Source organism: Canis lupus, chromosome 3 (genome assembly GCF_048164855.1).
Source record: "Canis lupus baileyi chromosome 3, mCanLup2.hap1, whole genome shotgun sequence".
NCBI classification, from domain to species: Eukaryota; Metazoa; Chordata; class Mammalia; order Carnivora; family Canidae; genus Canis; species Canis lupus.
Window position 1 is genome coordinate 54062676 of NC_132840.1, and position 141812 is coordinate 54204487.

General features: G+C 46.3%; 4 protein-coding genes and 2 long non-coding RNA genes across 20 annotated transcripts; 3 read left to right on the forward strand and 3 right to left on the reverse strand.

The window, feature by feature from the left end:
* Positions 1-5952: 5952 nt before the first annotated feature.
* Positions 5953-14045, reverse strand: LOC140630619 (uncharacterized). Its single transcript, XR_012028376.1, has 4 exons — positions 13974-14045; positions 12317-12438; positions 11812-11945; positions 5953-9513 (listed from the first exon to the last, which is right to left on the reverse strand). It is a non-coding gene; the product is annotated as an uncharacterized lncRNA (long non-coding RNA).
* TMEM220 (transmembrane protein 220) lies at positions 13459-24974 on the forward strand. Of its 4 annotated transcripts, none has more exons than XM_072821119.1 (6): positions 13459-13612; positions 14174-14203; positions 18114-18174; positions 20102-20225; positions 21578-21637; positions 23514-24974. In XM_072821119.1, exons 1-6 carry the CDS (start codon positions 13520-13522, stop codon positions 23647-23649), a joined length of 504 nt encoding a protein of 167 aa, XP_072677220.1. In that variant the 5' UTR covers positions 13459-13519; the 3' UTR covers positions 23650-24974. The 4 variants fall into 4 exon arrangements, with proteins under 4 accessions (XP_072677220.1, XP_072677218.1, XP_072677219.1 ...); XM_072821117.1 differs by having other exon boundaries at positions 13461-13612; positions 14174-14290; XM_072821118.1 differs by lacking the exon at positions 21578-21637 and having other exon boundaries at positions 13461-13612; positions 14174-14290.
* A 2112-nt stretch (positions 24975-27086) lies between these two features.
* On the reverse strand, positions 27087-37970 carry ADPRM (ADP-ribose/CDP-alcohol diphosphatase, manganese dependent). Of its 2 annotated transcripts, none has more exons than XM_072821115.1 (4): positions 37829-37970; positions 32283-32894; positions 31269-31381; positions 27087-27843 (listed from the first exon to the last, which is right to left on the reverse strand). In XM_072821115.1, exons 2-4 carry the CDS (start codon positions 32875-32877, stop codon positions 27673-27675), a joined length of 879 nt encoding a protein of 292 aa, XP_072677216.1. In that variant the 5' UTR covers positions 32878-32894; positions 37829-37970; the 3' UTR covers positions 27087-27672. The 2 variants fall into 2 exon arrangements, with proteins under 2 accessions (XP_072677216.1, XP_072677215.1); XM_072821114.1 differs by having other exon boundaries at positions 31265-31381.
* Positions 37971-37974: 4 nt separating this feature from the next.
* Positions 37975-52354, forward strand: SCO1 (synthesis of cytochrome C oxidase 1). The gene is made up of 6 exons (XM_072821116.1): positions 37975-38271; positions 39264-39354; positions 42273-42470; positions 43236-43328; positions 47177-47292; positions 51456-52354. The coding sequence occupies exons 1-6, from the start codon at positions 37990-37992 to the stop codon at positions 51588-51590; spliced, it is 915 nt and encodes a 304-aa protein (XP_072677217.1). The 5' UTR covers positions 37975-37989; the 3' UTR covers positions 51591-52354.
* A 19767-nt stretch (positions 52355-72121) lies between these two features.
* LOC140630622 (myosin-3) lies at positions 72122-94888 on the forward strand. Of its 2 annotated transcripts, XM_072821125.1 has the most exons (40): positions 72122-72243; positions 73073-73283; positions 74316-74459; positions 74795-74951; positions 75787-75814; positions 76594-76702; positions 77435-77527; positions 78442-78505; positions 78585-78683; positions 79458-79561; positions 79647-79785; positions 80470-80588; positions 80671-80820; positions 81554-81724; positions 81823-82129; positions 82246-82316; positions 82897-82984; positions 83069-83186; positions 83570-83693; positions 83784-83920; positions 84004-84259; positions 84444-84686; positions 84773-84949; positions 85061-85206; positions 85287-85377; positions 85784-86173; positions 86284-86410; positions 87919-88037; positions 88222-88418; positions 88790-88973; positions 89631-89796; positions 90081-90205; positions 90998-91306; positions 91438-91641; positions 91716-91841; positions 93159-93329; positions 93422-93526; positions 93866-93961; positions 94071-94208; positions 94741-94888. In XM_072821125.1, the coding sequence occupies exons 2-40, from the start codon at positions 73080-73082 to the stop codon at positions 94765-94767; spliced, it is 5823 nt and encodes a 1940-aa protein (XP_072677226.1). In that variant the 5' UTR covers positions 72122-72243; positions 73073-73079; the 3' UTR covers positions 94768-94888. The 2 variants fall into 2 exon arrangements, with proteins under 2 accessions (XP_072677226.1, XP_072677225.1); XM_072821124.1 differs by having other exon boundaries at positions 94071-94888.
* On the reverse strand, positions 90701-95977 carry LOC140630625 (uncharacterized). Of its 10 annotated transcripts, none has more exons than XR_012028382.1 (6): positions 95634-95977; positions 94092-94914; positions 93524-93959; positions 92834-93209; positions 91522-92726; positions 90701-91216 (listed from the first exon to the last, which is right to left on the reverse strand). It is a non-coding gene; the product is annotated as an uncharacterized lncRNA (long non-coding RNA). The 10 variants fall into 10 exon arrangements; XR_012028384.1 differs by having other exon boundaries at positions 90701-92726; positions 94092-94632; positions 94730-94914; positions 95634-95972; XR_012028385.1 differs by having other exon boundaries at positions 90701-92726; positions 94092-94635; positions 94730-94914; positions 95634-95972.
* Between the last annotated feature and the right edge of the window lie 45835 nt (positions 95978-141812).

The following is a 141812-nucleotide window of genomic DNA, read 5'->3' on the forward strand; positions in this document are numbered from 1 at the left end:
ATAAAAAAAGAAAATGCATTCAAATTTAAGCTATCAACTTAAAATAGCACATAAATAAATAATACATAATATCAACTTATTATATATATATATATATATGCTGCTCTGTGGTAAAAAATAACATCATGGTAAAAGTATTTAAAAAAAGCAAAAACCATAAAGCAAAAATCTATTGCAGGCACACAAAAGATAATAAGAAAGGAATATACACATAACACTAAAGAAGGTCATCAAACCACAAAGGAAGAGAATAAGAAAGGAAGAGAGAGGAACTACAAAAACTGTCAGAAAATAATTACTTTTAAAAATTACTTTAAATGTAAATAGAATAAAACCTCCAATCAAATGACAGAGAGTGGCTGAACTAAGTAAAAACAAAACAAAACAAAAAAGACTCATCTACATATGAGATCTAAGGACACACATAGTCCAAAAGTGAAAGGATGGAAAAAGATATTCCTTGCAATGGAAATATAAAGAAAGCTGGTGTAGCTGTGCTTGTGTCAGATAAAATAGACTTTAAAACAAAGATTGTGATGAAAGACAAAGAAGGGCATTACATAACGATAAAGGTGTCAATCCAATGGGAGGATTCAGTTGTAAATATTTATGCACCTAACACAGAAGGCCCTAAATATATAAAGCAAATATTAACAGACCTAAAGGGAGAAATTCACAACAATACAATAATAGTAGGAGACTTTAATAATCCAATTACATTGATGCATAGATCATCCGAAGAGAAAATCAATAAGGAAACACTTGCCTTAATTGACACCTTATACTAGATGGGATTCATAGTTATATACGGAACATCCCATCCAAAAGCAGGAAAATATACATTCTTCTCAAGTGCACATGGAACTTTCCCCAGGATAGATTACATGTTAGGCCATGAAACAAGTCCCCATAAATTGAAGAAAACTGAAATCATATCAAGTGTCTTTTCCAATCACAACAAACTAGAAATCAATTATAAGAAAACTGAAGAAATCACAGATATGTAGGGTTTAAACAACATGCTACTGAAAACCCGATGAATCAATGAAGAATTCAAAGGGGAAATTAAAAGAAAATAACTTGAGACAGATGAAAATGGAAATAAACAATGCAAAATTGAGGGGATGCAGCAAAAGCAATTCTAACAAGGAAATTCAAGAAACAAGAAAAACTCAAACAATCTAGCTTTGCAGTTAAAGTATGTAGTAAAAGAAGAACAAACTAAGCCCAAAGGTAGCAGAAGGAAGGAAATCATAAAGATCAGAGCAAAAATAAATGAAATAGAAACTTAAAAACAAAAGAAAGGATAATGAAACTAAGAGCTGGTTCTTTGAGAGGATAAACAAAATTGACAAGCCTTTAGCTAGATTCACCAAGAAAAAAAGAGGGAAGGTTAAAATAAATAAAATGAAATGAAAGAGGAGAAATTATAACTGATACCATAGAAATATGAAGGAAGGATAATAAAAGACTAGTATGAACAATTATACGCCAACAAACTGGAAAACATAGAACAAATGGATAAACTCCTAGAAACATACAATCTTCCAAGACTGAATCATGAAGAAATAGAAGATCTGAATAGACCAACTACTAGTAAGGAGATTCAATCAGTAATCAAAAGCTCCCAACATACAGAAGTCCAGGATCAGATCTCTTTACTGGAGTGAATTCTACTAAACATTCAAAGAATCCTTCTTAAACCATTCCATAAAATTGAAAGATAAAAAAACACTTCTAAACTCATTTTATGAGGGGCACCTGGATGGCTCAGTGGTTGAGCAGCTGCCTTTGGCTCAGGGCATGATCCTGGGGTTCTGGGATCAAGTGCCACATTGGGGTCACCACAGGGAGCCTGCTTCTCCTTCTGCCTCTGTCTCTGCCTCTCTCTCTATGTCTCTCATGAATAAATAAAAAAATATTTTAAAAAAAATAATAAACTCATTTTGAGGCCAGCCTTAACCCAATACTAAAACCAAATAAAGAGAGCATAAACAAAGAAAATTACAGGCCACTATCCCTGATGAGCATGGATGCAAACATCCTCAGCAAAATATTAACAGAATTCAACAATACATGGAAAGGATCAAACACCATGATCAAGTGGGATTTATTCCAGGGGTGCAAAATGGTTCGACATCTGCAAATCAATGGGATATAATAATAAGGGACCATTCGACCAAGTTGGTAAAACGGAATGTACCTCAACAAAATAAAAGCCATATATGACAAACCCAAGCTAACATCATATTCAATGATGAAAACCTGAAAGCTTTTCCTGAGACCAAGAACAAAGAAGGATGCCCACTCTCACCATTTTTATTCAACATTATTAGAAGTCTGAGCCATGGCAATTAGGCAAGAAAAATAAATAAAAGGCATCCAAATAGGGATGAGGGGTGGGGAGGAAGACCCACTATTTGCAGACGATGCACATGATAATTTATACAGAGAACCCTAAAAACTCCACACAGACAAACATAAAAACCCTGTTTTAACTAATATATGAATTTAGTGGTGTCACAGGATATAAAATTCAATATACAGAAATCTGTTGCATTTCTATAAACTAGTAATAAGCTACTGAAAAGAAAAATTAAGGAAATAATCCCACTTATAATTGCATCAAAAAGAATGAAATACCTAGGAACAAATTTAGCCAAGAAGATGAAAGACCTCTACATTGAAATTACAAACCACTGATGAAAGAAATTGACAAAGACACAAAGAAATGAAAAGATATTCCCTGTTTACAGATTAGAAGAATTAATATTGTTTAAATGTCCATACTTCCCAAAGCAATCTACAGATTCAATGCAATCCCTATCAAAAAAAGAAAGAAAGAAATCACTATCTTATCATACACAAAAGTTTACTCAAAACGGATTAAAGACTTGAACGTAAGGCCTGAAACCATTAAAACTCCAAGAAAAAAAACATGGGCAGTAAACTCCTTGACATAAGTCTTGGCATTGAAGTTTTAGATTTGACTCCAAAGGAAAAGGTAACATAAAGCAGGAATAAACAAGTGACATTATATCAAACCAAAAAGCTTCTTTGCAACCAAAGGAACTATCAACAAAACAAAAACACAACCTACTGAATGGGAGAAACTCCTTGCCAATCGTACCACCAGTAAGAGGTTAACATCCAAAAAAACGTATAAAGACCTCACATAAACTCAATAGCACAAACCCCCACAAACAATCTGATTAAAAAATAAATGGGCAGAGGATCTAAACAGACATTTTCCCAAAGAAGACACAGATGGCCAATAGGCACACGGAAAGATGCTCAACATCACTCATCAGGGAAATGCAAGTGAAAACCCCAATGAGGTTATCACCTCACACCTGTTGGAATTGTTTCATCAAAAAAAGACAAAAAACAGCAAGCGTTAGTAAGGATGCGGAGGAAAAGGGAGCCCTTGTGCACTGTTGGTGGGAATGTTAGATGGTGCCACCGTCATGGAAGACAGGACGGAGGTCCCTGAAAGATTAAAGAATAAAGCTACCATATGACTTTTGGGTGTTCATCTGAAGAAAGTAAGGACACTAATTCAAAAAGATACCTGCGCCTCTAGGTTCACTGCAGCATTATTCACTGTAACTGAGTTATGGAAAATAACACATGGTAATGAGATTTAGTGTGGTGATCACCCAGCAGCGTACACCAATAGCGAACGATCACTGTGGAGCCCCCAGAACTGATATCATGCTATATGTCAACTTTATCTCACTTTTTTTTGTAAAAAAAAAAGAAAAGAAAGGGCAGCCCTGGTGGCACAGCGGTTTAGCGCCGCCTGCAGCCCGGGGTGTGATCCTGGAGACCTGGGATCGAGTCCCGTGTCAGGCTCCCTGCATGAAGCCTGCTTCTCCCTCTGCCTCTCTCTATCTAAATAAATAAATAAATCTTTTTTAAAAATTGGGTTTGGACAGGTTAAAATGAAATCACACCCAAGGGTTGGGTGCAGGGAGAGCAAAGGAGAGGCTTCGGGAGAGGGGCCAGGGAGGCTGGGCTCTGTGGCAGAGGGAAGTGCGGATGTCAAGGGCAGAGGAAAGTGCGGATGTCAAGGCATCATCAGCTGCTGACAAACGGGGGCATGGGACACTGAGACTCCACCTGGGAACTGACGAGATGGACACAAGTGGAGGTGGCAGCTGACCTCGACAAGGTCATGATCTGTAACCCAACACGCAGGCCGCCAGCTAACTGTGACTGTCTCCATTTTGCAGCTAAGGAAGCTGGGGCCGGGAGGGGCCCGGAGAGGCGCCCAGGGCCACGTAACCAGTGAGCAGTGGGGACAGGGCAGAGGAGCCAAGGCATCCGACGTCACCCCACTCACTGTCAGAGTTGTCTCGTCCTGCCCAGTCTAGGCTCCTCACCCCTGCAGCCCCTGGGAGGGTGGCCTTGAATTTAGGGCCACGTGGGTCATGTCGGCACCGGGTCCTTGCAGCCGGTAGCTTGATGCCGCTCAAAACTGCCTGGTGTTTTAGTTGCACTGTTTGCATTCCCACAACTGACCAGGCTTTCTCTCTGCTTAGCTCTTAGGTGAAATGTCATCGATTCCCACTGGGCCCACGGGTGTGCAAGTTCTGAGGACCAACTCCATTACCAACTCCATTACCCCTGCTGCCTGGGGGAGGAGGTGGGTGCCGTCTACCGCTCATTCCCAAAATCTACAACCTCTCTGGCCCTGAGACGCTTAACCGACTGAGCCACCCAGGCACCCCGAACTGTCTTATTTTTTGACGAGTTTTCAAGTGAGATGCAGACGTGAGTAGTATCCTTCACCTGTAAACGCCTCGGTGCGTGCATCACTTAAGTGATTAAGTCAAGTTTAATATTTGCTTTCCTTTTTTCAGATAGAGTTTGCAAACAGACTTTGAACAAATACAGACACACCTGGGGAACCGAAACGTCTGTCGAGACACAGAACGTTGTCATCACCCCCAGAAAGTTCCCTCTTGCCCCTGCTGCCCCCGCCAACCCCACCCCGGAGGCAACCGCTGATCTGATGTTTTCCCACCATAGATGATTTTGCCAATTCTAGAGTTTCCCGTAAATGGAATCCTCCAGCACATGCTCTTCTGTGCCTGGCTTCCTTGGCTCAGCACAATGCTTTTGCAACTCACTAATGCAACAGCATGTTATTAGCAGTTTGTTTCTTGTGTTTTTGCTAGCAGCATTCCGTTACGTGAATCTATCACAGACTGTTTATCCATCTCCTGTTCCCTGCAATTAAGTATGTTGATAAAGGAAATCATTCTTTAATTAATTTCCAGTTGGGATGCTTCCGTTTTTCTGTTAAGAATTCTCTCCTCATTGAAAGCAATCTGGGTCTGGCTCATGGCTGTTAGGAGCCGTGTCTCTGAAATCTGAAAGCTCTGGATTCCTATTTCCGTGCCCCGGTGTCACTAACTGGGTGCCCTCGTGCCGGTCACCTCGCCACGCTGCGCCTTACCTTTTCCCATCTGACGGCTGGGAATGAAAACACCTAAAGGGTGTGAGTTGCTTATCAGATTTGGAGCAGCTTAGCTCATTCCTTTGCTCGTTCATGTAACCGTAACAAGTGCCTGCTGTGTCCTGACTTTGCCAAGTCTGGGAAACAAAAGGGGTTTTCAGGCTCGTGGGTTACACACACCACACAACTAGACAACTAGCTGCGAGGTTGATGATTTAACCTTCATTGTTATTAGTGCTGCAAGGAGAGAAAGGGAATTGCCTGGATAGTGTGGGGCAGGGAGAGAGGAACAGTGGGAGGCTTGATTTTAAGCTGAGGTCTGGGACGTGTGTCTGACCCAGGCCGCTGGCTGCAGGGAGTGCAGGGACCAGGAGGGATGTGCATTCATTTGCTGGAGTCGCCATAACAAAATAGCATAGGCTGGGTGGCTGCAGCCACAGGAATTTATTTTCTCACAGTTTTGTAGACAGGAGGTCTGAGACCAAGGTGACACCGGTGGTGGTGGAGGGGGGGGGGGGGCGGGCAGTGATTGCTCTCTGGAGAGCTCTCTCTTCCTGGCTTGTAGATGGCCAGCTTTTCACTGTGTCCTTAATGTGGCTTTCCACCATTCTTGCATGGAGAGCTAGATCTAGTAGCTCTTTCTTCTTCTTCTTCTTCTTCTTCTTCAAGATTTTATTTTTTCATGACACAGAAAGAGAGAGCAGAGGGAGAAGCAGGCTCCTTGCAGGGAGCCTGATGTGGGGCCAGGACTCAATCCCAAACTCAGGATGATGCCCTGAGCTGAAGGCAGATGCCCAATAGCTGAGCCACCCAGATGTCCCTCTGGTAGCTCTTCTTATAAGGACGTCAGTCCTATCAGATCAGGGCCCCACCTGTGTGACCTCGTGAACTTTATCTTGTGAATGTCCCCATTTCCCAAAGCAATCACCACTGGGGGTGGGGGTCAGAGCTTCAATATGTGAGTCATGGCAATGGGGCCACAGTTTGATCCACAACAGGTGGACACAGGGAAACCAGTGAGGAAGTTAGGGAAGAAATGCTGATGGCCTGGAGCAGATGTTGGCACTGAGCAGACAAGTCAGCCACAATGGGTGGCAGTGGACTTCACAGGGGAGGGAGGGGCTGGAGATGTCCAGGATAACAGTAGGTTTCTGCAGTGAGTGTCAGTGAATTGAATGGTGGCCCCTGAAAAGGTCTGTTTCCCTCCTGTGAAAGTGATCTTATTAGAAACAGCGTCTTTGGGATGCCTGGGTGGCTCAGCAGTTGAGGGTCTGCCTTCGGCTCAAGTCATGATCCTGGGGTTAAGGATCTGCAGGTGAGATCATCCTGGACCACCCACGTGGGCCCTAAATCCAACAATCCCAGTCCATCTGAGACTACAGTCATGTGACCACAAGGACCCCACCCCCACCCCACAAAAGCTGAAAGAGGCCAGAAAAGAGTCTCCCCAGAGCCTTGGGCAGGGAGTTGGGTCCCTGCGGACACCTTGATTTTGGACTTGAGGTCTCCAGAATGGTGAAAGAATACAGTTCTTTAGGTCCCCAGTTCTGTGACACCCAGCTAAGGCAAGCCTAGGCAACCAATCCAAGGAGTAACTGAAGGGGGTGAAGGTGCCTCCAGGGAGGGCAGGCCAGCAGTGGGGCGGGGGCAGGTGTTAGAGGATGAGAGATGGGAGAGGGGGTGCCAGGTTTAGATGTGGAGATGCAGACGTTGCGGTGAGGTTAGGCTGTGAGGGATGTCCTAGGGCCCTCAGTAAACACTCAGTGCCTGGTCGCCGCCGTCATCGTCATTATTTACCTTCGCCCTAGTACTAGAAGTGACTGCTCCCCTTAGACGCATCGGACTTGCCCGGAATCTCGGGGTGGCAACCAATTTGCCGCTCAGCCAGCACACAGCCGAGCTCAGCTACTCCCCGGCCACACGCCCGTCCAGACACCAGTACTTCCTGGTACAAAGTTCTGTTTGTCCTCGGCTCAGGCCACTCCGGGCTCCGCAGCCCCCCAGAAAGTCGGCCTCCAAGCAGCCCGCCCGGGGCTCCATCGCTGCAGAAGCCCGCCACCTAGAGCCCACCCGCCGTCCTAACAGCCTGGTCGGGGTGCAGACGGAAGAGGCCTCCGAAGTTGCTGGGCTTTTCCCACTTCGAAGCACAGCTTCCAAAGGTCAAGGGTATGGGCGGAAAGATCTTTCTGGTCTTTTAAAAGGGCTCAGAGGCAAGACAGCAGCATCAAAGCAGGCCTGCCCCGGCCGCCTCTGCTGGGCCTGCAGGTCACCCTTTAAGCGCCCCCACCCAGTCTCCAGATAACAGGGTGGGAGGGAGTGCGTGGGGCCTACCTCCCTCTCCGCTTTCCTAAACATACAGGCGGCCTGTCTATGCACCTGGAGAAGTCCAATTCTGAGTCACGGGTCAGACGAGCTGGGGTCTTTCTCGAGGACTGGATTTAAGGACAAGCGCGCGCACCTCTGTGCCTTCATCTGTTCAGTGGGGATCATGACAGTACCTGCCCGACTGATCTGTTGGCAGCATGAGTTCACGTATACACAGTGCTCAGAATACTGCCGCAACCCCGAGGGCTCGGCACGTGTTAACCTTCACAATCCGCACCCACCTGCGCCTGCAACAAACCCAATCTTGCAGCAGCTTTCTTACAGCAGCATTGCAGTGTATCCCCAAGCACTCCCTGCGCCTTGCCACCCCCTAGCTCAGGGTTCTGGGGGCTCCTCATCGCACTTGATGGAAAACTGACCTCCTCAGCCCACACCCTTCTAGATTCATCTCTCTGCACTCACACACGGCCCTGCTGGGCCTCTGGATTCGGGGCCTTCCGACCTGCTCCTCTGTCTGTGTGAGGCACTCGCCCCCCACCCCATGCCTCCTTCACCTGCACTCCCCTTTCATCTTTCAGGGTGCCCCTCCCAAAGTTCCCTCTCCAGGAAGTTTCTTGAAGCCCTTGGAAAAATTCTGACTCCCCTTTGTTTCACACAACCCCAAGAGCATCTGTGCTTTCCCACAATCCCCTGCTGGGATCACCTGCCACTGTGTGTGTGATTATTGTTCAGTGTGTCCACACCACAGGGTAAGGCCATGAATGTTCTGTTCACAGTCACATCGTCAGTCATTAGCATGGTGCCTGATACATAGGGAGGTTGGAATAAATGTTTAGTGAGTGTGTCTTTCTTACTTAGAAATTGACCGGATGGGGGACACCTGAGTGGCTCAGTGGTTGAGTGTCTGCCTTTGGCTCAGGTTATGTTCCTGGGTCCCAGGATCGAGTCCCCACAGGGAGCCTCCTTCTCCCTCTGCTTATGTCTCTGCCTCTCTCTGTGTGTCTCTCACGAAAAAAGAAAAGTAAGAAAAGAATTTGACCAGATGGGTGGTGCCGGCAGGTCAGCTCATTCTCCACCCTAGGCCAGGTGGCTGTGAGGCCACACTCTCTCTAAAATCACAGCAAAGAGAGGAACTGCGCTTGTGAATTGCCTCTTGGTCCACATCAGGCTCCATGAGGATGGCTTGACGAGGAAATGTGAGTGTCCGTGGCCAGGGGGGCAAAGCACCTCTCTAGCCTGTGCTGGGCTGAGCTGAGCCTGCCCTTGCCCTCTGGATGGACACGACTCTGTGGGTTTCCACAGCCACCAATCCCCCTCTGCTGACACTCCTTTTAGAGATGCTCAACATTCACCAGCTCTCCCTCAATCTCAAGTGAGGCCCTGGGAGGCCGGCTGTGTCTTTGTAGGAGTTTGCCAGTCCCTGCTCCATCTCTTGGCATTGAATTCAAAATCCCACTTGCAGAGAAAAAACTAGCACCTCTATTTCCAAGTCTTCTGAGGACAGATCTCCACATGCTGCCCATGCACTGTCAGGTTCTGGCAGAGAAGCCGGTCCCCCTCACTTGACACCAGTGGCTCTCGCTGCTTTCATGAAGCGGTCACTGACCTGGCAGCTGGGGGACAGCCCGGCAGGAGGAAGGCCTTTGGAGTTGCCTCTCTGCAGAAGCCAGCACAACAGGCCCCTGCTTCCATCCACATCGCACCGTCTCTGCAGCAGTGTGACACTGCAATTAAAATGGAAGATGAAATGACTCTTTGTGAAGAGCTCTCTGGGATACTGGCTTCATTTAAACTTATTTCTCATTACTTTTCAGACGAGGCTTCTCTTCCCTGTCTTTGCAAAATCTGAACAAACAGGCTTTTTAAGCATCCACTTAACTACTGAATCAGGATTTTACAAGTCACCATTTGGAGTCACAGGTGACAAAAACCCAACTCACAGGCTTATATATAAAGATGGGACTTCGTTGGCTAACAACACTGAAATATGGAGAGGCAGCTCTCAGTGAGAGACATGGATGGTTCTAGAACCTCAAGGGATGTCATCAGGCGGGCGGATGTCACCCACCCTCTTTATCTCTGAGCTTGGATTCCTCTACATGAATCCAACTTCAGGAAAGCTTTCTCCTGGCAGCCTTGGCATACGTGCCATCAGACAAACACACTCAGCAAAAAGAAAGCTCCCCTCTCATGGTCCAGCTACAGTTCTCAGTATTTGCAAATATTGGGGATATGTTTATACTAAAAAATTATTCCTTGTTGATCTGAGATGCAAATGTAACTAACATCCTGTATTTTATCTGGCAACCTTAGTCCAACACAGGTCCTAGCAATATGGTCGGCCAGTTTGAGGCACACACCAACCCAGATCCAATTGCTGTGGTCAGGAGGATGGGTCATGCCAATGAGCAGGCCAAGGTCACCTCCCTATCTCTGGAGAGGGGACTGCATGGCCAGCCCTCAGAGTATCCATGCCCCAATAGCGGGAGAAGGGGCCCTTCCCAAATAACAGGGACGCTAATCCTAGAAGAAGGGGAATGAACCCTGCACAAATGAAAACATATATCCATACAGCGGTCTGGAAGGTTCCAGACAATAGTGGAAACTATAAAACTACACTGTGGCTTTATGGCACGCCACTTTTCACACCATTCTTTCCTTGCCACCCACGCTTCTATTTGGTTGGCAGAGCAGATACTATCACCCCCTATACAAGTTTGCTAGAACTGCCATGACAACACATCACAGCCTGGGGAGCATGAACAACAGACAGCTATTTTCTGACTATAAGTCTGGAGGCTGAAGTCCAAAGTCAAGGTGTCAACAGGGCTGGTTTCTGAGGCCTCTCTCTTGGCCTTGCAGATGGCCATCTTCTTGCTGTGTCTTCACGGGGCCTTCCCTCTGTGTGTGTCATATGCTGTGTCCTAATCTCTTCTTGTTATAAGGACACCAGTCATATTGGACTAGGGTCCACCCCAATGACCTCATTTTAACTTATCTCTTTTAAGACCGTAGCTCCGGTGAAAGGTGAAGTAAAATGGAGTCACTTATGTCAAGGGGCTTTACAAAGGGAGCCAGGAGCCCATTAAGGAGGTGGGCTTTCAGCACATCCTCACTGGGTAGAATTTATAAACTAGGCCAAGTCAGAAATATTCCAAGGACTCTGCATGAACACCTGCCGCGTGCTACAGGAACGGACTTTGGCTTAGTGACAGCCTTGGCAACCGGTTATGTCTAGCCAACACCAATCAAAACTCTTTGTAAATGACATATGCATATATTCCCTTTTGCCTTTAGAAACCCAACTCATGTTCTCTTGTGGGCTGCTACCCAAACCTGTGCTCTCCCCCTCAATTGCCATTAGGGTCAGGACTTCAACATATATATGAATTGGCACGGGGACTGATTCAGCCTAGAACACTACCCTCGCCTTCATTTATTTATATTTTTCCTCCGATAAGGAATAGGACAGTGAGGGCAGTCACTGGTCCCTAATCCCAAGGCTGATTTGGCAGTGGAACTCACTAAGGAGCCTGTCCTCTGCCTGGTCCTTATCCCCACTGGGTAGCCAGCCCATGGCCCACTTACATGCTCCCTTCAGGAAGTGCACAGGGCAAATCCACCCTCCTCATCCAGCGCTCAGCACAGGGCCAGGAGCCCAGCAGGTGATGTTCTTGAAATAAGCATTCCTTAATAGGAACAACAGGAGGGAAAAACTCCCTAAAGCATTTTAGGAGATTTAGCTAAAAGGAGAGGAGGACAGGAGCTCATGCTCTTGATTTGAAGTGATAAAGACTCCTTAGGACAGCAAAAATGTTGAGGCCTATGGATGTGTAAATGAGCTTGGGAAAGCCTCATCAGAGGGTAAATTACAAAACAAAAAAAGACTGTAAAACAAGTGAGAGGGGAGAACAGTGAATATCTCAGTGTCTCCGGTTCATAAGAAATTCATGAGCAACGTGTGTGGAAATTTTGTTGGTTTTGGTGGTGGGGAAGAATTGTAAATATGTATATGTAAATACCTTTTATAATAAAAGCCCATGAAGATAAATGAGCCTGTCTGCAGAAAAGCTGTGAGCTGTGTAAGATGCTAATATAACTGTCGTCACTACGAAATTACCATAATGCTTACGGGGCACTCAAAGTTCCTCCAGCTCTGGAAAGAAATGCATAAATACTAATCAGAAAAGGCACACAGACCCGACCCTCCCCCCACCCTCCCCGGCTCCCGATCTTTTTCTTTGCTGTGAGGAAGGCTGCCTTGGTGACCAGGCAGCAGAGCTGGACCTACAGGGTTAAACATGACCTCCTTCCACCACCCACGACCTACGCTGGAAGTGGACTCCAACCACCCCCAAGCTGACCTCAAGCTTCCTAACTCCTCTCCAGCTGATCTCTTCACTGCGGCAAAAGACCCTGGGGGCAAAGCTGACCCTGCCGGAACCGAACCACCCCTTCAAGCAGTAAGGCCTGCCCTGAGCCAGCAAGACCCGCCCATGACTGCCCCCAGGCCACGATGCACCTGACCTGCACTGCCACCCGCACGCACACCCCATCCCTGTCCCTCGTTCTCCTATGTAAGCCTGGAAGTATTTTCAGCTGTGTGGAGACAGTCTTTGAGCCCTGCGGTCTTCCCGGGGTCGGCCTCCCTGAAGAAAAAAAACAAAAACAAAAAAAACCTTTCAGTTTCCCCACCCCCCTCCCGGCCTTTGGGGTCTGTCAGCAGAGCAGTGACCGAATCTGGCTGTCCGGGGCCCCGGAGCCAGGTGCTTTGCGCCCCCGCTACACGGCGACCGTGGACAAGTCATCCATCCAGTCGCTCCGGGACCCGCTTTCCTCATCTGTGAAATAGGGACACCGTGCCTGCCTGCCTGCCTTCCTCCCCACCGCCACGTTTTGGGGAGAAGCCAATGGAAGAAGTATTTAGACTCAAGTAGTGCCACGTCCCCTACTGAGAGGGCGGCGGCCAGCGGCCACACAACACCTGAGGGACCTGAGGTCGGGCGCCGGGAAGCAGGGCACTCAGATGCTGGGTCCGCCCAGTCCAGGCGCCCGACCCCGCGACAAGCCCGCCCCAAGCCCCGCCTCCAGCCCCACCATGCCCCGCCCCCGGAGCGAAGCCCTGCCGGGTGCCGAGCCCGCCCCGCCCCCCCGACGTCCCCCCACCCCCCGAGCCCGCCGCCCCGCCGCCCTACCCGGTGCAGAGCCCGCCCCGCCCCGCCCCGCCGCCCCGACTCCCCGCCCGGTGCAGAGCCCGCCCCGCCCCGCCCCGCCGCCCCGACGCCCCGCCTGGTGCAGAGCCCGCCCCGCCCCGCAGCCCCGACGCCCCGCCTGGTGCAGAGCCCGCCCCGCCCCGCAGCCCCGACGCCCCGCCTGGTGCAGAGCCCGCCCCGCCCCGCCCCCCGACGCCCCGCCTGGTGCAGAGCCCGCCCCGCCCCCAGCCCCGACGCCCTACCCGGTGCAGAGCCCGCCCCGCCCCGCCGCCCCGCCGCCCCGCCGCCCCGCCTGGTGCAGAGCCCGCCCCGCCCCGCAGCCCCAACGCCCTACCCGGTGCAGAGCCCGCCCCGCCCCGCCCCGCCGCCCCGCCTGGTGCAGAGCCCAACCCGCCCCGCCCCCCGACGCCCCGCCCGGTGCCGAGCCCGCCCCGCCCCGCCCCGCCCCGCAGCCCGGACGTCCTGCCCGGTGCCGAGCCCAGCCCTGCGGTCGCCGGGTCCCGAGCCGCCGGCAGCCATGGCTCCTGCGGCGGGGCGCTGGGCCCCCGGCCTGTGGCGGGCCTGCAACTGGCTCATGGCCGCCTTCTTCGCGCTGGCGGCCTTGGTGCAGGTCAGCGCCTCGGCCCCAGGCGGCGGGCGGCGGGCGAGGGGCCTGCGGGTGGTGCAGGGCGCCGGGCTTCGAGCTCCGCCCCGGCCCGGCGCGCGGTGTAGACTAACCGGGCCCTGCCGGAAGGGGACGAAGATTGGGGTCACGCCCCGGCGCCCCGCCCCCCCAACCCCCCGGCCGCGAGGTGGCGAGTCCACGTGACCGCCGGCACACACCCCCCCGACCCCCACGAGCCACGTGCTGGGAGGAGCGGGACGAGAGGACGCAGCCCGGGATGGGGCCCGGCACGGCTCGGCCCCGCGAGTCCGCCTCGCCCCCCCGCCCCAGCCGTCCTTACTCCCGAAGCCTGGAGCCCCCACAGTACCTCCGTCCGACCTCCGTGCGGTTCCGTGCTCCGGCGTGTGGCTGCGCTCGGCCCGCGGCCCGGCCCCCCCCCTCCGACCCCGCCCCCGCCCCCGCGGATCCTCTAGCCCTCGTGTGGCCCCGCCGCCCAGCAGCGTCTGCCCGGAGCTGGGCTGCAGCACCACGCGACGCCCGCTAACGCCCGGTGTTCTGGCTTTGCAGGTGAATGACCCAGATGCACAACTGTGGATGGTGAGTAGGCGCCGCTTCCGCCGGCAGGAACCGCGGGCCCGCACCAAACACACAGCCTTATCGATTAGTCCCGCCTCCCTCCCTTGTGTACGTAAAACTTAGACATCGGATCACTCGTAAGCCCTCTTCCCTAAAATACCAGGGGAGAGGGACCAGAGGGGTGATGTAATGTGTGTATGAGAGAGAATTCAGGATTTTCCCGAGACCTGAGGGGCCTTTCCGCAGTATTCCCTCCCAAGACACACAGTAGACCTCCCAAGGTCAACTGAACCGTTCCTCCTGAGTTTCCACCCGGAAACTCCAACAAACATTTGACCAGAAAATGGCAGGCTTAGGGATTGAGGTTCTTCTTATTCAGTTTGTTGTGTTTATAAAAAGTAATTAAAGCCCGAAAAATCTACAGAATACATTTAACCGGTGCTCTGATGGAACTATTTGGAGGAGGATCGTTCCATACACTTTCAAAACTATCTGGATTTTGCCCAGTTTCTTTCAAAACAGATACGTAGGACTGTGGAGTATCAGCAATGAGATGTTTTTCGACTTTGGAACACTATTGGCAACGAATGAAAGTGTTTGGATCCGTAATGCGAAATTCTGTTTTGTTTTTTGTTTTTTTTTTGTTTTTTTTTAGTGCAGTAGAACTTATTCTGACATCGCTTATTGTCCAGATCACATGCCCTTGCATCAAATCAAATTGCCTCTTCCTGAGCACTCTGGTCCATATCCTGAGTTCCAAATATTATTTCCCTGCAGGCAAGCCTCCCAACACCCAGCTTAATGCTGAATTTCCAAAAGACTGCTAGATCTGTCCACCTGTATGTCACACTGACCCCTCCAACACCCCAAGGTCTCTATGGCCTCTTTTCCTCCTAAACCCCCTCCTCCTCCGGACTCGCCCATTTCTGTCAGCAGAAATCATCCTCGGGGACATCCTTGGTCCCAACCAGGCATCTCTAACATCCCTCACTCAGTTCCTTGCCACCACCTTTGAGATCCTTCCAAAAAATAAAATGAAGAACAAAGCAATCCAGCCAAACCCAATCTAGGTCTAACTGTTTATCTGTATGGTATGTGTATACTTTCCCTCCCACCTTATGCTTAGGTGACACCATGTCCCCAAAGACATCCTCCCTTCTTGCCAGTTTCACCCTCCATCACCTCCCAGGTGGACTCCTGTAATAGCTTCTTAATTCTCAGAGCTGCCTCTAACCTCTTGCACTCCTTGAACAATCTCCACATTTTCACTTCCTGTTTCAAAAACTTCCCTAATCTCCCAAGATCCCTGAGTTACAACTCCCCAGGGCGCTCAAGGCCTACCAGTGTGGCTCCAACCCACGTTCCCACCTTGGTCTTGGAAGCCTGATCCACCTATAATACTTACTGCACTTTGCCCCTAGGATTCCTGTATGTCATACTCTAGCTTCAAAGTCCATCTCAAAAAATCCCTCTGTCTCTTTTCCATAGGTTCCAACTGTCCTTCCTTTGAACCTTTAACGCTAACACATTCTGCTTTACATTCAAGCTGGTTCTGTACATGCCAGCTTCTGGGAAAACAGGGACCAGTTCTTCCTCCTTGGTGGTCCTCAGGCAACCTAACACACAGCCCTCCTATGGCAGCCGTTCTGTGTTGACTCCTGCATGAAAGCATGCACAGATGAGCCAATACTGGGTAACTGGGCCTTGGGGGCTTGTACCACGCCTGACTCATTTTCATGTCCCCTACTTCATCTTGCTCACGGGAGGATGCCTGTATTAGGATGCATGCATACAGGAGCAAATAATGGAAAATCTGACTAGCAAGAGGTTATAAAAAGAGAGCATCTCACTTAACAAGAAGTCCAGAGGCTGCTGCCTAATGACCCACAATGTCATCAAAGACCTGGGCGTTCTGGGTTTCTTCTCTGTCACTTCCAATGTGTGGGTGATGTATCCTCTCATGTTCACAAAATGGCTGCTGCAGCTCCAAGCATCCTGCCCAGATGAGAGCATCCCAAGCAGGAAGAAACAAGACAGGAGCAAAACAATTTTTCCTCCTATGCTTTCTTCCCTTTTATCAGGGAGGAAATGTTACCCAAGAAGCCCTTCAGACAGGCTGCTATGCAGTATGTGCATACCCATAAGGTTTATGGTCTGGGATCCATCCTGCTTGGTCAATGTCTGTGCATACTGGTTGTTAAAATGCTCTGAGTATCAGCCTTGCCCCTACAAGACTTCTTACAATTTATGGCTGGAGCATGATCACCCCTAGCTGAAGAGGCTGGGAAAACAAATTGGCTTTTATAATGGCTGGTGGACAAGGGAGAGAGACATTAAGAATGAATGCCATGGGGGGGGTGCTTGGCTGGCTCATAAAAAATAAAAGACCTTATAAGTGGGTTCTACTGAATTCATTATTGAGTATTTATACTGTGTATTATATTACCTTGTACTAGAAACCATTATTTTCGGTCTCCTTGTCCTCAAAAAGAATTATTTATCTTATTTGAGATAGAGAAAAGCGTTTAAGGATTAACATGGCACAACTGCCATGAAAACCCACTATGTAAAGGGTTACTTTATTCATATGTTTACAATATAAAGAAATAAGATCTTAGATCCCTTAATCTGTTAATAACAGATATCTGATACACGTGAGTGCACATTTTAAGAAAATTTCTGCCAAACATTTCTTACAGAGAGCACAGTTAAATGTTGTATGATATGTGTGTAACTTCTCTCTCTCTCATTCTCTCTCCTTTCTTCTCTTTCTCAGTGGTTAAGTCATGTAGGTTTTCATTAGGGGAAAATCACTCCTTACTGCTCCAAGTGTGGACCTTAGAACAACAGCAGCGGCATCCCCTGGGAGCTTGTTAGAAAAGCAGAACTTGGCCATACCCCAGACTTCTAGAATCAGATCTGCATTTTAACAAGCTTTCCAGGTGATTCGTATACACACTGAACTTTGGGAAGGTCTGGTCTTAACCCTCAATAGCATGAATGCCTATGTGTGAGAGGTGACCAGACTTGCAGATGTCAGGACTGGCCATCATTAGGGATGGAGTAGGAAAGATAAACACCAAGTGTGTAATCCAGATGCCCTCTCTCCCTGGGATCAAGACAGACCTGTTTCTCTGGTGAAAGCAAAGCACTTAAAATGCACAGCTGTGACAACTCCCAGATAAGGAAAGATTTTTGACATGAGCATCATGGTTGATACGGCGGGTAAGCAGCTAAGTTTCCTGGAAACTCATCATGCCTCCTGTATACCTACCATTCATATTCTACTCACCCTCTGCCCACAACACACAGGCCAGAGCAGGTCTGGCTAGAGTTGGCTTGCTGTGCATGAGGCTTGAAAACAGGCCTCCTCAGGCCAGGCTTCCACACTCCCAAACAGCTGGTCAGCAGTTTCCAAAATGATGAGCCTGATCTTACCTGATGCGGACACTGTAAGTCAATTTTCTGTGGTCTCACCTGCAGAACTGGAGTATTGAGCAGGGTGGGCCACAGGGTCAGACCCAGCAGGGCCTTCCAGCTGACCGTGGCTGCTCCTGCCAGACTTTTCAGATCAGTTGCTTTTGTGTGAGTGGGGAAAGACCACGTGGGCACAGACGTTGCTTGAGAGAAACTCTGGAGGTCAATGTGTCTTGAGACCCAAGCTCTGCTCAATGCCAGCGCGCAGAGCCGAACCAGTTTTTCCTGAAGTAGCCTACAGTCTAGGAGGAAGGCAGGTAAAATTACACCCTGGCATGGCAAGTGCCGTAACAGCAGAAGTTACAACTTCCTCAACTGTTACTGCAAGGACTGGCAAATCCTGCAGCAGGACGGCCCCCGGGGCCACCTCTGTGTACTCCCTAGATTCTTCTGAACATCTCCTAAGTCAGGCATACTTCTTACCCCATGTAATCTCCTCCCTCTTCGCTCACAGGTGGTGTACATGATACCTGCAGCGCTGAGCCTGCTTGTTGGACTTAACCCTCTTGTCACGGGTATGGATGCTGGATTCTGCACGGACACGTAGCAGATCAGATATCTGACAATAACGACAGACTCTTGGGGGAAAACACGGGGCTCTCCAGGTCTCCTCATTCCTGATAACACAAGGAGCTAATTTTAATCTAGATCACCCTTGCCCATCTTCAGGCAGAGTTCACACGGACCTGCCACACCAAGATAGCCTCTTATCAGCTTGGAACCCAAGGTCGCTTACGCTGGTGTGGAACACAATTGTGCAGTGTAGCCCACGAGAGAGAAGGGCTTTGGTCAGCACGCTGATCAGCAACAGAGTACAAACCTTGTGTCTCTAGAGTCAGTGGCAACCAGGGTCTATTACGTGTTTCCTCTTTATCAGTTCTTCTTAACTCTAATACCACTCCCAGTAACCACTTTTTCAATCAACATGTGTGTATATGGGCTACTTATTTAGGGAAATGGTTTATATAATGTCCATACGGTGTCTAGGTTTTTCATAATACATCTTGTTCTCCCTAACTTCCTTCTGTGCCATCATAGTACCTACAGCAATTTACTGCATGCTTTTATATGTTTTCCTCTGCTAGGCTGTAAGTCCCTTAAAAGTGGGACTGGGTCTAGCCTATCTTTGCCCAAGCCTAGCTGAAATATGGCCAGGAATATGGTAGGTATTTAATGCTTGTTGAATGTGAACAGATGGCTGTAAAACAGAGGCTTTATCATAGACTTTGTAACCTGCTCCTTGGAAGATCTATATCCATCTCCGGTGGGTATACAGGTAACAAAATTTACTTAAAATAGTTGGTTTCTATTGCCCACAGGCTGCCTCCCTCCATGCTAGGCAAAACATAGTTGCTTTACCTTTTATGGCCCAAAGACTCTCAGTAAACCTTGAGTTGGACAGTTTTATACCATAAAACAGTGCCTAATAAACAAACAAACAAAAAATACATTTTACATTGTTTACTAACGTTTTCTTATTAATAGGGGCTGTAAGTCCTGATGGGTCATTCTTCAGGGTCATGAAAACCAGTGGGTGGGCCTTCAAAGTCCTCAGGGGCCTTGGAATAAAGACCAGTGGTTCCCAAGTGGGTGGGGAACACTCTTGTCCTCTGGATGCACAGGCTCCTGGTACGTGCCTGGAACTCTTGTCTGCATCTGTAAGGTGTATTAGGGCTCCATTAGTTGCAGGCAAGGAACAAACTCAAATGGGCTATGAGTTCAAAAGGAGACGGACTGGGATACTGGACTGAGAAAATCAGAGGTGGTGCTAGCTTCAGATGCTGGTGGTGGCTCAGAACTTAAACTTGTCTGCACCTCACAGTCCCACCATATGCCGCTCTGGCTTCAATCCTGGGCCCCTCATGATAGTCTGACAGCTCAAAGTTCACTTCTCTGTGATGCTCTGTCCAACAGAAGATCAAACCTGCTTCTCAGATAGCTCCGCAGCAGTCTCAGAATTGAGCTGTGGGCCCCAATTTGTCGTCTCTTCATCCAGAGCCAAATCATGGTTGCTAACAGGATGAAATGTGTTGACTAATCAAGCTAAGGTCCAATAGTCTGGGACACATGGCCTGGTATGTGGGAAGGATAGATCCCCAATGAAAACAAGGGGTAGTTATCTTAGAAACAAGACATGTTGGAAACTGCAAAATAAATGTCCACCTGAGTTTATTATTACTGCTTTAACCTTTCTGATGTCCCCCAAAACAAAACTTAAACCCCAGGTTTTTTTTAAGTAGGCTCTATTGCCCAGTGTGGGGCTTGAACTCATGACCCCAAGATCAAGAGTCCCATGCTGTATAGACTGAGCCAGCCGGGCACCACCCCAGCTTTTTCTGAAGGCTTTACCTAATAGGAGACTATGGCAGAGCAGACACAAAGAGATCATTTTTCGCTGGGATGTGGTTCCATGATTAACAGCACCAGAATATCTATTTTTAGGCAACTTTATCTGGAAGAGTGTCTCCACAATACACATACTCGTTTGTATCGTGTGGGCTGTCAGCTTGGCGTGCCACCTCTGGCTTCACTCCCAACAGAACATCTTACATGAGGAAGAAGGCAGGTGAGCTGTGACCTTTGCTCCTTGGAAGGGGTGGGTTGGAGCTGAGAAATCAGTTCCTCTGTAACCCCGTATCTGTGAAATCAGTTCCTCTGTAACCCCGTATCTGCACCGTGATGACTCAGCTACCCTAACTACACCCAGAGGAGCAGGGAAGGTATTATCTCCTTGATAAGCTGAAGAAACAGAAAATGAGCCAGGATTCACACCCAGCATCGTGTACCACATTCCACAACCACTACCAGAGGCAGTCAGCGTACTGGTTATGTTACCGTTGGGCATTTGACCTTGGCTCCCTTACAGTGAATGAGCAACAATACCATACAGTAATAGTCCAGTCTTACAAGGTGAAAACTCCATCAGCATTCTGATTTAGTTGTGGTTCTGGCCAAAAATCTTATCTACAAATGTGATCAGCTCCCTCAGAGGTCAGTATGTTAAGTCAACCTCCCATCAGCCTTGCCCAGCAATGTCCCATGTCATCCCTATTTTCTCATCTCTTCCTTTGCTTCACGCCACCCTTGACTCCCTGGCCTCACGCACGGCCCCTTTTTCCTTTCTGTCCATCCTACTGCTAACATCTACTAATACTAAGATTTAGAGATGGATAAGGTAATCATTCCTGGAGAGGTGCTACTTTGTTGTAGGCCCTAGTCCTTGGAAAACTGGATAGCAAATGAGGTTGGGTCTGCCCATGGGATTATAAGCCAAATGGGTCGATTCAATTCCACCAGCATGAGGCCCATGAGTTATGGTGAGCTTCCAGTGGTACCATGGCCAAACATGACCTTTCTACTTTATGTAAAAGATGTGTGCTTTTAACATATATTTCTAGAAGCATATACCCACCCCAGAATCATTAGTCTGACTCATAAGAATCATTTGTCTCCACTAAGATGTGACCCAATTGCAGCATGCACTCAATTATTTATGGATCTGAGTTCATCCTGCCCAACAGTGAACACTCTAAAACAATGTAAAACTGATGCCTGATATATCTGGGGTTGCACATGCACCAGTTTCCTTGGTTGTACTATATTCTTCCCAATGACCTGAAATAAGTGATTTATTTGTGGTTTTGTTTTGTTGGGTTTCTTTGTCCACTTAGAAGTTGGGGAATGGGGATGGAATTCACATCTACCTCAGAAGATGAAATTTATTTTCATATAAGGCTTTAAGCTGAAAAAAAGTAATTTTTGACTCATGACCAGATTTGAAAGTATTCTGTAGATCCTGTATATCTTGGGGTAAGGTCATCCGATAATCAGTAGACGCTAGCGGTCATGGGGAGAATGGGATGATATGCATCTCACTTGCAGTTACTTCAAAAATCTGAAATGTATGCTGTTTTATAGGGAGCTGTTTGGTCTGGTGATTATCACAGTATGGATGAGTCTATGTCACAGTTCATCAAAGTAAGTTTTCAGCTCTCATTAGCTAAAAACAGATATCTTCAGGTTGGTGAGGTCAGATAGGCAAGTGAAAGTATATGCAAACAAGAATCTTTGAAAGAAATCTTTCCTTTTCCTATGGAAACCTTTAACAAACACTTCCAGAAAACAGGAAAAAAGGAACACTTTACAATTCATGTTACAAGGACAGAATAATCTTGATACCAAAACTTGACAAGAACATTTAAAAAAAGGGAGAGGGAAGAAAAGCAAAGAAATTACACAGCAGTCTCATGACTGCAGACTGAAAAATCCTAAACAAAGCATTAGGGAATCAAATCCCGCAATATATAACCCAACCACCAGGTTGGGTTTATTCTAGGAACACAGTTTAACATTCGAAAACCAACCACTGTTTTCTATCACATTAACAGAATAAAAGAAAAAATAAACTGTCTTTTCAATCTCTTCAGAAAGAACATTTGGTAAGATTCCTCATCTGTTCACAAGAGCTGTTGGAAAACAGGTGTAGAAAGGAACTGAACCTGATAAGTGGCATCAGCACCAAAGTTTGATACTCAGTGGTGAGCAGCTGAAAACTGTGTCTGAGATCGGGAGTGAGCAGGGGTTAGCCTCCATTGCAACTTGTGCTCAACACTGCTCTAGCTTGTATTGTGGCCAGTCCAAAAAGGCAAGAAAAAGAAATAAGAGGCACAACAATTGGAAAAGAAAAATGTTCATTATCTACGGCTGACATGATTGCATATGCAAAAAAAATCAAACAGAATCTAAAACATGACTAGAGTGAGTTTAGCATGACTGCTAGATGAATGATGAATGTACTGAAACCAACTGCATTTTTATCAACAAGTAACAGACAATGATAAAAACAAAGTTAATCATAAATAATAATATCAAGAAATCAACTCTCTAGGTGTAAATCTAGAAAGACATAGGCAAAATCTACAAATAAAACTATAAAACACTGTAGGAGAAATTAAAGACCACCTAAGAAAGTGGAGGGATAAACCTGTGCTGGTAAAAGGATAAACTAATCAAAGAGTGGAATCTAGAAACAGGTCCACACACGAGCAGACCCTTGACTTATGACAGAGGTGGCAGTGCAGGTGCTGCAATGAAAGGCAGACTTCTCAACAAATAGTGTGGGATCAAGGGAAAGCCCATATGGACAATCTTTCCCTAGCTAACTTTCATAAGCATCAATTCCAGGTGGATTGCTCTAATGTGAGAAGCAGAACAGTAAGACTCCTAGAGAAGATAAGCCCAAATCTCCAAGACCTTGGGGAGGCAAAGTTTTCTTAAAAAGGATGCAGAAATCATAAGGAATAGATCAATTTTAACACTGCCTAATTAACCAGTGACTTCAGTTCCTCAAAAGACATCCATATGTGAGTGGGAAAAGCCATTTGCAACACATACAACAACAAAGATTTGCATTAAGAATGAAGAACTCGGGATCCCTGGGTGGCGCAGCGGTTTAGCGCCTGCCTTTGGCCCAGGGCGTGATCCTGGAGACCCGGGATCGAATCCCACGTCGGGCTCCCAGTGCATGGAGCCTGCTTTTCCCTCTGCCTGTGTCTCTGCCTCTCTCTATCTCTGTGTGACTATCATAAATAAATAAAAAAAAAAAAAAAAAAAAAAAGAATGAAGAACTCCTGGGGGTACCTGGGTGACTCAGTCGGTTGTGTCCAAGACTTGATTGCAGGTCTCTATCTCAGGGTGGTGGGTTTGAGTCCCACGTTGGGCTCCAGGCTGGGCATGGAGCCTACTTTGTAAAAAAAAAATGTGCTCACCTAATTCCACCTTTGTATTTGTTTCCAAAGCAACCCATAATTTTTATTGGATTTTTATTGCTAATAATTCCTGTGGGTCTTTATAGGAATCCAGCTGGTGGAAGAATTCAGTTGGCTACTGCTGTTGTAATCACTCTCCTCCCATTTATCTCTTGGATCTACATATACATCAACAAGGAGATGCGGTCCTCCTGGCCAACTCACTGCAAAACAGTAATTTAAATGAAGTCAAGAATCCTGTTCTTAAAATGAGTATTGTTGATCAATTGTTTATAAACATATGTAACCAGCCAATATATGTAAGAAGCCAATTTCCTAGGAGTTTATTTCAGGTAATTTGAGCTAATATTAGAGATGATTTTTTAAAAAATTCTAAGAACTTTCTGAGGATGCCTACAATACAGCATAGGATTGCAGGGGACTGGTAAGAGATAGGGGTCTGACATTATGTTGTGTCACCATGTAGTAGAAAGGGCAGCAGAACAAAAGTTCAGGAATATGAATTCTAACTCAGCTTACCACTATCTATATGACTTGGGCAAACATATGAACCTCCTGGTGGATATCTTCATCTGCAAAATAGGATTAATGCCAGATCTTCTACTCACTTGTGCAGTAGTTGCAAGGATTAAACTGGAGAATAGGAGAGCACTCCAAAAGTACCAAGTGCTACTAAGGGATTACACGTGATTAAAACAGGAAAGCAGGGTTTGAGTGCTGTGATGGAAACAGAGGTTCAAGAAAGGGCTGTGCCCCTGGACTGAACTCACCGTATGCAGGACCAGCGCAGTGCCATGAACGAAACGAAGATGCCAAATGAACGAGCATGTAGCATAAAGGAATTTGGGACCAAAAGGAAAGAGGGAATATTAACCACATTGTAAATGAAAAAGAAGACCAAGATCTATACACTTTTAAAAAAATAATGTCAAAGGTAGCCCTGGGGAGAAGACCATTTTAGCACATTGTCTGTGCTCTCCAATGTGACAACCTGCATTACCATAACCGTGATGCATACACACACACACACACACACATACACAACATGGTAACGTCACCACGGTGCATATGTACATGCACAGACATGAGAACATCACTGTGGTGCATACTCCGTGACATGGTAGCATAACATGGTAACAGAACCATAACGTGTTGCACTGAGTGCTTGAAATGTGGCCAGAATGGGGCAGTAAAATTCTACTTTGTTCATTTTAATTTTAAAACATAATTCAATTATGAGAAAACTTGTAAAAGTGTTTTGGAACAACTTGTGTATGTGACTCTACTTCTTTAACCTCAAGTTTTATATCTAAATATAGATCAAGTATTTCCAGTGAAAATATTTGTCATGTCCAATGGATGGGTTATAAAGTATAAAATACACACTGGATTTTAAAGACAGTACAAAAAATGCAAAATGTTCTTATATTGATTACATGTTGAAATGATGTTTTAGATATATTTGAGTTAATATAAACTATACCAATTAAAATTGTTATGGTTATCTGTTTGCATTTACTTTGTAAAATGTGACTGCTTTTAAATTACTTCTGTGGCTCACATTGTATTTTTGTTGGATGGCAAATTTTTTTATACATGCTAGCTTATGGAGTCCAAATCTCATTTTATGAGATTGAGGAAATATTTCACTCAAAAAATATTTATACTCTCTATCAAAAGAGTGGAAATAAGTCTGGCCAAGTGTCTATTTTTACACCTTTTAATACAACATTAACTATTCAATAGATATTTGTTAAAGAAGGTATGTATGGTTTTTTGTTTTACACAATGGACACTGGACAGGCAAAATTCTCTATTAAGATTTAGATGAGAGAAAAGGAAGAAAAAAATCTAGTCAATATTAAAGCAAATAATGTGAAATTTATTTTAAGGGCCAATAAGATACATATGAAGGCTTTCAGTGTTCCAGTAAACATTTAGCTTATGTGATACTTATGGTTTTTACATCTCTTTTAATGTTAACTACTAAAATCACACGTGAAAAATGGATTCCTTTGCAAATTCTATGTAGGATCTATGTAACCTCCAGGTAATGCCTGACTCTACTTAAAAAGATGGTAATATTCCAATTTTTTAAAAAAGTAGTGTTCCAAATATACTTTCATCCTATCTGCACCTCCGGTATCACTACGAATTCCAAGATTATAGGCAGTTCCTTTTGTATCTTGATAAGCCTGGAAAAACTTGGAAGAGCACTGCCTCCTGAGGAGTCCTTCTTACTGAGATTGTTGTAAACTCTATTTCTCAAGTGAATTTCAGTGAACGCCAGGTCTCTAGTACCCAAGCCTCTTGCCTTCCCACTCGCCTTTTTCCTTCCCTCTGGCACTGGTCTCCATCAGCCTCTCAGGGACATGGATCCAATCACAGTCTCCCCAGTGGAAACGGGGGGCTCCCTGTGGTCTGACAAGCCCAGTTCCAACTGTGGGCTCACCATTCAAGGCTCTTCACGACATGGCCCTGTTAGCTTCCCGTGCTATGTCTTGCCATGACCCTAGGCACCTTTTGGTGAATCTTCACAGTGTCCCTCATCACTCCTACAGTCTGCATGCCCTCTGACTTCTGCTGAGTCTACTCTGCCTACCTGTCAAAACCATGTTCCTCCTCTTTCATGTCATTTCTGATCCCATTAAACAAAATTGAACTCCCCCTGGCCCCCACACACCCAGGCCCTTCTGCACATGTCTGCATCTGTGGGTGGTAAGGTCAGTGAATGCAGGAAGCACACTAGTTACCTCTCTGGTGGGGGGACTCACAGCTCTCAAGGATATGCAGGTCCTGGTCCCCAGAACCTGGGACCATTACCTTGCATCACAAACCAGGCTTTGCAGAGACGATCAAGGTGCAGATCTTGAGATGGGGAGAGAATCCTGGATCCTCCAGGGGATGCCTGGAGATAATCACAATTGTCCTGACAAAAGGCAGGCAGGCAGAGGGAGGTCTGAAGAGGCTATGATGTGGGCTTTGAGGATGGAGGGACGGGCCAGGAGCCAGGAATAGATTGCAGGAAGTGGGCTCTAGAAGCTGGGAAAGGCAAGGAAGCGGATTCTGTTGCAGGGAGTCTCTGGTGGCAGGAAGGCAGGCCTGTCAATACCTTGAACTCAGCCCAAGGCAAATGGCTCAGGCTCCTGGCCTCTAGAACTGTAAGAGCACAGATGTGCTGCTGGAAGCCACCAATGTGGCAGTAATCTGCCACAGCAGCCCCAGAACGGGGGCACACGGATGCTGACTAGAACTGCTTTTTACTCTCTCGATGTTTTTTAGGTCCTGAGTCAAACTTCCTCTACACTTAATGGTCCCTTTGCTCTCTAGTAAATGTTGCCACAAATAAGCCTTAGCATGTAGGACAACTGAGTTAACATGCTCCATTTGTCTAGAGGGAGTGAGGAGTAAATTCATAGAGCCCCTGTGGTCTCTGGCTGCTAGAGATGAGCTGCTGTCCAAAGACACCTGGCCGGCAGGCACACAGCTGCACTGGCCTCTGGTCCTGCTTTGCTTAGAATCACAAGGCGACCACATGACTCCTCAGGAGGCCCTGCTCATAGCCTCATATGGGAGAGACCACACATCTGTCTGAAACAGCTTATTTGTTGTTTATAAAACACAGATATAAGCCTATAAATGTCCAAACACGATGGGTATTCTGAGCAAAAAAGGTCCAAAGTTTATTCACACAGCAGGATAAACAGAGAAAGTTTACCTGAGCGTATTTTATTTTTTTATTACGAATTTTAAATTACATAGGTAATACATGAATACATCCTCCTTGTAAAAAGTAAAAAATTTCCGATAAGGCTAAATGAAGTCAGTTTTGAGAATGATACCACCCTCCGCCCCCTCGGTCTCCTCCCTGGCTGATTCATGCTGCTTTCATTCATTCTGTTTCCAATCCTCAGCACTGGATATGTTATCCCAAAAAATGACATTTCAGAGTGTCTCATGAGCTAACGCACACTGAGGCCATAAATACATTTCGTTGTGCAAAGAGAATGCTAAACAATGAGCCTGAGGATTTCTGGGGGGTGGGGGGAGATAAACAAAAACAACACTCAACCACCACTCTGTAAAGGTAAACAGGTAAATCAGACTAAAATTGGGAAGCGTTCTCCTTCTTGTAATTCATAATTCTGTCTGGAACTCTGCCTCTCCCTTTCAACATCATTTTGTCAGGATAGACATAAACCGTGCCAAAGGCCTGGCTGTCCGGAGCCGTCTCAATAACCCCTTCTAGGTTGATGTGGTGCACACCAAAAGGATCCTCAGAGTAGCCACCATCGTGAGTGTGACCGGCGAAGAAACACACCACACACTTGTGAGACCAAATGACTGCCAGGGCATCTCTGTAATTCCAGGCCAGGCACACACTGTCAGAGGCCTCTGGGTAAATGGGAAGATGGCCTGTTAGTTAAAGAGAAGAAAAGTTATGAGCCAACTAAGAAATATCTCTTTCATCAAAACAAATGGCTAAAAACTAGTACTTGGAAAAAAAAAAAAAAGGAGGGAGGCATTGCTACTTATTTCCAATAGACTAAGACCACAGAGAATCCATGTACGTGAGGAACTAGATCATCTACAGCCTCATCTCTGCAGCGTAGAGGGGGAGACAGTCTACGCACATGGGGAGAGGCCTCCATCTGGGCAGAACCCCTGAGATCCCTACAGCCTACAGCGTCCGAAGAGGCACGAGTGTCGGGAAAAACCAAGGCAGGCCCATGCAGAACGGTCCGCAAGGGTGGCCAGAAGCCAGGCAGATGCGATGCTGGAGTCCAGTCTCTTACACAGAAAGAAAGACCCCTAATTTAAGAACAGTGTAGGGATGAGTCATGGGTTATATGTCATTCATACAGACAGTGCTTTAAAACTGATTCATGCTGCTTTAAACACCTCCATGAGATCACATAGCCAGAGCCATTTTACAGATGAGAAAAGTGAGGTAAAGCAGGGACTATTTATCCTAGGTCCTGCAGGAGATACATGGAAGGAGAGGCGGGAGAATTTCGAATTCCTGACGCCAAGACACACAGGCGGTCATGTCATGTATCACTCTGGAGCACAGGCACAAAAGCTCACTCAGCTTTGCTTCTTCCCCTTAAATCACTTTCCTGTTTTATTACTATAAACGGTTATTTTTATTCTAAATTTTTATTATGAATATTTTTATTCTGTTTAATACCTATCAGTTTGTAATACAATTTAAAAAGGGGGGTGTTAACAGATTCCTAAAGAGTCAAAAGAGTCAGAAGAACTTAGCGTGGTCACAGGCGCGCACACACACACCCCACGGGTGTGTGCACACACGACCACTCCTGAAGCCATGATGAGGTCTCAGAGTCCACAGAGGCTGGTGACTCTCCAGATTGAGGCATGACTCTGGACTCCTCTGACACAGTGACCTGCTCCCCGTCCTTGAAATGCTGGACTGCCAGGACACCACCAGTCCCCCTTGTTTCCCTCCAACCTTGATGACCATGAATTATCACTCCCCTTGGTGGGCTGCTCATCTCCCCACTCCCTACTAGGAGGGCCTCAATGCTTGGTCCCTGGGCTGTGCTTCTCTGTTTACACCTAATGTGACCTAGTAATTACACCATCTCCAATGTCTCTGGCATTCTTTCCACTCCCACGTGTTTATACCCAGCCCAGACTTTCACTCTGCATTTCAGCCTCAAACATCCAAAGTGCTTACTTGATGTCTCCAATGATGCCTAACAGGCATCTGAAACTTAACCTTTTCACAGCCGAACTTTTGGACTCCCCACCCCACATCCCCTCTTGCTGCAACAAATAGCAAGGCCAGCCTTCTAACTGCATGGCCCAAACCCCAGAGGCAGAGGCAAAATGACCTCTCAATACCCAAAATGGAAGTCAAAGAGCAAAGGAGAACAACAACAACAACAAAAATTGCTATTAGCCATTTAAAACTCTGCTATAAAAAAAACTGTGATCAAGGGTTTCTTCATCAGGTGTCTGAGCTCACAGTGAAGGGAGTATGAATATAGGACATGGCTAACATCCACAGGGGGCATAAAAGGAAATGAAAGAAATCCAGGACAGGGTGGGAAAGGAGATGGGGTGGACTCCAGTCTCAGCCAAAAGCAGGAACTACCGACAGAACTGTGTCATTTATCTCAGTCTCCTGAGCTTCAGGATGAAAGGGTTGACGGTATGACCCGTAGGTCCCTCTCAGCTCCAGTATTCTCTGAAGCGACCAAACAGCAGAGACAAGTGAAGTGTCCCGATTTTTAAGACCACCTACTGAAGAGCCAATGTCACATCACGCCAATAACCCCAGGGCACCCTGTTTTCTCTGAGTGTCGGATGACACTTGGTACTCCCATGGCAGCATAGACACTCTCACTCCACCTACACGTTTTCTCCACTTCGGTGAAAGAGTCACGACTATTTATGGAGGTGTACTTTTAGATCATCAGCTATCAAAATAGCTTGTCATCTTCAAGGGGTTTTCATGTTCCTAATTCCATTTGGTGCAATCCAGAGAAAAACAGTAGCTTGTAAGTTCAAACACTTACCCAGACTCACACAGCGCACAGAAACAAATGCATACGGAACAGTCCCCTGCCCTGGGGACCCCGGGCACAGGCAGCTCAGCCATTATGCCACATCAATTCTACACCTAGGATCTAAACTCCATGCGCAAACCAAGTACACCAGCCACACTGCAAATCCAGAATTCAGTTCTCCATGTGCGTGCATGTGGGCACACACGTGTGCACACATCTGTAGCTGAGCGTGTATTAAGTACCTCCTGATTGCCACAACCTGTGATGACAGCCCGTCTGCAAGAAGATTCTAGGTGGAAATAACATCAATCTCATTTCCTCACAGGCATGTGGCAGACAGTCCAGAACTGAAGTACCCACTGCCAGCAGCGTCTCTAATGCTCATGCCATTACCAGCTCTGGTTCCACCAGACAGCTGAGGCCTCTGGCTGATGGCCACTGTGCTGAGCAGCAGGTCTCCTGAGGCTGAGGTCTGGAATGGGGCCTGGCCTGAATTTCCCACTCACATATTATAGTCGACCCATGAACAAAGGTTCGAACTGCGCGGGTCCACTTATCCACATGATTTTACAATAAATACAGTGAATGCATTTTCTCTTCCTTACGATTTTCTTAGTAACATTTTCTTTTCTCTGCCTCACTTATTTAAGAAGATAGTATACGATACACATAACATACAAAACATGTGCCAATCCACCATCATCAGTAAGGCTTCCAACCAAGAGTAGGCCATCTGTAGTCAAGTTCCTAGGGAGTCACAAGTTATCCATGGATTTTCGACTGTGGGGGGGGCAGTGCCCCTGACCCGCATGCTGTCCAAGGGTCAAGTGTACTACAAAAATGACCCCAGGTGCTGAAATTCTCCTTGGAAACCTAAAAGGCCATCTCACAGGCCCTAACATACAGCAAGATGTTTTCCCTACTTTATAGTCCTTTCCTGACTGGATTGTACACGTCGATCTTATACTCAGGTTCTCCATAAAGAAAGGAAGGTATTCATCTGACAGCAAGAAAAATATTATTAGGGGATCCCTGGGTGGCTCAGCGGTTTGGCGCCTGCCTTTGGCCCAGGGCACGATCCTGGAGTCCCAGGATCGAGTCCCACGTCAGGCTCCCAGCATGGAGCCTGCTTCTCCCTCCTCTCTCTCTCTGTCTCTTTCTATGTCTATCATAAGTAAATAAATAAATCTTTAAAAAAAAAGTAATTTAAAAAAAGGAAAAATATTATTAGGTATACCTTCAAACCTCACTTTCCCATTCTCTAAATGCTGGCATAATCAAGTAATATAAATACTTACTCACAATCACCACCTTTTCCTGGTTTGTGTCAGAGAACGTAAGAACTTCATTCAACCAGTTAAGCTGCTCTTGGCTGAATCCTCCATTAAACTGGACAAACTGGGGCTCAGAGAGTCCTGAAATGAACGCAGTACATCAGACACATCAGCTCTTACCTCCTCTGGGCATGCACACTTGGCTAACATGGGGACACTTGTACTTTTCTGTAGGAAAATGTGGCAGCACTTGACTTAAATAGGAAATGACAAGAATTGAGAGCAACATACAGATAAATTGCCCATATCCCACTTGTCTGCTAACCTTGCTAGCTCCGCGTTACATTGAACACCAAACACAGGCTCCTGACTGTGTCCACGGAGACAATCACCTTGCACCCCATTGGCCATTTCCTGTGTCCTTTAATGATGCCAGGGTGTCACTGTACTCAGTACCTTTCCATCTGTCCCCCTCTCTGTCCTGAACACTCCACCCATCCCACACTTCCCAAGGACAACCTCAATGTCCTTCCAAGCATTTAAGTTTCTGCTTCAATGTTTTTCCTCCCTGGAGAGGCCACCTCTGACCAGCTAAGCTAAAACACTATCCTGAGTCCTTGTCTTTAACATTACACATAATTTTCCTGGCAGCATTTATTGCTGTGGACATAATTCTGTTTGTTTTTGGTTTGTCCTGCCCACCTACTTCTCTTGCTTCCTCCACTCCACCCATCCCATTAAAAAAAAAAAAAAAAAAAAAACCCATCCACAAAGGTGACACTGTCAGCATTACTTCTGGCTCTGAAGAGCTAGCCCTGGAAAAAGGGACTGGCCCAGAGCAGGCTTTCAGATACCCGTTAAATGAATGAATCTTGAACCAGCTGCAACCAATCCATGCGCCGTGAGGCCTGTGAGAAATCCTGCCCCTGAACGACAGCGACAATATACTTTTACCTTAATCATCCATCTTCCTGCTGAATAAAAGGTAGCTGAAGAATGTAAAGACAATGTATTAGATTCTCAGCTCAAAGGAATAATTCACCTTGCGGACTATTCAACTCCGAATTAGGATTGTGCTCCCTCAGTATCTTCAGACACTGCTGGTATTTTGGAGAGGACTGATCCACGCCTAAGACACTCAAGTCGTAAGCATCCAGTAAAATGAACCGGAAGTGAGGGAACGGGACAAAGTGATAGGCATAGTAATCCTCCGAAGGCACAGTCTCAGGGTGATGCACAATCTGGTCTTCTAAAAACTTTGTGTTAAGTTTAGAATTCATCAGGTAGTTTCTGCTGAAGTTATAGAACTCATGGTTCCCCCACGTGTGGTGAACTGGGACTTTAAGCATCTGGAAAGTGTTCATAACAAGTTCTAGCGACTTCTCGGAGGCTTTATACTGTGCGTTGTATCCATCAATGATATCTCCAAGCTGAAGCACACAGCGGGGTAGGCGGCCCTCTGTATTCCAGTGTTCGATGGCACCCCGCAAGTGAAGAAGACTATGTCTGTAGTACCTCCGCCTGTTTCCTTGGAAATTATAGCCATCTTCTAAATCAGCATATTGAATGTCTGCTATTACCCCAAAGGAGAAGAGAAGCTCTGAATTCTCACTCAGGGTTCCAGGCTTATCGTCCATAACCTCCAAACAGCTTTCTAGATAAATGAGATGAAGGAAAAAAACGTTATAATGCTATAAACATTTTACTTTTCCAAATGGGCCGAAGAGGATGGTAAAGTATTAATAATAAAGAGAGAAACACATGAGCCTTCAAGTCCAATTGTCCTGGAGACAAAGTACCAAGTCCTTGAAACAGTTTAGCCCTCTCCTCTGTAAAATAACCTCTATTCTTCAGAAGAGAAACAATTTACAAAAAAAGGTATTATCCTATTATTGAACAGGCATTCTAAATCCAGGAAAGTCAAATTCACATCTGGTAGAACTTGTGATTTTTAAGAAATCTACACTAGTTTTTTTACACATACACACAGTACTTTCTTCCACAAACACAAAAAATAATTCTATCACAACCTCAGGATTTTTATAGAAAGTTACATATTACACTTGTTCATTGTACTTTGGCTAGGTTCCTGTTACAGGTTATTTTGTGTCAGGCCGGATCTTTTCTCTTCTTTGGCGTGTAGGTTGCTTGAAAGAACTTGCTCATATTTTCTATCTGGAATAACAGGGGGAAGAGATGAAGAAAGGAGAGGAATCATTTTAAATAAAGAAACTAAATCCAGCACAAAAACTAGCTATAATATTGATGTGATGATCTTCATTTCTGAGAAATGGTTCTTGGTTATTCAACAGCTGGATTCGAATTTGAACCAGCTTTTTTTTAAACATGAATATTAACTACCCTCACAACCAAAATGGAAAATACATCATCTTTTCTTCTCACATGTGATCTGTGCCCTGCCACACTAGCCGAGAACAAAGGAGTTAGACCTGAAAATCTATTATTTTATTAGATTATTTACAATCTAAATTTATAACCATTTGTAATGCCTCAAAAGAGCCAAAACCACTAAGAATTAAATTAAAAACCAAAGGCCATGACCCTAAAGAATCAACTACTCTTACTATAAAGTCTATGGCAATAGACTGCACCATGGCATCTAAGTTTATTAAAGCTCCTTGTTTCTAAAACAACTTCATGTGGAATTTCTAAAATTACTTTCAGACTCCTGGTCTCCAGCGGCCCCTACCGCTACTGAGTTCTCTTTAATCATCTGCAGACGTGTGAAATCCTAGCTGACAGAGGGCTGCTGTCCGAGGTGGGGGTGACAACTCCACAGCCCATAAGGGAGCCAGACTTTAATTTGAGAATCAGAGGTCTCTTTTCATTCTGAAATCACTGTCACTAAAGGACACACATTCTATGTGATCCACCCAATTACTTTCCTTTCTTCCTTAATTGGATTGGGTAGAACTAGCCCTAACACAGGTATAAAGCAGCACTAGAAAAAGGCTAGAAATCCTGAAGAGCAGCTTGGTGTTCTAACACTTTTTTTTTTTTTTTCATTTGCTCGTTTCCTTCTGCAGTCCCCATCCGAAAACCCCAGTAGATACCAGGGCAGCTATTATGTGTGCAGGGTGGGGGAGATCATCTGATTTGAAGGGTGGAGAACTCAGATACATAAAATATCAAATTCATCTAAGTTAATGAAAATCTGTAGTCTTACTTGGTTTCAAATATTTGTGATTCAAAATACAGATTAGTAGGAGAATCCAAACAGAAGATAACTGGGTACATGTTATCACTGGAACATGATTACCAGAGCTTAAGAGAAAGCAGATTCTGGGGAGGCTTTTATCCCTTGCCAAATGTGCTTGTTTGTTTTTGTCTTTAAACTTAGAGGCTGTAGGGACGCCTGGGTGGCTCAGTGGCTGAGCACCTGCCTTCATTCAGCTCAGGTCATGATCTCGGAGTCCAGGCATCGAGTCCAACGTAGGGCTCCCCATGGGGAGCCTGATTCTCCCTCTGCCTATGTCTCTGCCTGTGTCTCTCATGAATAAATAAATCTTTAAAAATAAATAAATAAACTCAGAGGCTATAAGGTGATGATCTGTATGGCGGATCTCCCAGAGGGAGCTTTTAGTGATCTTCTAGGAGAAGCCATTATTTTTGCCTGCCTAGTTAGTATTCATTTCCTATTCTTCTGGTAATAGCAGCCCTAGTCTCTCTAGGCATCCACACAAATCCCTGCATTGCTGCATGTGCTATGACCTTTACCCCCTGGCTATGCACGTGTCTGAAAAGCACACACATGACCCCGGCCTGGCCTGTAAGTGCCCAGTTTCCCTCTGATCAGTTGGAAGTAAGCATATCACCCTGAGCATTAGCGCAGGGGCTTTTGCTGCAACCACATTTGTGAAGCTGACAACGAAGGCCAGAACTGCTGGGGAAGGTTACCTGAGAAGAAGCCCAACCTGGAAGGAAGCACATTTGAATGATGCAAAGAAGTCAAGTCCTGGAAACATCAGTTGAATACTGGGATCCACCTGTTCCTGCTAGAACTACTCTTGGTCATTCAATTCCATCAGCCATTACATTCTCCTCTGAGGGCTCAGTTGGTTAAGTGTCCGATTCTTGGTTCGACTCAGGTCATGATCTCAGGAGCCCCCTCGGCGTTCGGCACAGAGCTCGCTTAGGATTCTCTCTCCCTCTCTCTCTCTGTCCCTCCCACCCTCATGCTCACACACTCCCTCTCCCTCTCTCAAATAAATAAATAAATAAATAAATAAATAAATAAATAAATTTTCCTCTGAATCTAGTCAAATTGAACTGGCTCTAAGATTCCTGTCATGTTATATGAAAAGTCCCATCAGATACACCTTTCACTGGAATACAGTTCAATTTAGAGAAGAAACTCAAGGGTAAACTAAGATTTGCCAACTTTTTCAAGAAAATTAAGCAATGTGCAGGGAAGCAGTGAGGGCCACACACTTCAAAACAGTAATGTGTTCTGGGGGAAGAAAAGAGATCAGAAATGTCCAAGACATACAGCAGGGAACATACAGTTTTACAAAATAAAGACATACTTTTAAACACAGAAATGCAAACTGATACTGCCATCTGTTAAAGATGTGAAGCAAGCAGGAGAGACAAGGCTACGTGTAAGGAAAGACTATTAGGATCAGAAGTAAGTCAGGCGGGTCCAAAAAACCCCAGTGGGCAGGGAACTGACTCTATCCACTAGTTCATGCCTTTTGTCTCTTATTGTATGGTTCTGGGAGGTGCCAGGGAGCTCAAAAAGACTGTCCTGGTGGACAGAGAGGAAAAAGAAAACCCAGACACCTCCAATGAGGAAATGCAGAATTAATAAACGTGCCAATGCCATGGGACTTTGTCAAAATACCCTGCATCCTCCACCAGATACACACACAGAGTGGGTGAGTGGAGGATGACTGCTGAAGCCGATAATGGGCACGTGAGGTTTGCGCTCTCTTGCTTTTCTGCATGTTTCTAAATGTCTATGAAGTTTTTAAAAAGTTTAGAGAAGAAAAAAGTCTGGACAAATCAAAAGATCCAAGGAAATAATGTGCTCTTGAAAAGAAAGGAAAATCCCGAGTTTTAAGTGAGGTTTATTCTAAAAGTTTGGAGTGCACCGTTATTTGTGAAGTTACCTAGGTTTTACTTAAGAGGCAGGAGGATGGCTGCTGAAAGCTTTGAAATTGGAAGACCTGAAAGTGACCTGCAGTCCCAGGTTTTCCTAAAGGGAAATAACTCTCATGGGCACTTGTGAGATTCAACTAATGTATTTTTAATTACCTGAAAATATATCTGCCTAGTGAATCTCAAGATAACCAAAACAACAAACCAAAACATTTTATAGAACAAAATAGAGTAGAAAATTTGTATGACTGACATAATTAACACACAGTGGAGCAATGAGAAAGATGAACAAAATTTTTAGATGTTCACTGCCTGAAGGAGGAAGGTATTTTTGTGTCTTTTTGGCAATTGGGGGAAAAACTTCTCCCAGGGCGGGGAAATAGCCACCGAAACAGGCAAGTAGGAGAACCCTCACCCACGGGAAACCTCAGGGCAGAAAAATTAGTTTGAGAAGGATCTGAAGTGCGGAACCTGGGACACCTGGGGGGGCTCAGTGGCTGAGCGTCTGCCTTCGGCTCGGGGCGTGACCCTGGGGTCCTGGGATCGAGTCCAGCATCCAGCTCCCTGCAGGGAGCCTGCTTCTCCCTCTGCCTGTGTCTCTGCCTCTCTCTGTGTCTTTCCTGAATAAATTTAAAAAAAAAAGTGCAGAACTTCCAGAAAATCCCAGTTCAACTCGGGAATGAAGAAATGCGGGTATCAGCAGAGTCCAGCCTGACTGTGGAGGGAGGAGCACACTCACTCGGCGAGTTATGCCGGCTGCACACCCACACGCAGTGGGGCACGCGGGGGCTTCTGCTCGGGGCAAGCTCCCTGAGACAAGGCAGGCAGGAGCAGAATCTGAAGTCAAGGAGGAGAAGTAGAAGGGTTTTTCTTTGCCCCCGCCCCACGTGTTTTTCTGTTTTGGCAATCCAGCGCGGAGGTGGGCAGGGCACGGGAGGCCTTAGGGGTGCAGACACCGGGATGGAAACACAGGCAAAGAGGCCGCGTGTGCACAAGCTGCAGCTGCAGCAGCCCGCGAGGATGCTCGGGGCCCGCGAGGACGGCTGGGCTGTCCCCGGCCTGGCGCCAGGCGCGGTCCCAGGGAGGACGTCATCCGCACACCTGAAGCCCGGCCAGCCCGGCGCCAGAGGTGCCCCGAGGTCGCCGGGGGGTGCGAGGTTCGCTCCGAGCCGACGCACCGAGAGCGCACACTCGGCGCCGCGCTCACCGCCCCAGCCCGCCCAGGGCCAGCCCCGGGAGTAAGCCCCGGACGCCGAGTGCAACGGGCCGGCCCGCACCCCAGGACCGATGCAGCGGGGGCCGCGCGGCTGGGGGTGCTGCCCGGGCGGTCCGCGCCCGCGCCCGCGCCCGCGCCCGCGCCCGAGCCCGCCGCAGCCGCCCGCGCCCGCCCACGCCCGCGCCCGCCCGCGCCGCCAAGCCCCCGCCCAGCCGCGGCCGGACCCGCCTCCGCCGCGAGGAACCACCTACCGCGCGCCGGCTCCGCGGCCGCGGGCTCCCTGGCTACCGGCTGGGCGACCTCGCCACCAGCGAGCCGAGCGGAAAGAGCGGCCCCCTGCGACTTCCGGAGGAAGTGGCCGCGGCGCCGGAAGTCGGGGGGCGGGCCCGAGGAGGCGCGGACCGCCGCGGTCATGGCGGGGCTGTGGCTGCTCCCCGGCCCGGGCGTGCGGCTTCCGGGGGCCCGACTGTGGCGGCTGCTGCCTCGCGGGCTCGGGGTCTGGGCCCCGGCCCACGGCAGCGCCGGCACCGACGGCGGCGTCTGGCGGAGGCAAGTCTGCGCGTGGCGGGCCTCGGAGCTCGCTGGCCGCGGCCGGGGAGGGCGGCGCGTGAGCACGGCGATGCCGCCCCCGCCGGGGTCGTCCGGCTCCGAGCCCAAGGGCCGCAGAGACCCCACGCGCCCCTCCAAGCCCGGGGTGAGTGCGGCCCTGCAGCCCTCCCTGCACCGCGGCCTGCGGCGCCGGGCCCCCCCCCCCCGCCCCGCCGCGCCCCGCCCCGCCCCCTTGCTGGCCACCTCGGAGACCGTCCGCGGCCCGGCCGGGCGGGCCCCGCGCCCTCCTGCCCCGAGCGGAGGACGTGACAGCCGACGGCTTCCCCACGCCGCTGCAGTCTCGGGCTTGGGTTGCAGCGCGCTGCGGCGCCCGCTCCGCCCCAGATGCCCCCAAGATAGGGTTCGCGTTCTCCTCGGAGGTCTCGGCCTCGCGTCGGCCGGGATTGAGGGCTCGGAGCATCTTTAGTTCTGTCGCTTGAACCCCCTTGAGAGGGTCGCCGTGTGGGTTGGAATGGAGCAAGGCGAGATGCGCGTCGTGGTTGCGTGCGGGATAGGCCGTCTTACTACACCTTTCTCAGGTTCTCGTTCCGACCGCAGGAGAACTTGACAGCTGAGAGGGGTGGGCTTTAGAAGCTGGGGCGGGGGGAGGCCGAGGAGGCGGACATCTGCCTCGGGACTGGAAAAAGAGTGCAGACAAGTAATTTGCGAGGAGCTCCGTTTCTGCTTTGGCTCTGGTATTTCTGGAAGCCAGAGTTGGGTCAAACCGAATTTTCTTTGTTTTGTGTTCCTAGTTATCAGTCAGCACAGTCACCTAAGTAACGGGTTTTGAAATCAGCAGGTGGCAGTCGGGGTCGCACGGAGGGAACAGTTGTGAGACTTGAGCTTTGGGTCTCATTCACCTGGAATGGACTTACGGAGTTTCCCTTTGGAAATGAATGCCTCCGTGATTGTGATCACCGCGGTGTAAAGTGCCTCCAGACTCTGGGTACTTCCTCCCCCCAGAGGAACAGGAGGCCTTCTGTATATTTAACAGGATCGGGACTTGTATTCATGTCTATGAAAGACCACCGGAGTGAATTCAGTGTGGTTGAATGTTTGCATCTTACTAATATATATCTGAAATCTCTGCCCCAGTAGCCTGTTTCCTGGAAGTCTTTGGCATTCACGTTTGCAATTGGTGGAGCTTTACTGGCTGGAATGAAGTACTTCAAGAAAGAAAAGACACGGAGTAAGTAGACATTCTCTGGTTAGCTCTGAATAAAATTCTTCTTCTCTAGCATCTTTTATTTTGTTTTTAGACTTCTTATCTTTAGATAATTTCATAGGAGCAGAATAGTTCTAAAGGTGGTCTACAGAGTTCCTGTGTATCTTTCGCCTAGCTTCCCGGTTAACAAATTATATAACCATGCATGGCTCATTTGTCTAAAGTAAGAAATTTTAATAGGTGCAATACTATTCACTTGATTTCGAAGTCATCTTTTTTTTTTTTTTTTCATTTTTTCATTTTTTCATTTTTTCATTTCATTTGATCAGGTCCAGGATCTAGTCAGAATGAAAAGACTTGTGGACAGGCTTGGATGTGGGTGATTAGAAGCCCAGAGGGTACAAAGATGATTGAGGCATAGTCCAGCCATCGAGGTGCATATTACAGGGAAGCAGACACAGGAGTAAAAGATTTCACGAGGGCCAAAGAAGGGCCAACCTGCACTGCAGACCACAGAGTATCGGCAGAGGCCAGAGGCTGACCGTGGAGGATGGACAGATAGGGAGAACCTGGTCAGGGGGTGCCAGGAACTGCTCCAGATTAGCATGGGAAGTGTTTAGAAATTGTTTGCATGCACTTTATATTTTAGTGAATATTCCAGGCTTTTAAGATTTGGTTTAGAAGTTTCCAGGAAACCTTTAAAATATCACTTCAATCTGTCATGGTTCTTTAGAGTCAATTTTGATGCCATGATACAAAGGATGTTTTTAAATCCATGAAAATTTTTAAAAAAAATTTTTTAATAAATTATATACGTGAGAATTCATAGGTTTTAGAATCTTAGCATTATAAGATCCATATCAACATATGATGTTGATTTTGCGTAACAATCACTTTTATTATGCGATTTTCATATTCTAATAAGAAATTAAGATCCTACAGTTTCACAAAGAAACAAATCTGAGAAACTAGGACTGTAGTGGCAGAGACAGTTCTAGGATATGCAAGCTTTTGAGTTCAGTTTGGAATTTCGTCTGCAGTAATACTTGTTTTATTTATTTATTTATTTATTTATTTATTTATTTATTTATTTATTTATTTATTTTTAGTAATACTTGTTTTATAAAAAATTGTTGTAAGTGCACCTGGTGGGTGGCTCAGTGGTTGAGCATCTGCCTTCAGCTCAGGGCGTGATCCCGGGGTCCTGGGATCGAGTCCATCATTCCCCACAGGGAGTCTGCTTCTCCCTTTGGCTATGTCTCTGCCTCTCTCTGTGTCGCTCATGAATAAATAAAGTTTAAAAAATTATTATAAAACTACTAAAAGTATTTCTAAATCATTTTAGAGTCTTTGCTGACATGCTGTCTCATCATCTCTAAAAACTTCACTGTGTACTTTTTATGAACAAGTATGTTCGTCAACATAATCATAATGTAGCCATCAAAATCAGAAAACTAACATTGACATGTTAACTACCATTCAGTATTCAGACCTCATTCAAGTTTTGCAACTTGATGTTTTTTATCCCAGAAGGATCCAGTTCAGAAACATACCTGTACCTTCTTTTCTCTGTAGTCCCCTTCAATCTGTAGCGGTTTCTCAGTCTTCATGTGACTTTCATGACCTTGAAAACTTTGAGGATTACAGGCCAGTTATTTTGTGAAATGTCCTTTAGTTTGAGTTTGATTCCTCATAACCAAGAATGAGGATTCTTCATGATTATTAGGGAGTCAGACAAACCCACATGTGTCCTTTCAGCAGGAATCTCATAAAAGTGATGCTGTATTCTCACTGCTTCTAGTCTGGTATCATGTGATCTCATTTTGTCCCATTACTGATAATGTTCAGGTTGATCATGCATCTGTCGGGCTTCTCTATGGAAAACATGGTTAATTTGTATTTTATGGTGTGTATTTTCATACATAATATATTCAGTCCCCCACAAGACTCCCCATTTATGTATGTCCTTATGGACTCGTGCTTTCCTATGCCTTCATAATCTCTTTATTTTGATGCTCAAATTGTTCCGCATTGGTCCCTGGGATCCGAGCAAGCTCCTGTTCTTTTTGACGTGTCTTCAAAGTTCTTAGTTCTTCCTTAAATCTGGCTCGTCTTGGACCTCTCTACCATAGTTCCAATACCAGCCATTTCTCCAAAAAGCCCTGTTTCCTTTTAGTGGAGGATGATCTTTAGAAATCAGAACATGGGCTCATCACTGCTGGGTTGTGTCTGCTCCAGGGTCCTCTCCTCTCTGGGGACCCAGCTAGAAGATAAACGTATGTACTTATAGATGCATTTACTTCTATATCTGTATATATTGCAGCCACAAGTTCTTATTGGCACCTTCAGTTGCTGCACAGTACTACAGCATGCATCCTGTCCATCTGTCCACCCTTCTACCTCTCTTGCCATGTGTGATTCTTATCTTTAACATGCTTATTTACTATTGATCCCTTGTGTGAGGTCCCATGGCCACTGTCCCCACCCCGGTCAGGTGCCCTCCTTGGGACCCTCGGGCTAAGACTCCTGACACTGGGTACACACCTTGGGCCCAGACAGTCTGGTCTGGGCTGCTGCAGCCTATCCCCCAGCCTATCATGGCCACGTCTGACGGCAGGACTACGTCATTCCAGAAGAGGAAGAAATCTCTTCACCGCTTTGTTTTCTTAGTGTCCTTGCTATGTATCATAGCAAAATCAAATTCATTTGATTTTGTTCATTGTTGTATACTTGTTTTCCTTGAGAGATTTTTTTTTTTTTTTTTTTTTTTTTTTTCCTTGAGAGATTTTTTAAGCTTCTTGAAAACAGACTGTTTTCCACATTCCAGACTCATTTCCACCATTTGCCGCAACAGGCATGACTGTAGAACTGACTGTACATCAGGCAGTTCGGTGCCTGTGGTTACACTGACTTTTGACCGTGCGTGTTTGTATCTCTTCAAGAGCTGGAGAAGGAGCGGCAGCGAAGCCTGGGAAAGCCTTTGCTCGGGGGCCCATTTTCCCTCACCACGCACACTGGAGAGCCCAAAACGGACAGAGACTATGTGGGTCAGTGGGTGTTGATTTATTTCGGTTTCACTCATTGTCCTGATGTCTGTCCAGAAGAACTAGAAAAAATGATTCAAGTCGTGGATGAAATAGGTAAGCCATCACCAACTGTAAAAAGTACATTTACTTAATGTCACCATGCTTCTCACATTCTTGAATTACTGTCATGTCGGGTGTTGGAATCACTTGGGCTCATTGTGAGAACAAAATCTAAGCATTGCACTTGTTTGCTGCTTTGATTCCTGTGACCTTATTCTCTAGCAGAGGGAGTTGTTCTGATGCTAAATGTTAAGTTGCTTAAACATGTCGGGGAGGTTGGGTTTCCCATAGCTCTGCATTGTGTCCCTTCCTTGGTTGTACATGCCCATCCCTGACACTGCCTTCATCCCCGTGACAGACAGACTGGAAAATTGGGCGTGCAGTCTGTGATATGCACTCAGTGGCATTTATTAGCACCAATGAGAAGGCAGGGTACGTCCTTTTTAAAATAGACTGTTTCAGGGGGTTCAGCCCTTATTGATAGTCTCTCTTGTCCTTGAGATACGGTGTGGGGGGCAAACTACAAACATCAGATTGGATCAGGACACAAGATAGTCACATGTCGTGATCCAGGTAAAAGGCACACACTGGTGCAGGTGTTTGGTAAGATAATTACCTGGTTCCACCACAGACACCGTGTACATCTGCTCCTCCTGCAGGCCATCCGATCCCCTGCCCCATCCTCTCCACTAGAATGTTAGGTGCTCCCCTGTTTCCTCAACTCCTCGCTGTATAACATTAACTACTCTCCTCTGTAATTGTTGATGTTCCTCTTTTCCCTTAGAGTGTGAATACTGACCAATGAGAACTTTCTTTCAGATAGTATTCCAACTCTGCCAAATTTAACTCCGCTTTTCATCACTATTGACCCAGAAAGGGACACAAAGGAAGCCATCGCAAATTATGTGAAAGGTATGTCGTATTAACAATACATCTTGGGGCTCCTGGGTGGCTCGGTTGCTAATTAAGCATCTGACTCTTGATTTTGCCTCAGGTCATGATCTCAGGGTTATGAGATCGAGCCCCATGTTGGGCTTCATGCTCAGCAGAGTCTGCTTGAAGATTCCATCTCCTTCCCTCTCCCCCCCACTCCCACTCACATGCATGTGTGCGCATGCTCTCTCTTAACAAATAAAAATCTTAATAATAATAATACTTTACATCTCTTTAAGCTCCTAGAGTTTTTGAAAGATCAACTCATTTGACCTCCATGCCTCATGAAATAGGGAGAACAAATATTATCATCAGGTTTACAGGCGAATAAAAAGGTGAGGCTGAGTTGTGACTGTGGCTGATAAGCAAATAAATAAACAAGTTTCTCAATTCCTAGCGCACAGCTCTGTTTCTTTTGTCACAGGAAGGACTAGACTTGGCCTTCATATATCCACAAAGCTGACAGAACCTTGAGTACAGAGTGAGGACACATTGCTTCTAATTCCAGGTCTACCCCATTCTGTAAAATTAGGACAAACGTACATCCTGGGAGTATGTAGATTGGGAGATTAGAGACTTTATATACAGATTGAGGTCCCAATACATATTTTATAAATCCAGAACACTTACTATGACAGACACATGTATAACTTTTCATGGAAGAATTTCTTCACCTGCAGGTTAAAACCTATGAGAAGGCACTTTAAAAAAAAAGATTAAGTTATGGTAGAATTAAGGATGAATGTTCGGGTTCTCATGAACTTGGCTAAATTGTGTAATTTCTCAGGATTCAAGTTTTTTCAGCTGAAAAATGATGAGCACAAAAATCTGTTTTGTTATAGGAGTGACAGGAACGTGGGTGCTGAAAAATCAGGAATTGGAATTCTAAATTTTAATTATGGTGAAATTGATTTAGGCTATGGTCAAAAGGGTAATGAATAGTTTTATGTTTAATTTTATCATATGACACATTGTAACACGTATCTAAAGCTTTGAGGTTATTTCAGAGTATGTTTGGAGAAGGAGCTGCTGTCTCTTGTTATTTAACATATTTATTGAGCTGTAATTGATGTACAGCAGCACATATTTAAAGTGTACAGTTTATTACCTTTTGTCATATGTCTCCACTTGTGAAACCATCACCACAGCCAAAAAAAATGGATGTACCTGTCACCCCCAAGAGTTTCCCTTGCACCCCTCCTGTCCCTGGGCAACCACTGATCTGCTTTCTGTCAACATGGAATAGTTTGCATTTTCTAGTAGTTTATGCAAACAGTTATACACTGTATACTCTTTTTAATGGCTTCTTGCAGCAGAATTCTTTTGAGACTCATGCATTCTTTAGCCTGATCAGAAGCTCGCTTTCTTATTGCTGAGCAGTATTCTGTTGATGGACATTGGAGTTACTTCCAGTTTGAGGCTGCTATAAGTAGAGCTGCTGAGAGCATTCATGTACAAGTCTTTATACGGACACATACTTTTCATTTCTCTTGAGTAAATTCATACGAGTGGATTGTTGGATCATGTAGTAGGTGCACCTTCCTGCTTTTTAAGAAAACTGACAGTTTTCCAAAGTGGTTGCACACTTTTACATTCCTGCCAGCCACGTGTGAGAGCTCCAGCTCCTGCCCATCCTCACCACACTTGATGTGGTCGGCCTTTAATTTTAGCCACTTCAGTAGGTGTTCGATGGTAGATCATCGTGGATTTGATATGCTTTGTTCTAACGACCATTGGTAGTACACATCCGGGGCTCCTGGGTGGCACAGTTGGTTAAATTATCCGACCCTTGGTTTCAGCTCAGGCCTGATCTTGGGGTCATGAGATCGAGCCCCATGTTGGGCTCCATGCTCAGGGAGGAGTCTGCTTGGGTTTCTCATTCTGTCATCTGTCCCTCCCCCACTTGCTCATTTTCTCAATAAATCTTCAGGAAAAAAATATGAAGCATCTTTCCATGTACTTACTTACCATCTGTATGTCTTTGATGAGTGTCTTTTCACAACTTTTGCTCATTTCTGGGGCTATTCGTTTTACTTGTATTCCTTTATCATGCATATTCCCAATTTGAGTCTTACAGGTGTATGATTAGCAGATATTTTCTCACAGTCTGTGGCTTGTCATCTCAGTCTCTTAATGTGGTTTGAAGAGCAGCTTTCAATTTGATGAAATCCAGTTTATTAGTGTGTTCTTTTATAGATAATTCTTTTGGTTTCATTTGGAAGAAATCTTTCCCCAACTGAAGGTTACAGAAGTTTATGTTTTCTTGAAGTTGTACAGTTTTTATTAGATATTTAAGGTGAATTTATGCTCATGGCATACAAGTTTAGCTAGAATTTGAACAATATCATGTTTATTTTCTAAAGCAGTAAGCAGCAGGTGTAATTCATTGGGTGACAGATGATCTCCAATGTAAGTGTGTGATGTTGGCACTTGTTTGTTACCACATGTTAACCAAGTCCTAAATGTCCCCAGAGGAGGAGAGAGCTAAGTTCTCATAATTCAAATGCAAAAACCCTACACTAATATTCTTCACCAGGACATACATACAGTAAATGATGATATAATCTTTACTAATTGCATTGGAATAGGGGGCGGCATTAAAAATAATTCAAGTTCATATGTAGAAAATTATTACAGTTTCAACAATATTTTTAAAAAGGTGTTGATATGCAGTGAATTTAGACTTCGTTTACTTTTCTCTCAGAGCAGAAAAGAAAAGCCATCCTACTTTTTCAGTATGTGAACAGTTTATCAATTTAGGATGAATTAGAAATGACAGTAGGCTTTTTTTCTCTACCTTTGGGAGAAGGTAATGCAATTAATAAGTGTTGGACTGTCATCTCTCCAGTCTGATGCATCCAGGTGTTTTAAATGACTTTAGCTCACTTACACGAATCCCAAAAACCATACAGCCATACATCAGGTGCATGCTGTGAGATTACTTGCTAGAAAATGAGAACTATCGTGAAGCAAACATTTTTCTCAGGATACAGTGAAAAACTGCTTAATTCATGACAATATCTGTAAACTTCAGCATATGTCAGAAGTATGTCTAAGTATTTAAAAACAACTAAATTTTTTTAAATGTGGTTTAAATAACATAGAATATGTTTCCTCCAGATCTTTACAAGATCATTTTGAAAGGATCTGACTTACAAAGAACCAGCTTTGGGTTTCATTGCTTTTTCTTTACTGATTCCCTGTTCTCAGTTTCATTGATTTCTGTTCTAATTCTTTTCTGTTCACTTTGGATTTAATTTGCTTTTCTTTCTCTAGCTTCCTAAGGAGGATAATTAGATTCCTGATTTTAGGTCTGTCTTCTCCAATATACAAATTTCAGTGCCACATGACCCCAGAAGCACTGCTTGGGCTGCGTCCCACAAAGTTCGATAAGTTTTCATTGTCACTTAGTTCAAAATACTTGTAAATTTCTCTTGATATTTCTTATTTGACCCACATATTGTTCAGAAGTTTGTTTCATCTCCATGTGTTTTGGGATTTTCCACTTACCTTTCTGTTACTTCTATTTTAACTCTGCTATGATCTGAAAGTGCACATCATATGGTTTCTGTCCTTTTAAATCTGTTAGGGTCCATTTAATGGCCCAGAATGTGGCCTGTCTTGGTGACTGTGACTTCTTTATTACAAAGGAGTATTTGCATTTGTTCTGTGTACATTTCTTTTTCCTGTGAATCACGAGGGAGTGTTCAGATACCCATTGGAAGAAAGTGGCAGCAGGAGCTGCTTTATAACAGGTTTTTTAAATGGGGGGTGGGGTAGTTTTGCTTGCTTCTCATTTTTCACTGTGTTTCTGATTTTTTATTTAGAATTTTCTCCTAAACTGATTGGGCTGACAGGCACCAAAGAGGAGATTGATCAAGTGGCCCGAGCATACAGGGTATACTACAGCCCTGGCCCCAAGGACGAGGATGAGGACTACATAGTAAGTAAATGTTCAGGCATCTCCCACGGGCCAGCTCTCAGGCCCCACACAGTCGTACAGCTCAAACGACTGGCTTTTCAGAAATGAAAGAAAAGCTGAGATCACAGATTCCTCAGGAATTTGGGATATTTGAAAGGGCAACAAAAGTATAGTTTTTTTAAGGATGCTGGTTTAATGTATATTCACTATTCTCATAACCTCATTGCCTGTTTTTGTTTTTAGGTGGCCCATAAAATTATGGGAAAATACATGGCAAATGGTATTTTAGATTTAATAGAAATGATGCTTAGATACCATGTTGGAAATAAAGAGAAGCCATTGTTTGGGGACAAAGCTTATTTGGGTTCAAAACATCGTGTAGGTTCTCCACATGTCCCAGGGAGGAGGCAGAAGAAGCAGTGTGAGGCCATGGGGAATGTGGGGAACTGCATTTTTGGAATGGATAAGAATTCTGAAAAGCAAGAGAAAAGATTGAAAGCTATTAGAAGGTAGACTTTCCATAAGGTTTATTTTTCTAGAAACTCGATGCTTTGCACAATTCTGTGTTTATGTTTGCTTTCGGATGATGAAGGACAGCGAGGAGGTTGTGTTTACATGGAAGAGTTGCTGTGGCATTCACCAGCACTCCCCCTCCAGCCTCTCCCCTGGGAGGATGTCCCCATTGCCTTGTTCCTTCTCTTACCTGTGCTGTCACTGTGAAACACCAGCAGAGGGCATCAGGACCACCCCGCCCACCCAGTTTTCTTCTCAATCTGGACATTTCTTCCTGTCCATTAATAGTTGGCCTTGCAGTAGTACTTTCATATCTTCCCTGTCAGGCTCTGGTTTCTCTGTAACATTGGTTGGGCAAAGCGATTAATCATAAGAGTCTATCAGATGCTCAACGATACTGTCAGCTGGCCTTCATGTGCTGGTAAAATACTTGGAAACACTGGGTTGTGTGGTCTACCTTGACTGGTTGGTCTTGACTCAGCCAGAGCACATCATTTTCATGGTTTCTGCCTGTAACCAACAGTGACAGCTAGGTGCCCTGAGATCATAACCATGAACATGCATTTGGGTGCTGAGATTTGTATTCAGTCATAAGATAGTCCTGCACAGAATCCAGAATACAAAGATTAACTTTTTCATTTTAAAAATTAGAATGCAGATATTTAAGACTTCTTGTACCCTCTAGAATGCATCCTGGACCCCACTTTGAGGCCTACTGGTCTACTGCCCTAAGAATTTGACCTTTGATAAGAACCAGTGAATCGTACACCTGAAGCTAATATAACACTGTATGTTATTAACTGCACTGGAATTAAAATAACAAGGAAGAACCCGTGAGATCGTTGCTATACGTTTGCTAAATCAACCAGTAGGGGGAGGTGCTCTCCAGCTTAGGTTTCTCATTGGTACTGGTGCCTTCTGTGCCCTGAGGCCACAGATCTTCTTCCACAAATGGTATGAGAAGCTTCTGTCAAGATCTAAGGGCCTATAGGGAGTGAGGGAGTACCATAGGGTTGAGATCTCCATAACAGCAGAAGGGAGGCTTCTGGCTTTCGAGTGCCCGTGGAGTCTTCAGACTGATAGTACGTGCAAAGGGGGCGTGCCGGACACTTAGGATTCCGTTGGAAGCTGAGCATGCATGTCACTGCCATATTTATATATATATATGGCATATATATGTGTGTGTATATATACATGTATGTATTATATATATACTGTATACACGCACACACTATTACTTTAGTCTGTGTTATACACAATTTGGGACGCTTGGGTGGCTCAGTCAGTTAAATGTCCAAATGTCTTGATTGCAGCTCAGATCATGATCTCAGGATCCACTGAGTGTGGAGCTGCTTAAGATTCTTTCCCTCTGTGTCCCCCATGCTCTCTCATGAAAGAAAAAGAAAAGCACTACAACTGGCTTTCAAACCCAAGAAAAGATGTTCAGTTCCACTCAAAATGAAAGAATGGAAATTATACAATGTGATGCCACTTTCAGAAATCTGTTCTGACCAGCAGAGGTCAGAAGTTTGAAATACACTGTCAAAATCAAATTTGGGAAAAGAGGGAATCCACTGTTGGAGTGAATTTGGAACAGGAGGCATTCCTGTGCATATGGATATTAGGAATTAACTGATCCACACTCTTCGGGGAGTGGTTTGTCACATTTCAAGTGCAATACCTTTTACATTAGAGATTCTGCTTTGGGGAATTTTTTTCTACACCCATGTCCTGCAGCATCATTCTTAGAGAAGACTGAACACCAGGCAACCGTTTTTTTTAAAGCTGCTGTGTACATACTGCTGAGGAATGGAGTCCAGTATCCTGTAAAACTAGAAAGCAGCTACAGTATATCATTACTTCCATGCTTGCAGTGAGAGAAGCAGGCGGCGCGCGCACACACACACACACACACACACTAATAAATGCAGGCGGTTACTCTGGAAGAATCCAGAAGGAGCTGGTGACAGTGGCCTTCTCCAAGGAGAGCAGGGGGACTCTGGGTTTCTAGAAGGAGTGCCAGATTTCCACTGCATAAGTTTACTGTATATTCTTGTGCTCACTTTTATGTATACATGTTACCTTTTCAAAAACATAAGAAGCATGTACATGTGTCTAGAAAACTCACACATTAGAAGAGCCACACTGCTGGTCCACAGTAGAAGCAGCGGATTGTGACAGACCCAGGTTCTAGGCTGAGGTCCGGCACTTACTAATGATAAACTCACTCTCAAGCCCTTTTGATTGTTTGCATAGGACTAGGATACCTGGCTCCAGGACTAAGGTGGTGTGTGAAAGAGCTTGTGCGTCATGCTAGCTTCCTTTTTCCATCCGAGAGACACTAGAGCTTCAAAGCACACTGTGTTAGAAATACACAATCGTTCGCTCTGCCCACAAGCCAGCCAAACGTCGAGATGTGACCACTGACCAGTTTGGCAGATATGGATAGAACAATATTTTGATTATGTTTAGAACGTAATTTATATTAAAAACACTCGTAAAAAAAAAAAATCCACTGGAATTCTAGTCTTTCAAGGGAGAGAGAGAGAATAGAGTAGGAAAAAGGAAAAAGTAGTGAGAGAGGTGCCAGCTACAGAGTAAGGCTTGAAGAGCAAGCCGGAGACTCCGCTGAGACTCCATCAGATGTGTGGAGAATCGTGGGTCCCCTGTCCCGCTCCTGCTGTACGTTATTCTAAGACACATGAAATCACCAGCTGTTTGAGCTCTTGGCCTACATTCCTTCCCTATGTGCGCAGGCAAGTGGTTCTTTCCATTTGCTACCTCTTTATGAATGTGTGTATATAAAGAAGTAATAACCTCACAGACCTATAATGTGTGGCGGGCATCTTTGGGGGGTGTCGCCAGCTTGGTATGTGTGATCACATTTCTGTCTTCCTTTTTGTCTTGCCAAATAGCAATCAAGCCCGAAATAAATTCCAAGGACTCTAGGCGCCAAGTCTTCTCATTTAAAATTGGATTTGGTAGAAGCACATAAATTAAAAAATTGATGACTAATCTAAGCCTCAGAGTTAGGAATGTTTTCAGAACTCTGCCTGGAAAATAGATAATAAATTGAAGATGACTCCTCGGAGGGGTAGCATTTACAGCCTGAGGAGTTAGTTTCCAGATGATCTGCTTCTGATAGGATCATTCAGCATAGTGTATACGAATTTCTTAGGGGAGAAAAACCCTTGTTTCCACATTTCCCTTTGAATCACTGATATCAAGACTAAACACTGTGCTAGAATTTATATTATATACTTAACAGCAGTAGTTAGTTTTCTGTATTCTTCTCAATAAAAAGTGGTCAGCAGCATTTAGGAGTAAGGAGCTGCAGGTTCTTCCTAAAGTAGCAGCCATGTCTTAGGAGCAGACTCAGAGATTGTGTGGATGCGCATGTTACAGGTGGAACCAAGAGAATTCCAGACTCTTCCTTGTGTTTAGAGCAGTAGTCATTGCGGAGTTCTGGAACACAGAAGACTTTGGATAGTTGTCACCATGAATTTATTATAACAGGCTTAGACCCATTCTGTAAACGACAGGTGTAACAAAGGTTGTTGAAGCATTCATGTGAAATTCTCTTCTCCTGTAGCGTTTACTCAGTCACATAAGCAGCATGTTTGGTAATCTTTTTGTCCTTTCTCTCCCTCCCCCCACCTCTTACTCTGCAGGTGGATCACACAATAATAATGTACTTGATTGGACCAGATGGCCAGTTCCTAGATTATTTTGGCCAGAACAAGAAGAATGCCGAAATCGCTGGTTGCATTGCCGCGCACATGAGAGAGCACAGAAGGAAGAGCTAGCCAGCGTGGAGGCGGCAGCGGCAGGATTCTCTTGCGGAAGAGGAAAAAGGCTTTACCTCTCATAGGAGCCAAAATATATAGAGACACACACATGTATATGCAACCTACAGAATGGCCTTCATACCACAAGAGCATCTTTATTTTGGGCAGGGCAGGTTACCCTTGGGTTCAGCCAAGAGAGTTCTTGGAACTGTAAAGATTCCAATGACATAGTCACCTGGGACCAGAGGACCAAGTTAACGTGAAGCCAGCAGAATGGACCTCAGGAAAGCAGGGGGCCGGCAGGTGCGTTTCCCCACGTCAGCAGGGCCCTCGGGTCAGCGTTGCTGGTGTCCTGGACCCTCGTTGTCCAGCTTGTGGGGCTGATTTTCCAGGAAGAGTGTAATTTCCATAGTGCCTTTGCTTCCCTGCTTCGAGTTCTTGGGGGCTGCTAACAGTCAAATCAGGCTCTTGGACATTCAGTTAATCTTTAGACTTGAAAACGCATGTGTATAAGGTCTTCAGTGTTTACAGATGTCACGGTCAGGTTTTCATTGTGTTCATCAGCACCTGCTGAGTTTACTAATGAAGAGGAAATTTGGGGAAAAACCAATAGATCAGCTTCTGTAGGGATCTTTTATATGATTTTTCTTTAAATGTGCCGGGTTTTCAGTGACCTACCAAATGGATGGAAGGGAATGTGGATCATGACTGTGACACAGGGCACTTCTCTGCCTAAACCGGGTGGCAGTGGGTGTGAAATAAAGGCGTGTTCAGTTTTGCAAGCATGACCTTTACCGTAGCTGAATCGTGGGTGCACATGGCAGCACACAGCCCTCGAAGAGAGCCCCACGGCCTCAGGGGGCCCCTTGGGTGCTTATGAAAGCCCACGTTCCGGGCCAGAGCCAGATTCGTGGAGTCCGGGGTGGGATGCAGGCCCCTGCACTCGTAAGCAACCTGTAGGTGCCTCAGAGCAGGCCTAGGAAGCTTTGTGGGGAAGCAAGTTCTCGATCTGGGCAAGAGAAACCGTGGCCCACCTTGTGGTGTGACCTTCACAGTGCTGTGCACACAGCCTTTCAGGAAAGTGACTGTCGAGTGTTGGGATGAATCCTTTGTGAGTAACCTTCCCTGGGTGTCTGTGTTTGACGGTCACCTTTTTCCACCCAAAGCTGCCACCCAGGGCGAAGTTCTTTGGAAGTTTTCAGTAAATCCTAATGCAACAGGTCTCATCTCTAGTCAGACAACAGGCTCTTGCCAACACTTGGGTTTGACAGGCACAGGATACAGGCTTATCTTGGCTTTTAAACTCTCAGTACTCCCAGTAAACCTACCAAAAATACATCAGTGTATGTGAAAAGAAAAACCATCAATTCTGCAGTGGCCATGGGCTGGTCTGTGTCCCCCCAGGAGTTGTACAGTGAAATGCTGAGCCCCAGTGCCTCAGAGTGTGAACTATATTGGGGGAGAGAGTGTTTTCAGAGGTAAGGGAGTTAAAATGAGGCCCTCGCCCAGTCTTGCTGGTGTCCCTGAGGATGAGGACACAGACCACCTCCACCAGAACCCAGCCCCACTGACACCTCGCCCTGGGACTTCAAGGCTCCAGCGCTGTAGGAGGAGGGGCATATGTTAAGCCCCCAGTGTGCGGGGTTTTGTTCCAGAACCCTGGAGAAACACCACAGTGGCTCTTCTCTCTCCTCAGGCAGGCTCCCTGAGAAACAACCACAACATCACCTTTGCTAGGGATCGTGTCAAGGCGAGGGATTCACCAAAGGACACAAAAGATACTAAGTGGAGGTGCCTGGGGGCCCTGTTGGTTGAACATCCAATCCTTGATCTCCGCTCAGGTGTCCGTCTCAGCGGTGTGAGTTCAAGCCCCGTGCTGGGCTCCATTCTGGGTATGGAGTCTACTTTAAAAAGACCAAAAAGAAAAAAGAAAAAAAAATGTCTAAAATGCCAGACATGAGAAAAGAGGGTCTGTTTTAAGCCACAGGACGTTTGTGTGGATCCCTTTGCTACAGGCTTGCTCCCAGAAAAACGCAGTCCTCATTCTCAGCTGTTCCAAGTTAGAGCTTGTGTCATGATCCAGAAAGGGAACAGCAGCTTTTGAAGAAATGTACTTGCTCCTCATTCCAGTGTCAAGTTGAAAGGCTTGGATTAGCAGCAGGGAAAGGGGCCTCAGCGATGACGTCCTGGTCTCTTTATTCATGAGGGGACAGTCCCAGCCTTTCTGAACCTAGTTGAGAACTTGGGTCCCCGTGTCCAGTCACGCTCCTGCTTGTGCCCCTGCCCTGGGGGGCTCACAGTGACCATGGGGATCCAACCATCCTGGGGTGCCGTGTGCTGGGTGGGCAGCCTCTCAGTCCTGGATTTGGGGAGATGAAAATCAAGGCTGCCTTTTGACAAAGTATCACTTGCAGATCCTTGCCTGGGTGAGTTAGGAGTGCTCGCGCTCGAGGCTTCCATAGAATCAATACTTTTACAGATGCTGTTGTTCATTTGAAAATTTTAAGTGTCCTGCCGGTGCAGGAGGCACGGAAGGACTTAATGCATTGGGGGGTCCCCAAGGCAGCCGATCACCTGAGGTCTAGGCACTGAGACTCACTGAGCCACCCACTTGGTCTATCCACAGTAAAACACCATGAATTGGGAGGCCATTGTGAACCCAGTAGAGTGATTTGAGGCTGCAAATGCATCTGCCCTGAGATACTTTAAAATATTTTAAAGAGTAAAAAATGAAAATTTTCAAATCATCCATGATTCCTCAAATGACATCTTTTTCATCCAGTACAATTTAAACTTGTGTTTGTGTGCAAGCTCCCTTTAAGAGAGCAGTCACCCATGCAAGCATTCTTCATCCAAGTCATGAGTTACGGTTACCCTGGAACAATATGGGTATTTACTCCTCCTTGCTCGTATTTACTCCTGAGGTCCCCTCAACCCCTTTAGCCAACCATCCTCAACCCTGCTAGAACCTAGGAGGTCGTAATTTGCTATTCATTTTTAAAATGTACTTTAAAAAGTTGATTGATTCTCCCACAATTTTACTATAGCCTCAAAATTTGGGACAGAAAAGTTGAAGGATATAATTTTAAAATCACCCTTACTCCAATACCAGGAAACGGTATTGAGATGCATTTCCCTTGCATCCTCAACATTTTAAAATCTTTCATTACACCAGAAATTCACAAGCGTATCCCTTTATAAAGTGAGGCAAGACACGCCAAGCTGGAGCTCCCTGCCCACCCCCCAGGCACCTGCTGCTTCGTGCTGGGTGGGCGGCTTCCCGCGGTCCTGAGGGTCCAGTCGGGTTCAAGTTACGATCTCGGAGTTAAATGTGTTACTATCATGACTGATGCGTGTTGCCTGGTTTTTATATGACTGTTCATTGTTAATTATTGCCTATTTGTTTTATTACCGAGTTTAGTAAATAGTGAAATTAGCCCAGTATTCTCGCCAAAGTTAGGTGGTGGGTTAGCTAGACAAAAAATCAGTGTTCAGGGCAGTCTTCACTTGGCCTCTTAGTGCTCCGAGGACCCCATCACTCACGCACACACACGCCCCTGGCGTTGGCAGGACACAGCTGTCCTGCAGGTGTTACCAGGTGTGCAGCACGTGCAACTGCACCCATGCCGCAGGAGCCCCTTGCACAGAAACCGAACCTGGGTCAGTACTGCCCATGGGCTACGTCAACCTTCCACAGCCCCTCATCTTGCCGGCGACTTGGGAACACCAACAGCACTGCCGGTGCTGGGTTGCTGGGAGGGCCGCGTGGAACTGTGGTGGTGCGGATGTCATTCGGGGCTTGCTTGACAGATGTGTCAGCGGGTGGGCTCGGCTGTAAGTGCTTCCTGCCCTCCCTCGGTCACGGTTCCGCTCACGTGCCTAGAGGGGTGCTCCCCCCAATCCCCCAGACCCCAAACCAACACACACCTAGGCCTGGAACCATGCTCATGTCGCCTTCATGGGCCATTCACACCTGCTTGCCTAAATGGCATTTGAATTTAGGGACAAGCTTCTTGAAAACACTGTGAGGTTCGAACCAGAAACTCGGGGCATTTGGCCTTGACCAGGGCACGATGATACAGTAGGAGCCGGCAGCCCAATGGGGTTCTTCCCTGAGGGCCTCTCCAAGGCCCCTTACCTCTAGCAAGGCAGACAGACCACAAGTATGTTCCCTGGTGTCAGACCGTGGTTAGTGCTGTGAAGACACAAAGGTTTGGAGGGTGGCGGGGAGGATGGGCATTAATTGGTCATGGGCGGGTCCTCCAGGAGGTGACCATCTGAAACCTGGCAGTGAGCCATGTGAGTATCTTGGGGGGAGAAGGAACCTTCCAGGCCCAGGACCCTGACCCCAGAGTGGTCTTGGGAAGCAAGAGCAGCAAGGAGCCCCGTGCCCCGCAGTTCACTGAGTCAGGGAGGGCGGGAGGTGAAGGCTGCAGAAGGGGCCAGGCCTCACATCCCGTGCACGGCAGGGACCCTGGGTCTACTGGGGGGGGGAATGGCGGGACGACTGAGAGCAAGAGCCTGGCTTCACCCATCTGCACAGGGCACCCATTAGGATTGTTGCTCTGGTTCAGGGAGGAGTCAGGTGCTACTGTCTCCCCTCATGGGGGTGCGCACTCACTGTCCTCCCCCTCTCCACACCGAAGGTGCTGGAAGGATGCCGGGGACCCCCTCCCCACCGCTAGCTGGCACAGCTTTGAGAGAGAAGCTTGCTCGGAGGCTTCTGGAGGCTTTCTGTGCTCAGGACACGGCGGAGAACAAGGAAGGAGGGGACGGGCAGGCTCCTCGCCGGCTGCTGCCATGAGCAGCAGGTGGCCGCTGCCAGTCAAGCTGGGAGGCCGCTCTGATGATTCCGGGGCCCCTCAAGTCCCCTTTTAGGGACTCCTCTAGGGCCGCCGCCCTCCACTTGAGCCATCTGAAGTAATCTGGGGCCGGTCTGCACCTGGCGACCCGTTACCCGTTTTGTGCGCAAGAGGACGCCAAGGCGAGGGGCCAGGCCGAACTCTGCAGACGAGGGAGGGCCTCCCAGTCTCCCGGACCGTGCTGAGAGCCTTGGCCTCTGCACCTGCTGGCCCGCGAGGCCCCTGCTGGCCCTGAGGCTGTTTTCCCACCCCGCTGTCAGCTGTGGCGCAGACCGTCCTGCACGTCCCCGCTGTGGAGCGGAGCAAGGCTTGACTGGGAACTCGTCTGCGAGTCCGCAGCAAAGCCGAGGCCGGAGCCGCCTCTCCCGCCTTCTGCCCCAGCGCGGCCCCTGGGCCCACAGCATCCCCTCACCTGGGGGCTTCCCAGAAACGCAAGGTCTCGGGCTCCACCCCGAGACTTCCTGAATCAGAATCTGCATTTTCACAAGATCCCCCAGGGATTCTTACACCCATTATTACAGCTTGAGAAGCACCGCTCTATGGCACACTGACTTCCATCCCCTGTAGGCCGCAGAGCCTCCCACCTCCTCCCCAACAGGGAAGAGAGAAAGTACAAAATGATAAAGTAATTCATCTCCCCACCCCCTGGCCAGGAAGCCCTTTCTTTAATTAATTTTGCTTCCATGGAACACATCCCTTGAAAGTGTCTCCCCAGTAAACAAATTCTATTTTCCAGTAATGGTTTGATCACTCCATTTTTCAAATTTTAATCAAAGACACAGATCACTTGCTGTCAGAACTTCTCTCCAGCACAGATGCCAAGGGTTTCTCTGTTGATATAATTAAAGCAAAAAAAGCTGAGATACGCTGTTTGGTTAGCTTGTGAGACCTTATCAGGGCTAAATGCAGGATTTCCACTTGGGCATTTGGAACATTGGATTGAAACAAGACAGTACCATTGGCCCTCCAGTGGGCCCGGGCCTGACGAGAATAGCTAATGTAATTAAGTGGGGCTGGGAGAGGCCCAATCTGCCTGCGTGCTGGCTAGCTCAGCCCCGGTTAGGCTCCTCAGGAGGTAGTGAGCCATGGGGCCCCGAGGATCAGCTTCCATTCTCAACAGGGTCGGGCACCTAGTGTACAGTCTGGGCATACACAGGACATGTATCTCACATGTACATCTCAACAAATCTTACTTTGAAAAATTATAACGGCATTTTTGGGGAGCTCAGCAAAAAAGATTCAGAAATTAATTACGAGAGCACCTGGGTGGCTCAAGTCATGATCCTGGGGTCCCGCATCAGGCCCCCTGCAGGGAGCCTGCTTCTCCCTCTGCCTCTCTTTGTGTCTCTCGTGAATAAATACATTTTAAAATCTTTTAAAAAATAAAAATGGATGTGGGTAGATTAAGGATTTAAGTATAAAGAATCATAAAAGCGGTAGCGGGAATTACATGTGAGCAGTTACCCTGCTGGGGGTAGGCTTCCCCAGGTGTCACGGCGAGTGTCCTGCCCACACGCGTGGGACTGGCAGCAGAGTCAGCCAGTCCTCAGCCTGGGACACTCAGCTCCTCCCTCAGGAACATGAACAGAGAGGGGCTGAGCTGGTGGGCAGTGGGAGCTGCCACAAGGCTGTGGTGAAGCTGGGTCCCAGCCAGGCCAGGAGCAGCTGCCCTGAGCCATGCGCACATGGAAACGACGCATGCAAAGCAGTGAGCAAAGGGAGCCAGGAGCACGCAGACGAGCTCAAGCAGGAACCCCAAAACAGACACAGTTACTTGAGCAGCATTCTCCAACTGTTTTTTTTTTTTAAAGATTTTATTTACTTATTCATGAGAGACACACAGAGAGAGGCAGAGACACAGGCAGAGGGAGAAGGAGGCTCCCTGTGGGGAGCCTGATGCGGAACTCGATCCCAGCACCCCGGGATCATGCCCTGAGCTGAAAGCAGACGCTCAACCACTGAGCCACCCAGGTGTCCCTCCAACCTTTTTGACCAACAATTTTTTTAAGTAAAAAAAAAATGTGACGTGCATCTTCCAATACATGTACATATACTGATTTATAAATTATATACACATACTACTGCATGGATAAACCTGGCAAGTGGTTGCCAGACATAACACATTAAAAAAAAATGTGAAAGGCTGAGATAGCAAATAAATGATATTTTTAGCCTAAGTGATGTGTACACAGGTATTTGTTTAATTGTTCTATAAACTAAACACGTACATGCTTGTATATCTTATGCATGTTTGCTCTATCTCCCTATAAAAATTTAAAATGCACATACATCTAAATAGAGGAGTTTTTCCTTCCCACAGTCCAATCATGTGTGCCCCTGACCCTGGAAACCAGTGCGTCAGAAAGAGCCCAGGGCTTCCCGTTTCAGATCTAACGGCCCCTGGTTCTGCAAGCAGGAAAGGCGGACCAAAGTAGTGGAGCAAGCTTGTGTGAGCATGACTCTAAGGGCAGAAAGCATAGGGTAAGTCGTTGTTAGGCTCGATCAGAAAGGTATAGTGACGGAGGGCTACCATCACTGAATCTTTTTTTTTTTTTTCCATCACTGAATCTATAAGGAATGTTTATGGGTCCTTAAGGAAATAGAAGATAACACCCCAAGGAAAAGCTGAGCACAGGATCTAAACATTAGGCAGCTCAGGGAAGGAGAATAGCAAATAGCTAATAGCCGTTCAAGAAAAAAAAAAAAAAAAGCATGATTGATGATCAAATACAAATTTTAAAAGTGGATTTTCTATCTCTCAGGCTGTTGAAATGCTAAAAAAGGATGTCATTCAGGGAGTGTGAGGGTGTGGAGAAGTGGGCCCTCCCCTGGGACCGTGGCGGTCTCTCTGGACGGCAGTTTGTCACCGCTCAGCAAGCCCACTGTTCCATCTGGATGCGCTTACCCATGGAAGGAACCACAGATACGCACAAAGGTTTGGTCACTGCAATGTTTGTGTAGCAGCAGATCTCATGGAAAGTGTAAATAACAGAGAACGACCAGGGTGAGCAACTTCAGGCGATCGGTAAGGTGCGCAGCCACAGGGGTGAATGAGCTGTGGTACCCCCTGAGGGAGCGCCCGCCCATGGGCCACTGGAAGGGAGCCGTTGACTAGTGTTTAGTGATATGGAAAGACACGCAGTATATACCTGAAGTGAATACGTAAGCCGCCGACTTCTGATCTCATTTTCTTTTGTATAAACCCCCCAAAAAATATGCACCAAACTGGCATCAACAATGATGGTATGTTTATGGGTTATAATTATTTCCCTACTTTTGAGGATCTATTTCCTAAAGCTGCCTTAACAAACATAGTTCAGTCTTGTAATAGGAAAATGATCTTTAGGAAAAATATCCTAGTGTCAGGAAGACAAATGGTTTATCCTCTGGTCAATTTTATTTTTTATTTTTTTTTAATTTATTTTTTATTGGTGTTCAATTTACTAACATACAGAATAACCCCCAGTGCCCGTCACCCATTCACTCCCACCCCCCACCCTCCTCCCCTTCTACCACCCCTAGTTCGTTTCCCAGAGTTAGCAGTCTTTACGTTCTGTCTTCCTTTCTGATATTTCCCACACATTTCTTCTCCCTTCCCTTATATTCCCTTTCACTATTATTTATATTCCCCACATGAATGAGAACATATAATGTTTGTCCTTCTCCGACTGACTTACTTCACTCAGCATAATACCCTCCAGTTCCATCCACGTTGAAGCAAATGGTGGGTATTTGTCATTTCTAATAGCTGAGTAATATTCCATTGTATACATAAACCACATCTTCTTTCCAGAAATGGACCCTGAACTTTATGGGCAACTAATATTCGATAAAGGAGGAAAGACTATCCATTGGAACAAAGACAGTCTCTTCAATAAATGGTGCTGGGAAAATTGGACAGCCACATGCAGAAGAATGAAACTAGCCCACTCTCTTTCACCATACACAAAGATAAACTCAAAATGGATGAAAGATCTAAATGTGAGACAAGATTCCATCAAAATCCTAGAGAAGAACACAGGCAACACCCTTTTTGAACTCTGGTCAATTTTAAGCAGTCATTGCTTCCTATAGGACAATGCCAAGGATTTTGAAGCAGTGGCCAGGCTCAGATGGCACATGCTACAATCCACTAGTGATGTCTGCGGGGGTGGGGGGTGGGTGTCACTGGAAGAGGGAGTAGATACCCTGACCTAGTACCCTAGTGCTATACTAGGTACAGCCGTGACACAGAAATGCTGGAGCTGCTTTTGACTGGGGAGAGACAGGGCCAGAGTCCCATTCCCAGTTCCAGCCCCTGCAGGTCTAGGAAGGAAATGCTCCTAGCGATGCACCATTGTGGACACTCACCCTGCAATTCATATGTGGAAAAGACACCCCAGCTGCCTCCCGTGCACCCCATACGCGCTTGGAGGATACAGACAGACAGACAATGCCCTCATCCCAGCGGATCGCTCTTGTGCTTCACATCACAGAATCGAAAGATAGGAGAGCTAAAGAGAATGTAAGGGAGCATTAGATCCAACTCCATTTTTTTTTTCTTTTTTACAAAAAAAGGAAAAACTGAGGACCAAACTTCGATCCAGATAGGAGAAATTTCTCCCAGAATCCTCAAGGAGGCCGTCGGGACTCTGTTGGAGCAGGAGGACAGCCTGGCATGCCAGGCTCCGAGCAAGGAAACCCAAATATTCCCCAGTGAGTCATAGCTTCTATGTCAATTAAGTGGGAATAATTCCACCTGCTTCGCCGACCCCGCCGCCCCGCTGCCGCCGCCCCGGGATTGCTGCGAGGCTCAGATGAGATAAGGAACAAATGAGGAAAACATTTGCAATATACACAAGAGATTACCAGAATCTTTGACATATGAAGGTTCTTAAAATAGAAGAATGTTAACATCTCACGAGAAGAAAGACAAAGGCCACGAGGACTATTTATAGAAGAACCACAAACGACCAGAAGCCGACAAGGTTTAATCTCATGCATAATAGAAGGAAAACGAGCTAAGACGTCAGGAAGTTACATTTTTGTTGCCTATAAAAGTGGCACAGACGAGAGTGATGATACCCAGGGTTGGCAGAGATGGGGGGAAGTAACCCTTACACGGTGGGGAAGGTGGGCTTGCAGGGGGCGGGGGGTGGAAAATAAGTAGATGCGATCCTTCGGGAAGTTGATATGGTGACATGGTCACAATGAAGCCAAAGCACTAGATTCAATAATCCGAGTTCTAGAAACGTATCCTAAGGAAATGATTGGATAAATGCTCAAAGATACAAGGATGTCCGCCACTGTGATATTTTAAAAAGCGGGCTTTTGCTAAATTAATTGTGGCACACCTGCATGACGGAATTGCATGGCACCATTAGAAAGGATGATGCAAATCTGAAGTTCCTGACGTAGAACGATGTCCCCAAGGACATCACGTAAAAACAAAGTTGATTACAAATACATTTTTGCCCAGTATCATTTCATTCTTACAGTGAGCATATGCTGCTTTAATAAAAATACATATGCATCTCCCCTGTTTATTTTGAAAGGATAAATATGGATAGGCCTATAAAAATCTTCGGAAGTGATATATAATATTAGCGGTTGTTAGGCTCTGCAGGGAAACTACGATTTGCCTTCATTATCTTGCATTTTCCTATAAAATTTAAATATGTATATGAATATTGATTTTACTATGAGAAAAAAATCTTGGCGAAGGGGAACGTTTTCCCACAAGATCTGGGGGCTACCTTGTTTCTAAAGGATCTCTTTGCTCATTGTCACTCCCGTGTCCTGAGGACCCCAGAACCTGCTTATTCAGCGAATTATTCTGCTAGAGAGAAGGTCCCTGTCCTGGAGGACTCATGTTTCTGGCTGGAGCCCCCCACATAATGACAGTGGCATTTTCACACCTAAGAAAATTCAGAATAATTTCATATGTAATATCTAATATCTAGTTTATGCTCAGATTGCCTCAGTTTGTCCCCAAAATCCGTTTCCAGATGGTTCCAGATTGTTCTTTCTTCCCTCTCTCCCAAACATCGTTGCTTTTTTTTTTTTTTTTTCAATCTAGGATCTCACCAAGGTTCATGCACGGCATCTGGTTCTATCTCTGGGGTCTCTTTTACCCTAAAGTGGATTTTAAAAAAGATAATGTTGACTCGTTTCAGACTATCTCAGACAGTTTTTTGGTTTTGTTTTGTTTTGTTTTTGTTTTTGTTTTTGTTTTTGTTTTTTCCTGTGGAGGGTCCCGCATTTTGGATTTGACTGATGGTTTCTTCCTCGTGGTGTCACTTATCTGTTCCTGTCTCTACTTTCCAAAGACATGACACTGTGTCCGGAGGCTTGAGTAGACTCGGGTTAGACGTCCCAGCAGGGCGGTTCCGTGGAGGGTATTTACAGGGATCCCCTCATTGGGATGCCAGGTGGTCCTGGCAGGATGTGATGCGCGGTGCTCTGTTCCATCTCCTGATTCCAGCGCTGAATATCCTTCTCCCTAACGCTCCCCCAGTGCTTTTAGCAGCAGTCATGATCCTTGCGTGGACCAACTAGAATGGAGGTGCCATAATGATGATGCTTCTCATCTCATTCTGTCCAGTCTGTTCACGGCCTTCTGCGAAGAAGATGGAAGAGCTTCCCTTCCTCCATACGCCAACCCCTCCACCCGGTCTTACTTTAGGACTCAGGGGTTATTTCCTATTCAGGCAATTGATAGTCAAATAAAGTCATCGTTCTTTCAGATACTCCAGTGGGTTAATACTAATAGGTCCAATTCAACTTAACATGGCTGGGTTTTTCTCACCTCCTTTTATTTTATACTTTTTCCTCTTTATTTTTTTTAATTAAAGATTTTATTTATTTATTCATGAGACACACACAGAGAGAGGCAGAGACACAGGCAGAGGGAGAAGCAGGCTCCCTGAGGGGAGCCCAATGTGGGACTTGATCCCAGGACCCCGGGACCACACCCTGGGCTGAAGATGGCGCTAAAACACTGAGCCACCCGGGCTGCCCTCTTTTTCCTCTTTAGAGTGAAATCTTGGTTTCTCATAAAATGAATATTTTATCATGGAGCTATTTGCATTATCAAAAAATATATAAATTGTTTCATTTTTTAAAAAAGATTTTGTTTATTTATTCATGAGAGACACACAGGGAGAGGCAGAGACACAGACAGAGGGAGAAGCAGGCTCCCTGTGGGGAGCCCAATGCGGGACTTGATCCCAGGACCTGGGGGTCACACCCTGAGGCAAAGGCAGATGGTCAACCACTAAGCCACCCAGGTGTCCCTATAAATTGTTTCAAACTATAATCCAGTATTACAACTAATAACAGACCTAGTGAGAAGGGTTCTCAACTTCTTCACAGTTCTTTTTATGCTTTGAATACATCTCCCTAAGAATGTGCACAAAATTTTTCAAAATTAAGTCTTTTCTATGTGCAGGTATGATATGAATCTGATATACACTAGACTTATTTGTTTTGTTTGTGTTTAATTCTGGGAAAATTGCTTTTTTCCTTTCTTTTTTATTTAGATTTATTTTTGAACATATAAACCACTGACATGGCTCAAAAGTCAAAGCCATATGAGAAGGCAAAGTTCCTATTTCCCCTCAATAGTAGCCATTTTTATTAGTTTCTGGTTGATCCTTCTTATGTTTCCTTTTGCAAAAATGAGCAGATATGTATAGACATTCTTCTATCTCCCTTCAATACAACTGTCTGGACCTTTTCTTTTTCACTTACAACGTATCCTGGAAATTAGTCCATATTGGTTCATTCATAGAGATCTTTCTATTTCTTTTTATGGCTGCAGAGCCAGAGATCTACATAATCCCTCATCTGGCTTTAGCATAATTTAATCAGTGAGCATCCTATTGATAAATCCTTGGGCTGCTTCCAGGGTTTTACTATTACGTTCAGTGCCACAATGAATAATCTGGCGTTTACATTTTACTGTTTGTAGACGTCTGTCTTTGGGGTGGGTTCCTAGAAGTGGTTCTGCTTGGCCAATGGAAACCTGCATATTTAATATTGTGAATTTTTGAAAATTCTCCTCCATGGCCGGTGCACACTTTTTAGCCTACCAGAAAAGCAAGAGTGCGTGTTCCATCACAGCTCATCAAGAGGATCTGTTGCCCAGCATTTGGATTTTCTCCACTTTCACTGGTAAGAAAGTGCAATTAAAAAAAATTTTTATTGGAGTTCAATTTGCCAACATATAGCATAACACCCAGTGCTCATCCTGCCAAGTGCCCCCACTAGTGCCCATCACCCAGTCACCCCAACTCCCCACCCACCTCCCCTTCCACTACTTCTTGTTCGTTCCCCAGAGTTAGGAGTCTCTCATGTTCTGTCTCCCTCACAGATATTTCCCACTCATTTTCTCTCCTTTCCCCTTTATTCCCTTTCACTATTTTTTATATTCCCCAAATGAATGAGACCATATAATGTTTGTCTTTTTCCAGTTGATTTATTTCACTCAGCATAATACCCTCCAGTTCCATCCACGTCGAAGAAAATGGTGGGTATTTGTTGTTTCTAATGGCTGAGGAATATTCCATTGTATACATAGACCACGTCTTCTTTATCCATTCATCTTTCGATGGACACCGAGGCTCCTTCCACAGTTTGGCTACTGTGGACATTGCTGCTATAAACATCGGGGTGCAGGTGTCCTGGCGTTTCACTGCATCTGTATCTTTGGGGTAAATCCCCAGCAGTGCAATGGCTGGGTCATAGGGCAGGTCTATTTTTAACTCTTTGAGGAACCTCCACACAGTTTTCCAGAGTGGCTGCACCAGTTCACATTCCCACCAACAGTGCAAGAGGGTTCCCCTTTCTCCACAGCCTCTCCAACATTTCTCATGTACATGTTGGCCATGTCTGTGTCTTCCTCTGTGAGATTTCTGTTCCTGTCTTTTGCCCATTTCATGATTGGATTGTTTGTTTCTTTGCTGTTGAGTTTAATAAGTTCTTTATAGATCTTGGAAACTAGCCCTTTATCTGATACGTCATTTGCAAATATCTTCTCCTATTCTGTAGGTTGTCTTTGAGTTTTGTTGACTGTATCCTTTGCTGTGCAAAAGCTTCTTATCTTGATGAAGTCCCAGTAGTTCATTTTTGCCTTTGTTTCTTTTGCCTTCGTGGATGTATCTTGCAAGAAGTTGCTGTGGCCAAGTTCAAAAAGGGTGTTGCCTGTGTTCTCCTCTAGGATTCTGATGGATTTTTGTCTCACATTTAGATCTTTCATCCATCTTATCTTTGTGTCTGGTGTAAGAGAAGGTCTAGTTTCATTCTTCTGCATGCGGCTGTCCAATTTTCCCAGCGCCATTTATTGAAGAGACTGTCCTTTTTTCGGTGGATAGTCTTTCCTGCTTTGTCGAATATTAGTTGACCATGGAGTTGAGGGTCCACTTCTGGATTCTCCATTCTGTTCCATTGATCTATGTGTCTGTTTTTGTGCCAGTACCACACTGTCTTGATGACCACAGCTTTGTAGTACAACCTGAAATCTGGCATTGTGATGCCCCCGGCTCCGGTTTTCTTTTTTTAATATTCTCCTAGCTATTCAGGAAGTCTTTTCTGATTCCACACAAATCTTAAGATGATTTGTTCCAACTCTGAAGAAAGTCCATGGTGTTTTGACAGGGATTAAAAGAAAGTGCAATTTTAATACAAAGATAGACGTTTTTTCCTATCTTTAAAAACATCACCTGCATATCTTTTTCTGTGAGTTGTCTGCTTGTCATTTGTTTCTGAGGGTTTTTTATTTCTTCTCAACTTTTAAGAATTTATATATTAAGAAGATTGGCCCTTTGCGATTTAAATTGCAAATATTTTCTCCCAGTTTGTCATTTGTCTTTTTTGTTTTTTTTTATTATTATTTATCCGTCATTTGTCTTTTGGCTCTGCTAGCTTTTTGTCTTTTGACTCACAAAATTTTAACTGTTATGATGCTGAGTCTCCGAATTTTTTTACTTTACTGCTCTGAACCTTGAGGCATGATATGCCCTTCTCATTCCTGGACTGTAAAGGATTTCGCCCATGTTTTCTTAATGTTTGTTTCGTTCTTTACATTTGAACCTCACACATTTGTTCCTTCATCTGGTATGTGCCGTGAGGTATGGATCCAAATTTATCTTTTCCAACTCTTATTAGAGACTCCATCTTTGCTCCATGGACTTGAGATGCCGCCTTCATCCTAAATCACATTTTCATATATATTTGGGCCTTTCTCTGACCTTTCTACTATGTTCCTATGATAGATCTGCCTCTTCAGGTACCAGGATGATGCTCTTCAATATGTAGACTTTACAGGGTCTGTTTTAGTATCAGGTAGAGTGTCCTGCTTATGACATCTTTTCTCAAGGTTTTGCTTACATGAAATGAAGGATTAACTATCTAGCTCCAGAAAAAAAAATTATTAGTGTTTTTATTGGGATTGCACTAATTTATATATAAATATGGGCATAATCGGTCTCTTTGTGATATTGATTAATCCTACCCAGTAGCAAAGAAAATCCACTTTTGTGTGTTTCAGTATTACCAAAAAGCTTTGGCACATATCTTGTTAAGTTTATGCTTCAGCATTTTGTTTTTTGTTGCCGTGGACTCTTCTGCAATATGAGGTCATGTCTTCCAATTGGTTATGCAGAATTTTGTTGTTTTTTTGTTTTTTAATACCAGTTCCTCAGGTGACTCTAAGGTATAGCTGAATTTGAAAAAGAATTTAAAATTAAAATCCAGTGTTATTTTTAGATTTAAAGGTTATGCCTTAGGAGCACCTTGTTGGCTCAGTTGGATGAGCATCTGACTCTTGGTTTCAGCTCAGGTCATGATCTCAGGGTTGTGGGATCGAGCCCCTCAGCACAGAGTCTGCTTGAGATTCTCTCTCTGCCCCTCCTCCCAGCTCAAACTCCAAATAAATAAATAAATAAATAAATAAATAAAATCTTTTTAAAAAGTTTTTGCTTATAAATCTTAACCAACTGCAACCACCAAACTGGCCACCTTTCTTCCAGATTCTCTAGATTCTTTGTTCTGTACCACTTGTCCTCCTTGTTCTCCTACCCCTAAGCTCCTGGTGGTCTCTGACCTTTGCCTTCCATGCCCCGCATGCATATGCCCTTTTACCTGCTTCCTTCTCTGTGGCATTGTTCTGACCCCTGCATTACTGTTCATTCCTGTCCCCAAATCCCCTGGCAAGGCCCTGGGCCATGCCTGTGCCTTCCCTTGGAATGCCCATCTTCTCCCAATCAGCTCAAGGCATTCCTTCCCACTTCAGTCATGCCCCACACTCCCAACCACAAGGGCCCATCAATCACCTGAATCTACAGCAGCACAGCGGCCCCACTTCAGATACGGGACTCACCCTGTCTTTGCCCATCCTGCCCTCTCCTTATGCTTTCAGGATGGGGGTTGGCCCCTCACCTGCTCACCTTTTAGCACTACTCCTGCTTTCCCTATCAGATTAAGATCTGACATTTGTAAGCAATTTGCTCTGGTTGACTTTCTGAAGTTCTAGCTCACGTCCTAACTCCTGAGCCGTCCATCCCCCTGAACTCCTCCCACATGCACAGTGAGGTGGTTCCTACATAGCTCGGCGTTGCCATCAAACCCAGCAGCATTAGAGTCCTGGGTGTTCCTTTACTAGGCTCCAAATTTAGCTGTGCATTTGCAGGTTTTTGTAACAGAAAGTTGGGAAATATGGGTGTTTGTTGAATTATATTCAAGAATAGCTTGGGACCCTCTCTGCTTGAATTTCTGACCGGGGCTCTGGGCATCGGTGCAGGACCCCCATCCTTCACCCCGGTCCCAGGAGCGGTCTTGGCCCAGCATGACCAAGTGCCTTGCTTCCAGTGACACTTAATCCCCCTCGCCGCAGGATATGGAGAAGGTCCTTGATCTAGGAGGCATCTACTCTCAATGTTGACTTCATGCCCTGGCAGAGAGTGGCCCTGCCAGGCCCCCTGTAAAGCTGGAGCCCCACATACCCTCACCCAGGGGACATCACACAGCACCAGAGGGAAGCGGCTGGAGAGGAACAGCCAGGTTCTGGGAAGGGGGGTCCAGCGGCTCTCCCTTACTGCCTTCCAAGCCAGCGAGCATTCTTGAGACATGATACAGTTTTTTGTTTCCAACTCATCCACAAATAAAGGCAGCTCTCTGCCCTGGCTGTGGGGATTAACTCTAGCCGGGTGAGGGCTGAAGGAACAAGGGATCCTCCTGTTCCCGAAAAGCTGCCTAATAATACACTGATAAGTCATCTGTTCCCTGGATTGGAGGACAGATGTCACTCCAGCAAAGCGTTAGCTTCGCCCCAGACTTTGTCTGAGATTTCTCTCTCTTTGGACATCTTACAATATTCATATTATATATGTCCTTTCCCCCACTCTTCATATCAGTAAATAGATATTCAGTACAATCTACTCAGGATCATCAACAAAACCGGTTGTGCTGCCCCAAAACACATGGAAGCCTTCAGATCCAGAAGATTGAAACGTCTATGCTGTGTCCAACACAGCACCTGCCATGGTATGTCTGATGGTTTCACAGCCTGCTGAATGCACATCCATAGCCTGTGAGGCAGCTCCCGCGTCCCCATTTTACAGGTGTGATCACGGAGGCTCCAAGAAGTATGGCCCAAGCCCCCCCACCCCAGCAGTTGACAAGGAGTAAGCTGCTGGGCTCAGACGCCGGCCCCTCCGACTCCAGAGCTCTGCACTCCCGTAGTCATGGTCACACCTGCACACGGTTCTTCCCTCCCCTAGAGACATTTTTCCAGAGGACCAGGTCTTTTGATTCCTGATGTCTAGTTTTGAAGCTGTTTCCTGTGCTGGAGGTTGTTTTTTGTCACTTCTTCTGTCCTCCCAGGGGGTTTCTTCTGGAGAGCAGAGTCCATCCCCTCCTTCCATGACCTCACATGCAGACAGAGCTTGGTTAGCAGCCGCTCAGGTGACACGTCAGATCCTATGACCACAAATGTGATGGAGAGAAGGGAGAAAGGCTGATGATTCTGGAAAAGCTGGGGATGGAAGCCGTCGACATGTCAGAACTGGTGCTGAGCATGGCCATGTGATGGGTGCTCTTTTACAAGGCACTCAAAGGAATCCATGTTCCCTCTGCTTCCTGGAGGGCTGTATGGACATGGTTGGACAGAGGGATGGGTAAAGGGGTGACTGCAAAAAGGAAAACCCAAAGTCCCACAAGGTCTCTACCAGCCACTTTCAGAGCGTGAGAAGGAACAGCAAGCACCCAGCCCAGCACAGCCCACCCTGCTACCCACGACCCTGGAGCAGCCAGGGCCGCTCTCACTGGTGCTTGACCCCTTGGGATTGCTAACACCCCCGCTCCCAGGGGAGACAGTACTAACCAGGCCTCCCAACGACATGGCAGACTGACATGTCACCAAGCAGGCAGGATAGGCTCCAAGGTGACCACTGTATCTGGGGGCCAGTGCTTTCTCTCTGCCTGAGGTGAGGCTCCAGAGACGGGCATCCTAGTCCAAAATGGAAGAGAAGGGGCAGGGAAAGGGGCACCTGGGGGGCTCAGTCGGTGAAGTGTCTGGTTTTGGCTTAGCTCATGATCTCAGGGTCCTGGGATTGAGTTCCGCATGGGTTCGGGGGTCCCTGCTCAGCAGGGGAGCCTGCTTCTCCATCTGCTTCTGCCCCTCCCTGCTCATGCTCTGTCTCAAATAAATAAACAAAATCCGAAGAAGAAGAAGAAGAAGAAGAAGAAGAAGAAGAAGGAGGAGGAGGAGGAGGAGGAGGAGGAGGAGGAGGAGGAGGAAAACACAGCCATCCCAGCAGGCTGGAGGGGCAGGCGGGCGGGGTAGCCACTTTCTGCCCTGGTGGCCGCTCACAAGTGTGTTATGACAATCTGAATTTGCCTAAATCTTGAAAACAACTGACGCATCATTTAGAGTGTAAACTGTTCAGAGTAAGGCTGCATTTCCCGTTTCCTTTGTACCTTCCTGAAGTGCCGGGCACAGGGACCAGCACACAGTGGCTGTGTCATTAGCCGCTAATGTCCCTTCATCCTGAGGACTGCGGCCCTGTGCCCCCAGCCCGCACCCTGCATAGCCCCCATGTCTGGGCTCGAGTGCGACAGGACGGGAGGGTTGCCAGGGGACAGCTCCCGTTCTCAAGTGGGAACACTGACCCGCAGGTCTAGCTACAGGATGCCCACCCGGCCACCCTCCCAAGGGTTTGGCCAGAGAAAAGAAGGGAGGGAGGTGGACAAAAGAGACAAAAAAGCTGAAAGAGATTAAGCGAAAGCTTCAAATCCCACTTTACTCTCATCTTGAGGTTTTATTTTTCCGATCTCGATTTGGAAACAAGCACATGTGTCGGAAGGCCCCCCGGCCACCCCCTCCCTCTGCAGGCCCCATGGCTCCCCCTCGCCCCCCAGCCGGGCCAGCAGCTGGTGCTCCCCGATGGATAATATATCTTAATAACTACAGGCCCTGCAGCAGCTGTTGCTGAGAATACTGGCTGCCGGTAAAGCTCCCTGGCATGCGTGTCCCTGTTGGTTCTACTGGGCTTCGAAAAGGATTAAGTTAATAATGATACTAATAGGGCAGAAAGTTACACAGTGAAAGGGGAGGGAGGAGGAGGAGGAGGAATTATTATTATGGTCTTATCATCTTATTATATAATGGTCTTGTCATTGTTATTGTTCCTGGCCCGAGTTTTACCTGTCCTGGCCCTGTCATGTCCCTGCGTTGGGACAACAGCCTTGCTCACAATTCCCAGAAGATTTTAACTTTTCCATCCATCAGGGTGAGCGAGCGAGGTGGTGCGGGCCCCAAGCCCAGGGAAAGGCATCTCAAACTTCCCACTTCTACAGCTGGAAGATGGTTAGGGATCCTGCTCATTTCTATATATACCTTTCCCTTGGCAACGACCAAAAACGTGAGGAAGGAGCTGGTTCTCAGCATGTGGTGTCGGTCACTCTCTTTCCAAATATAGAGAAGGAATGAGCCGGGGGGGTTGGCCGGGGGCCTATAAAAGCCCTGCGGCAGCAGCCCCTCTCTAGCTCCCTCTCTCCTGGGCGGAGGTAAGTCACAGCGCCTCCTGGGCCCCGTCCCCGCCCCTGGGCCTCAGAGGACACTCGGTGTGGCCGGGCGTGCAAGCGTGGCCCTGCCTGGCTTTGGGAAGAATGGCTAGATGTGGAGCTGGATGTCTCAGGCCCAAACGGCCATCCCCCTCTGCCTCCGGCACCCACCGAAGCAGGGTCCTTCAGGCCCTCCTGCCGCCTCCCCACGGCCTCGTCTTCGCGGACCCTCTTGGGCACGATCCATCTGCACACACGGCCTGTCTACATGGCCCGCTGTCCCCTCTCGGCCTCTCTGATCCACGTGGAGGGCCAAGGGGATGCAGTGCCTTCCCCTAACCCTCTCCTCACCCACGGGGCTGGGTGCCTGTCCAGGGCCCGGTCCCTGTGAGGCTACGCTGCTGTGTGGCGAGGAGCCACGGTCAGAGATTTCTCTCTGTTCCCCGAAGACGGGGACACTTGACCTTGGCTGGAACCACGAGCTCCTCTCAGGGCCCCGGCCCTCCTGCCAGCCCCTCACAGGGGACCTGTGAGCCCGACATGGGACCTTGGGGGATTCGCGGCCTTGATGGCTTCCCTGTGTGTCGCGACCCACCTGCTCCTGCAGCTTGCCCCTATCCTTCTGGAGCCATCCCAGCAAGAGCGGGTTCAGAGCTGCACCGGATGCTGCCCCGTGTGTCCTGACTTTTGCTTTTGCATATTTGTTGCAGGTCTGATTTTCCGGGGCTACAGTTCTGCGCTGCCTGCCTGTGGGTGTGACTCATCAGGTAAGGAAGCAGATGGGGTCCCCGGGCTGTTGGAAGCCTCCGGGTAACCTCCCAGTGCCCTTGAAGGCACGGAGTCTCCGAGAGCTCAGATAGCACAACCTAGGCCGGAGAGGAACCTTCCGGCTGTTGGCATCCGAGGGCGCTTCTAGTCTGAGCAACTCAAGGGAGCAAGAGCTGGTTTTCCCATGTGAGGAGGCGGCCCCCTGGACTCAGAAGGGTCCAAATATTTCTTAGCTACTTGCCACTTAGCACACCCTCTTGGAAGAGTGCTGTTTTATGTTTTTTTGCTATTTATTTGTAATGTTTCCCCTCAGCAACACCTGGGGTTTGCAGGTCAGGAAGGTGAGTTCTCTGGGGACACTTCACCATCTGATCAGAAGGATCCGATCGAGGCCACAGCAAGCCCAAGAGCTTGGGTCACCTGTGCTCTATGCCCTAGCATGGAAAAGCATGGGGCTGGGCCCCTGGGGGGGCTCAGTCAGTTGAGCATCTGCCTTCAGCTCAGGTCATGACCTCAGGGTCCTGGGATCGAGCCCTGCATTGGGCTCCCTGCTCAGCAGAGACTCTGCTTCTCCTTCTCCCTCTGCTCGTGCTCTCATTCTCTCTCTCTCTCACACTCAAATAAATAAGATAAAATAAAATTAAATTAAATTAAAAAGCCACGGGGCAAATATGCACAAGCAATTTTCGCGCACTTGGGTGAAGCCCAGAGGATGGAGGGTGCCGGGCTCGGGGCCTCCGCTCACCAGGCAGCCACTGGCAGGCAGAGCTGAGGGGACACAGCCCCCAGCGGGGTGGCGGCGAGGTCACATGCCCGTCTGCCTTCCAGCGGCACCATGAGTAGCGACACGGAAATGGAAGTGTTCGGCATCGCCGCTCCTTTCCTCCGGAAGTCGGAAAAGGAGAGGATCGAGGCTCAGAACCAGCCCTTTGACGCCAAGACCTACTGCTTTGTGGTCGACTCAAAGGAGGAGTACGCCAAGGGGAGAATTAAGAGCTCCCAGGACGGGAAGGTCACGGTGGAAACGGAAGACAACCGAGTAAGCCTCAAACTCGCCCTCCACGGGCCGCGCAGGGTCCCCCGAGGTGGCTCTGGCACCTGGATGCCCCACGTGGCTTCCCTGCCTCAGCTTCCCCGCTGTCCTTGGGCTGCAGGGTAGGAGGAGAACCCGGATGTGGCCACTCAGAGCAATTCGTGTTCAGGAGCCTTTGCCAACGTTCACATCCTTGTAAGGGCATCGCGAGGGTGCAGGGCTGGGAACCCCTCCTGCAGTAAAACACTCTCCTTTGGTAGCCTGGGTTTCCCTACTTCTTCTAGCAGTTGCCATCTAGCGGGGGAAGGAAGGGAAAGCAGGGAAGGGGTCCTAGTGGACCCCAGGCTCCATGTGAAGTGGCAACCTCCCTATTTCAGGAAGGCCATCAGCAGTGAAGTGTACCCCCTTCTGGCCAGAACGTGGTGGGGCTGCTGGGAGAAATCCTGGACTTCACTGGTTTCTGGCATCGAGGCCAGAAGCATCTGGAAGTGTTCTGAGAAAAGTTTAAAAAAAAAAAAAAAACAATTCAGAGAAGAAAAAAGACAATCTGAAGAAGAGAGCATAGTGTCACCGGGTTGGGTGTGAAGGAAGCAGGCAGTAGGAATCACTCATCCACGTCACCAGGCCCTGATGCTCCCGGGGGCTGGCCCTCTGCACCTGTCAGGTGTCAGGGTCGAGGGTGGGTTTGCCAACCTGGAAGCCAGGCCCAACAAATGAGAACCTAGGACAGTCTAGAGCCTTCACAGGGAGGGCTGGCGGCATGGGCTGGTTTAAGTGAGTCCCTGCTTGAAGGCAGGTCGCCCAGAGATGGGACCACTGCAGAGAGACAAAGGCAAAATCCCAGAGTGCAGACACATTCACAGGCCCTCAGAGCCACCCTGAGCCGCCCGGCGTCCCTGTCTTCTCCCGCGAGGGACCTTGTCCCCAGCGCCTGCCCCTTGGGACCCAGGCTCTTTGTGGGAGACGGACAAGAAAATTAAAACCAGGGGCAAGGCACATGGAGGACACTAGGTAGTCACCGAACCTCTTCCCACTCAGACCCTGGTGGTCAAACCAGAGGACGTATATGCGATGAACCCCCCGAAGTTCGACCGCATTGAGGACATGGCCATGCTGACGCACCTGAACGAGCCGGCCGTGCTGTACAACCTCAAGGACCGCTACACGTCCTGGATGATCTATGTCAGTGCCCATGGTCCCCGGTGGGGGGGTGCTGGTGTGGGTGACGAAGCCGTGGAACAAAAGAGGGGAAGGTGGAGGAAAGGAGGAGAAGGAGAAAGGCAGCAGGTGGGAGAGGAAGGGGGCATCAGTAAGAAGAGAGGCCGCAAGAGGGGGAGTGGGGACGGGCCAGGAGAGCCAGGCTGAGGGCTGGGCCTGGGCAGTGTCACCTGCTGGTGGCAGGGCGGCCTCATCTATAGAGAGAAACCCATCCCTCCTTTACAAGGTTAGAGTAAAGAGACAGAGTGACAAAGGCCAAGGGTTTTACACGCACACACGCATCTTGTACCCTCCCGCAGACCTACTCGGGCCTCTTCTGTGTCACTGTCAACCCCTACAAGTGGCTGCCGGTGTACAACCCCGAGGTGGTGGAGGGCTACCGAGGCAAGAAGCGCCAGGAGGCCCCGCCCCACATCTTCTCCATCTCTGACAATGCCTATCAGTTCATGCTGACCGGTGAGTCTCTGTGGGGGCCGGCAGGGGGCTGCTGGCTGGCGCGTGTCCTCCAGCACGGAGGGCGGACAGTTGGGGTAGTTAAAGAGGCTGGAAGAGGCCAGACCTTTTCAGGCCCTACAAGCCCTGCTAGGAAGATTGGATTGAATGTAACCATTGGTGAAACTAATAGGAAACAAGGGCGCCTGGGGGGATTCGTGGGTGAAGCATCTGCCTTTGGCTCAGGCCATGATCCCAGGGTTCTGGGATCGAGTCCCGCATCAGGCTCCGTGCTCTGCGGGGAGTCTCCTTCTGCCTCTCCCTCTGCCTGCAGCTCCCCCTGCTTGTGCTCTGTCTCTCAAATAAATAAATAAAATATAAAAAAACAAAAACAAAAATAAACATATGAAGGTATGAAGGACTCCTGAGTGGCTCAGCAGTTGAGCATCTGCCTTCAGCCCAGGGCATGATCCTGGGGTCCTGGATCGAGTCCCACATCGGGCTTGGGGAGCCTGCTTCTCCCTCTGCCTGTGTCTCTGCCTCTCTCTGTGTGTCTCTCATGAATAAATAAATAAAATCTTTAAAATAAAAAAAAATAAGAGGCCAACATTTTTGAGGGCTGAAGATGAAGCCCAACAGGCGAGTGGGATGAAAAGCCACTGGCTGGTCTGAAGCAAAGGCTTCTCCTCTGAGGGTCGCTGTCAAGAAGGAGGCTCTCCCAGCCGCCCCTAGGACCACACAAAACACTATAGGGAAGAGGCCTGGTGTAGTGAACCGTGACCACTTGACAAGGGTCGCAGTGGGGCTAGGGAAGCTCCTTATATCGCTGTCAACTCTGTCTTGTTTTTTCCTTTGGCAGATCGTGAGAACCAGTCCATCCTGATCACGTAAGTACCTAAGACACAGAGCAGTTTGGGAGCCGTGGCTCTTTGTCTCCAAAGTAGGAGGCAAAGGTACCGTTTACTGGATTCTATTAATTAGAAAGTTCTTCGAGTAGGGGCGCCTGGGTGGCTCAGTCAGGTTAAGTATCTGACTCTTGATTTCAGCTCGGGTCATGATCTCAGTCGGACTCCGCACTCAATGGGGAGTCTGCTTGAGGTTCTCTCTCTCCCTCTGCCCCTCCTCCCCTTACTCTCTCTCTCTCTCTCCAAAAAACAAGAAGGGAGCACCTGGGTGGCTCAGTGATTGAACGTCTGCCTTCGGTTCAGGTTGTGAATCTTGGGGTCCTGGGATCGAGTCCTGCATCGGGGTCCCCACAGGGAGCCTGTTTCTCCTTCTGCCTGTGTCTCTGCCTCTCTCTGTGTGTTTCTGATGAATAAATAAATAAAATTTAAAAAGAAAAAAGAAAAACAGAGCAGAGTCTGTGATGAAAAGGCAGAGATGGAGATGCACACACAAGAGGGTATATGTAAGGTCTTGGAAAACTGGAATCACCCACTGCCCGGGCAGCTCAGCCCACGATGAAGCTTCCCTTGGGCTTCTGCCTCTCCACGTACTTTCTCACATTTATTTGGTAGGCGTGTGTCTCATGTGGCTCGGGGTATGTCCAGGCCTTTGTGTGACATCTTGGGGAGGCTGTTTATACCAACAGGACACATCTCTCTCTCTCTCTCTGTTTCTGTCTCTGTCTCTGTCTCTCTCTGTCTCTCCTGATCACTCCAAATAGCGGAGAATCCGGGGCAGGAAAGACTGTGAACACCAAAAGGGTCATCCAGTACTTTGCAACAATTGCAGCCACTGGAGACCTCGCCAAGAAGAAGGACTCCAAAATGAAGGTGGGGGCAGGGAAAGGCTTGCTGCCCTTCCACCTGTGACCTTTGCCTTAACTTCACAGTGGGGGGTGAGGGCAGGCCAGGATCTGAAGTCCTCAGACAGCCAGTTCCTGCAGACAACCCGGTGTGTGGGCAATCTTCCAGGCCTAGATCCTGAGATGTTCTAAAAAGCAAGACTCTAGGGCCTTAACTAAGGAAGGTCATCTGGGGGAGCAGCTTGGGGAGCTTATTCTTTGAACCGACTTAAAGAAATCTGTAGTGATACTCGCTTTTCAAAACAGATAGGTTACCGCCGGTAATGATCTACTGGTCTCACTGGAGGAAAGCAAGGAACTGAAGCATTAAGGGAGTTTTACATCAAGACAGACAAGGAGGGGTGCCTGGGGGGCTCAGCGGTTGAGACTTTGCCTTCGGCACAGGTCGTGATCCCGGAGTCCTGGGATGGAGTCTCGCATGGGGCTCCCCACAGGGAGCCTGCTTCTCCTTCTGCCTGTGTCTCTGCCTCTCTCTGTGTGTCTGTCTCTGGAATAAATAAATATTTTGGAAATAGCAAAAGCGTTTCAGCTGAGCCAAGCTGAGGATTTGGTGGATCCTCCCACCGGAAGGCCAGGGACAGAGGGATGAGGGACAGGCTGTCATGATGTGACAGGCAGCAGGGGCACTCACAGAAGCAGAGCCGGGGAACATTTCCCAGTGTCATCTGTGGCTTCTTCCTCCCCTGGTCCTTTGCATTAGGGAACCCTGGAAGACCAAATCATCAGCGCCAACCCGCTGCTGGAGGCCTTCGGGAACGCCAAGACCGTGAGGAATGACAACTCCTCCCGCTTTGTGAGTCTGAGTTTTCAGGTCAGCTGGGATTTCTCTGGGGCCTTCAGGGGAAGCAGGGTTCCGGTCCTCCCGGAGGCCACAGGCCGGCGACAGAATGAACCACAGCCACCGGGCAATTTCAGATAATGAAGCCTTCGTGAGAAGCTCAGTAAGCAGGGCATGTGATGGAGTAACTGGGGGCAGCGTCTCCCCAGGCATCTGGGGAGAGCAGGAGGCTGGCCTGTGAACCCCAAGATCTACAGGATGAGGAGGGACGTGGGGAAAAGCAAGCGCACACTCTCTGCAGTGGGGCAGGGCCTGGTGTAGTCAGGGGACCTGAGAGGGCTCGTGCGGCGGCTGCAAAGGTGGGCAGGAGGCGCGTCCCGTGAGGTGAGAGAAGAGGTAGACAGAGGTGGGTCATGTGCCAGCATGGAGGCCTTGGCGGGCCCGTGGGGTGGGGTGTGTGGATTGTATTCAGGAAGCTACTGAGTGATTCTTTGAGCTGAGAAGTGATGCAGTTTGATTTACATCTTGGAAAAAGTCATTCTGTCACTTTAGGACTGGATGGGGTGAGGGTGAGGGGGCAAGGTGTTGGGAGGAATTGGCAAATCAAACATGGTGGAGAAGAGAAGAGGAGGAGGAGGAGGACACGCTTAATTTTAAGTAAGGAAGGGGATCCTTGGTGGCTCAGTTTAGTGCCACCTTCGGCCCAGGGCATGACCCGGGGTCCCGGGATCGAGTCCCACAGCAGGCTCCCTGCATGGAGCCTGCTTCTCCCTCTGCCTGTGCCTCTGGGTCTCTTATGAGTGAATAAATGAAATCTTTTTAAAAAAATTTTTAAGTAAGGGAATAAAGCTCCTTTTCACCCAGTGGCCCAGGAGGCTAGCAGGAACTTCTGGAGACACTGGTCCCCCCTTCCCACCCCTCCTTCACAGGGCAAGTTCATCCGAATCCACTTCGGAACCACTGGGAAACTGGCTTCTGCAGATATCGAAACCTGTAAGTGGATCGCAGGGCAGGTGGGGGCGTCGCGGGGCAGGTGGGGCGGTTGGGGAAACTGCCGTGTCTGTGCGTGTAGATCTGCTGGAGAAATCTAGGGTGACCTTCCAGCTGAAGGCGGAGAGAAGCTACCACATCTTCTACCAGATTCTTTCCAACAAGAAGCCTGAGCTCATAGGTGAGGCGTCCGGGCTCTGACGTCGTGGGACCGGGAGGGCTGCCCCTGCCTCTCCGCGGAGACGCGGCAGCCCACAGGGGAAGCTTCTTTTAGAAGCGGGAGGGGCTGCAGAAGGGGATGTGCCAGGTGAAGGACACGGAGATTAGGAAGATTAGCCCAGGACGGAGTCCAGCCCGGGCCCCTGCACGCCTGCTGAACGACTGTTTCATTGTCGTCCGGCGCCCCCTACTGACCTAGGAACCAGCCTCTGACCAGGCCGACAGCCTCACCAGGCCCCTTCCTACACCCAACACAGGCCTACAGGCACCTTCTTCTTTGCGCTCGGGCTGTGCGAGCTCCGCCTTCTGGCCCCAGGGCCTGGAAACAGGCTTCAGCCCTTCAACGAGTTTGGAAAAGGCTATGATGATACCAAACCACCTGCGCTTCCCCTCAGGGTGGGCTCCTCCCTGACCCAGCTTCCCTTATTTAATTTTCCCCAGCCTACACTAATAGGCGCCATCCACGCACAGAGCAAGGAAGCCTAAATTTGGGTCCTCTCTGGGGCTCTTAATCTACGCAGCCCGGCCAGGCTGCCTGGACTTCCCCTACTGTCCGTTCTGCCGCAGCCTGTGGATTGTGAGGCTGCCTGGGAGGAGATTTCTCACTCTAAATTCAGTTTGGGCTCCAGCAGGGAAGGTCTCAGCCCAGAACCTAGGAGCTCAAGTCCCAGATGTTGATGGGTGGATGTTTCCTTTGCATCCGTGGGGCCTCTTTATTTGACATTTCTCGTTTCAGAGCTGCTGCTTATTACAACCAATCCTTATGACTACCCGTTCATCAGCCAGGGTGAAATCCTGGTGGCCAGCATTGACGATGCAGAGGAGCTGTTGGCTACAGATGTAAGTAGAAGGGAGAGGGCGCTGCAAGGTGCTCCTCCTCCGTCACAAGGGTTGATTGACTAACATGCTGTTCTTTGAATGTCAGAGTGCCATTGACATCCTGGGCTTCACCCCAGAAGAGAAGTCTGGGCTCTATAAGCTCACGGGGGCCGTGATGCACTACGGGAACATGAAGTTCAAGCAGAAGCAGCGAGAGGAGCAGGCCGAGCCGGATGGCACTGAAGGTACAAAATAACCACAAGCCATTCGCCAGAGCTGGGTGGGTGGGTGGCCAGTGGAGATCATTTGGTGCCTCTTTTGAAAGCAATGAGTCCTCCTTCCACCAGGAAGGGTGAATCCCTCCAGGGCTCTGATGCACAGCATTACTGCCCCCCATTTGCTCAACTACCAGAATGGGCCTGTTTCAGAGGCAATGAGATATGACCAGGGCTTTCTGGAACCCAGTCCTGCTTGCTTTCCCATAAAACCTTTCATATTCTCATATGAATTTTCATATTCATTTCCCATAACCTTTCAAAGTGACGTAGCTTCCACTGGCCACACACAAGTGGTTTAATGATGAGGGGTATAAGGGGCGGCTCGGCGGCTCAGTTGGCTAAGCATCTGCCTTCAGCTCAGGTCACGATCCTGGGGTCCTGGGGTCCTGGGATTGAACCCCATATTGTGGGCTCTCTGCTCTGCAGAGGGTCTGCTTGTCCCTCTCCCTCTGTCCTTCCCACTGCTTGTGTGCACCTGCTCTCTCTCTCTAATAGATAAATAAAATCTTTTTTAAAAAACAAAAAGATTGTAAAACAACCGAGACAAGCTTCCCCAAGCTTTGAAACACCTGCATCATGTTTCAAAGTGGTTCTCCTACTTTGCCAAATATAAGGGGTGCCCCTTTGTGATCATCTTTCTTTCCCTGGCAGTGGCCGACAAAACAGCCTATCTCATGGGCCTGAACTCTTCTGACCTCCTGAAAGCCCTGTGCTTCCCCAGGGTGAAAGTCGGGAATGAGTATGTTACCAAAGGTCAAACAGTGGATCAGGTAAGCGGTCGCCTCAGGGCTGGCAGGAATGCAGGCTCCCGGTGGCCGCTGCCCTCCGACACCAGTGCTCTTTCCCCGGCAGGTTCACCATGCTGTGAACGCCCTCTCCAAGTCAGTTTACGAAAAGCTGTTCTTGTGGATGGTCACTCGCATCAACCAGCAACTGGACACGAAGCTGCCAAGACAACACTTCATTGGTGTTTTGGACATCGCAGGCTTTGAGATCTTTGAGGTCTGGGTTCCCTACTTTCATGATGGCATGTGGCTTTGTATGGAGGGATGGATGGGTCATCACGATCCTCTAGGGAAGATGTCAAGGTGAGCGACATGTCAGAGCATCACATCTGGTAGGAAACTGTCGGGCGGATCAAGTAGAAGGGAAGCAGCTTTTGTGGGGAGGGCTGTATAATTCCAAGAGAGGAGAAGACGTGCAACAAGTGGAATTTTATAAAGGACATTAAACAAATAAAAGAAAGAACTCAAATGCAATTATTGACCTAGGAAGAGCCAAGCATACAGAGAATCTGATAAGCCAATCGCACAATATTTACATAAATATCCTGCTGGTTCTAGGTTAGAAGCATATAGCCAGCCATAAGAGCATATATTTGGTGTCTTCCAGACACAAGACATGCTGGCGAATGAAAGATAAGCTTGAGCGTATAGAGGAAAACAGAAGGTATATATGGTACACGGAAAAGTAACTACAGAATAAGCAGACGGTGGTCGGTGCACAGGAGAGACCCGACCGTGGGGACTCGGCAGACAGAGAAAACACCTTCGGGCTGGAAGCTCAGAGACGTCTCCAGGGAAGAGATGAGATCTGGGCTAGACATTGAGAACATGCCCGTAGCTGAGGGAATAAATGAGTTGACAGAGCCAGAGGCAAAGAGGAGGGAGGTGGACGGGTCTTTGATTTTGAAGGCAACCTAAATTCGCACGTGGACACTATATTTTGGTTTTAGTATAACAGCCTGGAGCAGCTGTGCATCAACTTCACCAATGAGAAGCTGCAACAGTTCTTCAACCACCACATGTTCGTGCTGGAGCAGGAAGAGTACAAGAAGGAGGGCATCGAGTGGACCTTCATCGACTTCGGGATGGACCTGGCTGCCTGCATCGAGCTCATTGAGAAGGTGGTCCGATCTGTCCAGCCAGTAATTTCTCTTAAATTCTGCGGCTCATCCTGCAGCTCATATTTACCCTATGTGCATTTTGCTTTGCTTTAATCCAGCCCATGGGCATCTTCTCCATCCTGGAAGAGGAGTGTATGTTCCCCAAGGCCACAGACACCTCCTTCAAGAACAAGCTCTATGACCAGCACTTGGGCAAGTCCAGCAATTTCCAGAAGCCCAAGGTGGTCAAGGGCAGGGCCGAAGCGCACTTCTCACTGATCCACTACGCAGGCACCGTGGACTACAGTGTCTCGGGCTGGCTGGAGAAGAACAAGGACCCCCTGAACGAGACCGTGGTGGGGCTGTACCAGAAGTCCTCCAACAGGCTCCTGGCGCACCTCTACGCCACCTTTGCAACAGCAGACGGTAACAGACTCCACGGACTGCCTTATATTCATGCTTTCTCCCGCCACTCAGTTCTCAGGCCTGAAAGATCCCTAGAGATCTGATAACAGTGTTGTGCCATCTTTTATGTTTTTCAGCTGACAGTGGAAAGAAGAAAGTTGCCAAGAAGAAGGGTTCTTCTTTCCAAACTGTCTCTGCCCTTTTCAGGGTAAGAAAAACACAAGTTTATCTGCTTGTAATTGGTGTAAATGATCTTAAGATGAGTGATGTAGAGATCCTGACTGGTTTATTCAAGAATGGTAATGTGGTCTTAATCTGCTGTTACTTGGTGAAGCTGAGTGGCACTATGATAAAACATAAATACACAAATATATAATAATATATAAATATATATGCTATATAAACGAGGTTTAACAAATGTTGGTCTAGAATTCAATTATTTTGTTCTGCAGGTAGTTGGGTTGGCTGGCCTGGGGTGGGGGTGGGAAGCAATCCTCATCACAAACTTTCCTACTTGCCTGAGGGACACAGGCAACAGCATCTCAAGCTCCCAGTGGAGCCAGACACATTTCTGGAACTGGTTTCAGAGAGCATTCTGTATGTGGTTAGTTTCTGGTTCACCGTGTATCAGTTATGTGCCTGTATCTCTAGCCACGGGCTATTAAAGAGTTAAATAATTCCATTCTTTAGAATCCAAGATAAGTTGAAAATGCGTATCCTAGTCTTCATTACAGTATATCTCCATCTTTGTAAAAGCCTACAGTAGACTGTCAAATTTCATCTTTTAGGAAAACCTGAACAAGCTGATGTCAAATTTAAGAACGACTCATCCTCACTTTGTGCGCTGTATAATTCCCAATGAAACCAAAACCCCAGGTGAGACACCTGCTGCTGCTGTAGATAGGGCTCAATTCCTGAGAAATCCTGTGTGACGTTGAAATCTCTTGCTTCTTTTCTCAGGGGCTATGGAACATAGCCTCGTCCTGCACCAGCTGCGGTGTAACGGTGTTCTAGAAGGGATCCGCATCTGCAGGAAGGGGTTCCCAAACAGGATTCTCTATGGAGATTTTAAACAAAGGTGCATAATAAAAATGTTCTATATACTTCTTGCTGAGGTGTGTAGATGCTTGAATTTGAGAGGGAGAAATACTGGTAATCCACTTCGACAGAGCAGTGTGGGCCTTCATGTCAAATGATTGCCCTACCTCCCAGCCAAGATATACATACTTCTTTCTTCCACATTTTCTCAGGAGCTTGTCTGATAAATGATATGGTAGGAAAAGACCTGCCCTAAGCTTCAGGAGGCTTAGATTCCAGGCCACCACCTAGCAGTGTGACAATGGGCAAGTTTCTTTCTCTCTCTGGACCCTGGCCTGTTAGAAGACAAGCCTGAATGCATTGGTCTCCAAGGTTTATGACTCTGCTAATGGCCTGTGATTCTTTCTGTGTCTACAATGGCAGATACCGAGTGCTGAATGCCAGTGCCATCCCTGAGGGACAATTCATTGACAGCAAGAAAGCTTGTGAGAAGCTCTTGGCCTCCATTGACATTGACCACACTCAGTACAAATTTGGACATACCAAGGTAATGCCTCAGGTCTGCCAGATGCTGGCCCACAGTCCCTTCTTGGAATTCTCCAGCACATAGACTCATATCATCCTTCTCCCCTGGAAGGTGTTCTTCAAGGCTGGCTTGCTGGGGACCCTGGAGGAAATGCGGGATGACCGCCTGGCCAAACTGATTACCCGGACACAAGCGGTGTGCAGAGGGTTCCTCATGCGTGTGGAATTCCAGAAGATGGTGCAGAGAAGGTGGAGCAGGGTCTCTGGTCAAACATGAGCTCTTTATGGGGAGTGGGGGCCTCTCCTGGAGATAACCCATATTGTGTTTTCAGGGAGTCCATCTTCTGCATCCAGTACAACATCCGTGCTTTCATGAATGTCAAGCACTGGCCCTGGATGAAGCTCTTCTTCAAGATCAAACCGCTCCTCAAGAGCGCAGAGACCGAGAAGGAGATGGCCACCATGAAGGAAGAGTTTCAGAAAACCAAAGACGAGCTTGCCAAATCAGAGGCGAAAAGAAAGGAACTGGAGGAAAAACTGGTGACACTAGTACAAGAGAAGAATGACCTGCAGCTCCAAGTGCAAGCTGTATGTGTTGAGGATTTGTTACCTTTGCTTGTAGATTTGATTATTTAGAAAGACTGGATTTGGGGTGGGATGTTTTGCTTTGCAGTTGGGATGCTTCCTAAAGGACTTTGTTTATAACAAGGCACTGGAATATCACAAGCCTTATCTCATTAAAGGAAACTGTTATCCTTTTTTTTTTTTAAAGGAAAGTGAAAACTTGTTGGATGCAGAGGAGAGGTGTGACCAGCTGATCAAAGCGAAATTCCAGTTGGAGGCCAAGATCAAGGAGGTGACTGAGAGAGCGGAGGATGAGGAAGAGATCAATGCTGAGCTGACGGCCAAGAAGAGGAAACTGGAGGACGAGTGTTCGGAGCTCAAGAAAGACATTGACGACCTTGAGCTGACCTTGGCCAAGGTCGAAAAGGAGAAGCATGCCACAGAGAACAAGGTACTCTCTCCGTGGCTCTTCCTGGCTTCGTGTGCTCATTGTGAATCAGACTATTTATTCTTATAATTTGCTTGGCCTCTTCTTAGGTTAAAAACCTTACTGAGGAACTCGCGGGGTTGGACGAAACCATTGCAAAGCTGACCAGGGAGAAGAAGGCCCTCCAAGAGGCCCACCAGCAGGCCCTGGATGACCTCCAAGCTGAAGAAGACAAAGTCAATTCTTTGACCAAAATCAAGAGCAAACTGGAACAGCAGGTCGATGATGTAAGTCAATGGTGCTAATTGGGCATCCTAGACCCTCAGAGTTGGAAGAGCCCCCCATGAACCCTCTGGTGCAAAGCATTTGTTCTCAAAAGGATATGGTGCCCTTTGCAGCTGGAAAGTTCCCTCGAACAAGAAAAGAAGCTCCGTGTAGATCTGGAAAGGAACAAAAGGAAGCTTGAGGGAGACTTGAAGCTTGCCCAAGAGTCCATATTAGATCTGGAGAATGATAAGCAGCAGCTGGATGAAAGGCTCAAGAAGTATGTCCCAAAACCACTGGTTTCAATCTTCCAAGTCTCTGGCTATTGTGTCTTCACACGTTCCACATTTCCCTTCCCAGGAAGGATTTTGAATACAGTCAGCTGCAAAGCAAAGTGGAAGACGAGCAGACTCTGGGCCTCCAGTTTCAGAAGAAGATCAAAGAGCTACAGGTAGGAGGCAGCCTGGACTTTTCTTTCCCGGGAAGGTCACTCACATGGGCTGGGTGCCATCTGCTGTAAGCCATTTCAAGCAAGTGGGCTGAACCACGGTTTCCTTTCTGCTAGGACGACATAGCAGCAATGAGCAACCTTTCCATAATTTAAAATACATCATGAAGGTATTTGGGGTCAACATTTCAGCTGAACAGACAATATCTTGGGTTGGTCACTGCAGGGGTCATGACCATGTTGGGGCAGAAAAAATTCATAGCAAAGAAAATTAACAATAGTCCTATTCCTGGGGGAGAAGCCCAAACATTGGTTTGCTTAATGAGCATGGAAACAAGCCTGTACTTGATGTCCAGAGCGAGTCACCCTGGGGACCCACTGTCCATGAGTGAATGGTCACCCTCCCCAGGCTCGGATCGAGGAACTGGAAGAAGAGATTGAGGCAGAGCGGGCGACCCGTGCAAAGACAGAGAAACAGCGCAGCGACTATGCCCGGGAACTGGAGGAGCTGAGCGAGCGGCTGGAAGAGGCAGGAGGTGTCACCTCCACCCAGATCGAGCTGAACAAGAAGCGGGAGGCCGAGTTCCAGAAGATGCGCAGGGACCTGGAGGAGGCCACCCTGCAGCACGAAGCCATGCTGGCCACCCTGAGGAAGAAGCACGCAGACAGCGTGGCCGAGCTCGGGGAGCAGATAGACAACTTGCAGAGGGTCAAGCAGAAGCTGGAGAAGGAGAAGAGCGAGTTCAAGCTGGAGATCGACGATCTGTCCAGCAATGTGGAGAGCGTGTCAAAATCTAAGGTGCTCGGGCAGGGTGGGGCCCATGCTTTTGATGAGAGACATCTCTGGGTCTCTGGGATCATTCCAGTCTGAATATGGACTCAATTTTCTCCCCCTTCTCAACACTTTAGGCCAATCTGGAGAAAATATGCCGAACTTTGGAGGATCAGCTAAGTGAGGCCAGGGGCAAGAATGAGGAAATCCAGAGGAGCATGAGCGAGCTGGCGACACAGAAGTCTCGTCTGCAGACAGAGGCTGGTGAGTGATGGGAAGGGGGGGCCCACGCCTCCTGGTCGCCTGGGGAGTGAGGGCAACTGGCCAACACTAAAGAGCAGTGCTGTGTGGGGGAGAATCTCTAGGGAAGCATCTTTTCAGAGAGAAGCAATCAGAACAACCCTCAAAAAAGTCATTCAAAATATGAAGGAGGGAACATTGACAGTTTGGTAAAATAGGAGTAAGCAAAGCAGATTGGAATGAGAGGAGACTCAGAATATGGCCTGGTTCAAGCTCTTTCAACATTAATAATGCCTTGGTACAAAATTTTCTAAATGACAGAAATGGGAGTGGGGGTGCCTGGGTGGCTCAGTTGGTTAAATTAAGTGTCTGCCTTTGGCTCAGGTCATGCTCCTGGGGTTCTGGGATGGAGTAGGCTCCCTGCTCGGTAGGGAATCTGCTTCTCCCTCTCCCCCTGCCCATCCCCTTGCTCCTTCTCTCTCTCACTCACTCTCTTTCTCTCAAATAAATAAATAAAATGGCATAAATGGGACTAAGAAACAAACTCCCAAGTCTTTTCTGTTTCTTGCTGCACACAAATTCAGATCTGTGGTCTGCGAACAAGCATCTTAGATAATAGGTAAAGAAATAGCCAATTTGAATAGGCTCCGGGTAGTACAAATATGTGGGGACAACAGGGCACATGGGTGGCTCAGTTGGTTGAGCATCCAACTCTTGATTTCAGCTCAGGTCATGATCTTGGGGTCCTAGGATTGAGCCCCACGTCAGGATCCACACTCAGTGGGGAGTCTGCCTCTTTCTCTCTCTCCCCCCCGCCACTCCCCCTGCTTGCACGTGTGCGCACACACACACATACACACACACTCTCTCTTTCTCCAAAATATATAAACAAATATTTTAAAAATTAGGAATTTAGGGGAACGTTATCTGGGGCTTTTACCTAGAAAACGTGGCCTCACCCAGGCCTGGTCCTCCAGCCCATCATCCCAGTGAATTCATCAGTCCTTTGCTGTCAGCCACAGCCAAGGTTGTGGTTGAGGTTTAGTTTCCACTTCTGTAATCATCTGGGGAATTCACCTCTGGGGTCATAAGGCCTCTCCCCCCACCTTTTCCTTCTTACTTCTGTATAAGCATATAAACCTGACCCCACCATATTTACCCAAGAGTCTAACTTCAAATTACGAGCTATAATGTCCAAGGGAAGACACTAATATCTTAATGACAAATCAACAAGCAGCTGGAAACACCAGCCACTGGAAGGTCTCTGAACTTTTTTAGGTATTTCAATTTATAATCGTTCTCAATGGGTTTTACTGACAAAAGTCACTCCAGGCTTCTAGTAGTTTATAACAACACCCTAGTGGCTGTGTCTTCAGTTTCTTTCTCATGGAAACCTCTCATCTCCCCCAAGAAAGGACTACACCCTGTCATTTACTGTCTCCCTGGATCTTAGCATGATCCTTACACACAGTAGGAACTCGATGAATGGATGAGTAAGTGAATAACGTGAAAATATCTCCTTCTGGACACAGGGGAACTGAGTCGTCAACTGGAAGAAAAGGAAAGCATTGTGTCCCAACTTTCCAGGAGCAAGCAAGCATTTACCCAGCAAATAGAAGAGCTCAAGAGGCAGTTAGAGGAAGAGAGCAAGGTACCTCATTTGAGAGAGTGCTTCCTTGGTCTGGTCTTCAGTTACCACCTGCAGGAGAACAGGGCAGCTCGACTCAGTAGGTGATGATATAGGAACACCCCTGGACTGTATCATGTCCACGACATGGAAACACTCATCCACTGGGGTTGGGGGGGGGGGGTCTCCTCTTTCTTGACTGCTGCAGGCCAAGAACGCCCTGGCCCACGCCCTGCAGTCCTCCCGCCATGACTGTGACCTGCTGCGGGAACAGTATGAGGAGGAGCAGGAGGGCAAGGCCGAGCTGCAGAGGGCGCTGTCCAAGGCCAACAGCGAGGTGGCCCAGTGGAGGACCAAATATGAGACGGACGCCATCCAGCGCACCGAGGAGTTGGAGGAGGCCAAGTATGCGAGTCCATTTGCCTGTAGAAGAATGAGAGGTCTCAAATGATGATAAGATAGATGGCACTGGCTTCTGAACTACTTGTTACGTTACAAGATGTTTCCCCACCTTTTCTGTGTCTTAATGCAGTGCTGTGTGCTCCATGAGAGGGACTTGGTGTTAGCACACTGCATTAAAACAAACAACTCTGATCTTGGTTAGAGACAAGGCAGGTTATTGATCACTAGTTTTTAGCAGACAGGAAATTCTTCTGGGCTTTTGAAGGCAAATGGATGTTTGAGTCACACAGATGAGCAATTCCAACTTGATGAACACTGATGTTCAAGAGGGTCGAGGTTTGAATAGTGTCTGCTTCCCTTTCACATTCTTTAAGGAAAAAACTCGCTCAGCGCCTTCAGGATTCGGAGGAACAGGTTGAGGCAGTGAATGCTAAATGTGCTTCTCTGGAGAAGACCAAGCAGAGGCTGCAAGGGGAAGTCGAGGATCTGATGGTTGATGTTGAAAGGGCCAACTCACTGGCCGCCGCTCTGGACAAAAAGCAGAGGAATTTTGACAAGGTGTGGGGTCAGCTCTGTGCAAGCTGCATGCTTCACGTGGGGACCCCCTGGTAGTCATGGAAGGAGGAGACTGGGCCCCAGTCTTGACTCTGCCCCATCAGCTGTGTGGCCTCGGGCAACTCCCAAGCTTCCCTGGGCTGTCGTTTCCTCGTGCGTAAAATGAACCGGGCATGGGATGGGGGTGGAGGTCCATATCAAGCATTGTCAGTAGACACAAACCTATTGTTACCATGCGTTCAGTTCCACACATTTCTGGTCTCCCCCACACTGCTGGTCTGTCTGGGTGGCTGACATGTGTAAATCTAACTCAGATCCCATTGGGAGGCTCTCTGAAAGCCTCCCAAAAGGTATGACATTAAGGTTGATTTGAACCAAAGTTTTAAGGAAATATTTAGAAGTGCAGGGCCATTCTCATAGTAAGAAAAGGGCAGTGAGGCCCAGAGAATTCCTCCCTGGAGGATCCATGTGCTTTTTGGAGATGGCAACTGTTGTTGATATGTTGACCAATCTTGAGTAAATTTATGGAACCAAGGAGCTAAGGCAAGACATGCTGCCCAGTGAAGCTCCAATTCTAGGAGTTTTTACCTTAGTGTTTTGCTTAGTTAGGAGCTTGGGGACGAGCTGACCAAGGACCCACCTCCCATGCCTGTGTTCCAGGTGGTAGCCGAATGGAAAACCAAGTGTGAGGAGAGCCAGGCAGAACTGGAAGCTTCTCTGAAGGAGTCACGTTCCTTGAGCACCGAGCTCTTCAAACTGAAAAATGCCTACGAGGAAGCCTTAGATCAACTGGAAACTGTGAAACGAGAAAATAAGAATCTGGAGCGTAAGCAGTTTGAGACAGCCCAATGCCCCCCTTGGCACTCCTGCCCGGGTGGGCATGGCTTCAGGCACAAAGCCCTGCATGCGGGTGGGTTGGTGCATGTGCAGAAAGCCCCCATCACCTATGGGGTGACATCAGAGCCTCTGTCTACACACGGTGTCTTATCTCTAGGAAACAGCCACCTTGGAATTATGGCGAACTAGTTACAAAACGCTCAGTAGGTGTTTACCGTGCCTGGAAACCTGTGCAGAGGCGCTCAAATGCAACTTAACCTTCTGTCTTTGCAGAGGAGATTGCGGACCTCACGGAACAAATTGCTGAGAATGGTAAAACCATCCATGAACTGGAGAAATCAAGGAAGCAGATCGAACTGGAAAAGGCAGATATCCAGCTGGCTCTTGAGGAAGCAGAGGTGAGCAGAACGAAAGAGCCAGCAGAGATGGAGGCAGGGGTAGTGTCCTGGATCAGGGTGGAGCTGCAGCCTGGGGGTGGGGGCAGGTGGGAGGAGATGGGTGGGTTGAGATGGTGGGGGCAGGAGGTGGAGGGGCTAGCTGGCCTCCCTCTGTGTCTGCCTTCCTGCCTTCCCATCTCTGCCAAGCCCCAATCCCGAGGCCCACTCCTTTCCTATCAAATGGCATAAGATAAACCTGTGGATTATCTTGGCTCTATTGGAGAAAACTCATTACATTAAAATAGGTCTGAAAATAAGATTTTACAAGACCTTAGATCAATTTAAAGTATCCATAAGGTGCTTTGTGCTCCTAAGAAGTAGGAAGATTTCAATATTGTTATTGTTTGATGGTATAATAAGAAACAAACAGAGATGAAAGAGATGTTATTTCCACACTGAAGGTAAATGAGGACTTTAAAAAAATTTTTTTAAAAGATTTTATTTATTTGAGGGGAGGAGGGGGCAGGAGCAGGGGAGGGGGGGGCAGAGGCAGAAGCAGACTCTCCACTAAGCAGAGAGCCGACACCAGGCTCAGTCCCAGGACCCCAGGATCATGACCTGAGTGGAAGGCAGAGCTTCACCGACTGAGCCACCCAGGTGCCCCCAGGGATTTTTTTTTTTTTAAGAGAGTTTTGAATATTGTAGAGTTACAGTTGTGAATGACCCATGCAGCTTCATCATCACAATGGGCAGTGGTGTAGCAGGCTCTGTCCCTTCACTGGCACTAGTCTGTTTTATTTTTGTTCCCTCAAGGCCGCCCTTGAGCATGAAGAGGCCAAGATCCTCCGGATCCAGCTTGAACTGACGCAGGTGAAATCAGAAATCGACAGGAAGATTGCCGAGAAAGACGAAGAGATCGAGCAGCTGAAGAGGAACTACCAGAGGACGGTGGAGACCATGCAGAGCGCCCTGGACGCCGAAGTGCGGAGCCGGAACGAGGCCATCAGGCTCAAGAAGAAGATGGAGGGGGACCTGAATGAGATTGAGATCCAGCTGAGCCACGCCAACCGCCAGGCAGCCGAGACCCTCAAGCACCTCCGGAGCGTGCAGGGGCAGCTCAAGGTTGGAGGCAGCTCCTCGGGGGGTGGGGGGGACACCTCTCCTGTCCGCAAACACTCAAAAACAGAGACTTGACTCAAGGCTCCAATGTCTCAATGCCGACGAGACCTTCCTCTCCCTGATTGTCTGGCCAGGACACCCAGCTCCACCTGGACGACGCCCTCCGGGGCCAGGAGGACCTCAAGGAGCAGCTGGCCATGGTGGAGCGCAGAGCCAACCTGCTGCAGGCAGAGGTGGAGGAGCTGCGGGCGTCGCTGGAGCAGACGGAGAGGGCTCGGAAGCTGGCTGAGCAGGAGCTCCTGGATGCCAACGAGAGGGTGCAGCTGCTGCACACCCAGGTGAGGGGCCGGCAGGCAGGGGGGAGAGACCCACACCTGACCCGCACCAGGTGACACCGCTCCTCCTGCCCTAGAACACCAGCCTCATCCACACCAAGAGGAAGCTGGAGGCCGACCTGACACAGCTCCAGAGCGAGGTTGAAGACGCCAGCAGGGATGCGAGGAATGCGGAGGAGAAGGCAAAGAAGGCCATCACAGACGTAAGGGGTCCCATCCTCTGCCTGTGTGTGGCGGCCACATCCGGCCGCACTGAAGCCCCTCCTGCTCCCCCACCCCGAGATAGCTCCCACTAGGCAGGTTGGGGCCTTCCCGGAGCGGGGAGGGCACGCGGCTGCATTGTGCTCCCAAACTACAATCCGCCTCCCCCTCCCATCCAACTCCGCACATCCCCTCCGGCACATTTAAAAGGCCATAATGATAAATAATGAAGCACAGGAAAAAAAAAAAAAAAGACCAGAAAGGACTATAGTCCTTTTCTAAAGCCCACAGAGAGGTATGCTCTTCTTCCCTGCAATATCTGACTTATTGCAAAGATGGAAACGGGACCCTCAGATGCCGGTGTCTCGGGGTCTCACCCAAGTTCACAGGGCGGGTCGCCAGCCCTCCCACCTGCACCTGAGCGGCCTGGTCCCTGGCGGCCACAGCTCCACAGCGCCACCTGCCGCCTGGTGGGGCCCCTGCACCTCTTCTGCTGGCGCTTCTGCAGGCCTCGGTACCCCGCCCGCCTTCCCTTAGACTCACTCTCTGGGACACAGGAACCTTCAGGAACACAGAACTGGCCGCCTTCACAAAGCACAGAAGGACCGTGGTGCCCTTGATGAAGGGCATGATGAAGAAACTGGACCTCACCTCGATGGGCAGCCAGATTTCCAAGAATTTCCTAATCTTACCGGTGGCATGACCATAGCTTGCCATGACTCCTTTACAATAAGGTCTCCACATTTCCAGAAGTAAATCTGAGGGGTTCCTGGGCCCGGCCTCCAGAACTCTTCTTTCCTTCAAAACGGCCTCCCAGTCATCACGTCCTCCTCACATCCTATACTGACCTGAGCCCCGCATCCACCACCCCGTGCAGGCCAGTCTTGCTGGTAGTGAATAAAGCAATAGTGTTTTTAAAAACAAAAACAAAATCAAAAACAAAAACAAAATCAAAAACAAAAACAAAAACAAAAAAAACCAACAACTCACTCACCCCAAACTTGCCATGCGGGTCCCAACTGGGTCTTCTCCAGGCCTTGGGTTCCTTTGAAAACATACTGGTGACAAGAAATAAAGAATTTGCCAGGGCGGGGAGGCGTGGGTAGAGTAAGGTCCCAAGGAGGCCAGTTTAAGAAAGGGAAGAAACCAAAAATTTCCATCCAGTCCCTGGCCATGGCATTGCTTGGGTTATGTCCCCAGCGTAGCTCTTCTCACGTTCCACTGTGGAAGGGTAGGCTCAATCACTGCCTTGCCTGTTGTCCTTCTCTAGCGTGGCTCTGCTCAGCAACAAGGCACCTGGTCTTTGTCTGCATTTACAGGCGGCCATGATGGCCGAGGAGCTGAAGAAGGAGCAGGACACCAGCGCCCACCTGGAGCGGATGAAGAAGAACATGGAGCAGACGGTGAAGGACCTGCAGCATCGTCTGGACGAGGCTGAGCAGCTGGCCCTGAAGGGCGGGAAGAAGCAGATCCAGAAACTGGAGACGCGGGTAATGGTGGGATGACCCCCCGCATCAGCAGGGCCTCTGGCCTCAACCGCTCCTTCCCCAGCCCCAGACTAACTTCCCAACTGTTTCCTCAGATCCGAGAGCTGGAGTTTGAGCTTGAGGGGGAGCAGAAGAAGAACACAGAGTCTGTCAAGGGCCTGAGGAAATACGAGCGGCGGGTGAAGGAGTTAACCTACCAGGTAAGGGATGCCTGGGTGGCTCAGTGGTTGAGCATCTGCCTTTGGCTCAGGGCGTGATCCCGGGGTCCTGGGATCGAGTCCCACATCGGGCTCCCCGCAGGGAGCCTGCTTCTCCCTCTGCCTGTGTCTCTCATGAAAAAATAAATAAAATCGTTAAAACAAAATAACTTACCAGGTAAGAGAAAGCAAGCCCGATAGGTATTTTCTCTATAAAGCACAAACACCACCCTGGGTTCTCTCTCCAGAAGAGGGGGAGACACCTGCTGCCCCAGAAAATTGGCCAGACCTCAAGTGACTCCCCCCTCCTCTTCTAGCTACAGGCTGTGTTCTTGCCTTTAGAGTGAAGAGGACAGAAAGAACGTGCTGAGGTTACAGGACCTGGTGGATAAACTCCAAGTGAAAGTCAAGTCCTACAAGAGGCAGGCGGAGGAGGCTGTAAGTCAGACACACTGTGATTTTAGAACGGCAGCCTGGCCTGTCCCTCCCTGTGAGCCCTACGGTGGGTGCGCGCTCCCCTCAACCTGCCTGGGCTCTCTGGTTTTAGGATGAACAAGCCAACGCCCACCTCACCAAATTCCGCAAAGCTCAGCATGAGCTCGAAGAGGCAGAAGAACGTGCTGATATTGCAGAATCTCAAGTCAATAAGCTTCGTGCCAAGACCCGCGACTTCACCTCCAGCAGGGTAGGTGGTTCCCAGCACCACCGGTTGGGGAAGCAGGTGTGCACCAGCGTTGCATCCCCCGGGGCCACCTGGGAAGAGCCCGCAGTGAGAAGACACTTCTGGGCTGAGAAGAACCTTAGAACCTGGTCAGTCTCAGGCTCAGGAAAGGAAGGGATTGGCTTAAAGTCACTTAGCTGAGAAGAACTTCACCAAAACCCAAGTTGCAATAAAGCAAATGCCATCCTGAGAAGGAAGGAGCGTGTTTCTGGCCGGGATCTTTCCAGCCCTCTGCTGGTTCTAGTCGGCAGTCACCTTATGTGTAGGTAGATAACCAGAGGTAGGACGTCCCCGAGGATGCAGCTTATTCCCAGGTTCTTAGGCTACGGGGTGACCCTCTCCACGTGTGCAACCAAGTATTCTCCTGAGGTCCCCCAAATATCCTGTCCTACTGAAAAACAGCAGCGAGCAACTCCAAATGCTTGTGGGGAGAGGGGACGGGAAGAAATGTGGGTCTGCCACCTGACATAATCAAAAACACCCACTTTCTTTCCAGATGGTGGTCCATGAGAGCGAAGAGTGAGTGAGCCTCTTCTGGAGCAGGACGGGAAATATGCAAAATGTGTATTTTCATGGTTCCTGGCCATTACAGTTCATTTCCATGGGACTCTTTCACATGCATTAAACTCTGCTTCGTTTCCAAATCGAGGCTGTATTTGTTTTCTCTTCCCTGTGTGGAAATGGTTCATTGCTTGGTGGTTTTTGTGCCTGATGTTGAAATGTCTGTGGGCAGATGTGATAAAGTCCTCTGGTGTGTGTGTTTGGGGACAGGGAGAGGTTGCTTTTTTAATATTTATTTATAAGATTTTTTTTTTTTTTTGAGAGTGAGAGAGACAGAGAGGGGGGGAACAAGTGGGAAAGAGAGAGAATCTCAAGCAGGCTCCACAGTCAGCACAGAGCCCAACACAGGGCTCGATCTCATGACCCTGTGATCATGACCTGAGCTGAAACCAAGAATTGAACACTTGCCCCACTGTACCACCCAGACCCCCAGAAATTGCTTTTAAATGTGAGATTAGATCATAAAGAAAGAATATCTTAGATTAACCACTGCTTTGGCAGGGGGAGGAAGATAGGAGAGTTTGTCAAAAGAGTTGCCTCTCGGGATGGTGTGAGGGGAACACAAAGGCTCAGGGTCGGGAAGACCCTGTGTCATGTTAGACAGGGTCGTAGGGCAAGGGACAGACTTCCCTCCTCTACATTCAGTCAGGAAGGACCTGGAGTCCAGCCAAGGTTGTGGGGCAGCCTCCATGCAAATGCTGTGTGAACCATCACGAATACACCAATGATTGAGGCCGTGTCAGCTCCCTCCCAGACTCTGTCAGAATCTACCACCGAGTCCCGGGCTCCCTCTGCACTATTTTAAAGCCGCCCAACAGAAAATCTTACCCTTTACCCAGGGTAAACCTGTCTTTATCTTGAGAGAGGAAAAATGGTGGCAAGTCACAATAATTCTCTGGCTAGGCCACTATTGGAAATAGAATCTTCTAACCTGGGATGAGTCAGAAATAGTTGCCCTGGGTTCCTTTCTTTGTCCAATTCTAGAAGATGAGGAGAGACTCAGTGGGTGTCAAAGGTCAGGGGAGGGAAGGGGGGTGTTCTCAGCACCTGACTGGGACCTAAGCGCCTCCTGGGACCTGTCACTAGAAAGGAGGCCGATATTGATGTCAGATTTGGTGTGTGGGTGGTTTCAGAGAATTGTGTCTCCAAGATCTTGTCTCTTTGACCTGCTTTCAATACTCCCTGGCTACACTGGGACTAAAAGGTGGCATGTCTCTGTGGGGTGGCCGCTGCTGAGAGGAGTTGCGGTGAGAACAAGTCCAACGAGGACACCGGGCCGAGGGTCACTGCCGTCCAGAATGACAAGGACCCTTGCGGATTGCCTGTGGTGGGAAGTGGGCCACACAGAAAGCAGATGGTTTCTTGCTACAGGCGTCCTCAAACTGGTAAAGAAAGAAATGAAAGAACTGGAACATCACAACTGTGGAATGAATTACGAGCCCCTGATGAATTCTGGGGTCATGAACATAGAGACCACTGGACACTATATGCTTCCCGACAGAAGTAGGCACCATTGCCAGTGGAGAATTCCTGCCCCACAATCTGACCAACTCAAAGGGAATGCAGGGGATGGAGATCCAAGAGTCAACTAGTACATTCTAGGACATGGGGAGGTCAACTGAGAAAAAAAAATCCAGTTTTCTCAATATAGGCTGCAAGGAAAAATATACAAAAGAATTGGAAGGAGGAACTATAGATTAAAAGATATTTAACATACCTGTCCACCAACCGCTCTGCGTGGGCCTTGTGAGGGTGCACACGCACACACACCCTAGTTAGTAAAATTTGAATATTGACTTGGTATTTGATAGTACTATGGGGTTCCTGTTCGTTTCCAAGGTGTAATGTGATATTATGATTATGTTTCCTGAAATAGTCCTTATTAAAAATACATACCAAAATACAGATAAGAAAGGAAAAGAGAAGGGAGGAAGAAAGGGAGGGCCGTCTTTGAAATAAACGTATTCTATAGAATTCTAGACTTAAAAGAATTGATTAGACAAGGCCCTGATGCATTTTATGCAGAATTGGAGCAACACACATGAAAACCTGTGTTTTCATGAAAACAGGTGTGGGCAGCCCCGGTGGCTCAGCGGTTTAGCGCCGCCTTCAGGGCATGATCCTGGAGACCAGGGATCAAGACCCACGTCAGGCTCCCTGCCTGGAGCCTGCTTCTGACTTTCTCTCTCTCTGTGTGTGTCTCATAAATAAATAAAATATTTAAGGAAAGAAAAGAAAACCTCTGGTGCTGTTGCAGGGCCCAATAACGTCCTCTGACCTGCAAAGTGCACGGTGTTTCTCACTAGGGACAAGGTGAGCCGTTGGTTCTGAAAGCTATCCATGACTATCTCCAGTACGCTCTCATCTTGTGGAGGATAAAACAGAAAAACTGATTTTCTAAGAGTTCACATTATGACCAGTGTTGCCAGCGGATCTGCTCCCTGAAGCGAGGGACAGGCCTGAATGTGGAAGACACAAGCCTTGTCGCCACAGAGAATGAATGAAACACGATCTCATTCCACATTGGGGCCTGGATGGGGCTGCACAAGCAGGAGACGGGGAGCCCTGCCCGGGGATGGAGAGGAGGAAGATGATCTCAGGCACTATTTACTGTGTCTTACTGGGGGCTCCCAGGACGCACTACCCCACCTCACCCACAGAAGGGTGCAGGGAGGACAAGCCAGGCCATGCCTCCGTTTGGCACACGAAGACACCCAAGTAGAGTACCTTGCTTTAGGTCAACATGCCACAGCTGGGAATCCCTCCAGATCCCAAGACTCTTAGACTACAAAGCACTGCCTCCCTGACTGCCTTGAGGAATGCTGGGGAGATGGGGTGCAGGGCAGAGGTGCATTAGGATTGGGCTGATAAAACCCAAAATCTGCATTTTTGGTCTTTCTGACTGTTGCCTGTGTGTGTTAACTTCTCCAGGCATTCCCCTCCAACCCTTCTCTTGCACCAACTGAGCCCACAGTGATCCAGACAGCCTTCCCTCGGGCCATATGACCTTAGTAGGAACTTGGGTGATCATCAGCTCATTCACGATATCGACTGGTTCCTCTGCTCATGGGTCCCCCAAACTGGATGACAACAAAGGAAGGGTACAGGGTCCCTCCGTTTCCAGCTCATTCTTCAGCTCACTCTACCTCCCAATCAAGGGCCATTTCAAATGGCTTCTCCTTTTTCTAAATGGCCTCACTCTTATAGTTTTTTTTCCCTCAATTTATTTATGTCCTTGCTCCTTAATCCATATACTTTCCAGAAACCTCAGACTCTCCGGATTCTTCACTGAGCCTCAAATCTCTTAGCAGATTTCTATTTTTTATTACCTTTTATAGTTCTCAGTTACGCAAGAAATACATGCTCGAGCACAGGATTACAAAAAAAGAAGAAATCTCTGTCAACTATAAAGGGACTGCCGACGAAGATGGTAGGCTCCTTCTTTATTTGGAAAGGCTGAATCTTGATTTATGATTGGCAGATGGTCTCCTCCTTAAGGACGCGTGAGGGACACAGCTTCTAATAAGAGAAACATGTCCTTTTGGGGGCACACCGGTTGGGTAGTGGCCTGCCAGCAGCTGGTGAGGGCTGCTTCTCCTTTCTCCATGCCTGGATCACCGCGACAGCTGAGAGCCTTAATAAAGCAAGGTGCACCTAGGAATGTGGGGTGAGGAAGCCACCAGAACGCAGAGGTCTATTTCTGCCCCTACCAATAATCCCACTGTTAAAACAGCTGAGGCCGAGGGCTTTTAAGGCTGCCTGCTGGCGCCGAGCCGGGATCCGGTTACCCTGAGCAATGCTGAGACATTCCGGAGGCACTCCTGCCCTGGGGGGCAGGTCACCAGGAGCCAGGGGCCCAGGGTGACACCGATTATTTTTAGCTAAGATGTCACCATGCTTTCCATGGCAGCAAGGAGCAAGACGCCCCAGCGCGTGGACATTTGGGGGCCTTCTCGATATTTTATCATGTTAGACGTGGAACCTCGTCAGGAGCCCTGAGGACAGTCAGAGGAGCAGGGGACAGTCAGACATCCTTAGACCATCTTCATCAGGAAACCCAACACTAGTTTCCTGAGACAGAGAGCAGATGGTTGTCACCAACACGGGTTACCCAGTGATAATAATTATGAGAAACAATCCAGAACACAGAGGTAATAGGATATGGAGGAAGGTGACAGGATTTTATGGATCCTAAGAAAGCCCATTTCATTAGCATGAGCACAGTGCTCTGCACACGACAGGTACCCAGGGCATCTGCTGAACTAAGTTCCCAGCAGGAAAAATAGAGTGGTGGGAATCTGCGTGCCCTGGGGGAAAACTCCCGTTCTTTCTAGAAACTCTGGCTCTCTGCCTCCCGGTGTCAGGAATAAAGAGACAGTCATATGCCAGCAGGGGGCTCTTTACAAATCTGTGAGCCGTCCTGACTGCCAGCCTTCTGAAAGGAGGGGTGTTTGCAGTTCACACCAGCTCCTAAGCCTGCAGAGAGAATCAAGTATCAAAAAGGAGGCCCTTGGGGGTGAGGTGCTGTCCTGTGACATCTGGAGACTGGCAGCTCCCAAGCCCCCCGGGGCCCGGAGCCTCCATCTGCCCCACGCTTCGCTGCTGGAAGTCTCTAGATGCCGTTCATTCGTCTGTCATTTACCAACTGCCTACTGTGGGCCCAGGGACAGGGAGTTGGAGAAGCACAAGTCCCCAAGAAAGCAGACCAGACCAGGAACAGAAGCAAATGCTCCTGTCTTGAGGCCTCAATACTCAGAGTGGGGAGGGGCACCTGGGTGGCTCAGCAGTTGAGCGCCTGCCTTCAGCTCAGGGCGTGATCCCAGGGTCCTGGGATTGAGTCCCGCATCGGGCTCCCCGCATGGAGCCTGCTTTTCCCTCTGCCTGTGTCTCTGTGTCTCTCATGAATAAATAAATACAATCTTCAAAAAATAAAAAAGGCTCAGAGTGGGGCGGGTGGGGGCCACATACATTTCCAAATATGGCTCAGCCTCAGCCCTGGGTGAGATGAGCCTCTGCAACAGCTGTGCCTATTTTGGGCCTGCGGGCGGGAGGTGGGAGGGTCTTTGTCTCATGGGCAACAGGTGTTGAGGCCTGAAGAGCAAGGCGTAGCATTTTGAGGGCATCCTAGCACCATTCCTGGGGCAAAAGCCAGCTTTCCAAATGACTGTCCTCAGCTAGAAACTCCAGATTTCCTCCTCTTTTGTTTCCCCACTGGGCCCATCAGCTTGTGGCCTCCTGGGCTACCCGCGGCCTGGCCCTGCAGGGCCTACAGGTTTCTGGGAGGAGGTAGGTTTGGGACTTGCACCCCTCTCGGAGCTGTAGAGGGTGGGGTACATCTGGTTCCGTGAGAAGCCCACCAAGCAGGTCAAGTCAGGAGGCTGAGAGAAGTGGGAGCCCCTCTTGCCACCCAATGTTGGGGCTCAGCGTCTGGTGCCTGATCAAGCTGAGGAAGAAATTCAAAGTGGGGGCACCTGGGTGGCTCAGCAGTTGAGCGTCTGCCTTCGGCTCAGGGCGTGACCCCGGGGTCCTGGGATTGAGTCCCACATCGGGCTCCCCACAGGGAGCCTGCTTCTCCCTCTACCCGTGTCTCTGTCTCTCTCTCTGGGTCTCTCCTGAATAAATAAATAAAATCTTTTTAAAAAGGCAGAAAGCTTGCCCGTGCCTGCCGCCGCACACTGTGTTAGGCCCTGTCCTGATGTGCCCTCTCCCGATCATTTCCACTGCTGCCCCAGCAGGCAGCAAAGGCCATCAGCCTGCAGATGTGACCATCGCTTGTCTGAAAGTTAAAATGACACGAGTTTTTGCGTTTTAAGTGACTTGCTTTCAGTGCCAGAGTAACATCCGGACTGTAACAGGGTCTTAAGTGTAGTGTCATTGGTGGTAGTGGTGGGGGGACAATCAATGCACCTGATAAGATCTGTGGCCACAAATCTGGGGCCAGAGGTGTGACGCCCCCCAGGGCTCATTGTCACCTTCTGTGGCAGAAGAAGTCCACTTCCTCTGGAAGAACAGCATCTCAGCCGTGACTTCAGCAGGTCCTTTCCGGACTCGGGGTGGGGTGGGGGGCTTAAGTAGAGTGTCTCCTGCCACCTGCTTCTCCCCCTGCCTCTGTGCGCCCCTCGGGAGGGCTCAGAGTGACAACACCAGTGGGGCTGCCAGGAGTCAGCCCTGTTGGTGCTGAGGGGCCCCCAAGATAGCTCCACGGGCTGGGATTCGAACTCCTGACTGTGGTCCGGGACCGTTTCTGCCGCCCCAGGGGCCGGGGGCCCATCTGCCCTTCTTCTTCCTCTGGGCTCTGTTCCACGTGGCAATCCTGAGCCACCCATGGCCTTTCATTCATTGCCTGAAATTTGGGGGCTGAAGATGAACACAGGATTTTTTTTTTTTTTTTTTGGCATGTGGCTCTAGCCAGCTCCATAAGGAAGTGTTCACAGTCCTGTGTTTCAGACCTTTCTGAGCTCCTGAGATCAGGACATGTTGGATGCCCCTCATCACTCCACGGCCAAAGGAAGAAGCAAGTCTGCCAGTCTCTTCCTGCCTCGGGTGCTTCACCTGGAACCCCTCTTTGGGGCTTTCAAGGTTGTGATTGGAAGACGTGAGCTGAGGTGCACGGAGGTCACCAGCCATTGGGTTCCAGGTAACCAACGTCACAGCCGAGTGCATTCACGTGGGCTCATACAGTGGGGTCCTCCTTAGGCCTATGAAACATCTCTGATCTGTCACTGGTCTGGCCAGATGCCATCAGTGGTCCCCTCTGACACCCACCTGACACCCTGCATGCCCGAGCTGGTCCTCTGCATCCACCACTGGTCCCCCTGTGATGCTCTATACACATTTCCCGGGACATGTTCTTATTCCCTTGGGCTCCTGTAAGTAGGAGTTGTGACTTATTGCCTTGCTGACCTTGCACCACGGTTCCTACTCCAATACTGTGCGTTTTCACATTTACACACACACATGCACACACGCAGAACTAGTTACTACAGAAACGCCAGACTGGCAGTGACAAAATCTGAGTTCCAGGGTGAGCTTTCCCTTCCCATTTCCGTCACAATCAGAAACAGTGACAGGGTATGTGACCCCTTCCAGGCCACCCCACAGGTCCTGGCCCTGCTGACCCTGGGGGTCTTGGGAACTTTCTGCCCTGGGGGTGCCCGGCCCGTGGGAAATAATAAGGTCCCGGCAGCACTACCTTCTGGCCCATGTGTTCACACAGTCCCTGGCTGCCCCTCCTCAACTGCCACCCAAGCCAGGCCCCAGGTCGGGTTTCCTACCAGCCGCAGGGACAGGCTTCCCCAGGACGGGGGCTGGGCGTCACCTTCCGCACCTCGGTGCCAGGGTCTCCACTAGGTGGCACCACTGCTCTGCCAGCCGCCTGGGTCCCCGCGGGAGGAAAGGTGACCAGGTGGGTGACTCTGAAAGAGTGCAGGGGGGAGTGACACTGATCCAGTCTTAATTTAAAACGTTGATATTTGGTTCATCGTGGATTCTTGTGCATTCGTTGCAGTTGGAAAAATACTGTGTGGAAATATCATTAATCTTATCAATGACCAAGTGTTTGGGTGTCTCCTCAAATTCAGCGCTCACTCGCCTCACTGGGGTCCCAGTCTGGGCCCCCGCAGCACAGTGGCTTGTGCCCCAGTGCCTAGGCCTATAGAAATAGCTGTTTCTGCTGTTATAAGACAGCAGCCCTGTGTGTCACCCGGCCTTCTAGAACATTCCCCTGCCCCCTGCATGGCTTGATTTAACTTGTTTCCCCAGGGGAATTGCTGCCTACCACTCCCTCATGCATGCTGGCTGGGCTCTTGTTTCTTCTATCGCTCTTGTTTTGGGAGGAAGCTTTTTATTCCCCTCACCCCCACCTCAGGTGAACTAGTGTTCTTTTTTTTTTTTTTTTTTTTTTTTAAAGATTTTATTTATTTATTCATGAGAGGCACAGAGAGAGAGAGAGAGAGAAAGGCACAGACACAGGCAGAGGGAGAAGCAGGCTCCATTCCATGCAGGGAGCCTGACATGGGACTCGATCCCAGGTCTCCAGGATCACGCCCTGGGCTGAAGGCGGCGCTAAACCACTGAGCCACCCAAGCTGCCCTGAGCTAGTGTTCTTTACAGCATTTGGAGCCACCCCAATTTCCCCCCCGCAGGGCTCAGTGTAAGAAAAGAGAGTGAAACAAGGTGGGCCCTAAACCAACAGAAATGCACTCCCTCTAGAAGCACTTGGGAGCTCTAGAGAACCCAAGGCCCAGGGCCACACCCATGGCTGATGACATCAGAACCTCTGGGGGAGCAGTCCCTCCCCCTCCCCTGAGGCTTCAGTAGTTTCTAAGTCCTGCCTGGCAGGTGAAAAGATACCTGGCCCACAGTGGGAACCCAGGCACCCACTCACCAGGCTCCACCCAACTGAGCCAGGGTACTTCTGTCTGCTGGGGGGCTCACGGGCTGGGGCACAGAGGGACAGCAGAAGCTTTAAGGACTCAGAACCTAGCTTCTACCCAGCAAGGGTTCCCCTGTACAAATTTCCCAGCCCCTCCAGTGGCACTGCACCTGCACCTGCACCTTACCATTTTCACCAGCGGGGCAGCCCCTGTGGCAGCAAAATGCCTTGAAATGTGGCTGACATCTGCCTTGAGAAATCTACTCTCCAGGCGCTGGGCCTGCATGCTGCAGAAACAGAGGGGATCCACTTGTTCTCCTGGCTCTGCAGGAGTCATGAAACAGCTACCATATTCCTCTAAAACCGTGTCTACCAGGGAAGAAGAGCCCCAGTACCTGTTCCCTGCCCTGCCTTCCTGGTTATCCTCTTCCTGATGTGCTTGACAGGCAGTATCCCTTTGTCACCTGCTATATCCAGAATGTCGTCTACATATGTATATATCTGTATCTATATCTATATCTATCTATATCTATATCTATATCCACATACAGAGGGGCACCTGGGTGGCTCAGTCAGTTGGGTGTCTGACTCTCGATTTCAGCTGGGGTCACGATCTCTGGGTTGTGAGATAGGGCCTCATCTCTGTGCTCCATGGGAGTCCACCTGAGATTCTCGCTCCCTCTCCCTCTGCCACCTGCTGGCACTCTCTGGAGTGCACACTCTTTCTCTGAATAATATGTATTCATTATTAAAATATATTTGTAAAACATAAATAAAATAGAAGTGCCCCTGCCCCCTCCACTCCCCTCTCTCTCATTCCCAGCCCCAGGTGGGATACCATCATCAATGGGTCAGGTGCACCCAGAACCAAACGTCATATTCCTGCAACATGGGTGCAACTACCTCTCGGAGCCTCATTTGTCACCTGTAACATGAGGAGCTAGCTATAGCACCTGTCCTAGAGGTCAGGACCTAGCACAATGCCTGTCACATGCTGTGTTGCAGTGGTAGCTCTTAAAGGCTAGCGGAAACGGCTGGAACCAGACAGCACAACGTGCATTTTTTCCCCTGCTTATTTGTACTCATGTCACAGCAGGATTGGATTGGTGCAAATTAGTTAAATTAGTCCCAAAGCCCAAAAGCTGCCGCCCCCAGGGCATCTGCTAAGAAGTTGTAGGCAGCGAGACTCCCGCGGGGATCTTCTCAGCCAGCGAGCATTTGGTGGGGTTCGCCACCAGAGGGCAGTGCCGGGCCGCTTATGGAGACGCAGCCTCCTGCTGGGTCCAAGGCAGGCCCAGAGCAGAGCGGGGACTGCCTCAATTCTGGCTACCTGGGAGGTGGGCTTGGGCCTGTGGGCCTGTCCTGTCTGCCAGTCTGCTCAGATCTGCGATCGGCCGAGCCCCTGGGTGCCAGGTCATCCAGAGCACGGTGCACCCAAACTCTTTTCTGGGGCCCATCTGCAACGACTTCGAGCTCAGGCTCTGTTCTCACTTCCCGTAGCAGGGCTTACCCCTATGTCTTTTATTTTTATTTTTATTTTATTTTTTAATTTTTAGTTATTTATGATAGAGAGAGAGAGAGAGAGAGAGGCAGAGACACAGGCAGAGGGAGAAGCAGGCTCCATGCACCGGGAGCCCGACGTGGATTCGATCCCGGGTCTCCAGGATCGTGCCCTGGGCCAAAGGCAGGCGCCAAACCGCTGTGCCACCCAGGGATCCCCTATGTCTTGATTCTCTCCACTCACTCACCTGCACCTGGGGCACATCAATCCTAAGTTACGGCATTTCTCTGCTGAGCCTATGCTGAAGCTCTTTCTCTGCATTTCCTGTCAGGCAGTGCCACCAACTGCTCAGACTCAACTGCAGAGATCTGGTCCTGCAGCAAGCAGATCCTCACCATCTGCTCGATGTCAGGCGCTCTCTGACCTGCTACCTTCTCCCTGCCCAAGGCAGGCCAAGAAGGGGTGGTTTCCCTGACACAGAATGAATTTTCATGGGTGTCCAGATCCACGATGTCTCAGAGCTGCTTGGGGCAAGGGGGCCCCAAACTTCAGGGCTTATCCCGATACTGAGCCTAAGAAAAGCCCCAAAATCTCAAATCACCAAGACACACTCCCGGCCAGACCCTGCCATGTTCCTCCAGCTAAATTCAGAATGGTGACAACTCCCTCCTTGCCAAACTGACTCAAACTGACAAAAAACCCCTAAGAGAGTCTCACCCAGACCCAAGGCTCTTCCCTCTTTGCTCCATTCCTACCACAAGGTAAAGGAAGCAATTACAGAGACTCTACTTTTTCAGGACAGTTCAGAGGTCAAAGAGCCTTTCTCTGAACCAGACATTCAAATTCTCTTGGACTTGGCAGACATGTGCCCTGTTGACTTAGGGGCTGCCCTTGCCCTACCCCCACCTGGAGGTTTGCATTCGAGAACGTTTTGATTATGCATTGCTCTTCAAGGGAAATAAGAGAAAGTATCTTTCACAATTATACAATTTTAGAAAAAAGGAAGTCGGTAAAGTCCTTGACATGACAACTACAGCCTATTTTAAGAAAGGGGAGAGGAAGGATATAAGGAATCAAAGGGTTTAGCACCACTTAAACCAGAGAGATCATAAAATACTTGTGGGGGATTTATCTCTAAGATGGAATTTAGCTGCCTTAATGATATGAGATACTCAAGATAGCAATAAAAGATGGGAAGATTTCAGCCCTTTTTAGTCACTCCAGGAGAAGGACAGAAATGCACCAAAGAGGTTCACATCTGAGCTATATTATGAGCCTGGGTCAAGAGAAGACATGGTGGACCTGGGGTCTCATCCAGGTCATGAACTAATGGAGATCAAATTTGCACCAGTGGGAGGACTGGAAAGGACATGATTGTTAAAACGAGAGTCAAGGTCATGTGACAAGGTGTCCAAGAGGATGCCTGATGGTCTGGGCTGCAGAGCTTTGACAAAGTCCCATTGATCACAATGGACCATGGAGTATAGAGACCAAGAGCCTCCCTGCCTTGGTAGTCTTGAAGTTCTTGAGAGTGCATTGTCAATGATAAGAAGCCCAAACTGTCAGGAAATGGCAAAATACTATTCTCTCTGTGTAAAGGGACAGAAACAAAAGACCGCATGTTATAGGATTCCACTTGTGTGAAATATCCAGAATAGGCAAATCCATAGAGACAGAAATAGGTTAGTGAGTTACTGCTTAATGGGATGGAGTTTCTTCTGGGGAGTTGAAATGTTCTAATATTAGATTGTGGTGATGTTTGTACACCTCTGTGAATATGCTAAGTGCCTCTCAACTCTGGATAGGTGAATGTTGTGGTACTTGAACTATATATCTCAATAAAGCTGCAAAGAAGCAAGGGAGATAGGAAGGTACGTGTAAATATAAATAACTTATAAATATTCCATTAGAGTTATTCCAAACTTCAGCAATATAAAGGGATTAGACTCATGTACCTAGAGAATTCACAGCATGGAAAATACCATTCTCAGGCAATGCTGGAAAAAGGTATTTCTAATATAACCAGCAGAGCTGAATTCCACTAAAAAGATTAGAGAAAGGAATACAAAATATATCCTCAATTCAAGAGAATTACAGACTCTCAGAAAAGGGGCTCAGAAGACCGTGTGATCCTTCAGCTATGATCTCTTATTTAATGGATGATGAAGCAGTCTAAAACAGCACAAAAGGTTTTAAAATTTAAAAAAAAATGTCCCTTTCCTACTTCAGTTCATCAAGTCACCTTCCCTAAAGTAATTGCGGCTTCCAGTTTCTTGTATATGCTTCCATAAATGCTTTATTAGTGTGCCAGGACACACACACACGCACCTCCTCTGGTCCAATCAGACTCAAAGGAGGCAAAAATGCATATTATTTTTAAGCAACAGTTTCCTCGATATAGAGCAAGTGCTCGGGTTACTCTAACATTTCTATATGGAGAGAGTGCTTCCTTTCATTTAAGCACCCTAAAAAACAGGGGGCAGCCAGTGCTAGAGCCTAACACATTTGTGCCTGAAAAAAGGGACTGGCAACCTATTGGCAACTAAGCAACACTCACACAGCTCATCGAATCAAAGGCAAACAAAGATGTAGAAACATAATCCACCATTCAGTTTGGACCCTCAGCATCAAGTTCCATGTTTTTCTTTAGACAAACACCAGCAGCTGTGTAACACAAGTCCATTTCTCTTCTCCTGATCTTAGGTCCATGCGGGAGCTCACCAATCATACAACTAGCTGGGAGATGGTGGTGGCACGTAGGAGGATCATGGCTGACACAGAAGGATGGAGACTTACACTGGCGGGAGAAGAGAGAAGCCAGTGCTTCTTCATCAAGAAGCACCTCTCACCTTCACGACGCACAGGGAAGGTGGTTAATTCTGTATGTTGAGGCCAAGAGGTGATGGTGTTATCAGGGGAAATACAAGCAATGTGATTATTGGGTTTATTTGCAGGGATATGGCAACATAATCACAAGGCTCAGCATAAAGATTAGCTTCTAAACAACTATAACATGCAATATTGGTCCAGCAGGTGACATGCAGCTTAGTTCAATAAAAAGGATATTGCCTTGAAATATGGTAGCAAAATAAGAGGCATACAGCCCAGGTTACAAAGTCCCCTTGAAGATTGTTCACCATCCAAAGTATTTTTAGTTTAGGTAATTGTAGACGGTGGACAAAGCGCTACTGCCCTCAAAATAAGATGGCTCCCAAAACGAAAGGTCAGCAGATGCCATCTCTGTAAGTCAAGCTGCAAGAAGGATGGGATTAGCTGCCTACAGGACAGCTTTCCAGAAGTAACCCATCTTGCAGAGTGACTTGGAGTGTGACCTTACCGAGGAGATTAAAGTGCCTGTCCTGAGTATGTCATTAGCAAGCAGCCAAACTCAACCTGAGCCAGACTGACACTTGGGAGACTGTTGTGGTAATGAGTGTGAATGGCAGGGTGGTGGTCTGCATGAATATCTGAAAAGGGAAAATAGGATGTCTGCAAGGCACTCTGGTTCTGGAAAAAGGTATTTCTAATATAACCAGCAGAGCTGAATTCCATTAAAAAGAAATAGCCTTAAAGAAATGGAGGCCAGGCCATCGGATCACCATAACTTGGTAACAATGGCACATTAGAAGATCCAACATCTATTCTGTGCTCACTGAGCAACCTTCTGATCTTATTTGCCAAGAAGAGACTGCACTGGGAAAAAGACTGGTTCTGCTTCTTGGACCCTGAGAGCTCCTTTTAGAAACAAACTGGATTTCAGGCATAAAAATCAGCCTCTTGTGAGTTTGGTTATAAAATTTCTGATGATGTGATTAATCCTAGATGTCCTAAGAAAACGTGTTCTTTTTTTTTTTAAATTTTATTTATTCATGATAGTCACACACAGAGAGAGAGAGAGAGAGAGAGAGGCAAAGACACAGGCAGAGGGAGAAGCAGGCTCCATGCACAGGGAGCCCGATGTGGGACTCGATCCCGGGTCTTCAGGATCGCGCCCCGGGCCAAAGGCAGGCGCCAAACCGCTGCGCCACCCAGGGATCCCGAAAATGTGTTCTTGAACTTCAATCTACCATTATTTCATCCAACATTTATTAAGCACCTACTCTATACCATGCACGATGGTAGGAACAGGTAAGGCCCACATAAAGCTCTACAGGGAGCTTCCAGACATCAGTGCCAACCAGGCCTTCACAGCAGTTAAATGTCACACTCGTTACAGCTGAGCCTAGAGGGGGTGATGAGCCTTCTCCACTGTTACTGAATCAGTACTTTATAGTCTACACATGGGATGAGAAAATCAAATCATCCTAGATCTGCAAGGAAGTTCAGATATCATTATATCTGCTGGTTCTCAACTCTGCCCGGACATAGTCATCTGACGAAGCTTTTAAAAAATTCTGATGTCTGGCCCAAACCCCAGAGACATTCACTGAGTTGGTCTGCAGAATGCCAGGCCTCAGTGATTTTAAAATTTGCCCAAGTGACTAAAAGGTGAAGGCAGGGCTGAGAATCACTGACCTAGTCCAACTCCTGTGTTTTCCAGGTGGGTAAGCTGAGACTCTGAACTGGACTGAAGACATGTGCCCAAAGCAACACTCACTAGGTGTAATGCTCAGGTGAGCTCAGTGACTTACTGTACACTAGGCTGGCCTATGCTCTGGCTTAGGCAATGTCTTCTAAATGTAGTCATTTGCATAATATCTTCATAATATTTGCCACAGACACATGCATCCTTATGTATTTGGTATTTTTCCTTTAAAACGAATGACTTAATGATGGAATGTCAATGTTTACTTTAGCCTTGCCCTTCACAATAAAATTTGTGAAATATGGTTAAAAATTAACAATGGTTAAAATGCAACAGATTTAGCAGTAGGCCACCTTAGTTCATGCTACCTATCACACCTAGTGCATGCGGTACACTTTGGAAGCCACAGGGCTGGGGACCTGACAGCCATTGGGAAGCTAGCCAAGGTCTGGGCCAGGTGTGGCACACCTTTGCAGCAAGTGCTCACATGTGGGGCTGACGAAACTTCAGGTGACCACGGGTAGGTACTAGGCAGCAACCAATCCTCATGGGGTCTGCCTGTCTTGGGAAGTGCTCGAGTTGGGAGGATTGATTTATGGCAAGGCTGGAGTGAGGCAGGAGGGGGCAATGTCAGGAGGATTTATTTACCTCTTCTGCAAAGGCCACAGGTCACTCCTGTAACCAACAGACTCTTAAAATGAAGCCACCTATCCATCACCTGGGATCTGCTGATGGGAATATGCTGACATTGATCTAGAAGGAGGGAAAGATACCATCACAGCATGCTCACCCAGGAATGGCCCAGGGACATCCTTCAGTTTGGCTCATAACAATTCAGGATCTTGAATTTACCATTGCACTTAGCAAGACATTTTCTTTCTTGAATAAGCTCATTGGCCTCAGTAGCTTGTTTAATGCGTTCTAAATCAATACCCCATGTTTCAAGAGAGAGTAAAGAAAGTTCTGCATCAGGAGGAGTTTGTTCTCTGAGTCCTGACCAACAAATTCTTTGCAATCTGGGCTCTAATGAGGAAGGTTTCCAGTTTTCAAATTTGAGAGAAAAGTAGTGAAAAGAAGTGGGGAGCACACCCTCGCATGTAATAAAATGATACAGGGTCCTTCCTAACCCTGCTTCCTGAAGAAGACCAAGACTTTGTGTGTGTGTCTTCCTCTCTCTTAAAATTTGGCAGCTGTTTCAATGGCCCAGTGGTTCCCCCACAAGGACAAGCCCTGGGATGGGCTCTGGTTCAAGTGCACAAGACCACACAGACAAGGATGCTCAGTGCAGCAGTTGTTATAATAGAGAAAACCAGAAACATTTTGAGTGTCCATGAGTAAAAGAATGGATAAATGAACCGCAAAGAGCTGTACAGTGAGAGAGATACAGCAATGAAAATGACCAACCAGAGCTACATGTATCAACTTGGATAAACCTCAAAAGAAAAGAAAGTTGATGGGGCACCTGGGAGGCTCAGTGGGTTAAGTGTCTGACTCTTGATTTCAGTTCAGGTCATGATCTCAGGGTCGTGAGATCAAGCCCTGTGTCGGGCTCCATGCTCAGCAGGGAGTCTGTTAGAGATTTCTCTCTCTCCCTCTCCCTCTGCTCCTCCCCCAACCTAAAAAAAGAAAAAGTTTGATGAAAAACAGCAAAAAGTAATTATATATACAGAGCCATATTATTTTTGTATAGTTTGGTAAAATATAAAATAACAGTGCTTCATGGACACACATGTAAAATGCAAGTATACAACACTGAACAGTAAGATACACACCACATTCAGCGACACAGTTGCTACTGCAATAAAGGCAGGAGGTAAATAACTCATCATTATTACTATTATTATTATTAGTTGCAATAATTTTTAAAGCTTAAAGCAAATGTGGGAGGAAAGGACAGTTGTTAAACCAAGATGGTGAGTCATGGTTATTTGTTAAATGATTCCCCAGACTTTTCTGTCAGCTCGAGAAACTTCATAGTCAAAAAAACGTCACTTGAGCTATTGAAGCTCTGAATTAAATGCACATATTGAATCCATTTGGTGGAAACATTTGCTTCTGGCAGAAAGGCCTGTATGGTCCATATTGAGAGACAAATGCAAAACTCCACTTTTGCCAGGTGGGCTGACACATGTAAAATTGGCAGAAAGGATCTGCTAAAGAGTTAAGAAAATAACATTTAATTCACAACATTTTATACAATTTTAGAGAGTGAATTAAAAGTTTCACTTAATGAGACAGATTTGCTTTTGAAAAACACATGGCAAAATCTTTCTTTCTTGAATTTCCTTTAAAAAAACCCCACAAAAGTAATATATACTCATTTTAATGATCTGAGCAATATTGAGACCGTTAAAAAGTTGACAAGCCCCTATCTCTGGTTCCAATTCCACCTCCATCTCACAAGATAAACAAGGCCAACAATTTGATATGTATTTACCCCATTCTCTGTAAAGTTTTCAAAAAAATTGTTTTGTGACTTTTTTCAAACCAATTTGATTTTTACAATTGAAAATGATTTACTTTTATCCTTGCTAACGACCCATACTTATTTCAGAAAAATATAACACCTGCCAATGAGCAAAAACAAGGTAAAATAAAAGCATTTAAATGAGTGTGCATTTTAATATGCTCTCTGAAAAAAAAAAAAACCTAATACACATTTAAATCCTGAATCAAAGGTTCAAGATGAACTTCACCTGCCAGCTCACAGGTGGCTAGCTTTGTTTGCCATGGTCACTTGCCATGAGAAGACATTAATGACCTTAGAGGAGTCACCTGGAATGGTTTCCACTTGAGGCAGGGTGTGATTTGGTTGGCAAATCACTGATTACACTTGAGGGTCAAGGTGGGGTACTACCTCTGCCCCCTGAAGTACATTAAGAAGTGTGGTCGGGGACAAGATGCCCTGCTCCTTTTCCCAGGCTGCTTGTGGCTGTGGCTCATGGCGTCCAGCTTCACTCCCCACTACCTCGTCCTTCCTTTCACCTCTGTCCTACTCTCCACTCCCTCCCTCACTCCACTCCTTCCCTTCCTCCAACTGGCAAAGTATCCACATCACTCACCTCTTGGGTAACTGGAGCCCTTCAGCTGTTTGGGTCCCTATTTGGAAGGACATCTCAGCGTTGCCTGGGGTTCCTGAGGCAGCCAACTTCCCACAAGGCTTCATCTGTCAGAGCAAGAGGCTGACTTAGGTTTCCTTACAAGAACTTTGCAAGAGCAGTTAAAATAAGTGATGTTGGGTGCTGAAAGAAATCTCTCCAGGGTTGCCCCTGGCCCTTTCTGAGATTTCTGGCTCAAAAAAACTTGCCCCATCGCAGTTTGGGGACCTCACCATGTAGCCCTGGAAACTATGTGGGGAAAAAAGCTGCAAGGAAAAGCCTCAAAGGCAGAGTTATCTCTCCAGGAAGACAAAGGCCCAGAGGCAGGTACCCGAAGGTAGAAATAGACTTAAGAAACAAGAGAAGAGTTAGGGACATTTTAGGCAAGAACTATCACTCGCCTTTCCTAAGAGCTTCTGAGATTGTCTGGGTGAACGGGTGGTCCTTTGTCTTCTCTCTCTTTCCTTCCTTCCTTCATGCCTTTCTTTTTTACTTCAACTCAGTCTTAAATGCTATTCTCCAAAACAGGTTATTGGGAAATAGTTAGCATCACCAGCATTATCCCAAATTATTTGGATAGGCCTTCCTGAGACAGTTGCTGGTCTAAAAAGTTAACAACTCCCATAGAAGGTACAATGCCAAGAGTGAACCCTCATGTATATTGTGGAATTGAGGGAAGATGATGCATCAATATAAGTTCATAGAATGTAACTAATGTGCCATTCTGCTGGGGGATGCTCTTGGCTGGGGAGGCTGTGTGTGTCAGGGCAGGGAGGTAGGAAGTATGGCAACTCTGACTTTCTGCTTAGTTTTGCGGTGAATCTAATATTGTTCTCAAAAAATAAAATCTAGTAAAGAATCTCTTTTAGGGGCAACAGACACTGCCAGGAAGTAAAGATATACCCCGTACCCATCTGTATAAGGCAGCTGTTAGGCACACAAAGACAAAAGGGGAAAGAAACAAGAACTTTACAGATAGTCCCTAGGGCCTAATATCAGCAGGAACCTGGTAACCGTGTGGGGACAAGGAGCCTTGGATGGGGGACACATTCCCTTGCTGGGTGCCAAGAACCTTTGGCATTATCATTTTACACAGGGAGACGCAAGTTTTCATAATCCAAGGCTTGGGCTCCTCCTCCTTGATCCCCAGGGGGAGAGAAATCCGAGGACAGAATGAGCCTGCTGCTCAACACTGCAAATCTGGCTGAGACGCTGTAAATCCCACCAGGGCTGTTCTCAGAAACCAAGTGATGGGATTATCTGACCTCAGTTGATCTACCTGACCCTGGGCTTTTCTACTGACCTGACCACGGGAACGTTATTATCAATCACATATTTATCAGATATGAATATGAATCACCAATCATTGTGAACTCAACGTTTGTTGAGTACTTCCCCTGTACTAGTCTATATCTGTTGAGCGTGGCAGGTACATGATCATCTCACCTGTTCCTTATGGTCCTACTTATGAAGGAAAGTATACCCATGGCGCTATTTTATGGGTAATGCAACTGAGATTTAGGAAGAACTAATGATTTTCCTAAACCCACAGTTATAGTAAATTTTGCAGTCAAGAAAAACCCTCATGTCTGTCACACACACTCTGCCCTCTGCCTCCTAAGTCCTGCTCTCTGGGCCCCAGTAATATTATGGCATGATAATATGCCTTACCTTTGGGTTTTACTAGTGGCTGCAAGCTGTTTCATAGTGCCCAGGCCTGAACTGATGGAAGACCCTGTGTCTTTCACCTCTCTGTGGTTCTCCAGATTCTTCTGTACTCTTGCATGCCCACCCCACACAGTAGCTACCCTGACAATTATTCTTCTCAGACTTGTCAGGCTTCTCTACATCTCCATGTGGTGCATGCTGCTCATGAGGTTCCATTAGTGAGGGATGCACGTTCTCTCTTCTTTGTCTGGCAAAATCCTCCTTTCAGGAATAAATGCCAATGCTGGGGCGCCTGGCTGGCTCAGTCCATAGAGCATGCGACTGACTCTTAATCTCAGGATCGTGAGTTCAAGCCCCATGTTGGACATGGAGCCTACTTACAAATGAAACTAAAAAAATTAAAAGAAAGAATAAATGCCAAAGTTGTCCCCTCCTTAGTGAAACCTTTCCTAGCCCCAAGAGAATTCTTTTTCCTCTCTCCACTGTGTTCTCCACATTGTGTCACCCTCAAATCTAGTCTCTAGCATATTGCTTTTTTCATTATTTGTGTGTATGCCTGTCTTCTCCACTAGACTCTGTGCAGGCAAAAGTTGTTCATCTCTTGTCTTACTAATCTTTTTTTTTTTAGATTTTATTTATTTATTCATGAGACACACACACATACACACACACACACGCACACAGAGAGAGAGAGAGAGAGAGAGGCCGAGACACAGGCAGAGGGAAAAGTAGGCTCCATGCAGGGAGCCTGATGTGGGACTTGATCCTGGGACTCCAGGATCATGCCCTGAGCCAATGGCAGGCGCTAAACCTGAGCCACGCAGGGATCCCCTCATCTTTTTTTTTTTTTTAAGATTTTATTTATTTATTCATGATAGACACAGAGAGAGAGAGGCCAAGACACAGGCAGAGGGAGAAGCAGACTCCCTGTGGGGAGCCCGATGTGGGACTCCCATCACAGGACCCTGGGATCATGCCCTGAGTCAAAGGCAGATACTCAACCACTGAGCCACCCAGGTGCCCCATATTACTCATCTTTATAGTAAGTTAGTACTAGTATTATTGAACCAAGTGCATGCTGGGTGTGTAAAATATCTGTAGTATAGGTGAATGCATAAAGTGAGTTAAGTTGGAAAAAAAAGTGAGTTTAATTGGAAAACATAATTAGGACTTTTGAGGTCACTGTTTTGCATTTGCATGTATAGACACTGAGGCTCACAATTATTGGGTCGAAATCATATCACCCAAATTACAAAAGAATGAAAAGCAAAAGCTAAATCAGAACCAGTGTCAGTCTACTGAACAAACCTTCAGTCATAGTTGGTAAACTACTAGTTGTAAATTTCATTTTTATGAAAAGCAGTCCAAGATGGAAAGTATATTCTGAAAACTGGACCCATTTGATGACACGTAAGAATCTAATGGAGGATTTTTATTCAGAAAGGTTCAAGGAGATTTTCCTCATCTATTGACTTGTAAGGGTCAAACCTCCTTCCGGAGACCTCTCGAGAAAGAGGGGAAATTGCTTCTTCTGAAAATAAGTAGACACCAACTAGAAAAAAGTTTTAGTGTAACTGTATGGCAGATAATAATCTTTCATAATGTGCTCCCATGCTAAGAGGGACTTTCACGTTCATTCCAAACTGGGTTCAACATCAATCAGAGAAACCAGAGTGTGCTAACATTAGGGCACCTTGGTTGCCCGGCCTAGAAGCCATCTGGATTAAGGGTCCTGGGAGGTGAGATGTTTCTGTTAGAGGCTGAACAATGCTTTGGAGATGTAACTGGTGCAGCAGGGAATACTTAGGGAACTCAGCGGCCAAACTGGCCCCCAACTCAATTCAATCCATCAGTCAGTCAATTGAATGATTAGGACCACACAGGATCATGACCTGTGTCTGCATCTAAGCTCATGTGGTAACCCAGGCACTGCCCTCTCAGGGAGTAGCTTCAAAGTGGTAAAAAGGGACTAAGCCAGGAGTATGGACTCGACAGCTTCATCCTCTGTCTCCTCTTCCCACCCTCAGCCATCACACGTTATTATTACACACGCTATGGTAAACTCTGGCCACTGCACCAAGTCACTGTTGAACTTGACATTTCACATCACAAATATGGGTGTTCTCTGCACCTGTGCTCAGGTGTGACTGCCATCAATAGTGGTAATGCTCAGCAGCAGAGTGGGTATGGAAATAGGTGCGGGCTGAGAACTCTTTCTAGGAAATATCACTCCTAAAGCACTTGCTTTTTACTGTTTAGGAAAAAATGTGACCTCTTGGTAGAGTGACCTGGGATGTATCTTGGTTTCACTGGAGGAAGAGAATCAGAATGCTTCATCTACTTCCCTATTTGACCCCAGTAGCCACTGTCTCTATCATTCTATCTTGTTTTATTTTATTTGAAGATTTATTTATTTATTTGAGAGAGCGAGAACACGAGTAGGGAGAGGGGGCAAAGGGAGAGGGAGAGAGAATCCTCCCCACTGAGCATGGAGCCCAATGTGGGGCTTGATCCCAGGACTCTAAGATCATGACCTGAGCCAAAATCAAGAGTTGCCCACTCAACTGACTGAGCCACCCGGGGACCCCTCTCTACCATTTTATAATCCTAAATAGCAATACTGGAAGAGTAAATTATCCTCAGGCATTTCAAAGATGTTCAGAGTAGTTTATGCTTCTTATACTTCCACTGAAAGCTGAAGCAGGCCTAGTTTCAACTACTGTTGTTTGAAGGGGGGAGGTTTTATGGAGACTCACTATTTTAAGAAAGTTCTTTTTTTTTAAATTTTTTTTATTTACTTATGATAGGCACACAGTGAGAGAGAGAGGCAGAGACACAGGCAGAGGGAGAAGCAGGCTCCATGCACCGGGAGCCCGACGTGGGATTCGATCCTGAATCTTCAGGATCGCGCCCTGGGCCAAAGGCAGGCGCCAAACCGCGGCGCCACCCAGGGATCCCAAGAAAGTTCTTGATTGTATTCTTTATTAACTTGATGCTCCTGAAAACTGATCTTACTACATTGCTTCTGTGAATGAACAGGCTCCTCGATACGCTAAAAACATCACTCCACTAGGGATTACTTTGAATGATTGTAGCACAGCCTTCTCCATGAGAGAATGCAAGAGAAGGGCCAGACGGGTGCCCTGGGATTACTACAACAATAAACTCAGCAGCAGGGAAGGTAAAAGAGTGTCCTGCTAACATGATGGAATGCTTTATCCACATTCCAAAAGCTTAAAAGAGGTGCCAGCTTTGGAATCCTACAGTGGTAAGGGCAGGGACTAGTCACACTGCATTCCTACTGTTGCTCGGGTAAAATTTAATATACAGTGACTTCCGGCTTCCCACCTGCTGAGCCATGCTGTAGGAATTGCCTGGATTTATTGAGCAGCTTCCAAAAGTTCCAAACATTTTATATATCAGATTTCTCCTGGGTACAGTGTTCCTCCAAAAAGGAAGTTAAGTGCTCTATTTTTCATTGAATGAACAGTAAGAGATTCAAAGGGAGCTGGCTTCAGCAAGAGCTACCATTTAGTAAACGAAGGAGTTCTCTTGTCCATTCTGGTTCTGCTATCAGCCCAGAAAAGAAGTCATTCAGTTACTTGATGAGCATTCATTAATCAGTTTGAGTGTCTGGTTATCTGCCAATCACTGTGCTAGTAGTCATGGAAAGTGAGATAGGCATGGAATCTACTTTCATGGAGAGAACAGTCCAGCATCTGATTGCCTTATTACATGCTAGACACTGCAGGGGAGACACAGTCATCTCATAAAATCCCTTTTTTAAAGAAAACCCATGATTGCCACATGCCAAGCTCCTTCCTGCCTCAAGGTCTTTGCAAGTACTGATCTTTCTGCCTAAAGCTCTTTTTCTGACCAGGCAGCTTTCAACTCAGATGCTTTCTCCTCACAGAAATCTTCCCCGAGCGTCTCATCTAATGGTATCCCTTTCTCTTATTCACTTTATTATATTATTGCTTCATTTTCTCCACTCTTGGAAATGACTGCATTTATCTGTGTACTTCTTGATTCTGTTTCACACACTGGAATGTAGCTCCATGGGAAAAGGATCTCATTCACATCTCCAGAACCTACAGAGCATGCTCAACCCACACTTGTTGAGGGCATGGTCAGTACAATATTCCACAGAGAAGTACCTCATGAACAGAAGAGATAGAGTTTTGTAAAATGTTAAGGGGAATGAGTATGGTCAACTGGGTTGATCAGCAAATGTTATCTGAAAAATTTAGATTGGAATCTAGATCATGATGAAGAGAGAAAATATGAATGTGGCTGGGGTCTGTGAGGGTGGGCCAGAGGGGCATGAGCAAAGAGCCTGGAAGAAGGAAGGGATCGTTAGAGATCTCATTTAATTATTTGCTGAGCAGGGAGCCTGACTCAGGACTCGATCTCAGGACCCTGAGATCATGACCTGAGCCAAATGCAGATGCTTAACCAATTGACCCACTCAGACTCCCCAGGAAGGGGTCATTAGAGCAGCTGAACCCAAGAGTTCATGGGAGCAAGCAGTGAGCCTGAAAAGGCAGGCTGGACCTGCCCATGGACAGGCTCCAATGCCAGCTGCAGAAAGTATTCTCTAAGAGGAGAAAGGACTCAAGAATATTTGGTTGCATCCCTACTGAATAAAGCTCACATTTCTTAGAAAAATGCCATATATTATTTTTTCAGGGTTTTTTGTTTAATTCTAGTTCATTAATACACAAAGTTATATTAGTTTCAGTGTACAATATAGTGATTCAGCACTTCCCTACATCACCCGGTGCTCATCATGACAAGTGTGCTCCTTCATCCCTATCCCTGTACCCCCCACCTCTCTGGTAACCATCAGTCGGTTCTCCATAATTAAGAGTCTGTTTCTTGCTTTGTCTGTATCTCTCTCTCTCTCTCTCTCTCTCTCTCTCATTTTCCCCTTTACTTTTTGGTTTAGTTTCTTAAATTCCATAAGACTGAAATCCTATGGTGTTTGTCTTTCTCTGACTTATTTCACCTAGCATTATACTCTCTAGCTGCATCCATGTCATTGCAAAAGGCAAGATTTCATTATTTTTTTTTTAGGACTGAATAATATTCCATTGTATAATACACATATTTATCCATTCATCAGTTGATGGACACTTGGGCTGCTTCTGTATGTTGGCTATTGTAAATAATACTGCTATAAACATTGGGGTGTGTATATCCCTTTGAATTAGTGCTCCTGTATTCTCTGTGTAAAGACCCAGTAGCGTGATTGCCAGATGCTAAGGTAGTTCTATTTTTAAATTTTTGAGGAAACTCCATGCTGTTCTTTCCTTTAAATCTACCAGGTTAACGCCATCCAGTACCCAGACCTCCCATCTCCTACTTAGAATGTAAGTAAGGCAATGAGAAGCTAGAGGAAGGATAAATAAATCCATCATAACCAACCTCGCCAGGGTTCCCCCAAACCTGCCATGGTGCAAAAAACAGTGGGGCACTAAGGTAGGTACAGCAAGAGGGTCGAAACTGCCTCCCCAGGGAGACTGTGTGGAAGGCACGGCATACTGAAGATGAGACTTAGTGCACAAGGACCATAAATCTATTGGCAGCTCAGGGACTTAATAAGAAGTAGGTTAGATGGGGCACCAGGGTGGCTCTGTGGTTGAGGGTCTGCTTTTGGCTCAGGTTGTGATCCCAGGATCCCGGGATCAAGTTGCGCACTGGGCTCCCCACAGGGAGCCGGCTTCTCCCTCTGCCTGTGTCTCTGTCTCTCACGAATAAATAAATAAAATCTTTCTTTCTTTTTTTTTTTTTTTTTTTTTAAGAAGTAGGTTAGAAAGGAGCTTTGCATTTATGAGGTCTGACTTTGCCATTTAAGACAGTTAAATAGACTAAAAAAGGTCAAATATAAGTCTTCATTTTGCAAAACCATTTTGGGATAGCAGAAGGGAATCTGATTAAAATTTTACGAGTGAAAAGATCCTGTTTTCGGGGGATCCCTGGGTGGCGCAGCAGTTTGGCGCCTGCCTTTGGCCCAGGGCGCGATCCTGGAGACCCGGGATCGAATCCCACGTCGGGCTCCCGGTGCATGGAACCTGCTTCTCCCTCTGCCTGTGTCTCTGCCTCTCTCTCTCTCTCTGTGTGACTATCATAAATAAATAAAAATTTAAAAATTAAAAAAAAGATCCTGTTTTCTTGCCCCTTTCTTATTTAAAAACATAAAAGGGGGGAAGAAATCTCTTTTTATGGCCAAAGAGGTCCGAAAAAGGGTCTGTGTGTATGTGAAGGGAGAATGACACTGCAAAACTTATAAAAAGAACCTGATGATGTCTAAAAGCAAATGCATAACACTTGAAGCTTCCTTGACACAGATCAGCTTCTGTTTGCAGCTCAGCAAACCATATGCTATATTCACTCACTCCTCAAGGATCATCCGCTCCTTTTCAAGTATTAAGATGTCAGCGAAAACCTACCTTCTGGGGAAATTTAATCTGCTGGAGAAGAGCTGCTGACAGTCATAAAAATAGCTGTCAGACATTATGACTCCTCCGGGACACATACGGTGGTACGGTGAAGAAGGGGTCACGGAGCCCAGGGTGCAAAAGCAAAGCTATTCAGGATTCTCAAAAATCAGGCAGGCCAGAAACTCTTGACCTGGGGTCCAGAAGCCCTAAGAGACATGAGGGTACCTAGAAATACCCTGGGATGAACAAAAACTTTCAATCGAGGGGAGGGGTTTTCATCAAATTCCCAGAAGTCATGACCAAAAAATGACTAAGAACCATCGAGCTAGTACACTTCCAACAGTATTTTGTGTGCTCCCAAAAATTGTTTTTCATCATGTCAGAATGACATGATTACATAAATCTTACAGGAAATTTAGAAATTACAAATAAGTCTGAAGCCTCTTCCATACCTACATTCTATCTGCTTCCTTTAGTGTTGCCCCCTGCAGAGATAAGTGATGCGTGTTCTATACATTTTCATAATTCTGCACTCACAGAGAAAATTTAGAGCATTTGGGTGTGATTTTCCAGACTTAAATGGTTCCATATCTTATATACATTTCTCCACTTGCCTCTGAGTTCCACAATGTCTTGAGGAGAGCCCCACACGTGTTCATTTGGAGCCACCTCTTCCCTTTCACCTGCTGCATAGTATTCCATAGGAAGGCCATGCTACTCAGCCCACTTAGCCATTTCTCTATTGATGAACATTTAGGTGGTCTCCAGTTTCTCCTCATTGCCAAAGGGAGCACTATGAGTAGCTTCGTATGTGTCTGTTTAGTCATCGGTACGATGTTTCTCTAGCGGAGAGGCTAAGAGAGAAAATTGCTTGGTTATAAGACAGGCTTACTTTTAATTTTAAACTAATCTGCCAAACTCTGCTCTAGTAGATGTTGCACTGGTTCCCCTTCCACTAGTCATATCTGAGAGTATCTGTTTCTTGTATCCAACTGCCACGCTAGATACTATCAATCCTTTAAATTGTTACTGGTCTGAAAGATAAAAAGTATGCCTTCTTTGTTATTTTCATTTGTGTTTCCCTAGTTGCTAGGTTGAGTGTCTTCCCATATGTTTATTGACTTTTTGGATTCCCTTTCCAGCAAATTGCCTGTTTGAAAAGTAGAGCTTCTTAGGCTTTATCATAGCTCAGAATCACCCTGAAGACCTAAAATACGATTGTGGGGCACCACCCCCAGAGTTTCTGATTCAGTGAATGTCAATATGTGTGTCTGACATGGTCCCAGGTGATGCTAATGCTGCTGAGCTGTGGGCCAGATTTTAAAGCCACTACACTAGAGAAATACCCTGGTTCTTGACCCTCTCTGTCATCCCATCTCAGTGGTTCTCAACTCTGGTTGCACCGTGCAATCACCTGTAGAGCTTTATAAAAGTACCAGTGCCTGAGCTCCACCCAGATTAATTAGGACTGAATGCTGTCCCTATCTGTATATTTTTTTTCCTAACTGTATTTTTATTTTATTTCTTATTTGCATTGTTTTAAGTCACTAGGTATGTCAGCTGATAGCAGGGAGGGCAAAGTCCTTCATGCTATTTCCCCCCTTAGAGCATATATATTTATAGTTATACATTGCTTTGCCCAGGACCATCTCAAATGCCCTTGTCCTATGTTTTACCCAAAGGCATCATACTGTGAATTTACAGCAAAAATAATACTTTCACTCATATTTATTCAGAATGTTGCTTGCTTGTACTGTTTGGAGGCAACCCAATGTGGTAGACATTCAGACTCGAGTTGTTTTTTGTTTTTATTTAAATTCAAATTGCCAACATAGAGTTCATCATTAGTTTCAGATGTAGTTTTCAATAACTCATCAGTTGTGTATAACACCCGGTGCTCATCACGTCATGTGCCCTCCTTAATGCCCATCACCCAGTTTCTTATCTCAATTCTGTAGTTCACCAGCTACATAATACTTAGATTAGTAACTGAGCTTTTGTTAGTTCATTGATGAAATGGGCTTCATTATAGCTACCATATAGGATTCCATAAATAAAATGAGGTACATTAGGGGCCACAGATGGTGTCCAGCATAGTAAGAACTCAACAAAACCACACTCAGATTCCTTCCCACTTTGACTTACTTGAGATAAAAATCTGGTTTCCAGATCTCCTCCTTGCAGATGGAACAATCCTACTTCTGTGCATCTTGTAGAGCAATTACAAGTCTTTCCCAGAGCTCCCAACAAAATCCTCACGCTACTCCTAAAGCCTGCTTCAATTTTATATGGCTAGATATAAATCTACTTAGAAATAAAGGCTTCAATAAAATTATTTTTGGTAGTGAATGATGAAGAACGGTCAGTCAATCAATATTAACTGTTTGTTACATGCCAGACCCTGAAGGAGTTCAAAGGGTTGGTAAGGTAAGACCCCAGGCCCATCCTCAAGAACTGGCAATGGATTTGGGGAGACTTGAAACTTAAAAGACAACGGACAAAATCAAGTGGGGATGCAGAGCAACAGTGAACTAACTCTTCTAAGCAGTTCCAACACAGAAAGGAGACAGTGGTCAGGGAAACCTTCAAGGACTTTGAAGGAAAAACAGACTGTAGGTATAGAGGAGATAAGTGTTTCTCATAAGGAATGTAGAGTAAGTGACAGCAGAGTTATTAAAGGCACTTGCAAGAGCAATGAGTAGACCTGAATCATTCATGAAGCAGGGGGTGAGAAGCAGCCCAAGGAGGCAGAGCAATGGGGTTGTTGGTACAGGACATTAAAGATCAGGGAACAGGTTTGGGTGTCCCCTAATAGACTGGATTTTTTAGCAGCAGTTGCTTTGTTTCCCTGAAATTGAGGAGGCCTATGATTTAACTGTATGTTTTCATTTTGTTATTGGCTTTTAAATAATTAAATTTAATTTTTTGATGGCTGTGATTGTATGGCACAAAACCAAAAGGTATTACAGTGAAAAGTCTCCTCTTACCCCTGTAGCTCAGCCACCCAGTTTTGCTTTCTGGAGCAATCAGTGTTAACAGTTTTTTGTATATCCTTCAAGGGAATAGCTATATATATATATACATATACGTATATGTATATATATAACTATACATAATTAAAAATAAATTAGCGCACACTGAATGATTGCTACTAGAGCAAACACAGCATTCAGTGTCTGTGAGCCTCTGGTCACAACATTTGCATCAATTGGTCAATACATAATCTTCTTCTATGTGTCATTCTGTTTAAAAACACCTTATTTAACATCTATTGTTGATTCATTTGCATTGAACTCATGCCCAACAGCACAACTCCTGCCTGAATGAAACTTGGTTAATATGAATGTCTCCTCCTTAAGGCACATCATGGCCTTCTTGCACTTTGAAACACTGAACAGAATGCTATCATTACCCCTGGGCTTGAAACAATGAATTCATCAACAGAAATGGAAAAAATGGGGCACCTAATAGACCAAAAAAAGGGCATTGCTTATGGTAGGAGACCTGAAACAAAATGCAGAGTGGCACCTTGCCCTCCTTCAGCTGGAAATGCAAATTTTTCACTATGCTGAGCATGTCCATGGTGACCACAAAAGTTCAGGAGGACTGATTTGGGGGTTACAAATAAATTTTAGCACCTAGGCAAGCTAGCAAATGTGGAGCCACTGAAGAATGAGGATGGACTACACAGACCAAACATTAGAAGATACAGTTTTCCCTTAATTTCATGCAGAAGATGAGAGCCACAGTTAGGTAAGATGGGCAAAGGCCATGAGGGTGAAGAGAGGTAATGAGGAGCAGTCCCCACCCTGAGGCACGGAGTTCCAGGGATGGGGTCAATGGCATCAGTGTTCACAGGTGGACCACCAGGAGGCTCGGCTGCACTGTCAGGATGGGAGGGCTGGGCAGGGGTGGTCATAATGTCACCCAGGTAGCTTGGAAAGGAGAACTTAGACATCAAAGGGACTAAGACTAGGTGTGGTCTTGGGCAGAAGCAGCAGGCAAAGGAATGAAATAGGGCATAGCTGTGAACTCGGGAGAACTGGAAGGGTCCACAGTGGAGAGAGGGATTAGAGGGATGACCTTTGTGATCCAATTAATGTCTGTAAAAAACCCTTGAAGTCTATATATTATTTGTCATGCAGAAAACATTTGATGCCTGGGCTGGTGAGAGGACAGGAGGAAGTGTGCCTGAGCTGACACTTCCATGAATTCCAGGGGCCACAGCTGCCCAGAGTTCCCAGGGGATGTTTTAGGGGATGTTGCTATCTTCAGTCAACCTAGCTTTGTGAATGGGAGGGCATCTGGATCAGAAGCAGAATCTTAGAGTTGGGAGGATTTTAGAACAATGATTGGATTCCATTCTAATCTAACACTGTTCTCTTCCTGGAGCACCTGCTAGGAGGGCTTTGCTTAAACGGAGCTAGGACGTGGTTAGCTTTCTGACTCTACCTCCCTGCTAGACACAAAATGTTTTTGTCTCCCCCAAATTCTTACACTGAAACCTCTCCCCAGTGTAATGGCATTTGGAGGTGGAGACTTTGAAAGGCAAGGAGGTCATAAGGGTGGAACCCTCGTGAATGAGATTAGTGCCCTTCTAGAAGAGCCCCCAGAGGGCTCCCATGCCCTTCCACCATGTGAGGACACAGGAAAAGATGGCTGCCTGTCAAATAGGAAGCAGGCTCTCACCAGACCTGCCAACACCTTGATCTTGGACTCCCCAGCTGCCAGAACTGGAGAAATAAACTTCTGTTTCCTACCTGCTATGATATTTTGTTATAGCAGCCAGAAGACTAAGACACTCCCTATAAGGGTCCCCAGGAGTCCAGGGCTGTGGTCAAGGAGAACAAGACCAAGAGTCACCATGCTTGTGAAGCTCTGAAAAAGTCACCGTTTTGTTTTTGAGAACCGGTTACTCTGTGTATCCGAATAGTGCTCTGGCTTGGTTCACAACCATGTTTCCCAGGATCTCCTAGTTCCCAAGGCAGTAGAAGAAACCACAGGCCTTCTGTAAGAAATTGTTCTATAAGCCGTAACTGCATGTCAGAGGTAGAATAGAACACCTGTGACTGCCGATGTTATAAGATACCAGGTCTATCAACTGAGTGACCTCATCCTCAAAATTCAACTTTTTAGATACTTCCACCAGCCACTGTAGAGAGGCTTCATTGTCTGATACGTTGTGGCTACAATCTAAGGATATTGCCAAAGAACAGACATTTTTTTGGGGTGTGAATATTTACATTGGCATACAGCAGTGATTCTCAGCTGGGGGCTATTTTGTCTCTCTTGGTGACATTTGGCAATGCCTAGGGATATTTTTGAAGATCACATCTCAGGGGAGGGGAGATGCTTCTGGCATCTAGTGGGAAAAGGCCAGGGCTGCTGCTGAACATCCTACAAGGCAAGAGGTCTACCCCCGACAACAAAGAATCACCTTGTCAGTGTGGGGGGTGAGAAACCTCAGAACAAGGAGAGCAAAGCTGCTTTGTGTATCCTGCTGTAGCAACTTGTTCAAAATGTATTTAAAATATATTGAAATGTATTTCAATTGTAACTTCAAGTCCATCTGCTGACAGGCCATTATCCATCAAATTCATAATTTACAGCTTGTAGGATTTGACATATAATTGGCAATCAAAAATCCCGACATGGGAATTAATTTGAGATCCGTACTTCTGGTTATACTACAGCATTTCATTTTTTACACTTGCACTGCTGACTCAATAGATTTCTTTATTTTATCACTGTGTCTCAAAACTGTCATTTAACAATAACACCGAATGACGTTGACTCAAGCTCATTTGGTGTAATCTGAATTTCATAGGCTGTTGTTGATGCCTCCTGATCCTGTAGAGGTGAGAGACAGGACCGGCTCCTCCTCTTAGGCATTTATCTCAGGTCAGCTTCCAGTGGTAAGCAAAAAGATGACAAAGATATCTTGACTGATCACTTAAAGGGATACATTAACCATGTGTATATAAGAAACAGTATGTTAAGAGATAAAAAAAATTATAGAAAATTTATTTTTCTTTCTTTATGAAAAACTAGAATTTGGAAAATGATTTTCTGTGCCCTAAATGTGAGCTGATGAGTATCTGACAATGTATCCTGGACACTGGATACATAGGAGTCACCTGAGAATCTCATTAAATGTAGATTCTGATTCAGTGTCTTATGGCAGAGCCAGAGATTCTGGATTTCTAACAAGTTCCCAGGTGATGCCAATGCTGCTGGCCTATGGACCATTTCTGGGTAGCAGCAGGATGTAGAAGATACTAGGTAGCTCTTTGTTATAATCTGTTGCTATTTATAACCTACAGGTCATAATATCTAGCACTTAGAAATCACTTCTTTTTCCTTACTTACTTCATTATGTAACTAAATAGAAATCTTTGGGCCTTTGCTCTGCTGTGGGTCTAGAAAAAAGGAACGTTTGTATCAATCAAAAAGGAATGGAGCATGGATGTAGGTAATAATCATTAGGTATCTGTTTTGACTTGAGAGATGGTCCTTGTTTAAAATGAATGCCAAATATTTGCTTTAATGATACAATAGCATTTTACAGCTGAACAATGAAAAGCCCACTAGATGACGAATTAGTAGAACCCGGTACCAATTCTGCCAAGGGGTCACCTTGGAGAGTCAGAAAGCATCCATAGCCCCAGTGTGAAAGGGAATGAGGCCCCTTTACATTCTAGAAGTCCACGCCTGTAAGGTGGGGAAAACTTTTACTATTATTAGTTAAACCATACATACATCTTGGATATGCTCTTTCATAGGTATATTTCATAATGCTAACAATTATTTAAAAAGTTAAATGGTGTCATCATCAGGAAATTAGATATTGATATTCTATTTCTAGGTTTAACTTATTTACAGAAAAGGGGCAACATGACTGGGGAAAGTATGGGGGATTTTAAGGCCAGTGAAACTATTTTAGTGGTGGATAAATGACATTATAGCTTTGTCAAAACCCAGAGAACTTACAGTACAAAGAGTGAACCTTAAAGTATGCAAATTTAAAAAAATCTTTTAGGAGGCTAGAGGGTCCCATTAAGGAATGCAAACTCTAATTAGGGAATATTATTCAGTATGAAATAATCACACTGAAATGGGGAGGGAAGAAGAGGTGGTGACCTAATTAAGTAAATTCAGGAATGAATAGAATCTGTAAGATTAAAAGCAAAAGGGCCTACACATACATTCTGTACTCTAGCTGATGAAGTTGTTTCCCATGGGGGTACATGGTAATAAGTCTGATACTGCTATATGTATATATACTGAAATTGAACAATTAAATGAATAGCCAATGATGGGATCCAAGTTTCTCACTCTTGGAGTGAGAGTTCACATATAGCAAAGGAAGGGGGCTAGAATGATCCATGTGATAATAGATTACAGTTTGCCAGGATTAACTCCTGTTAGCTTAATAGACAGATGGTTATATATTGACATGTCTATATACACAGGATAGGATTCACACATATATTTCTTTGCTCTGTCCACTGAAAAGGCCTAAAAGTATTGACACCCCACTAGTGACAAGCACACTTCAAGGCCAGACTTTGGTTTCTAATACCATTATTAGATAAATAAAAGGAAGTAGCATTCCTTGAAGAAAGAGTTGAATGAAGGATGAGACAGGGAAATATAGAAGGTGAGCCCAGAGCATCTTATAGAGCCAGAAAGTAAGGCAGTGCTAACACAAAGCAAACAAAATAACCACACACACAATAACAGGAGTATGTCAAAGGAACATAGGAACCAACCAGAATAGTTCCCAATGGCCAAAGTTAGCATTATTTGAGCCACAAAATAGATAAAGTAGTATTGGATTATAACTCAAGGTGTAGAATAAATATCCATACTGAAATAAATACTTGGTCAAATTAATAAGTGGGGGAGAAGAGGTAAATTTCTCATGCAGAAGAATTCCAAGTAACTGATGTAGTTACTTGGTCCTTGAGAAGGGGGAGCATAACTCCCCATTCCTTGAGTGTGGGCTGCCTTGGTAACTTTCTTCAAAATAATACAAGATGGAAAGGCGGGAAAAAAGAGGAACTTTAGAGAACCTGACAAACACAACCTCAGCCAGGTGACAAAACTCAACATGAACAAGAAATTGCATTTTACCTCTGGGATCTCGATCCCCCAAACCAATAACCCCAGTCCAACCATAAGGAAAACATCAGACAATAGAGGAGTACCCTATAAAGTATCAGAGCAGTACTCTTCAAAACTGTCAAGGTCATCAGAAGCAAATGACGCTTGAAAAACTGTCACAGCCAAAAGGAGCATAAGGAGACATGGTGAGTCAATGTCATGTGATGTCCTGGACGGGATCTTGGAACAGAAAATGAATGTTAGGTAAAAAAAAAGAAATCTGAATAACCTATGGGCTTTACTTAATAATAATGTACCAATGTTGCTTTATTAATTGTGACAAATATTTGATACCAATAGAAGATGTTACTAACGGGGAAACTGGGCATGGGTTATATGGGAGCTTTCTGGACTGTCTTCTCAGTTTTCTGTAGATGTAAAGCTTATAAAAAATGAAGTTAAAAAAATAAAACACTTAAAAAATAAGATGTGTTGGATTGAAAGCCAAGAAAAGGAAAAAAAGAAAAGAAAGAAAAAAGAAAGAAAGAAAAGAAAAGAAAGAAAAAAGAAAAAGGAACTGTTCCCATAGAATAAACTGACAAATAAGCTGTTTGGCTCCATTTATATGAGGAAGTCCAAAATTTCAATATATTTCTTCACCTTCTTTCTTGAATCTATTGAGAAAGTACAGAGAGAGAAGCTGAATCTCACTAATGGCAGACAACAAAAGACTAATATTCAGTCCCATTCCCCCAAATAAGAAGGCTATATGGCATCAATACCATGGTATAGAGGGGTCCATCAGCTATACTAAGTTTTTGACAATATGAGACTCACACAAATTTCAGTGACTACAAACAGGCTGCCAAGACCTGGCTTATCTACTGCAACACGGGTGCTAAGGGAGTGTACTTGTAAATCCAGCATCCAACATCTCAGCAAGTTTATGATGATGTCAAGTTTCCATATTTTCAGCAGTTCTTTTGAAACAAATCCTTAAATAATCTTGTGAACACGGAAAGGAAAATGAGCAGTGGTTTTATTTTCTGTAACATGTATCTTTAATCAACAGGTGTGGTTATATATATTAGGCTTTCTGATTTTTTTTCTATAAAGGACCAGGGGGATGTGAGGACTAGGATGTGTTTTTTTAAGAACACATCCCCAGGTGTTTTACTGAAATGGACAGAATGGAAATTTAACAAAACAAAACAAAACATGAGGCAGAGAAATAAAATAGCAAAGGGGAAATGAAATCCATGCTTTCTGACCGATCTTAAAATACAGGCAACCACTAGGTTAATGTTAGGATTTTTGTCTCTTGTGTTATCAGTTCAGGAAAAGAACATTTTTAAAGTTACTCTCATTTCACCAAGCATATATCTTCAAACTCCTTGATATGAAAAAGGGTAACTCTGTCACGCTCACTGCAAACATATATTCTTTTGAAATATTTTGTCTCATTTAAGGAGTAAATTTGCTGAGCTAAAGAATTTGTGGTAAAACTAACAAGGAATCAAGGAAAATGTTTTCAGATGGAGCAGCTGGCAATTTCTTTCCTATTCAGTTGTCAAGCACAGTCGAAGCTGCCTACAGCCATGAGGACGGTTCAGTTCGTGGAGTGCTCTGAATGGGCAACGGTGCTTGCTTGCGGTGGCTTTTCCTGCCTCCACCTCTGTCACCCAGGGATGTCGTCTGGATTGGGGAGTAAGCCTTACCACTTCTAAACAAAATCATCTACTCTTCAAAGGCAGGGGGCATAAAATATTCATAGCTCCTACAATTGCAGCTGGGAATGACCAAGGATCCAGTTGTGAAGTGCCCTGGGAAATTTGGAAAGACGGAGTGCTTTTTGGGCATTTATAATAGGCATCTTTAAACTCATTTTTAAAATTCATTCATCATCCCTTTACTTGGTTAAAAAATTTATTAGCACCTAATATGCTCCACGTACAGTTTTAAGCGCTGGTGGGGGAAAATAAAAGACAAAAACACATGCCTTCATGGAGATAAGAATACAAATACTTGAACACATATAGATTTAGCTCATATTTTTTTATTTTATTTTTTTAAAGATTTTATTCATTTATTCATGAGAGATACAGACAGAGAGAGAGAGAGAGGCAGAGACACATGCAGAGGGAGAAGCAGGCTTTACTATGCAGGGAGCCTGATGTGGGACTCGATCCTGGGTCTCCAGGATCAGGGCCCTGGGCTGAAGGCGGCGCTAAACCGCTGAGCCACCTGGGCTGCCCGAGCTCATATTTTTAAATGTTGATCAGTATTCCACTGAATGAGGAATCATTACGTATTCATTTGTCTCCCACTGATGGGTATGAAGGTTTTTTTTTCTTATGAACATTGCAGTGATGAATCTTGTGTGTGTATGTGTGTGTGTGTGTGTATGTATGTATGTTGATGCACGTGTCGAACTATGTGTACAAGTTAAATTTCTAGAAGTAGAACTGCTTGGCCAAAGGATCTGTGCATGTTAGTCATTGATACAGCTCCCTGACTGCCCCCCTGAAAGATATCGCTTCAGTTTATACTGCCACCAAAACCAGTTGAGAAGCCCTCCCCATACACGTATTTTAGAAAAGGCAGAGGATGGGCCACAGAGGACTGAAGCCGTACCAAACCAGAAAGATTATCTATCCAACCCCCTCGGCAAATAAAAATCCTATTTCTGGGGGAGCGGCCACCTTGTTTATTTCAAGGTTGCTATGTGACAAATGCATCCCCAGCTCAAATGTACAAGTTCCAGATGAAGGTGACTGTCTTTCAACACAAGCCATCTTTTACCAGGTTGAATCGTGAGACTCCCCAGGGCAACACCGTGCTTAACACTTCTGTGCTCAAGACGTTCCTGGGCACTGTGGGCCCCAGAAGAAATAAGGCCATTTTCCTTTTAATTATTAGCAGATAAATTTCATTTCTTAAACTATGAGACATTTCTCCTTCATATGAATCTATTTCACTCATTCAGGAAGGTTAACAGAGGGGACACTTCAGCTAGGATATTTTAAACCTGTGGCTAAGACCGTTATATTTTGATGAGCTGATTGATAAAGAAGAAATCTCTGCACCCGACATGTTATTCTATTAAGGTGGTTGTCTAATATAATTATTACCACTTAGCAAGATATACAGTACCAATATTCTCACGTACTACCCCTGGAACATTTGACAAATAAAAATATTGCTTTAAGCTGATCAAAAAATGGACTCACTTTGATTTGGAGCAGGACCATGCCTTCAGTTCTCTGACTTAGATTTAAATGGATGAGGTGGAGTCCCTTAATTTTTCTTAGTAGAGAGAATGTTTATTCACAAGTCAGGAAATCAAGTTCTTGCCTTTCGGAGGCTCAGTAAACTGACAGATGCTCTGTATCCAATTACTTTTCTAGACGTGCTAGCTTTCCATGGGAGCTATTTCAAGGCCATAATTCTACAGGCAGGTAAGAATGCTGGTGGGTTTGCTGGAAACTGAGGTCTCTGCCCCTGCCCCTCTCCTACCTACCCTGCCACCTTGGCCTCAGCTCCTCCTTCCATGCCTGCATACTCCAGCATCATGAGGTCCTCTCCCTCATAGTCCAGGGACCACCTCTCATTCTGTATCACTCCCCCTGTTTACTTCCTGCCTGCCTCCCCTTCCCCCTTGCACTCTCCAAGCCCTGCACTCCCACCACCTGTGTCATCTCTCCTAAAATCCACTCTGGCCCTCTCCTTCTAACTTCTCCACTTTGCTGCCTTAACTCCTCCCTCTGTATTTGACTTGGTCTCCAATCACCACTCACCCTCACACTTTTCCATGGACAGGAACACATGGGTAACTTTCTTGATGTCTACATGTCAGTAACCTACAATTCTGAGTTTCCAAATCACTGTTTCCATTTTGTCGAGTGCTAGCACAATCCCACCACTACAGTGGGCATAAACTTTCCTCCTTGGAAGGCTGTATTTCCAATAGTCCATTGTGATAGGGAGTGGCAGACTGTCAAGAACCATCCATCATATTTTAATTACCTTGAGTGGAAAGTCAAACGAAGGCAAAAGGCAATAAGCCTAAGGTGTTGAATTTAAAACACACAGGGAGGACGGAAAAAGAAAAAAGGTAGATTTAAAGTATCTTTGATAGAAAAAAATCATTTTTTTGAGAATCAAAGAGTATGATCTTCCCAATATTCAAATTTCTTTCTCGTAGTCAAGTTCCTTCCTTGTCAAAAGCTAAAAGCTTAAAATGTCACAACTACTGGTGTGGGTACGTCTTGAGAAGTAGAAATTGTTCCCATGACCATATTGCAGTGAGTGTTACCTAAAAAACTTAAGTAAACATATTACATGCTCACAAATGGTGCAGCCACTGTGGAAAACAGTCTGGTGGTTCCTCAAAAAATTAAAAATAGAACTACCATATGATCCAGCCATCCCACTTCTGAGTATCTATCCAAAAGAACCAAAACACCTCTGAAAGATGTGGAAACAACCTAGGTGTCCATTGATGGATTAATGGATAAAGAAAATGTGGTTTATACATACAATATCATTCAGCCTCTAAAAAGAAGGAAACCCTGCCACATGTGACAACATGGATGAGCCTCAAGGACATCGTGCTAAAGTGAAATAAGCCAGTCACAAAAGGACAAAAATATTCCATGATTGCACTTACATAAAAATCTAAAATAATCAAACTCATAGAAGTAGAGAGGAAAATGGGGGCTGGGTGAGGGGGAAATAAGGAGTTGTTCTTCGACAGATAAAAGTTTCAGTTTTGGAAAATGCATAAACGCCAGAGATCTGCTGTACAATATATCATGCCTGTAGTTAACAATACTGTATTGTATGCTGGAAATTTGTTATTAAGATGGTAAATCTCATGTTAAATGTCCTTTATTAAAAAAACACAATTTTTTTAAAGAGCTGACATTCACCAGACTTATTTGGTTGCTGTTGATATTCAGCCTAACTAATGTCAACATTTTCTGTTTTCCCAGTAGACAGTGGTGTGATAGGAGGAGGGTATGCAGTTATAAATAAACCCAGGTATACAAACACAGGGCCTGGCCCCAGGAACTGCTGCATGGCTGCAGGCAGGGAAACAGGGATGCATTGAATCACCTGGAAGTGGGCGAGCCCTTGGCAGTCCCTCTCCTGGTCCTCAGTCCCAGCAGAGACCAGGCAAGGTTAGGGGAGCCAGGGACACTGGAGGAGTGTCCTCTACACCTCAGCGTGACCATATGGTCCCCTGATTTGATGATCAACTTCAGCAGAGTAACCCCCATGACCTCTTGGACTCCTATCTTTCCCATTCCAATCCTCAACTGATTCTTCTACCTTACCCAGGGTGGGGAAAAAAAAAAACTATAAAACTGTAGCTAACCACTGATGCTTTAAAACACAGGTACGATGTCCAACACTCCATTTCCATAAACACACCTATGTGGATTGAATGAAGACAGGGAGCTAGATGCCAGATTGGCATGGATATAACAATTGAAAAGGAAAGAATTTAAATAATTAAAATGAATATGTCAATGCTCTATAAAAATATAAAACAAGAGGGTTGCCTGGGTAACTCAGTTGGTTAAGCATCTGACTCTTGATTTCAGCTCAGAGTATGATCTAAGGGTCATGAGATCGAGCTTCACATTTAGCTTCATGTTCAGTGAGGAGTCAGCTGGAGATTCTCCTTCTCCTTCTCTCCCAGTTGTGTGCGTTCTTTCTCTCTCAAATAAACAAATAAAATATTTTAAATATATATATATAAAACAAGATACTTATTAATATTATTACTAGCATAAAAAGAAGTAAAAAAAAAACAGGTTATTTTTTTTCTCCAGTAAACGAACCTTTACAGAGCAAAACTCCTTAAGGAGCCATTGACAGGTCCCTAACACAGAGCGTGTTTATAGAGCAGTATCCTGAATCAAATTACTAAGCTACAAAATAGGAGTGACTCCTATTTTGATTCCTAATCTTTTTGCTTCTTTGCTCATTCATCACTGCTTCTATTCTATTCATCTTGTATTTCTCACCAATTTGCCATTTCATTTGACAGATTCTGCTGACATATCAAAAGATGGAAATTATTGCTGTGAGCAATTCAGATTTTTGCTTAAAGATGTGGTTTTTAGGAGCAAAATATTTCTGAAATCAGTTTTCCAGTAGTGAAACACTCCTACAACCAAGTTAACAGTTTACTCTAAAACTGCCATCATATTGTTTCAAAGATAGACTGCTTTTTCTTGATAGCCTCGGGGCCTAACTGGACTAAATTTTAACATTATCAGATTACTGTGTAGAAGGGGGCTACTGGGTACTGGTGATGTTCTGGTTTTGATTTGGATGCTGACCACCTGGTATGTTCAGTTTGTAAAAATTCATAAAGCTATAATCTTTTATGATATGTTTACTTTGGGAATAAAAAGAAAAAACAGGCCCCCAACATGGAGTCACTTGTGCTAACCCCAACATCAGCAAACCAGGACTTCATAGCTAACCTAACTGCAGTTTCAGCCTCTCCCAGGAGCAGAATTTTAACCAGTCAGTCTGGAATTTCCTGGTCAGCTTCTAGGTAGGTGATCTGTTGGCAGAACCCTATCTCTCCCCCAAAGTAAGGTGACCCTGCCTGAAATAATCCCTTCTTTTGTTTATGACGTCCTTGTCCCTTCTTCCTTCTGTCTATGAAAGCCTTCCCCTTCACAGGGCTCCTTTCTACTTGCTGGATGGGATGCTGCCCAATTCATGAATCATTGAATAAAGCAAATTAGATCTTGACATTAACTTCAAATTTAGATCTTCAAACATGTTAAATTGTTTGTTTTTCTTTGTTTTGTTGTTGTTGTTGTTTAACAGATTTGGTGGCAGCGATGGGATCCAAAGCAAACTTCTAAAGGTATTTGGGGACAATGAGAAACATAGGTATGGCATCCATCAACTCCTTTTTGAGTTCTCCTCCTCACTTCCCAAGGACTGTGGATAAATTCTTCTAGGCTGTGAGCTCTGCTCTCTGCAATGATCTAACTGGCTGTCCAGCACAGGGCAGGTCAGCTTGAGCTTACAGAGGGTTCTCCTCAGAGCCCATCTGAGTTTGGAGACAGTTTTGCCTGGAGCTAAGTGCCTCTCAGACTGCAATCACCAGGTTTTTGAGTGGAAAACGCCCAGCACATAATTCTGCCTCAAGATTCACGTGGGACCTATTAGTGGCGGTGTGTGTTTCCCCATCCATGTGGAGCATGGAGTCCACAGTCCCCGGTTGATGCCTGCTGTCTCCATCCTTTCCCCAATCCGATAGGAATTGGTGGTGGTACACACAGGCCCACTCTCTTGGCCAGGACACAATAATATCTCTTGATTGCTACTAATATATTAAGGTGCACGTATTTGTCTCTTGTGTAGATAAAGGCTAATTGCTGATGGGAATCTCAGAAATAAGAAAAACCATAATAACTTGTGGGCATGGATCAAGCATTTAGAAGCTACTAAAATGCTTACCACCTAACCCAAAGACTCCCAAGTTGGGATAAACTGGTCATAAAACAGGTTAGACCAACACAAGGTCATGTAGAGGCCACTTTTCGGCAGGAAGCATGAGCACTGGAAACCTGAATAAGCAAAAGGGCCCACAGTGACCCCTGAGCTGAAGCAAACAGGCTCATGAAGTGACCCACTGCAAAACAGCCATAGGCCCTAAGTGACCAATTACAACTAGGCACAGTTTCTAAGATTATCAAAACAGAGAAATTTTCACTTGTTCCCACACTCCCTCACTCTGCCCTATAACTGTGACCCCTCTATCACCTCATGTCAGATGGCTTCTCCTTTGCTGTCTTGCCCATTGCTCCCTTGTAGTGTATTCTATAAGCTTCTATCTCTTCTGTTCTGTCTTGGGTGAATACTTTTACCAGCTGTGCCACCGGCCTCCACCCGACTGGAGCACCCCACACTCGGCGGCCCCTTCATCTGATCAGGGCACCCTACAGGTCACCCACCAACTTCAAGAAAATTTCTGTGCAATGACGTATATTGTAAAACAATGCATAATTCCCAACCCAACACATATCTCTGTTAGGTATTATTTCAACTCTGAGAGACTCAAAGGCTTAGCTAAATAAAAAAATAATAAAATAATAATAAATGGGATTCTCAAATTCCAAAGTTGAGTGTGCCACCTTCCAACAGAGCTGCTTATTTTATATCTAAGAACTGTGGTCCCAAAGCTGTAGATATCTATAAAAATGACAAAATCTTACTAAAGACAACCTAGAATTAAAATGGCTGAGGTTTAGCATCTGCCTTCAGGCAGATTTTTATTTAAAAAATAAAAATTAAAAAAAATTTATTTAAAAAGTAAAAATAAACAAAATAAAATAAAATGGCTGTTATGGGGAACATTCCAATTAAATAAGACCATTTAAGGAGTGCGGTTGAAAGTAAGGGTGCCCAAATTAAATAAAATGGGATAGTTGTTTTAATTGGCATGCAGAAGCCCCCCTAAAACTTTCAAAGTTCCAAAACAGCTTCATTGAAAGATTCATTGCAAGAGGCTGATGGAAAATAATATATAAAAACTAAAAAAAAAAAAAAGACTTTATTTATTTATTTAAGATTTTATTTATTAATTCATGAAAGACACACAGAGAGAGAGAGGCAGAGACACAGGCAGAGAGAGAAGCAGGCTCCATGCCGGGAGCCCGACATGGGACTCAATCCCGGGACTCCAGAATCACACCCTGAGCCGAAAGCAGGTGCCAAACCACTGAGCCACCCAGGGATCCCCCCAAAAAAAGACTTTAAAAAGGACATAACTCCTACTGTTCCCCTCTCTCCCCTCCTTTATCTGAGCACTAATTCTAGAATTCCTGTGTCTGAATTGCCTTTCCACTCTAACTCTAATACTCTTTAACAGAGTATTAAACAGATGCCTTTGAACAAAGACCACTCAGGGCACCTGCTGGCTCAGTGGGTGAAGCCTGTGACTCTTGATCTCAAGGTTATGAGTTCAAACCCCATGTTGGGTGTAGAGATTACTTAAAAATAAATACACTTTGAATAAGACTACAGGAATCTTTCACTCTTAGGTCAAAGGCCAATCTAAGGGCCTTGATCACCGTGTCCCTTGCTTTAAAATCCAGGCCATGTGTCACTGATCTTTGATAGTAACTCTAGATCTTGTGAAGATAATGCCTTCTGCATTCTCCTTGAGGTCACCTCTTGGATCTATGGGGTGGTTTAATACTATCAGAAATATTTGTTCCAGCTAAAAACAGAGAGGATATTTAAAAGAATTTTTAAGTATCTCTATGGTGGAGGTGGGCCAGGCTGGATGCATTTTTAGTTGAGAAAAAAGAAGGTAACTGTGTCCTAAAGTGAGGCAGTTTGTTTAGAGAGGAAAAACACAGGATGAAGTCTAAATGTCAAAAAGAAGGTTGTAGAAGGTTTGTGGAAACATATCTTGGGAAAGGAATTTTACATATGACCAGGCTATACGAATTAAAAAATGTTTTAATGAGCTTTAATACCTATTGTGTACTTATGTAAAACTAAAACTTAATATTCTTTCATCTGCTGAAAGGACAAGCTTTCTTGGTTAGTTGGTCCACTCTTAAGAAATTAGGCTTTTCGACCTTCTAAATAATCTTTTTATCAAAATAATTTTCTGTGTTCTCTTTCTTCAGCTGATCTTTGATTACTTAAATCTAGTACTCTCAATATTACAAGAGTTAAGGTTTTCTCAGAACTATGTAACCTTCCAAAACTCCCGGTGCTCTTTGTCACTTTGGTTAAACAGATAGCTAACTATTGTTTCACAGTAAATTATGATCCTAGTTGACCAAGTGCTTTAACATCTCTTGATATTTTTGACAAACTTCCCCCAAATCAAATTCTGAATGAATTATTTTTGACATCAAACATATTTGGGATTTTTCAGAGGATCCCTGGAACATCTCACTATTTGTTGTCTCTCCTTATAAAATGAGAGATGATACACTATTATCCTAATTTGGTATGTAAATTACCTTAAAAGCATTATCAAGTAAGAAGTAATAATAAGCCTTTTTTATGTTATATTTGTATAGGTATATATATTATAAATATTTCAGAAATTGCACATAATTTTTAAAGTCTGATATTTCCTGGTATAATGTTCTCACCATGATGCCAGTTATTATTTTTAAATATTGTGCCTTACAGAAAAACCAAATTTCCTTGTCAATTCTATTATAATTACAATAAACTCTCGTCAGATCTTTAACAATGGGCATTTTTAAGTCTGTCAGTTACAAATAGTTATTATTTTACTTTGATGCTCCTACAAAAGTATTTCTGCAAAAGTCCTTCATCTTCAAGGAAACTCATGGAAAGTACTCCAGAATACAGGTTTCTGATAACTTTCATAAAACTGAACTGGGTAAGAATTTTCAGAGCTAATGGAAAACTTGGATTCAAACAGAACAAGAATTCCTAACATGGGACTGAGGGGACTGATGAGGATGGTTATAATCTTTATGACATACCTGTAAATTGGACTGGATCCTGAGTTCTGATTTCTGCAAATATCTATCATTTACTAAACTAATATTTCCAATTTTTTCCCACCCTTCTGGTCTGGAATCACTAACAAAGACTGACCTTAAATCTCCTCAACAGGAATTACACCAGGAACTACCTACATAACAGCTAAACCTCAGAGACCCTTGGATATACATCTCACAGCTGAGAAAGGCTTCACCTAACATCTGGTCCCATACAAATGCTGGAGACTTCCATCTCTAACTGAGTTGGAGGAATAGTAGTAAACATCAATATAGACTGTTTCCACCCAACATGCCATATCAAGACTTTATATTCTAATTAAATGTAAGAGATGCCTGGTTTAAGTGTCTGCCTTTGGTTCAGGTTGTGATCCCAGGGTCCTGGAATCAAGTCCCCCATCCGGCTCCCCACAGGGAACCTGCTTCTCTCTCTGCCTATGTCTCTGCTTCTTTCTCTCTGTGTCTCATGAATAAAGAAAGAAAATCTTTAAAAAACATAAAATCCTTTCTTTCTTTCTTTTTTTCTTTCTTTTCTTTCTTCTTTTCTTTCTTTCTCTTACTTTCTTTCTTTTACTCTGGCATTGGCAAAGAAACACCAATCATCTGTATCCCCTAGACTATTGCTAGGTTTTGTCGTAAAAACTCATCTGTCCATGATGCTAGAGATCCCCTGGTCCATTTCCCTGTCTCCACTCAACAATCCCAAAATTGGGGAATTTTGCATCCAGGCTCTATGCAAAGAAAGGGGCACAAGGCAAGGGCTAAGAATAAAATTGCACGTGTCCTATACAGACCTTTAAAATTTTACTGGCTTCCATGGCTGTCACTTTTCCAGTTCTGAGCCACAGATTCAAGTGGGAATTACCAGGAAACATTCATGATTCAGGCTTTGCTTCCTTTGGCAGGGTCCTGCTTCCCTGGTTTGGAATAAATGTAGATAAGTTTATAATCAGGATCCACTCCTTAACTCTTAAAAATATTGCAGAATCTGTTGCTAAAGTAATAATGGCCCAACAAAAATCCTCACTCTCTGGCCAAAGTTGTTCTTAACAATAGGATAGCCCCTGATTATCTTTCAGCTGAGCAGGGAGGTGCTGTGGCCCACATCACATTCTGCACCTAGATTAACACTTCTGGGGAAGTTGAAAATCAGTTATATAAAATCACTGAGCAAGTCACTTGGCTTAAAAAGGTGACTCTTTTAAAGGGGTCTCTTACTTATTTGATTTTGAGTGGTTTGGGTCTTGCATCCAAAGTATACTACAGATATCAGGGATTATCCTATTTATAATCATCATAGCAATCTCCCTGGTGCATTGTATTCTCTCAAAGGTTTTTAATGCACATTAGCAACTTCTAACCACCAAGCAAATGATCTCCCTAAGACTAGAACATCAAGAGAGAAAAAAAATGAAGAAAATGACCAACCAAAAAATTGTTAGCCTGAAATCATGATCTGTGAATACTATAGAGTTTCTGCAAAAGCAGAACAAAATAAAAACAGAAAAAGAAAACATCATGACTTATGAATGTCACCTAGAGTATCAGTCAAAGTTGTGAGAACTATAAAAGAGGTAGCTGAAAACAGTACTGATGCCTGAAATCTTGATCATATTTCTCAGGCTAAGAGCCTGATCAAAAAGGGGGAATTGTTTTAAAAAGAAAGAAAAGAAAGAAAGAAGAAAGAAAAGAAAAGAAAAAAGAAAAGAAAAGAAAAGAAAAGAAAAGAAAAGAAAAGAAGTAACAGGCCCAAAATGGAGTTACTTGTGCTAACCCCCACATCAGCAAACCAGGATTTCATACCTAACCTAACTGCAGTCTCAGCCTTTCCCAGGAGCAGAATTTTAAACCAATGGGTCTGAAATTTCCTAGTCAGCACTAGGAAAGTGATCTGTTGATAGAGCCCTGCCCTTCCCCCAAGTAAGGTGACCCTGCCTGAAGTAATCCCTTCTTTTATTTATGACGTCCTTGTCCCTGTCGCCTTCTGTCATGAAAGCCTTCCATTTTGTACAGCTCCTCAAGTTCCTCCCCACTTGCTCGATGGGATGCTCATGAATCTTTGAAGAAAGCCAATTAGATCTTCAAATTTACTCAGTTGAATTTTATTTTTCAAAAACTTTCTTTTTTTGTGTGTTTAAATAATGATTCAATAAATAGTTTAAAAAATACACATGTTATCTTCATGGACATCTCCATGGATTTACCACAGATGTTTATCTGTTTAAACAACTGTAATGGTCAGTGCTTGAAGCCAAGATGGCTAAGTTCAGGGACTCAATATTATGCTTTGAAAGTGCATTTTTTTATTTGTGGGGGCACTACCAACATTTCCCTTTTTTCCCCCCTCCAGCTTTATTGAGATACAATTAGTATATAACATTGTGTAAGTTTAACACATACAATGTGTTGATTTGAAACACTCTACTGCAATATGATTGCCCACCATAGCATGAACCAACACCCCCATCATGTCACACAATGACCATTTCTCCTCTGTAGTGAGAGCATCTAAGATCTATTCTCTTAGCAGTTTCCAAGTGTATGATTCAGTATTAACTATAATCACCATGCCGTACACTAGATCCCCAGAATTTATTCCTCCTGGAAGTTTTTACCCTTTAGACAATATCCTTTTAATAATGATTAAACAGCTAGGTTTTGCTCTCAGGTAGCTTGGGGTAAGGCTAGACTCCACAGAAAAAAACTGCTCTGTGACCACAGCAATCCCCAGGAGACTCCACAATACTCAGCTGTGCC

What these genes read in the sequence shown, in the direction of transcription:
- TMEM220 (XM_072821117.1), top strand. Translation starts at nt 13,520, where the DNA reads ATGGCTCCTGCGGCGGGGCGCTGGGCCCCCGGCCTGTGGCGGGCCTGC. An exon ending in CGCTGGCGGCCTTGGTGCAG is followed by an intron (nt 13,613 to 14,173) that starts GTCAGCGCCTCG and finishes CTGGCTTTGCAG; the next exon opens with GTGAATGACCCAGATGCACA. An exon ending in TTACATGAGGAAGAAGGCAG is followed by an intron (nt 20,226 to 21,577) that starts GTGAGCTGTGAC and finishes GCTGTTTTATAG; the next exon opens with GGAGCTGTTTGGTCTGGTGA.
- ADPRM (XM_072821114.1), bottom strand. Translation starts at nt 32,877, where the DNA reads ATGGACGATAAGCCTGGAACCCTGAGTGAGAATTCAGAGCTTCTCTTC. An exon ending in GGAGTTGAATAGTCCGCAAG is followed by an intron (nt 31,382 to 32,282) that starts GTGAATTATTCC and finishes CGTTCATTTCAG; the next exon opens with GACTCTCTGAGCCCCAGTTT. An exon ending in GGAAAAGGTGGTGATTGTGA is followed by an intron (nt 27,844 to 31,264) that starts GTAAGTATTTAT and finishes TTTAACTAACAG; the next exon opens with GCCATCTTCCCATTTACCCA.
- SCO1 (XM_072821116.1), top strand. Translation starts at nt 37,990, where the DNA reads ATGGCGGGGCTGTGGCTGCTCCCCGGCCCGGGCGTGCGGCTTCCGGGG. An exon ending in CGCGCCCCTCCAAGCCCGGG is followed by an intron (nt 38,272 to 39,263) that starts GTGAGTGCGGCC and finishes CTGCCCCAGTAG; the next exon opens with CCTGTTTCCTGGAAGTCTTT. An exon ending in CAAGAAAGAAAAGACACGGA is followed by an intron (nt 39,355 to 42,272) that starts GTAAGTAGACAT and finishes TATCTCTTCAAG; the next exon opens with AGCTGGAGAAGGAGCGGCAG.
- LOC140630622 (XM_072821124.1), top strand. Translation starts at nt 73,080, where the DNA reads ATGAGTAGCGACACGGAAATGGAAGTGTTCGGCATCGCCGCTCCTTTC. An exon ending in AGGAGCTGTTGGCTACAGAT is followed by an intron (nt 79,562 to 79,646) that starts GTAAGTAGAAGG and finishes TTTGAATGTCAG; the next exon opens with AGTGCCATTGACATCCTGGG. An exon ending in GAGGAGTTGGAGGAGGCCAA is followed by an intron (nt 88,419 to 88,789) that starts GTATGCGAGTCC and finishes ACATTCTTTAAG; the next exon opens with GAAAAAACTCGCTCAGCGCC.